The sequence below is a fragment of the Mus musculus genome, chromosome 13 (assembly GCF_000001635.26).
Source record: "Mus musculus strain C57BL/6J chromosome 13, GRCm38.p6 C57BL/6J".
NCBI classification, from domain to species: domain Eukaryota; kingdom Metazoa; phylum Chordata; class Mammalia; order Rodentia; family Muridae; genus Mus; species Mus musculus.
The window spans coordinates 4546408-4690586 of NC_000079.6; the positions used below are offsets into that span (position 1 = coordinate 4546408).

Sequence of the window (144179 nt, forward strand, 5' to 3'; positions counted from 1 at the left end):
TTGGGGACCCTGTGCTCAGTCCAATGGTTGGCTGAGGGCATCCACTTCTGTGTTTGTCAGACACTGGCAGAGCCTCTCAGGAGACAGCTATATTAAGGCTCCTGTCAGCAAGCACTTGCTGGCATTCAAAATAGTGTATATATTTGATGACTGTATGTGGGATGAATCCCCAGATGGGGAAGTAACTGGATGGCCTTTCCTTCATTCTCTGCTCCACATTTTGTCTCTATATATCCTCCCATGGGCATTTTGTTCCCCCTTCTAAGAAAGACTGAAGTATCCACACTTTGGCCTTCCTTCTTCTTGAACTTCATGTAGTCTCTGAATTGTATTTGAGGTATTCTGAACTTCTAGGCTAATATCAACTTATCAGTGAGTGCATACCATGTGTTTTTTTTTTTTTTTTTTTTTTGTGATTGGGTTACTTCACTCAGGATGATATTTTCTAGTTCCATCCATTTGCCTAAGAATTTCATAAATTCATTATTTTTAATGGCTGAGTACTCCATTGTGTAAATATATCATATTTTCTGTATCCATTCCACGGTTGAGGGACATCTGGGTTCTTTTCAGCTTCTGGGTATTGTAAATAAGATGGCTATGAACATCGTGGAGCATATGTCCTTATTATAAGTTGGAAAATCTTGTGGGCATATGCCCAGGAGTGGTATTGTTGGGTCCTCTAGTAGTACTATGTCAAAATTTCTGAGGAACTGCCAAACTGATTTCCAGAGTGGTTGTACCAGTTTGCAATCCCATCAACAATGAAGGAGTGTTTCTCTTTCTCCACATCCTCCCCAGCAGCTCCTGTCCCCCGAATTTTTGATCTTAGCCATTCTGACTGGTGTGAGATGGAATCTCAGGGTAGTTTTTATTTGTCTTTTCCTGATCACTAAGGATGTTGAACATTTCTTCAGGTGCTTCTCAGCCATTTTGTATTACTCATTTGAGAATTCTTTGTTTAGCTCTGTATTCCATTTTCAATAGGGTATTTGTTTCTCTGGAGTCTAACTTCTTGAGTTCCTTGTATATATTGGATGTTAGCCCTCTATCAGATTTAGGGTTGTTAAAGATCTTTTCCCATCAGGGTGTGGTGGTGCATGCCTTTAATCCCAGCACTCGGGAGGCAGAGGCAGGCAGATTTCTGAGTTCGAGGCCAGCCTGGTCTACAAAGTGAGTTCCAAGGCAGCCAGGGCTATATAGAGAAACCCTGTCTCAAAAAAAAAAAAAAAAACTTTCTAAAGATCTTTTCCCAATCTGTTGGTTGCCCATTGACAGTGTCCTTTGCCTTACAGAAGCTTTGCACGTCCCTATTTGTTAATTCTTCATCTTAGAGCATAAGCTACTGATGTTCTGTTCAGGAAATTTTCCCTTATGCCCATGTGCTTGAGGTTCTTCCCACTTTCTTTGCTATTAGTTTCATTGTGTCTGGTTTTATGTGGAGGTCCTTGATCTACTTTTACTTAAGCTTTGTTCAAGGAGATAAGAAGGGATCGATTTGCATTCTTCTACATGCTAACTGCCAGTTAACCCACCACCATTTGTTAAAAATTCTTTTTTCCACTGGATGGTTTTACCTCCTTTGTCAAAGTTCAACAGAACACAATAGATAGGATTTTCATCCTTTGAGGAGTTGAAATTATCTGATGATTATTAATCTGTGTTTCTCCTGTTTATTGATAAAGAAAAGACAGTTTAAGTAATCTAAAAATGAGATGCACACTATGAGAAAATGAACAATGAATCCAAAACTCCAGTCCAGGTTATCAAAAATCAAAATTTGGAGATATAATGTCCCCAGTACTTGCCAGTTGTCAGAGAAGTGAGAGATGAACCAACCTGAGATGACCATGAGGTCTCAAAACACGGTAGGTTGTAGAGGGCAAAGACTTAATCATGCTCTGTTTGGTTATTTTTCTATGTGTGTTTTGAAGATGAAAGAATTTTTTTTCGGAAATATTCCCAACTTAGAGTCCAACATCTAACTCTTCACAGCCTACTCTGATTAAGAGGATGGAAGGATTTCCCGAGATGTAGAAGGCTTATGACTCAGCTTGTTTTCCCATGGAACCTACATGGTCTGAGGTCTTGGGGAAATATATTAGCCAACCTTTTAGCCTCTATATCTTTATTGGTTTTGGCATCCATTTATTATTGTTAAAAACTGAGGTGAGTTATACCAAGACTGAAGAATAAAAACTGGTTTAAAATTTAATTATATAACTGTCAGGCAATGCTTGACAAAAACATTGTCTTAAATAAATTTTGACTCTTCATAAACTCAACAGAAACTATGAACAATAGCAAAATATTTGTGCTTAAGCCAATTGTTGTAAACATGTACTATTTTCCTGATAAATTAATCACTTCATTTATTAATTAAATCATAGGAAGCAAGATCTAAACCATAAAAAAAGACAAATTCTATGTCTTAAATATATACCAGTTTACAAGAATACACCAAACATTACCTGATGTATATTTTTTCCTCCAGAAAATCTAAATTAACCATTTTGTTAAGTATATATCTTTTTATAAGAAGCATTTAGAAACTAATTTTCTTAAAAGCATTAAGTTTTTGAGCTTATAGGATGGCTCGAGCAAGATTAAATACTCAAAGTTAGGCTTTAGTTTGCATATGTCCTCTTTTGAGGACAGGTAAACTTATTAATGAGTGGCTCAATAAAACAATTAGCAAAAGAATCAAAACATGTCTGAGGAAACATCAAGAACAACGTAGTAAACTTCAATGAGAACTCAGCAGTAAGTAAAACCATGAAGCAACAGAAACACCAATCATGACTCAGGAGCATAGTAAACATGATTCAGCAGAATAGCTAAGCACAATAAGCCTAAAACTCAGCAAATATCAAATCCCATTTCATCAAAAAAGCAAATTATGCCTCTACTACATGAAGGAGGACTCAATAAAATATACTAACAGTTAGTATTTTGATGGGGACTCTGAGTACGAGTTAGTGTTAGTTTAGAGTTTAGAATAATGTTAAGATTAAGTTCAGAATTAGTCCTGGGTTATGGTTAGGCTTAAGGGCAGAGTATATTTTTAGTATTGGAGATTAGGATTTAGGATAAAGGTAAAGGGTTAGGACTAGACGTAGGGTTAGCAGTTAGGATCAGGGTTATGAGTGGTTTAGAGATAATTGTTAGGGATGAGTTTAGAGGCTATTCTTATCAGTTTAGAGTTAGTGTTCCTGTTTAGTGTTTATGATTAAGTTTCAATCTTTAGCACTTATGTAAGAGTGCTGAACATAATTTCAACCATGGAGAAACTAAGACACAGTTACAAGCCAGTTTTTCACCATCCCTGAAAATAATAATGTTATTATTTATAATAGGGTTATTAGTTTTGAAAATTAATGAAGTGAAGATTAGAAATTTGAAAATTGAAAAAAGCTTATTAATTAAAGCAATGGGAAAAGAAGATAAATATAAGAACATTGCTAGCCAAAGACAAAAGTAGAAGAGAATAAATGTTGGATAGCTAATTAAATTAAAGTATTTAGGCTGGGCAGTGGTGGTCCACACCTTTAATCCCAGCACTTGGCTGCTGTGGGAACTGTATGCCTAAAGTACATCTACTTTACACCAGGCATATTTCTTAGTTTGAGGCCAGCCTGGTGTACAGATTGAGTTCCAGGACAGCCAGGGATACACACAAAAACCCTGTCTCAAAACAAACAAACAAACAAACAAAATAATTAAAGTATGTAAACAAAGTCAGACAATGAGAAATTTAAAAAATCCTAAGATATTTAAAACATATTTTTGGATTTACTTTGTTTTATGCATGTTAAAGTTTTGCATTGAAGTAGATGTACTTTAGGCATGCAGTTCCCACAGCAGCCAGAGTAGGGAGTCATGTTTTCCTGAACATGCAAAGCAACAAGAGTTATTAAAAGTTCAAGAGTTACTTATTGAACCAATTGCTCCTGTCCTGACATAAAATATTCCTCAAGTAAAGTAAGTACAGAGCATAGAATGAAAAGTAAGAAAGACAACAATAAAAAAAGTAAAAATGTGCCAGGTTTGAAAAATGGCAGGACTGGGTGAGCTTCTTTCTAGTGATGTTAATATTGAGGACTTCCAATGGAGTGGACAGTTGAGCTAAGGTTAGATTCTCTTGTGATCCATTGTATTCAAACTTATGTCTCTTACATGTGGTGCCTAAAAAATGTAGCAGAGCAACTTAGTAAGTTGTGTTCCAAACTGGTCCATGTGTCAATTTCTGCCTCCAGGTTGCTGCTTTGGATTTCCTCAATGATGGATTCCCCTTCTTCCCCAAGTTGCTGTTGGACTGTGTTTTGTCACTGAAACAGAATCAAATTAGCATAGGTAATGATAAAGCAGATCTATTCTCCAATGCCTGCTTGTTATGTACTAGTCACTATTGGAGCAAACCCCTGCCTTGTATTTAGGGTTCACAAGACCTGGGAGCTTGCAGTGTAGCTTTGGATGAACAGACTGATTGTATCAGTACTGGGAGGCTTATTTTGGGGTCTCCACTCTACCACTGTAAGGATGGGAGAAGCTGAGGATGGAGCTGCAGTCTGTTTTCTATGTTATCTCCACATTACTTCTCTTCCTCCATTATTTTTAACTGTTCTGCCACACCTTAATACACTTCCTTTTTCAGTTCAACATATATTTTGTCCTTTACCACCTAGATATTTCTCATTCACATACTAACATAGATGTAGCATTGAGCCCCTCTTCTTACAATGGAAGCATATTTCTTCCTAAATACTTAAAGGGCAATATAAACAAATTTGTGGAACAGTGGACAATGCCAGAAAACTTGGTGGTTTTAGCTACCAAAGAATAAATGTGCAAAAAAAAAAAAAAAAACCCTTCAGAATAGAGACAGAACTGCAGATGGAATGTGGGAACTCAACCCTTTTGTAATACTGACATTAATTTATCCACAAGAGTAGTACTCTCATATTCTAGCCATGTCTCCCAAGACTCTACACACACCACACTTGCATTTGGGAATAACTAGACCTTGCATGGTTTTTCAGGAATAAAGGATGTTATGTTACTCAAATGATCCAAATGAATGGAACCAACAGAATATTATCTATTTTGAAATGAATTTATTAGATAGGTTTATACAATAAGAACTGGGTAGTCCAACTAACTGGGTGCTGGAAAGGTTAAACCAGTAATTGATCAGTCCACAAAGATCAGAAGTCCCACTCACAGTTTGGCACTGAAGACTGAGGCTTTCTGGAGAGTCCATGTTGGAGGACTGAAGAAAATAGGTTTCACAATCAGTGAAGAAGAACAGCAGCAGCAGCAAAAATAAACAGCATTCACGAGCCAGCACTGAGGGCTTTCAGGAAAGGTAGGCCTTAGGCTTTGTTATAGCTGATCAGCTCATGAAAAATTCCATAAATTCTAGGCACTTCTGGGCCCATCAACTAATTCTTCCTGGAAACGCCCTCATATGCTTGCCCAGAGGTCTATCTCTTTCCTGATTCTAAATTCAATCAGGATCAAAATCAAAAGTAAGCACCACAGATTTACATTACATACTTCAGCATCCTTGTCTGAGTTTCAAACTTTCCATCTCTTTCAAGTGTGGAACACCTCCACTCCATTCCAATAGCTCCAATATCTTATTTCAGTTGAACAACAACTCAAAAATTCCAAAGACCAGAATATTACCCCATCCAAATGGTATGAGAGAAAATTCAAAACAAGAATGATCTCAAGGGTGGTAACTTCAGAGCCTATGATGTTAATTAATAAATGGTATAACTTCATAATGCAATGCAAAGAGATAAAGGGCCTACATGCCTTTCTTTTTTATAGTGAGCATAAATCGTTTTTCAAATATTTTTTTATTTATTCTCTCAATCATTTTATCCCAACTGCAGTTTCTGCTCCCTGTACTCTTCCCAGCTCCCATGCTTCTGACAGTCTGCTGCATCTACCCACTCCATTTCCTTTCGGCAAAAGGCAGGCCTCTCACAGATATTAACCAAACATAGCAATGTGGAAAGCCTTTTGGGGTACCACTTGGCAGGAGTCTGACATTGGTCAAGGACAAGAAAATGGGTGTTAGGCAGGAATCTGACCTTAGAAGTAAGCTCAGGCAGGAATCTGACATTAGGGATTATAATAAGGAAGCAGGTTTCGGCAAGAATCTAACTTTAGGCTGTAATAGGGAAGTAGGGTAAGGCAGGGATTTTAGTCTTAGGATGGAACAGAAGAATAAGGCTTCATGTAAGATTTTGGGCTTGGACAAGGAAGTGGGCTCAAGTATTTTGGTCATTATGACATGCCACTTTAAACTACTATCATGGGAGTAATATCTGGACTTCATTTGCTGCTTTGTTAGTTCCATATTGTACTTTTTGCCCAAAATACTTGCACGTAATTAAAATGGTATAAAAAGTGGATTGAAAAATAAAATTTGCCTTCAGTCTCAGACTTGACTGGGGTCATGCTACAATGTTGTCTAACTGTCTTTTTTCTTTTTAATCCTCACTCCTGCACTGGAGAACCTGTTGACTGACTGAGCATGCTTGGTCATAGCAGCATGCCTTTCTTAATGGAAAAAATGGGCAATAGAAAAGAGAAACTAACTTCACATGTAAGATTTGACAAGACAAAACACACCAAACTGTAATAGCAAAAATGCTTTGTATCCTGAACACATTAACACAACAAGTGTGCCGCCAAATGCTGGAGAGACAAGTTTCTGTTGTTCTTTTGAGGTTACAGTATAATCCATGACTCTTTACCAGGAATAAAGAACCACAGAATATGCATGCACTAGCCTTACAGGGAAGCATAGCCAGGAAGATATGCCTTATAGGTAGAAAAATCAAAGCAGAAGGCAGTGGTCAGGTGACATGCTTCTCAGACAAAAAAAAAAAAAAAGTCTATTCTTGAGAAATGCAATTACAAGCCGCTGTGAAGGTGAACCATCCAGATACTCTAAAGGTAGACAGCTCCTGCTTAGAATTAAATTGTTTTGTTATTTTTATTTTTAATTAAAATAATCCATTCCCATGTATCTTTTTTTGTTTGCCTTCACCATATGCCCACTCTATACTGATAGCTGCTTTTCTTAATATATATATTGTAAATTTTTAAAATATTATATACATAGACAAATATATAAATATAATTTACTGAGTCCATTTTTATTGCTTGAGTATATACGGTTTCAGGGCTGACACTTTGTATTGGAAAACCAATGAGAGAGCTGATCCCTTGGAGAGATTAATTCCCCCTTTCTCAGCAGCTGTGAGTTGTCTGTAGTTCTTTGTCTAGGGAGGACTACTCTGAGATTTTCCTTCTTCCATGTTATCATGTCTATTGATATTGCCAATGTTTAAAATCATGTTTGTGCATCCCTTTCAAAAGGAGGCAGTCAAACATCAGACTTCATGGTATTTTGGCTCTTACATGTATCTGTGTCCTAAGGTCTTATTTTGCAGTAGTGAAAATTCTAAGTAAAAAATCAATCAGACATGTGATACTGCACTGATAAGACATAAAGTAAAGGAGATATTCCTGAATAGAAGTCAGCGTCCTAAAGACTACTGTCTTGGACTTTCAGAAATAACTCAAATAAATCATTTCACACAAGCCATTTTGATTTTTTAATAGTTGTGAGTAAACATTTGTACAGAACAACCACTGATGTCTTTAACTCTTTACAATATAGTATGGATGTTCTGGATATGATTGGCAACTGAAGGCTGTTTCTGTGTGAGTTGGTGAAGAAGAGAATAAGAAAAAGTAGACAATATCTCAAAGGGAAAAGTAGAGAATGGGTACTGAGACCTCATGAAAGGGACCAGCAGTTGAGGGACACCCAATTTTCCTAACCTGCATGACTCTGAAGTTAGTGACCATCTACTATCTTTGAAGATAATGTCATTAAAACTGAACTACTTTGGTGTCCTAAGATCATGAAACAGCTGCATGCCACAGTACTTCAGTTTGATTAAGGAAGAATCTGCTATACATCTGGGATGATCCAGAGAGCCATAGCTGGTAAATTAAAAGGTAGGCATGCCAGGAGACTCATTTCAGGCTGGAAAGTGAATAGGCAAAGATAGATTCCTTCTTGGTGGCTGAGAACACATTTCAGCAACTGACAATAATCTGAGTTTGATAGTTTCACACCTGAGGTGAGAAATGACTCAAATTCTTTAGCTATTTATCTGTTGTTCACATTTATAATGCCCAAAGTCTTTGAAGTTCAGTGTTGAACATAATACTCACATTACAACACTCTAGGAGAGTGACTAAAGTCTTGAAATTAAGAAGCTACATCTTCTAGTTTTTTTTCTTCCAATTTTAACAAGTGTGCTTGTTTCTCACACTTCCAATGCAGGTTGCAAACATCATACAGTTGAAATATTATTTGTCCCATGGTTCATAATCCAGGAGTGTGAAATAAGAGCTCAGAGCAAAAACAAAGAGCTAAGTATGATCTTCAGCAGCCCCTGGTGCACAGAGCAACAGTTCTGAGAGCATTGAGAGATTCTGAATACTTGTTGAATATAGTCACAGCAACAGCATAAGGCCCAGACAAGACAGGATTTCATAAACTCAGCTGCTCGCCACCATGTATGTAAAAGGCAGTTTCCAGTATCTGAGGATGTGTAACGAATCTGCTTCAACTCCCATTCTTCTTTTTCTTTCCCCTCACATCCTTTTATTTTCTTTGAATCATGCATTTAGCAAGATTTTTCTCTATTGTGTGATCTTAAAATGATGCTTTTTATTATTCTTATTTCATATTCCTCTAGTTTGGATTGCTGATATATATTTTTCTTCTGGGATTAATACTACTTCTTCTAATTAGCTTCTTTTTTTTTTTCTACCCACATGTTTCTACCTTCACCAAATATTAATATTTAACTTTCTATTATGGTTTATTTTCTCCCATTTTAACATTTAATTCACCTTTTAATATTTATTTTATCTTGTTTTGAACAATTTTAACTTGGAGGTTGTTGCTTTTTATTTTTCCTTTTTCCCAGTTTTTTATACTTCCTCACTTTGACAATATTCTTCACCTTCTCCTCTCTTCTGTCTTTTTAATTTTCTTAATATTACCTCTCCTCTTTCACCCTGTTCCATTTTCATTATGTCTTTCATTACTATCTCTACAGTCATCTTAAATAAATTTTACTTTTATAGCATGTTCTGTAACAGTCTTGCAATTTCGTATTTGTTATCACTGCTAATGTAGTAATGGGCTATGGATATCTTAACTGTGTTTCTACAGCTCATTTGGCTTGATGTGGTTACGAGTTCAGCAGTTTGTTTCCTCTTCATGAAATTGTTCTGGCATCTGCAAAAAGATACATACAAAACAAAATCATGCCTTGCAACATGCAAATGCAAGAAACAGAAACAACAGAACAACATGACCCTTCTAAAAGCAACTTCTTAGTTATGAAACATCCACATACTGTGATTGGTAAAATGCCAGACAATGATTTAAATGTTCTGGTAATAAAGATTGTGTAGGAGGAGACAAAGAGCAGGTGAATTCAATCTGGGGTTTGGAGAACAAAGGTGGCAATATAGAAAAAAAGCAATTTGCAGATGAATAAAATAATAGCTATGTAGATTATACACATTAGAGATGAACTCTGAGTTACCAGTAAGGCATCAGTATCATAAAGGGAATAAATAAAAGAAGTTCCCTTGGAGTTATTAAAGCAATAACAAGTCCAGATTTGAGTCTCCTATTCCATGTTCTCTTTGTCTTCTATCTGTTGTCTGTTGTATGAGTCTGAATTGGTTCCTGCCTGAAGATTGAGTCTGTCCTTGTGTTTCATGAATTCTGTCTGTGTGTACCTCTGGTGTGACTGTGTATATCTCTTGTGTGTATTTCTGTGTATATCATTATCTCTTCTGCCCCTAAGAGAGGGCTTGACTCTCTTTATTGAGCAGTCCAGAAAACATCACATAGGGAAAAGGACAGCATACATTACAAAAATATTTAACACAGTTATACATAGGATTAAGTCACTGTCTCCAACTGATTCCACTTGACTCAGATGACAAACATCAGAAAGTATCAAGCAATATCTGTATTTGTTGCCTTCAATTTTTAAATAATAGATCTTAGAACATTGCTTTCAACTTACATATTTCCTGCATTCAGGAAATGATCCACCTGTACTATCTAGGTCAAGTACATGGAAGAGAACATAACTAAAGATTACAGCTATGCACTATCTTAGGTTGCAAAATTGATTACATGAGAAACCCAAGGAAGGCCAAATTGATTTTTAATTAATCTCTTAAAACAAGCTAAATAAAAATGCTGAGTACATGGTAATATGGCAGTCTTAAGTCTTTAAGTGACCTCAAGTTATGCTATTAACTTTGGCTGTGAGGTCCAACAAAAATTCCAGTTTCTTAGAATATAGGAAATAGTTTGATAAAATTGCATTGTCACAAATCAATATATATGAAAAAGTCAGAAAAGGTGGAAGAAAAGTCATTAATGGAATAGAGAAAAAAAACTCAACTATGTTGGAAATGATAAAAACCTCAAAAGGTAAAAAATAGCTCATTGAGGCCAGATGTGTGGGTACACACCTTTAATCTCAGCACTTTGGAGGCAAAGACAGGCAGATCTTTAAGTTTAAGATCATCTTGGTCAGCATAGTGGGTTCGAGGGCATCCAGGTATATATAGTAAGACCCTTTATCATTAATTAATTATGATGATGGTGATGATAATGTAATAATAGAGAGGACAGTATCCCTTACAGAATCAATAAAGCATAAGGAAGAATATGAGAACAAACTTAATAAAATATTTTGTAATATATATGAAGTAAAAATAAACATATTCACTGTCTCTTTGATGGAAAAACAAATCATAGAATAAAAGAAAAACGTAAAACAAACAATAATGCATAAAAAGTTTAGTCAAAGAAACTGTGACTGGAAATTCTCCAAATCTATAGAAATAAGTAGACATTTAAACAGATGAATTATTTCAAACACCAAATAGACATGAGAAGAGAAAACTCTGAGTGACATTGTATAAGTCATGATGCCAACAATACAAACAAAGCTCAGCACAAATATGGAAGGAAAACCAACTTACCTATGTTAGCAGAAACATTAGAAGAATATCTGTTCTCTCATCAAAGCCAAGAATACGTGGAAAGATACACTTCAAGCTCTGGAAATAAACAAACAGCCACAAAGCAAGATTACTACTTCCAGCCAAAGCTACCTTTTAATAATGACCAAGAAATAATTTTCTTTTAGAGAAGCCACTCATGTGCACTGAGGTGCTGGTGTACATGATACTTAAATAGACGCCATACATGATTGAGGAAGGAAGCTGATGCTGCAAGTGGTACCTAAGCAGATGGCATACATGAATGAGGAAGCAAGACTGTTTCAACCATACCAGAAGAGGAAAGAATATGTTTTATGAGAGGGGTGACTAAACAAAGAACACTAGGTAGTAATTAACTATATCAAGTGCATTAAGCTAACAAACTCTTGATCTGAACAGAGAGAGAGAGAGAGAGAGAAAGAGAGAGAATAATAAATTTACAATGACTATTAAAATATCAGTAATATAACTAAGTATAAATAGCCTCAACTTACTAATCAATATATACCAACTGACTGGATATGATTTATGTCTCAAGAAACAAAATTCACTTAGATCCTCATAGATTAAAAAACAAAGCATTGAAAAGAAAATCTACAAGTAAACAAAAGTGGTGTAGCTGTACAGATGGCTGGTAATATATACTTCAAACTTTATATAGTCAGGGGAACATATGAAATATGTTATTTTATAATAGTAGAGGGGAAAAATCATCAAGAAGCTTAAGCATGGGAAGATGGTATAGCTCAGTGGGAAAAGATGCTGGAAGCCAAACCTAGAAATCTATACTCTTTCCCTGGAATCCACATGGTATATGGAGAGAACTGACTCCTGCTTTTCTAACCTCTATGTTGAGCCATGGCATATGCCCATGTCCCTACATAAATATAAGCATAAATATGTGCCAATTATTATGATGTTCAATTTCACAAAACAAACATTGACAGATGATATATTAGATAGACCCTGACTGAGTAATGGTTCCCATATATCATGATCATATCTAGATAGGTCATCTAAATGAAAAGTCACCAAAGAAACCTAAGAAGTATTGTACAACACAGATCAAAGAATATTACATATATGTAACAAATATTCCATTCAACAGTTTCAGGATACCTACCTTGGCCTCAACTGGAAACTATTAAAAAATAGATGACATTCAATGCTGCAAATGAAGTATTACCATATACAATATAATAACTCTTGTATCTTAGCAGATTGTAATGAAATCAATCTAAAATTCAATAAAAATAAAGAGTGGAAACTAAAAAAAATACACTGATTCTGAAGAACACACTCTCAAATGACTAAGGACCCTTGAAGGAATTAAATGCTCTTGGAATTAAAGAAAAAGAAAAGCACAGATTATCTGAATATTTTGATATAGTCAAGAAAGTTCTAAGAAAATGGTTTATAGTTATGAGTGTTTATGTTCACTGAGAAGCTATTGTCAAGTGATGGTTGCCTGGAGATGCAGTCATTTTCCTTCAGGGATGCAGGTCCTGAGAGGCTTCCCCCATAGTTAAGGCTATGATTCTCTCATACATGTACAAGTGGGACTAAATGGACTCAATGGATATTAAAAAGTATGATCAAGAGAGAGAGAGGAAGAGAGAAAGGGAGAAGGAGAGGGAGATGGAGAGAGAACATGATGTTTGAAGGGAAAAGGAGAAGTAAGAAAGGAATTTGAAGGGAGAGAATGGGGAAGTAGATTTGTGTAGTGGATTTGGCATAATGCTGCTTGTATTCTAATGTTAATTCGGGTCCTCCAAAACTGTTTGCATGAGAAAGTCTTCTCTTAAGTCACAGAGGGACCCTGCTCCCAGTTAATTCTGATTGTTACATAAAGATGCCAGCAGCCAATAGCTGGAGAGAAGAGAATTAGGCTAGGTTTAGGGTTTCCAGGCTAAAGATCCTAGGCAGAGACCTTAGAAAAGTGTGCAGGAGAGAAGAAGGGATCCACCATGGGTTAGTTGAACCATAAAATGTGGCCATTTGGGCTGACCAGTTGGAGCTAGGAGCAGCCCAGATGAAAAATAGTAATAATGGAGTTGTGGATAGAAACTAGATTCTAACAGCATGGGGGCTACATAGGCAGTTGCCCAGCTGTTGTGCTACTTAAGACATATTACAGCATAAAGCTGTGTATATGTCTTTCCTTTGGAATCTTAGATTATCTAAGGCAGGAAGGATCACCACACTGGGATTAATTAAATTATTTGAACAATAGATTTGATCTGAGCACATGCGTGTATTAAATAAAATATATTAAAATGGACATAAGGAAGCACTGCATATCCCAATTTGAAAAATAAGTATCATAAAATTCTGAAATATATAACCTAAGGTGGCTCTTTAAATCCTTGAAAAAAAAAATAAAAACAAAAGTTATAGTAAGAAATAATAAAATCAAAGGCAGGCATGAATATGAACTAGAGCACAGAATAAGGCAACTCAAACAAAAATTACATTCTTTAAAAAAAAAAAAAAAGCCAAGACTGATAAGGTTTTAGCCACATTCATCACAATAAAAACACAGAAGACCCAAAGTGGTAATTTAATATGAAACCTGGGAGTTTACTCCAGATTCCAGTGAAATAGTGTCATTTGAGGTACTTGAAGTTTTATTATCTGAAACCTGAAAAATCTTTATAATTCCTAGATACAGATGACCTAATATATATATATAGTATTTTTAGATAACCAAAGCAGCCAATCCAATTCATGTTGAGACAGAAATCTTTAAATAAAGAAAAGCAATGTCTAAACACACCCATTACTACTTCTACTAAGCACTTAATACAGAGCTAACATCTATATCCCTGAAACTGTTCCATAAAACAGAAATGGAGGACTAAAAACATTTATTCTGTGACTCTGATATCACCCTGATGCCCTAGACATCAAAATCGACCCAATTGTATTAAGGTCACAGACTCAAACATGGCCTTGTGTGGCATCATGGATTCAGATATCACCATGGTTTCAGGCAGCAGCAGAGGTTAGGGATCTTTGCTTGGACATTGGCTGTAACATTTTCCATGTGTAGCCTCCCCCAACCTTGAGCAGGCTGGCTCAGACCTGCTCTGTCACTGTCAGCTAGCCCACCTAGGGTGGAATCTTCTGACCTAGAAAAAGTCTATTGTCCTGCCACATTTGCAGCTTTCCTCCAAGGCCCCATTACCTGCTGAGAGGCTAAACCTGTTCTCCTGACACTGTCCTGACAAAATAAGATCCTGGCATGGTAGGGGGTGGGATCCCTTCCCCCTAACTTTACCTTGGCTTGTTATTTCTCTCACAGTTTCTCCCATACAGCCCCAGCCTCCCTTTTGGGAACCTAGTTTGTTTAGCTGCCCTCAGCTACAGGTGGCGCCCAATATGCGGCCTGAACACAGAAGGACCAATTGAGGGAAACACTGTCTTGGTGGAGCTCCACAGAAAACAGAAGAAGATGTATCCCTGCACAATAAGCAACATACAGCATTAATGTTAGCACTACAAATGTCATCTTTTGAATGCTGTTGTTTGCAAAGGTGCAAAAAGAATACAGTATTGGCCCAGTGCTGATAACAACTAGGGGTTGACCGTGGAAAACGGGAGTGGAAAATTCTAAAGACGCATTTGTCTGCAGTCAAGAACTGCATCAGGCAAGAGGAGTAGGGCTTAAAATGATAAAATCAAATAAAAAGAGTAAAATACAAAAGGGGGTGGTGAGTGGGAGATGCTAGATATACAAATGACATGAGAAAGAGAGACCAAGAGAGAAGGAAAATGGATTTTGGAGCTCTCCCAGGAACAGAGGGAAATTTGGAGATGTACTGCTTTCTCTTTGGCCCATACAGGAGACATCCATAATTCTGGTTACATCAAGTTCTCTACCCTCTCTGTATTGTCTGTGTTTGGTGCACCAGTCTTTCCATGTGTCAATTCGTGTCTGTTTTTGTTTTGTTGTTGTCTGAACAACTGTTGTTCTATGTTTCATGTTGAATAAAAATAGTTAAAACTTTATCTGCTGACTGAATCTCTTGATTCAGTCTCAGTTTGCACAGTGGAGGCTGATTTAAGTTGCCTCACACCTTAGCCAGGAGTCAAGCACAGCAGGATAGGGCCTGCTGAAATGCTGTTTTTAAAAAGAAGTCTGCAACTTCTTAGTTCTAAGGCAAATAAGCTGATAGTTGTTTTTTCCAAAAAATTCTCTGCAATTGTGATTATTGGGTTCAGCAAATGGCAAAGTGTTTCTTATCTTGAAATTATTGCTAGAAAAAAATTCTTTGATTTGTCTAAATTTATAAGATTCATGTAGTCACTTCATTTGGTTTCTGACTGGTCTTAAAGGTATAAATATGCTGTGCATGTCTTGGTCTTAGAGTATTGGCTTATAAGTTATTGGGTATGATTAAAAAGGTATAACATAGATAACAAGAAAGTTACGTTAAAACTGGTAACTCAGGGTTGGAGTCATTTTAAACAACAGCACGTGGCATGTACGAGCCCAGGAAACAAGGCCTCTAAGGATATTTCTACATTGGGATACTATTTTATGTGATTCTTATCCTAAAAACTAGACTTATAAGAGATAAGAGTTAAAACAATATCTCTTTCATGAAACATTAAAATTTATACTGTCATGCATTCATATGTATGATTTGGCAGCCAAACTTTGTAATGTGAAAGTGATGTTTCTGGTATTGATTTTAAAGAGAATAAATTGTTTAAAATTGGGTTTTGCTTTCCAAAAATTATAGATATATTCTAATATTGCCAAAGAAACTTAAAAATTATGGTTAAAATTGCCAGTGTTCCATTGACTACAGTTTGCAGTTTGATCACAAGTATAAGATTTTCAACTCAACCATATATTTTAATTAGGATGATTACATGAGTAATCATCTTATGAGTGTGCTAATGCAGCTCACTTTGACCATCCAGCTATACAAAACAAACACAGAGTTATCTAGATATATTTGCCTTTGTGCAGAAATTGGACCCTTATGCAATCAGTTTGGGTATAGTTGCTGCCTTGCATGGGGACTACAGTACAAGCAATGCTTTTACAGCACTACGGTTATAAAGAACGTTTTAAGTATAAGTCATCTTAAAAAAAAGACTGTCCAAAAAGTTAGAGGCATAGACAGATAGTCAATTTTTTTCCCATAATTTGTCCTCACTGCAGAAGGGATAATCTTTGGGCCAGGACTCAGGCAGTATGTTTAGATTAAGAAATATTTACATTTGAGTTAGTGAAAAGCTCAGAGGAGCCTGAGCAAGGCTTGTGTGGCTTTTCTTTGTTTTGCAAACCCTGCCTAGGAAGGTTTTTGGGACCTTACCTCTCCTTTCCTCCAGGGAATTATTCTTTTTAAGCTAAAACAACATTAATACAGATCTATCCAGGTGTTGCTCAAAATAAAGTGTAATTTTAAGATTTATGAAAGGTCAACGAGGCTGTAGAACTTATAGAGGCATTACAATCTGGCTTGCCTACTCCATATAGAATTATTATAAATTTGGAAGGTTGTTTTTTCCTTTACATCCTGATAATTGTAAAGGGTTTGCTTCCAGTGAGCTTGTGATCATTAGAAAGTTTTGCCACTAGGTATTGTTGGGAGCCATTAAGGCAACGCTATTGTCCTGATCTCTGAATTGAGCCTCTCCCCCTGAGAAGAAAAGGGGGTCAAAAGCGGGCCAACAACACATGGATTCCGAGAACCACGGGATGTTCCAGCCCTAGGTCAACACCGATGTCCTGACCACACCCTGATACCACCAAGTTCCTGCTTCCCCGTGTAGCTGCCAAAAGAAAGAATTTCTATTGCCCCCCCTCCCATAAGTACTTCTTTTGCTTGTATTGCCCCATCCCTCCGCTGATAAGTATCTGTACTTCCCCATTTCCTTGTGCAATTCTACTGCCCCATCCTTCCTGCTGAAAGGCACTTCCCCTTTTGCTTGTGTATTTAAACCTTGGGCCTGGCTAATACATTTGGGGGTCTTGATACAACTTCAGAACGGTTTCTGTGTCGTTACTCGTACAAGACCCTCGTCTCTCTCTACCCCCCATTTGGTTGTTAGGAGGAGGTCCCCTCGAGATCCTCGAATAACTGGACCTGCTGGACGGGTCAAGGTATGACTAATAGCTGCACATTATGTAAGAAAAAAAATGTTCTTTTGGTCTCTGCTTCAATAGAAGAAGCTAAGACTTTGAATCTTACAGTGTATATTGTTAATTAAATGGAAAGTATTTTATTAGCAAATGCCTCTGAAGGGAAGTTTACTTCAAATCTTTGCTCTTACATAATGAGCTTTAAAGTTTTGGGGAGTAACTGTTGCTCCAGAAAAGATTCAGGGGCAATATTTTTTTAGTTATCCTAGGAAAAAATGTGGTAAAGAAAATTTAAGAAAGAAAAGATGATTTGCTTACTTCAAATTATTTTGAAAAGCTTCCAGGAGATGTTAGTTGGCTAAGACCTCACCTTAAGCTCACCACAGGAAGACTTAAGCCTATGTTGGATGGTATCAAGGGAGATGAAAATTAACTTATGAGAAACAAAAGGCTTTGCAGACAGTAGAGGAAGCTTTTATAATCAATTGTTATAAGTTGTAATCAATGATAATCAAATATTAGCTGCTTTATTTTAGTTATTGTTACTTAATGTGCCCACAGCAATTTTTTGGCAAAAGAGAACATTAATGTAGAATCATCTTTCTTCATCTCCAAGTAAAGTTTTAACATCCTATTATGACACTGTTGTGGTGCTAATAAAGAATTGTAAGATAAAATCGTGAAGATATTTTAGAAAAAAAAAATTGTCTTAAAAACCTGATGTCTGTTCCTTGTTCTAAACAGCAATTAAATTGGTTATTGCAGAATATTGATATTGGGCCTATTGCATAACACATTTTTTAGGTAAAATTGATAATCATTTCCAAAATAAAAGTTGTTAAAGATTGCTTTTATGCATGCTGTTGTATTTTGTGTAAATTTATGCATGCATATATCCCATAAAGAATACATCTACTGTATTTAAAAACAACCCTTCTATGGGAGAGAAGTATATGTGATTGGAGCACATGTTTATTCTTTTGAGTTTCCTCCTGCTTCAGCACAGATAATTGAATTGTGTGCTGTAGCCAGTGTTTTGAAATGTTGAAAAATCAAGCTTTATTTTGTTTACCGAAAGCCTATGTGTATATATATATATATATATATATATATATATATATATGTGTGTGTGTGTGTGTGTGTGTGTGTGTGTGTGTGTGTACACACCAGGGCTTGAAATTGTTCCTTTTTTAGATACTATGATTTCTCAAATTTGCAATTGTTTATGGATATACAACTCAAGAAAAAATACTGTTCCTGTAAAGGAACGTCTTTGGACATTTAAGAACTCATTCTAGATTGCCTGAACAAGACCTCTTAAGACAATGCCATGCTAGATTTATATCCCAGAGAGATTATAAGCCTTACACAAGAGTAATTGGTCATATAATCTCATTCTTTACATCAACAAAATAGTAATGACTTGAGATAATAATTTGGTATTTTTTAGAGAATGTGCATGCCAACTTGTAAAGACTTGTTCTCAGTGTCCTCAGTTTCTACCTGTTCCACATAATGGTGTCAATTCTTGAGGACTTATACTTAATCAATTATTGCAAATGGATACTCATATTTCGATTTCAGAAAAATAAAATATGCACATGTGACTATTGATACCTTTTCAGGCATTCTAGTTGCAACTGCTCTAACAAGAGAGGCAACTAAAAGGGTAATTAGTCATTGCCTATGTTAATTTTTTTTATATGCTTGGTGTTCCAAATGAGATTAAAACAGATATTGGAATTGACTATTACAGTCAAGTATTTGAGATGTTTTGCCAAAAATTTAATGTTACACATGTTACTGGGATTTTCTATATTTCTCAAGGACAAGGTATTGTGGAACTTTAAAACTATATCTTCTTAAAAAACAAAAAAAGGGGGGGAATTATATCCCCATGTACATTATTTAAATCATGCTTTTTATTTTTAAAATTTTAAAATTTTGATGCCAAAGAACTCCTTGCTGAGTGTCTTATAGTATCCTAAATCTAGGCATACTCACGCCTAAGTGAGGTGGAAGGATCCACTTGTTGGCATATGGCAGATCCTGATCAGAAAGAGGACATGTTTGTGTTTTTTTCACAGAATGCTGCAGGAGAATGCCAGCTGCCAGAATGATTCATGTGTCAGGCTGACCTGTGAGCTTGCTGAGTGTTCTGACAATGGTGAGAGAAAAGCTGTATTGAGTATACGTTCTTGACCCACTTTTGCTTGCCTTTGTCCCAGATTATACAAGCTAAACTGCCTTGCTTCAAGCTTTTTAACCTTGAGGGACAGAGAACATAGGAGACTGGAACCTGATTTAGAAAAATCAGCAAAAGGAGTTACAATGACTCTTCTCTTCCCTTTTATGTGACAGTTATTCTGACTCAACCATGGACCAGTCTAGAAATAAATCCAATATTAGAGACCCTATTATAAAGATAGCTAAAAATCTTTACTAGCCATCAGCGTTAACTTGGAGCATAGCCTATTAACATGAGAAGTAACAGCTTTTCTGTTAAATCTGAAAGCCACCTCCCCACACCTGGAGAACAGAGCTTGGGCTTGATCAATTTGTAACTGAATAGAGTACCTGAACTTCCCCACAGACAAGCTTAATCCTGTTGCTTTTAACTTGTATTTCAAGCAGGACAGTTACCTCCATGTAGGCTCACCTTCCGAAAGCCCAAATGGCAGTAATTCATTGATATGAAGAGATGCATTGAGTGCATATTGTGGCTTTGGTCTGATTGGGGAAAAGGTGTGTAATGAGGGACACAGCCAATGACGGGCCACTGGGTCTATATGGCTTATTTTAATCTAAAACAGAGGCATCTGCCAATAGGCTGTGTTTGTTCATAATAAACACTAAAATGCCGTGTTTGTGAAACAAACAAACAAACAACAAGCGGCACATGTTCTCCAGGGTGGATAAGAATGACTTCAATTATACACAGTCCTAAGACAGGCTAGGCCACCAGCTACCATAGTTCCCAGGCAGGACCATAGAACATAAGTACATTTTATGCCCCAGTTCAGCTAATTTTTAATAAATAATAAGGGAGGAATTGTAGTCTCCCCCAGCCTTGAGCAGGCTGGCTCAGACCTGTTCTGTCACTGTCAGCTAGCCCACCTAGGGTGGAGTCATCTGACCTAGATAAGGTCTATTGTCCTGCCACATTTGCAACTTTCCTCCAAGACACCACTAACTGCTGAGAGGCTAAACCTGTTCTCCTGACACTATCCTGACAAAACAAGATCCTGGCATGGTGGGGGATGGTATCCTGAAAGTATAACAAAGTAAAAACAAAATTCTAGGCCTTTAGGCCCAGGCTTGGGAATGTGACCTCTGTGACTCATTTCTCCAAGGTATGCTAATCATAAAGCAGATAACCACATTCCTCCACCAACCCGCTTCCTGGGTTCAAAGAGTGTTCATTCAAAGAAAGTCACCCTGACCATAGAAGGTCACCCTGACCATTGCCAGAACCCGCTATGCAAATGTGTTATTGTTAGGGGCTCTTAGAAACTGTCTTGAGAGATAACCTGTACAATTACCAGGTATTCCTTGCGACTCTTGTGACTTTGCACTTCCTTGTGACTCTCAACTGGTATCTTTGGTATTTTCCAACAACGCCCTCCCCACTTCCTTGAATTGTGGTTTCTCCCTTTAAATACCCCCTTATCCAGCTACTTGGGGCCCCACGGTCCTCCACCCCTTTGTGGTGTATGACCGTGGGCCCGAGAGCACTCTTAAATAAAAAAAAAATCCTCTTGCAGTTTGCAGCAAGACCATTTCTTGTGGGTGATTTGGGGTGTCGCCTCTCCTGAGTCAGAACGTGGGGGAGTCCTCAAGTTGTGAGTCTTTCATTTGGTGTGTTGGCCGGGAAATGTGACCACCCCTCACACCGGAGAATCGAATTGGAGGTATGGGGATCCCCTCTTGTGTGCGTGCCGGCCAGTGTCTCTGTTTTGAGTGTCTGTTTTCTGAAACGAACATTGGAACATGTGCTTGTTGTGTTGGGTTGTTTGTGTCTTGTCCTATGTTTCTGAAGCAAGGCGCAGTCTGAGTTTGGATCCATCTGAGTTTATACCGATCAGCCTGAGTTTGGATCCGCCTGAGTTTGGTTTCTCTGGTTTTGGCCATCTAGGTAGAAGTGGACGACATTGTTGGTAGACGATGGGGTGACGGGGTTTTCTGAAATGTGCACGGTCTATATTTGCAGTTGTCCTTTTGGGCCGTAAGGACTGAAGGACTGTAATTGGCAGACATGCTAGGAGGACCACAGGCTGCCACCCTGGGGGACGCCCTGGGAAGTAAGGAAAGCCAGGGACACCTGGCCGTCTCCGGAGATCGGTCAGAGGAACCGAGTTCTGTTGAAGCGGAAGCTTCCCCCTCCAAAATCGTCTAATTCTTTTGCCTGCTTGTGGAGGACAAGAAAGGGTCGAGTGTGTCTGGATCTATTGGTTTCTGTTATGTGTGTTTTTGTGTATGTGTTTAGAGCTATGTGAAAATCTAGAGAAGCAAAGGTAATTCTCATAGGTGCTTTATACCCTGACTAGAGATAGTTTACACCTGAGACGTGAGAGAATGGGTTTTGAGAAAAGCAGTACTCTCCGACAATCTGGGGATAATTTGGTAAAAAAAAAAAAAATAAAATAAAATAAATAAAATAAACAGTATCAATTGGTCTTTGGAGCCCTGCACCTGTGGCTGGAGAAGCCCTGCGAGGAACTGATTATAAACACTGCTCTTATAGGGACCACCAGCTTCTCAAATTCTCTGGTAAGGGAACAGATGGCTGTTTTTCCTACAAAAATCTCTGTGCTTGGGATTATTGGATTCATCAGGTGACAAGTTGCTCCTCTCTTGAAATTACTGCTAGAAAAATTAACAATTTTGTTTGGTTTAAATGGGAAAATGTATACAACCAATTCATTTTTGTTTCTAAATAGTTTCAAAAGTATAAATATGTTTTATATGTCTTGGTTATAGATTAGTGGCTCATAAGTTATTGGTTATGATTAAAAATTTGGAACATTAGTAACAAAAAGTTGGCTTAAAACTGGTAACTCTGGGTTAGAGTAATTTAGAACTACAACATGCAGCATGAGACAACCCATGGAAACAGGTCTTTAAAGATACGCCTAAATTGGGTAATTTTCTATGTAATTCTTATCCTAGAAACCCGATTTATAGCAGATAAGATTTAGGGTAGTGTTTTTTTGAGATATTGGCGGCTACACCTTCTTGTGTTTGTGTGCAGGAACAGGCAACCAAACTTTGTAGCAAGTACTGTTTTTGGAGTTCATTTAAAAAAAAAAAGGTTGTTTACACTGTTAAAATTGGGTTTGCTTCTCAAAATTGTGGTTGTACTCTCATGTTACAAGAGAAATTGAAGGCTTCTCCCAAATCGCAGCCACCAGCTAAATCAGCTCCTCTAAAATCTATAAAGCCTCCTGAGTGGCCTAGTCCACTACCTTCCCCTTATCCACAGCCTCAACCCCAGCCGCAGAGGGAACCCCAAACCCCGCCAGCTGTCGAGAGGTGGACAGCTGTGGGTACATGGAGCCACAGAGCACAGAGTCTGGGCGGACTCTGGACCCGCCCAAACTTCAAACCCTTCAGTACTGGTCATTTTCCTCTGCTGATCTTTATAACTGGAAAACTAACCACCCCCTTTCTCAGGATCCCCAGTGCCTCACAGGGTTGGTGGAGTTCCTTATGTTCTCTCATCAGCCTACTTGGGATGATTGTCAACAGCTGTTGCAGATGCTCTTAACAAACAAAGAGTGAGAGAGAATTCTGTTAGAGGCTAGAAAAATAGCCCTGAAGCCAACAGGTGGTCTACACAGCTAACAAAATGAGATCAACATGGGATTCCCTTTGACTCACCCCAGTTGGGACTGCAGCATGGCTGAAGGTAGGGAGAGCTTGAAAATCTATCGCCAGGCTCTGGTCTCCAAGGTGCCTCAAGACGGGCACACTAATTTGGCTAAGGTAAGAGGTAATGCAGGGGCCGATTGAACCTCCCTTAATGTTCCTTGAAAGGCTTATGGAAGCCTTCAGGCGGTTCACTCCCTTTGATCTTACCTCAGAAGCCCAGAAGGCCTCAGTGGCCTGGCCTTCATAAGGCAGTTGGCCCCCGATATCAGAAAGAAACTTCAGAGATTAGAAGGTGTATTACAAGAGGGAGACAGTTATGCGATCTAGTGAAAGAGGCAGAGAAAGTGTGTGTATGAGAGAGAGAGAGGCAGGAGGCAGAAGAAAGAGAAAACAGGAGGGATCGTAGACAAGAGAGAAATTTGACTAGAATCTTGGCCACAGTGATAGGAGAAAAAGAAAAATACAAGATCTAGACAGGAAATCTAGACATCAGAAGACTGAGCCTCAGTTAAAAAGGCTCAGCTGTGTCAGATTAAAGTTACTTATTTGGGATACACCCTTCGAGACAGGAAGCAGTGGCTAAAGAAAGCCAGGAAAAAGACTATAATTCAGATCCCCACCCCAACTACACCAAGGCAAGTAAGAGAATTCTTGGGTACCGCTGGCTTCTACAGACTCTAGATACCTGGGTTGGCAACCTTAGCTGCCCTGTTGTACCCCCTAACCAAGGAAGGGGAGATGTTTTGTGGACCCCATGTCACCAGAAAGCCTTTAAATGTAGAAGAGAGAGCAGGGGTCGCCAGAGGAGTCCTTACTCAGACTTTGAGACCTTGAAAAAGGCTTACCTATCCAAGAAGTTACACCCTGTTGCCAGCAGGTGGTTTTCTTGCCTGAAAGCTATTGCTGCCATAACACTGCTTGTCAAGGATGCTGATAAGCTCACTCTGGGACAGCAAATAGCTGTAGTGGCACCCCACACTCTTGAAAGCATTATCCAAAAGCCCCCTGACTGGATGACTACCAATGCTCCTGTGACACATCAGAACTTTTTGTTGACTGAACAAGTGACCTTCGCTTCATTCCACCTGCTGTCCTCAATCTCACTACACCACTGCGTGAGACTGCACTTACTCATCACTGTGCTGACATTCTGGCAGAAGAAACTGGTACTTGAAATGATCTGAAGGATCAGATCAGCCTTAACCTGAGAGATTTCGAGCTGGTACACTGATGGCAGTAGCCTCGCAGTTAAAGGTAAGCAGAAGGCAGGGACAGCAGTACGGTGGTGAACAGAAAGCAAGTGATCTAGGCCAGCAGCCTCCCTGAAGGGATGTCGGCCCAGAAAGCTGAACTTGTGACTTTGAGACAAGCTCTATGAATGGCAAAAGAAAAGTCTACACTGAGAGCAGGTATGCTTTTGCCACTGTACAAAGAGGGCTGTTGACATCTGCAGAGAAAGACCTAAGATGCTGTGGCTAAAGAAAATCAGATGGCAGATCTAACCGCCAAACAGGTGGCCCAAGGAGCAATGATCCTGGCAGTCAAGGAGCCTAAAGATTATTATGACATCAGAGAGACCAGCTTTAGATACACCCCTGAGCACTATCAAGTTATGGACAGTATTTGACCCACCTGGGGGCCAAGAAATTAAAAGGTGTGGTTACGTCCTTTGACTACTATGTTACAGGACTTTCTGACTTGGCAGAAGAAATAGTCAAAAGCTGCAAGGCCTGTGCTATGACGAGGTAGAATTTCTAAAAGAAATCTTCCCAAGGTAGTTGGGTCCAATAACGGACCTGTCTTTGTTGCCCAGGTAAATCAGGGACTGGCCAAGATATTGGGGAATGATTAGAAGTTACATTATGCATGCAGGCCCCAAAGCTCAGGACAGGTAGAGAGAATGAATAGAACCATTAAGAAACCCTTACCAAATTGACAGCGGAGACTGGCGCTAATGATTGAATAGCTCTCCTACCCTTTGTGCTCTTCAGGGTTAGAGATACCCCTGGACAGTTTAGACTGACCCCCCTATAAATTACTCTACAGGGGGCCCCCTCCACTGGTAAAAATAGCCTCTGTACATAGTGCTGACATGCTGCCTTCCCAGCCTTTGTTCTCTAGGCTCAAGGTGCTCGAGTGGGTGAGACAGCTAGCAGCTTCAGAAGGCCTACTCAAGAGAAGAAGACCTGCAAGCCCCACATCAGTTCCAAGTTAGAGATTCGTTCTACATTAGACATCTCCATGCAGAAAACCTTGAGACTCAGTGGAAAGACCCTTATCTTGTACTCTTGAACACCCTACTTTCTACCTTTATGGGACCCCTTTTGATTTTGCTTCTGCTTTTAATTATAGGTCCATGTGTGTTAAATAGGCATGTCACCTTTATTAGAACAAGAATTAATGCAGTGCAGCTTTTAGTTTTGAGACAACATTACCATGCCCTAAAGGATCAAGTATGTCAGGGAAAAGATAGTGTCTAGTTCTAAGATTAGAACTACTAACAAGTAGAAGGGGGGAATGAAAGTATAACAAAGTAAAAACAAAATTCTAGGCCTTTAGGCCCAGGCTTGGGAATGTGACCTCTCTGACTCATTTCTCCAAGGTATGCTAATCACAAAACAGATAGCCACATTCCTCTACCCACCCGCTTCCTGGGTTCAAAGAGTGTTCATTCAAAGAAAGTCACCCTGACCATTGAAAGTCACCCTGACCATTGCTGGAAACTGCTATGCAAATGTGCTATTGTTAGGGACTCTTAGAAACTGTCTTGAGAGATAACCTGTACAATTACCAGGTATTCCTTGCGACTCTTGTGACTTTGTACTTCCTTGTGACTCTTAACTGGTATTTTTGGTATTTTCCAACAACGCCCTCCCCACTTCCTTGAGTTGTGGTTTCTCCCTTTAAATACCCCCTTACCCAGCTACTCGGGGCACCATGGTCCTCTACCCCTGCATGGTATATGACCATAGGCCTGAGAGCGCTCTTAAATAAAAATCCTCTTGCAGTTTGCAGCAAGACCGTTTCTTGTGGGTGATTTGGGGTGTCGCCTCTCCTGAGTCAGAACGTGGGAGAGTCCTCACGTTGTGAGTCTTTAAATCACCCCCTATATAAACTCAGACTCTTATGTAAACATTTGCCTTGATCAGATAACTTTTGTCCTGGCTCCTTATTTCTCTCACAGTTTCTCCCATACAGTCCCAGCCTTCCTTTGGGAACCCTGCTCATGTAGCTGCAAGCAGCTACATCAATGTACAACTCAAACCCCAGTTGTAGGAGGACCTTGGACCCAGACATGGCCCTTAGCAGCAGCCCAGACTTGGTCATCACTACTGTCTCAGGTGGCAGCATAGGCCATTCACATCAATATGGTCTCCAGGGGCAGTACAGCGCATGGACATCAACACGGACTAAAGCCACATCAAAGATTATGGACATCTGCATGTTGTTACAGGACAACATGCTCCTAAGACATCAACCCAGACTGGAGCCACATCACTGCCACTAACCAACTAATGGCCCTCAGCAGCATCACAGAACACAGCAATGGTCCTTCAAGGAAATCCAACCTACAAAGTGAACCCTTCCTCATGTCAGATCTCCATCATTGTCAAGATGTAGAGTGAACCCCTGGCCAAGCTGCTTGATTGCCAGCTGAGTTTGTATCTGCTTAAGCACTGGGCTGCTGGTGCATACCATCTGGTCTACCCTCACTGGGCAATGACTTGATCCACCAGTGACTTCAGGCCTCTTTCTCACCTGTCACTGCTGTCACATCACCAGTTCTACCTCTCTTCACAGGACATGAATGAATCACTCCTCTATCTCTTCTTCATCATTCTTATCTCTCCATCACCTGTTTTCTTCTTGCAGTGGCTCCTGCCAGAGGCTTTTGTGCCCACTGCTAAGCTGCCTTCTGCTTAGGGGTAGAGGTCATTTGTGCCTTATTTTAAATTATCATATACAGAGTATATGTCATATATAACTTTTGATACATGTATGCATGTATGTGTGAATGTTTCTGAGTGTGCAAATGAGTGAGTCTGAATCTATATTTATTGTGCCTTTTGTTCAGTTCTTTTCTTTCTATTCATCTTACCCTATTCTAATGTGTTAGTTTTTGTTTATTCATGTTATCAAATTGTATTATATAATATATATTATATTATATTATACATAATTATATATAACATAATAATATACTATACAATTATACATATAGGTGTATATTTTATATACATATATATATATGTATATATATACATATACATATATATATAATATTCCTTTCGAAGCCTGTTTGTTTTCTAATGGAAGAGAGACAGGGGATGGATCTGAGTGGGAGAGGAAGTAGGAAGGACTGAAGGGAGGGAAAAGAATAATCACCATACATTGTATTTAAAAAGTCCATTTTCAATAAAAGGAAAACAAGTATTTTTTTTCTAACTAAAGCTAACTTAAGCTAACTGGATCTCACTTCTTTCTAACTTGTGTAAACACACATTAACTCCCACACGTGACACAGATTATATAATAGCCAGGAAAGCAGAAGAGGAGTTCTCATTACTAAAGTGATCTGTGAAGGCAAACATCAAGCTGAGCCAGCTTATTTTGAAGAGGGACACATAATGAACTCCAAATGTCATTGTGTCATATTGAATGATGGTAACTTCATTCCAGTGCTGGGTTTTGGTACTGCTCTTCCTCTAGAGGTAAGACCAGGGTTGCTGGGTTTGAGGGTCCAGAAGAAATAGAATCAGAATGAGTGTAACTCTGTGTGATTTGTAAAGTCACTCACTTTCAGGTGCTCTTTTAAAGTCAACTGGGAAAGCTATTATTGCAATAAAGTTTCTTTGATAAGGTGTGTGAGCCCTTTAATATGGTGCTCTGCTTTGTGTTTGACTAACTATCTCATTTTAATTGAACAGTATGGGCTAAGCAAGTGATGCCCTGTCTTCTTTTTCTGGATGTTAATGTTTCAGAGTTACCACTCACAAACATATTGGTCTTTAACCTTTAATTTTCCTCAGCCTTTCCAATGCTGTTGTAATAGATTTTGGTTGAAGAGCCAACTTCATTAACCATTCTTGATGCAAAAGAAAAATTAGAAATAAAATTGTGACAATGGCCTAGCAAAACCCAGGAACTTAGTGAAGACATTTAGACATGATTGAGCTCTGTTGCAAATAACATTTATGTAGAAGCAGGGATGCTGGTTTTTCTTCTGAAATCATAAAATAGTTGTCTTCCTGGAATTTTGAACTTTAGTTCAGGGTTTTGGATTATGAAGTCATTCCTTTAATACAGCATTTAATTTTTTATGTCAAATGGAATATATTTTCTTGTGTAAATTTTTGTTTAATATTCTTATGATTTCCTGTAGTGAGTACTGGATCTTAGGTGCTAGTAGTCATCTCTTATAACAATGGCTAACCTATAATTGCCAAACACAAAAGAAGCTCTCAGATTGACTCACTCTTGTTACCCCATAGACAGAGATCTTAATCTTAGCTGGAATTATTACTATAAAAGACATAGGATAAATCTGATAGCAGAGAAGGTCATATTTTGTGCCTCAAAATGTTCTGAATAATGACTATCCATCTATAAATGATACTTTTTTGTTTCTTTTTAGTGTCCCAAGAGTAAAGCTAAGGAGCTCACCAAAATAGCTATAGATGCTGGTTTCCATCACTTTGATTCTGCTTCTGTCTATAATACTGAAGATCATGTAGGAGAGGCCATCAGAAGCAAGATTGCTGATGGCACTGTAAGGAGAGAAGATATATTTTACACCTCAAAGGTACTGCTTACATAATTTATCCGTGAATGAACAATAATATTTGAAGAGATATTTATATGATTGGATCAGTGATTGTTAGTGAATTGTATTTTCTTATCTATCTTTAATTCACATGCATTTGTGTATTGAATATAATCTTAAGTCACAGAGAGTGGCTTTCTCATTATCAATGTCATTAGATTCATGAATTTTATGCCTCTCATTTCTGCACCTTATTTCATAGCAATATGATGTAAACCGGACTATGGGAAAGAGAAGTCTTACTTATCTCCTGGATAACATTTTAGTAGTTTTCAATACTCTGAACTGTTTAGATACTTTTATTAGTAAGAGAAAATAGGATAAGACTTCCAATTTTAAGTAAGATATAACTAATCCTATTTATATTATATAAAACAATAACAATAACCTATTTATATTAAATACAAAACAAAACATTGAAAATATTTTCCCATAGTTACATGAATTAAATATTATACAAGGCAGAGTAACAGAGATAAGAATCCACTATTGACATTTGACATACACAGGTGCATACTGCATAAGCAAAACATCACACATATGTAGATACTCACGCAACTAACTCTTCCATATTGAGTTGTCTGGGTAAGAACATTAGACAAGACACATATTTCACATTTTCAATCCAGGGAAATATAGTATTGATGAAAAACATTATTATTACTTGATTAAAATGTTGTATATTTAGTAATTTTTCAAAGATGAGTTCATAATAAAGAGGTATTTGAATGGTTAGATCAGGTAAAAGGCCATTTGGGTAGAAGTAGAATATTCCCCTGTGCACATCAATTTCAAATCAGTAGGAAAAATATCTTTGTATTAGCTGAAGCAAATGATTAATTATTAGAATTTATTAATTCAATTTGAATTCCATCTTCAATTGCAGGTTTGGTGTACTAGCCTTCACCCAGAACTTGTGAGAGCTTCCTTGGAACGGTCACTGCAAAAACTTCAGTTCGACTATGTGGACCTGTATCTCATTCATTACCCAATGGCCCTGAAAGTATGTTGCCTGAAATTCCAGAAATATTTCATATAGAGTATAGTTTGGAATTATAGTGTCTATGATATGGCAGCTATAGCTTCTATGAATCTAAACTGCACATCCTGCTGAGGCTCAGATCTTAACAAAGGAGGGGAAAGAATGATTTTATGGTCCAGGAGAGTAGAAAGTTTGTTGTGAGATTACATCTTCTAGAGATATCAGAGAAGCTATACCCACAAAATTTCACCAATGTGCTGACCAGAGTCAAGCTGAACAAGGACCAGTAGACATGTTAATGTGGAAGGGGAAGGTCTCATGAGGCCAAATATTAGACAAATAACAAGCATACAAAAAAAAAAAAACCTCAAAAAATATCTATAGACAACTAAGGAATGCTGAAAGCAAGTTAGATAATCTTCTCAGGAAAGAGACCTCAGACTGTTTATCAACCAAGCGGTCAACTATAAATAATCGTAAAAGCCAACAAACACATTTCATCATGACACAGAGATACAATATTTATAGAAACATGTAATATATATAAGAAAATAGAATCCTACCACTGAAGGGTGTTTCATATAACTCAACATTCAAAATACATGACAAATATTATTACATTAAATATGACCCATCAATCTTATGGAGATTTAGTTCTCAGTTCTTCCTTTACCTAGAAGTATTGCTACTGGTTGGAAAGGGCATTTGTTGAGATGTTACTTTAACATTTGTTTCTATTCCAGCCAGGAGAAGAAAATTTTCCAGTAGATGAACATGGAAAATTAATATTTGACAGAGTGGACCTCTGTGCCACCTGGGAGGTAAGTGCTAGAATCCCGGATCACAGGAGTAGTGCACACAGAGGATAAAGTCAGTCCACAATTTCATTTATGAGAGTAGAGTATACCTTCTGTCATAAAAACTGAAGCTATTTCCAAGGGCTGAGGAAATATTCATGGCTTTATGTAGTAGAAATCTAAGTAGTAAACAACTCTAGAAAGTATTTTGTGTGTATATTTTCTTCCCCAGGCCATGGAGAAGTGTAAGGATGCAGGACTAACCAAGTCCATTGGGGTGTCTAACTTTAACTATAGACAGTTGGAGATGATTCTGAATAAGCCTGGGCTCAAGTACAAGCCGGTATGCAACCAGGTGAGGATCCTCAGCCTCTTCTTGCTCATTGCTCATTTCTGTGTCCTTTCTTGCCATTGGTTGATAGATATTCTGCTAGCATTCATATTAGCTTTGTGGAACAGAACAAGCGAATAGATCCTATTTATTTATTTATTTATTTATTATTTTTTTTTGTTGTTTTATTTTCTCTTGAGACAGGGTCTCTTCTCTGTATAGCTCTGGTTGTCCTGGAATTCACTCTGTAGAGCAGGCTGGCCTCGAACTCAGAAATCCTCCTGCCTCTGCCTCCTGAGTACTGGGATTAAAGGCGTGAACCACCACGCCTGCCTAGTGGTTCCTTTTCTTGATAGACTTTAGAAAAGTAAGGATGATCAAAGTAGACTGTGGTCAATAATCACACTCTAAATGGGAAAGTGAACTTGTATTCAATGTATTAAGAAAGGACAATGATTAACAGGGGGACAAAAGTGTAAGCAACAATACCTAGAAAAGATTGAGAAAGTGTGAGATTACCAGGAATCAAGGATACTGTGTCAAGAACAGATGATGGGTTTCATTGGGCTCATATGCTTTCTTGTTTATGGACCACAACTTAAGCAATACTAAAAATTAAGTAAAGCAGACTACAATTCTCATCCAGGTTAGAGGGCAGATGTTTATTTTTTGTTGTGGTATTATTTTGGGTATGTAAAATTAAACTCAGAAACTTTGAACAAGACTTCAACGGACTCTGTTTCTGAGCATGGTTCAATACACTCTCCTAGTTGATGGAATCAAATGAGTTGTGAAATAGTTTCTTTGTATCTCTGGCTCCATTCTTTCAGGTATTAACAACAGCATTCATTAGACAAGTAAAAGTCAGATATGAGAAAGGAGGTTATATAGTAAAACTTCTCCTAGTAATGAGGATACATATTCTTTTACAGTTGTATTAGCATTATGGAAATATACAGAGTTTATTACATTCCATTCTATATGGTTTTTCTCTTACATATGTGCTTATAGTGTACATGCAATTTGTGTTGATGTATATGTGGAGGCCTAAGGTTGATATCATAAGTATTCTTCTGGGGCTTGTTCCAGCCCCAGCAAGCAGCAGAACTTGGCAGCTTTGGCCATGTGGCTCTGGCTGTAAAGTCCAGAACAGAAAGGATTACTGGGACAATTGATGCTTGTTAGCTGGAGCTTAAACAATTAGTGGTGATTAAGAAGAGACTGGCATCACTGAGGTGAAATTTTATGGGAGGTGTTTCTGATAGTACAAAGAAGCTGTGTTCCAGAGGTAGCCAAGATTGTACTTCCTGCTGCAGGTGTACTTGGCAATGTGTAAGACTCACCCAAGTGGTACTTGTGAAGGCTTAAGGGGGTCATGAAGAGCAGCTGAGGCTTGACATTGTCAGAGGCTATGGAAGGTCAGTGGTGAAGGTGCAGTCTCAGTTGTAGTTGATGGTCTAGGACTGAAGGGGTCATGCAAAGAGTTTGAGGGTTGCCACCATGAAGAGGGTCTATGATAGGCTATTGGTGAAGCCTAGTCACAGCAGAAGACCCCAGTGTATTGTAGATGTCAGCACCATGGATGATCATCATGAACAGCAGCAGCAGTGCAGTGAACTAACCTGAGTTTAGAGTGCTACAGAAGGCAGAGTTGGAGAAGTGACACCAGCCTGTTGAAGGAGCCCAGATAATCTGTGTGAATACCAGACAGTGAAATAAGAATGTGTAATATTGAAGTTGCCTTGGAGACCCGAACATGTTTGAGATGCTGGAGCCATGAACTGTCTGCCAAGGAAAGCTGCTAATAGGGAGTAGAACCAACCCAGGAGATATTTTTGACTTTAACAGAGATGAAAAAGGAGTTGGAGATCTGAAGATGGGTTCGAAATCAGACATGGAGATTCAGAGTGTGGAGTTGTGATTTCTTGGCTTGCTTTGTGGATTATAGTTAAGTGATTGGATGAATCTCAAAAGAAACTTTGAACTTTGGACTTTTAACATTGTTGAGACTGCTATAGACTATAGGGACTTTGGAAGTATACTATGCATACTAAATGTACTTTGCAGTATACTATGTTTAGGTATGACTCCCATAAACTCATGTGTTTGAACAAAACTATGGGGTCCAGGGAGGAGAATGTTATAGTTTCTACATGCTTGTCCCAGGGAGTGGCACTATTAGAAGGTGTGCCCTTGTTGGAGTAGATGTGTCACTGGAGGTGTGGGCTTTAAAATCCATCATCCTAGCTGCCTTGAAACCAGTATTCTGCTAGCATCCTGCAGATGACATTGTAAGTAGAACTCTCAGCTCCTGCACTAAGCCTGCCTGGATGCTGCCATGTTCCCACCTTCATGATAATGGACTGAACCTCTGAACCTGTAAGCCAGCCCCAATGAAATGTCATCCTTATAAGAGTTGCCTTGGTCATGGTGTCTGTTCAAGAAGGAAAATCCAACTAAGACAAACTTCCAATATTTTCTTTTAAACACTTAAAAATTGTACTTGTTCTTTTTAAAGTTTAAATATGTTCCATAGTCAAAACCCCTCCCCCTATCTTTTATTCTTTCATTCTCAAGCCAGCCCTAATCTCTTTCCACTTCTCAAGAACTTCTATTTTCATTTCTTTGTTAATGATCTTGTCCTATTAATTAATGTTTCTTCCATCAGAATGGGTAGGAAGCTCTATACTTAACTTTTGGTGATGTTATATTGAGCTCACACTTTGTTGTATAGGCTTTCCTAATGTAGTTTATAATATTTAACATGTTCTTTATATCAATGTGTGCTTTCATGTAATATAATATCTTTCTTTGTTCATCTGCAGGTAGAATGCCATCCTTATCTCAACCAAATGAAACTTCTGGATTTCTGCAAATCAAAAGATATTGTATTGGTTGCCTATGGTGTTCTAGGAACACAACGATATGGAGGATGGTAATGGGTTCATTAAAATTAATTACAAATTAATAATTGTTGTTAGCATACCTTTAGTCTTGCAATTCTGTAGGGGGTGGTTCTGATGTTAAGGTCATGTTTGCCAATTGGCTGTTGATCTGCAATTAAAGAAAGCCATGTGCCCATTGCTGGGAGGAAGGTACAGTCAGGACTTCCAGGTCCTGAGAGGAAAAGGAGAGATGGAAAGGAGGAAAAGGGCATTTACCATGTTTTGGAGAGAGGAGAACCAGGCAACCATGTGAGATCTCAAAAAGAGAGAAGCCACATAGGCCACTCCTGCAAGTGGGCAGTTAGGGGAGTTTAGCATCTGAAGTTAAGAGCAGGTGGGAGAGACTGAGATAATAAACTGACATGGGCATGCTTTTCTAGGCTGAAGATAGTAGTGCTCAGCAATTGTTCCAAAAAGGCAATTTGAAATTGAACAACTGTGTGTTTGTGTCTTTTATCCATGGATTCAAGGGAAGCGGGAGGGGGCTGCTACTGTGACCACTTACCAGAGCAAAGTCAGATAGAGTGTAAAAGTTCACGCTACACAATTCAAAGTCTTGAACTCACTCAGGTGAGTTGGAAACAGAGAGAATTTGCATTTTAGAAAAAAGACAAGTTTACAATGTTGTTACACATGTTCAGGTACACACTTGAGAAAAATCCCTTCTCTAGGGCCACCTTTGTGGTTATTTGAAACTTCTTTACATGCTATAGCCTGAGATATCTAACCTACCTACATTTCATTCCAGGGTAGACCAGAATTCCCCTGTTCTCTTGGATGAACCAGTTCTTGGTTCCATGGCAAAAAAATATAATCGAACTCCAGCCTTGATTGCCCTTCGCTACCAGTTACAGCGTGGGATTGTGGTCCTCAACACCAGTCTCAAAGAGGAGCGGATCAAAGAGAACATGCAGGTAATGAGTGAGATTGTGAGCTTCCAAATTGTACATACCAATTCACCATAAGTACTTCTTTGGCAACTCAGAAGCCTTGCATATGTGCTTTCCTTCTACCTTGCTTTCCCATACTTGTGTTTTATATACATCTGAAGGGTTACGTCCTGTTCTGTGACAGCACCACAGTTTTGCTGCAATATATAATTAGAATTGGAATGAAGACAGATTTTAGTCTCAGCATTGCATTTAAAGTGTTCTTAGTAAACCTAAGTGAATGAAATAACACTTTTTCTTCTGAAATGAAGCACCTGGAGTAGATAATTTTCAGGCTGCAAATTATTTTTATATTTTATATTTAAAAAATAATTATTTATATCCCCTAAGTTCCCTCACTTCCTCCCCTTGACAGACTCCCTCACCCCATCCTCCCTCCTCTTCACCTGTGAAAAGGGTGTGTCTCTCTAATTCACTCCCAACCCTGGTGCATCAAGTCTCTGCAGGATTTGATGCATCCTCTCTGGCTGAGATAGGACAAGTCAGCTCTTCTACATATATGCCAGGGGTGGCCATCCAGCCCATTTATGCTCATCCAGCCCGTGAAGGCTCTATGCCTTCAGTATTGAGGAATGCCAATTTCAGGAATTGGAGTGGGTGGGTTGGGGAGGGTGGGGGATATGGGATTTTTCCAAGGAAAAACTAGGAAAGGGGATAAAATTGTAAATGTAAATAAAGAAAATATCTAATAAAAATTAAAAAAGAAAATCCATCAATATAATCCACTATATAAACAAGAAAAATAACAAAAACACACACATGATTTTCTCATTAGATGCTAAAAATCTTTTTGACAAAATCCCCCCCCCCATGTTAAAAGTCTTGGAGAGACCAAGGGTTCAAGGCACATACCTAAATTTAATAAAAGCAATGCCAAAAATACAGCAGACCAATAGCAAACATAAAATTAAATGGAAAGAAACTTGAATAAATCCCAGTAAAATCAGACAAGACAAGGTTGCCCACTCTTTCCCTATTTACTGAGTATTGTATTTAAAGTTCTAGCTAGATCAATAAAACAACAAATGGAGATCAATGGGATACAAATTGGAAAGGAAGAAGTCAGGCTATCATTATTTGCACATGATATGATAGTATACATAATTGACTCCAAAAATTATCAGAGGACTCCAACAGCTGATTTAAAAAAAAAACAAAAACAAAAACAAAAACAAAAAACAAAAAACAAAAAAAAACAAAAAAAAAAACCCTCCAGCAAATTGGTTACATAAAAAATTAACTCAAAGAAATCAGTGGACATCCTTTATACAAATGATAAATGCACTGAGAAATGAGATGGGGAAGTAACACCCATCATAGTAGCCACAAATAACTTAAAATATCTTGGTGTAAGTCTAACCAAGCAAGGCAAAGACCTGTATGACAAGAAGAAAGCCCATGAAGAAAGAAATTAAGAAGATAGCAGAAGATAGAAAGATCTCCCATGCTCATGGATTGGCAGGATTAATATAGTGAAAACGGTCATCCTTCCAAAATCATTCTACACATTCAATGCAATACCCATCAAGATTTCCAACACAATATTTTCACAGACCTTGACAGAGAAATTCTTAATTTCAAATGGAAAAAAACCAAACAAACCAAACCAAAACAAAAAACACCCAGAATATCCCAAACAATCCTAACAATAGAAGATTTCCTGGAGATATCACCATATCTGATCTCAAGCTGGAATACAGAGCAATAGTAATAAAAACTGCATGGTGTTGGTATAGAAACAGGCAGGAAGACTGATGGAACAGACTTGAAGACCCAGAAATAAACCCATACAATTACAGATACTTAATTTTCACAAAGAAGCCAAACCCCTACAATAAAAAAAGGAAGTCATCTTCACTAAATGGTGCTGGTCTAACTGTGTGTCTGCATTAAGAAGAGTACAAATAGATCCATACTTATCACCAAGTGGATCAAGGACCTCAACATGAAACCAGATACACTAAATCCAATAGAAGAGAAAGTGGGAAAAAAATCCTTGAAAAATGCATTGGTACTAGAGACAATTTTCTGAAGAGAACACCAATAACTATTTTGTAATTTTCGTACAAACATTTATTTTAACACTTAGGTATTTAACCACTTTAGATGTAATTTTATGTCAAGTATCTACAAATTCTGTAGTGAGTAATTTTTTTTATTAAGAGGATTTTTTTTACACTACTAATATTTGTATGAGTTAATGAAAGCAACCCCTTCCCATGTTTGGACTCTCATATTTAAAACATCTTTGCAACTAGTTATTCTGTGGCTAGAATTGTTTTTCTGCCTCATCTGACCTCACAGGGGTTATTCTGTACTTGGATGGGTTCTTTCATTTCTGTTGTGAGGTCCCTCTGTTTCAAGACTGAATCATTTGCACAGCAGTCTATATATGTAAATTTGCAAAAATGTTTCCTATCTGTGTGATAGGTTTTTGAATTCCAGCTGAGTTCAGAGGATATGAAAGTTCTTGATGGCCTGAACAGAAATATGCGATACATACCTGCTGCCATGTAAGTGACTTTATTAACATGTTTACTCCATTGATTTTCAGGAGGAATGCTTTTAAAGTTATCTCAATAAATGTAAATCAGTTGAAGGTAATCAGAGCCCAGAATCAGAAAAAGAAACTTCTAGAATTCTTTCTAGTCTGTTCTGAGTTCTGGCCTTATTCACAGAAGCAGGGTAAGAAGTCCAAGTGTTACATTTATCTGTTGTTCCTGAAGGTCTGTATTGTTTTGGGGAGCAAACTAGATAAGCGCACATCACTGAATTTACATATTCTCTGTGATGGTCTGAATCTGTATGTCTTGTGGATATGCACTGTAGACATTTCAAGGAACTTCCATGTCAATATCATGCCATCATGTCCCTTTCTCCAGCACTTGCTTAAACCCTGATCTTCCTAAATGTATGATCCCCCAACCTTGTAGTCTGTCATCATCTGCATATAAAACTGTTCACTGTAGTCAGGAAATTCAATGGTTTTAATAGTTTGAAAAACTTCACTTCTTTCCTGATGTGCTTTTTGTTCACGAACTAAATATTCAGGTCAGAGACCTGCTGGCTTGATGTGTTTGATAGCACATTCACTGTTGTAGCTCTTATAAAATTTAAAGAGGTAAGTGTAGAGTCCTAAGAAATTATTGGGAAAACATTGAAGACCCAGGGTTATGTTGAAAGATGGCTCAGTCCACTAAAGCACCTGCCTGAAAATGTGATTAAAGCCTGGGTGCAATAGTGTACTCTTGTCATTTAAGTGTTCTGAAGGTGAAAACATGGAGGTCCCCAGGCTTGCAGGTCAGCCATCCTATGCTAACTGTGAAAGAGTACAAGGTCAGTGAGAGACCCAGCCTCAAGAGAGGCAAATGCATTCTTGAGGATTACACCTAAGTGTTTCTATGTCCTCTACATCCATGTACAGACTTGTATATACACATTTGCAATCACAAATAAACCTTCACACACATATACAAGGACACACACACATGCAGTTTTTTAAATGGAATACTGTATAGAAACATTCCCACTGCTGTAGATAATTTAAAGCCCAAAGAAGCTGTGTTTTTCATTCTATATATAAAACAATAGAATTCAAGATAAGATGTATTATGAATGAGGGAAAGCAGTGGGAAAATCAATTCAAAACGAAAAATATGATAATATATAAAAATTATAAACATAATGCAAAGTAGCATTATGCATATTTTCTTCTAATTGAAGATAGATTTGTTTATCATACAATATATCCTGATTACCATTTCCCCTCTCTATACTCTTCCCAGTTCTTCCCAACCTCTCTTCACCTCCAGATCCACTCCCTTTATGTCTCACATTAGAAAAAAATAGGTTTCTAAGAGACAACAACCAATCATCTCAAATTAGATTATAATAAGGCAAAGTTAGGTATCTTTATCTTGCTTTCCAAAATAGAATATCATAAGATAAAGATCAAACATCACACTGAGGTGGGACAAGGCAACCCAATGGAAAGAAAAGAACCTCAAGAGCAGGCACAAGAGTCAGAGAACCACTCATTCACACATTCTGAGCTGAAATGAGCCAAATTATTTAATGATCATTTTATAGTTCTTGGACTTAATGATAAAATAAAACATCATAAAGATAAATGCAGTTTAAAACGAAAGAAATTAAATATCAGTAACTATATATTCCCAAATATCTTTAATTTGCTATATTTATTTATTTGTATATAGGTGTACATGTATTTGTGTGGGTGCATGTCATGGAGATCAGATGACTACTTGCCACTGAAGCTTCTCTCCTAATATATAGGTCCCAACACTAAAACTCAAGTCATCAATTTTTAGGTATAGCCTTACCCAACTGAGCCATCTTACCATTTTTCAATTAGTACTTCATTTCTTGTGTAGAACAATGTTTGCTTTCTTTGACGATTTTTAACATAAAATATTGACTATCTCTTAGTTAAAAATTATTTTTAAAAAATTTATTATTTTGAATATTTTTAATTGTATGGGTTTTACCTATATGTATTTGTGCACCCCATGCATTCCAGGTGCCATATAGGCCAGAAGAAGGCATAGTATATCATTCTCTGGAACTGCAGTTACAGATGGTTGTGAGCCACCATGTAGGTATTGTGAATAGCAACTGGATCCTCTGGAAGAGCAGTCAGTTCTTTTAAAGACTGAGATATCTCTCCAGCTTCTCTTTGCTTTTTTATTTTATATTTTTTTGATAGATACATGTTTGGACATTTGATTCTTTATCTTCTATATGTTGAGTACTAGGGAAAGGAGGGTAATAATGGTCTGAATCATTGATCTATTGTTTTCCTTCCAAGTAGAAAGCAATGTTTTTGAAAGTAAGAAAAGAAGATTGTGTGCCTTAGGGGAAAATTTTTATACTTTCACACTAAAATCAGTTATTCAGCATCATAGAAATCACTCCTTGTAGATACAGAATGACTCACTGCACTATGTATACATTCTTTGTTCTTGCAGTTTCAAGGGCCACCCTAATTGGCCATTTTTGGATGAATACTAGTATGTGAGGATGTCTCCTGAAAAGCCTATGGGTGGGACACTGCTCAGCTGCTGCCATCTACAGACTTGCCACTTCTCTGTAGCAATTGAGAACTTCTTGAAGATAACAAAAAGATATCATACCACTCTGAAAACAAATAAAAGACTCATTCTTCAGCACTTAACAAGGACACTGTACTGTTTTAATGCTTTGTCTTCCTCTGACTCATGACAACCCCAAATTAATTTGGCTAGAGTTTGTGTTTAGGGGATGGTAGAAGATATCAGCCACTTTATGAACAGTTCTTCCACAATAACGGGTAGTATTTTCATTCTTTGAGGATGAAAGTTAGCAGGTATTTATTAATCTAGGCTTCTTCAGCTCAGGGATGAAAAATGTGTACTATGTAGTAAGAAAGATTGAGGAGAGTGAACAATAAACCCAGAACTATATTAAGCATTTTAGGCACAGAAGTTCTACTGTTTACAAGAACGTGATTTAGTTCACACGTGTCAAAGCAGGGTGAGAGGTGAATCCACTTGCAGAGTTCATGAGGTTCCAATAACAAGTACAACATTCCTGGAGATAACTTTTTTTATTTACTTATTTTCATATATATCACATCCCCACTGCAGTTTTCCTCTATACTTTTTACTCCCTCTGTCAGCTCCCCTCACTCCCAGATCCACTGGCCCTCCATTTCCCTTCAGAAAAGAGCTGGCTTGCTAGGGATATCATCCAAAGATGATATAACATATTAGAATAAGACTAGGTGACCCAGTGGGAGGAAACAGATCTAAAAATAGTCAGAAACACACCCCAAACCACTGTTAGGAATATCACAAAAACACCAAGCTACACACTGTGAAATATATGTAGAGGACCAAGCTCAGACCAATACAGTTTTCTGATTGTTGCTTCAGTTTCTGTGTGTGAGCCTTGATTGGTTGATTGGGTGGGTATGGTTCTTCAGGGTCCCCAATTCCTCTGGCTCCTACAATCCTTCCTACCCCTCTTCCACAAGGCTTCCCAATCTCCACTTAGTGTTTGGTTGTGGGTTTCTACAACTGCTCCCATCAGTTGCTGAATGAAACCTCTCTGATAGTGATTATGCTAAACTATGGTCTATGAGTACTGCAGAATATCATTAAGAATCATTTCATTGCCATTTTTAAACAAGTCAGTCATATTTTGTTCTATTTTGGGTTTCTGGATTATCCATCTTCTGGTTCCTGGACATCTAGGCATTGTCAAATGTGAGCCCTCTCTTGTGTAGTTGGTCTTAAGTTGGACAGCCCATTGGTTGGACACTACCACAACGTCTGTACCACATTTACTTGAACATATCTTGCAGGAAATATTACAAATATTTCCCCTATTGGCCCCTTCCCTTCTCCTCAGAAATGGAGACCTGCCCCTTGGGTACCACCACACGCTGAGACATCTAGCCTCAGTAGGATTAATCACATCTTCTTCCACTAAGACACAACCAGACAGTCCAGGTAGAGGGAAGGGGGTCCAATGGCAAAGAACAGAGACCAAGAGAGCCCCTGCTCTACTTGTTAGGGTACCCACATGAAGACCAAACTGCACATTTGCTACAAATGTGTGGGTGGTTTAGGTCCAACTCCTGAATGTTCCATGTTTGGTGGCCCAGGCTTTATGAAATCACATGGTCCCAAATTAGTTGACTTTAAGGGTCATTCTGTGGTGTCCTTGACCCCTTTGACTTGCTCATTTCTATACCTTATTTTTCAACAAGACCTCCTGAGCTGCTCCTGATATTTGACTGTGGGTTCCTGCATCTGACTCCATCTGCTGCTGTATTAAGGTTCTCAGGAAACAGTTATGCCAGGTTGCTGTCTTCAAGTATCACAAAGTATAATTATGGGATGTGTCTCATGTTGGGGCAGTCACTGGTTGAATGTTCCCCCAGTCTCAGTTCTATTTTTATCCCTGCACAAGAGAGGCAAGACATATTTTGGGTTGAAGGTCTTGTGGGTGGATTGATGTTCTCCTCCCTCCTCTGGAAGTTTTGTCTGGCTACAAGGGGTGGCCATTTTAGTCTTTATATCCCCCTGAGATAGGTATCTCAGCTAGGGTTATCCCCATAGACTCATTGTATCCTTATTCCTAGGCCTTTAGCTAGTCACCAGAGATGCACCCCACCAATTTCCATTTTCACTCCCAACTCTCTTCTGCCACCTTTCCCAACACCTGAACCCCATCCATGTTCCCCACTTTACTCCCTCTCCTACCAGTTCCATCTCTTTGTCCACCTCTGAAGACTGATTAATGATGCCGGTCTAAATGAATGTCTGCACGTAGAAGAATGCAAATAGATCCATATTTATCACGCAGCACAAAGCTCAAGTCCGCATGAATCAAAGGCCTAAACATGAAATTAGTATACTAAATCTAACTAACATAAGAGAAAGTAGGGAATAGCCTTGAACACAGTGGTATAGAAGACAACTTCCTGAACAGAATACCAATGGCTCTGGTTCTAAGGTCCACAATTGATAAATGAGAACTCATGGAATTGAAAAGATTATGTAAGGCAAAGGAAACTGTCACTTGGAAAAAATGGCATGCTAGAGATTGGGCAGGTATCATACCACACACAAGGACACGCACACACACAGACACAGACACAGACACAGACACACACACCCCACAGGACAAGAGAAATTAGACACCAATAAATCAAATATCCCAATTTTAAAATGTGGTACAGAAATAAACAGAATGTTCATTTAGGGGAATTGGATTCACAGGCAAGCAACAGATTCAGGGACAGCCCTGCTTTAGTTGTTTGGGGAACCCATAGGAAGATCAAACTGTTCTTCTGATATAAATGTGTCTAGATCCTGCCCATTCTTTAGTTGATTGTTCAGTCTCTGGGAGGCCACAAGGATCCAGGTTAGTCAACTCTGTTGGTTTTCTTGCACTTAGTCCTCCAGTGACTTGATAAACCTGGGAGGGGGAGGAGGACAACTAGGGAGGATTTCCTCACCTCAGAGGAGAGGGGTAGGGAAGTGGGATGAGGATCTGTGTGAGAAAGGAGTGAGGGGGCTGATATTGGGACATAAAGCAAGTGAATAAATAAATTAATAAAAAGATAAGTGTTCAATGTCCATAATTATCAAGAACATGCAGATCAAAATGATCCTGAGATTGGATCTTACACCTATCAGAATGGCTAAGATAAAAAATTCAAATGACAGCACATGTAGAGAGCTCTTCAATTTCTATGAGTTTGTAAGCTTTGTATGGATACTGATGATCAACATTAATTAATGATGGTCTGATAGGATGCAAGGACTTATTTCATTTTTTATTGTTGTTGTTGTTTCTGTTGAGACTTGTTTTATGTATGAGTGCAATGGCTAATCTTGGTGTTCAGTCTGACTGTATATGACATGAACTACAATTCAGAAATGTAGAGCACACCTCTGATCCAGATCTCAGAAAGACAACATGCTTTGGTTCTGGATCTTGAGACTAGAAGACACAGGGTTTTGAACCAGCTCTTGAGCAGGGATGCCATGTCTATATATTAGATCTTGAGGAACGCCTTTAATCTTTCTGTCTGGAGGTATATATAAGGACAATGGAAGAAGGATTTGTTTGTTCTTTGCTTGCTTGTACTTACTTTGCCAGCATATCCATTGGAGCCTTTTTTGGGACTGAGAAACTACTAGATTCTTAGATGTTCTGTTAATGCAAGCATGTGAAAGGACAGGTGATGAAGGTTTCTTTAATAACAACACACATGTATTGGTCTATCTCACACTGTGTAGTTGAGTAGCATTTGTTGGGACTCCATAGAGAGAAACACACCAAAAACTATCTGGTGGTGTGCTGTAGTTTCTTGCCACTTTCTTGGACTCAGGCTGATTGGCAGACTGATGTCAACTGAGACAGATGCACAAGCACATGAGGAGGCCATGTGATGTTTGGAGGTTATAAGTAGGACTTGAAGGCAGTGGCAGAGTCTGTGCTAGGCGTGCCTATAGAGCTAGCTGTGGAACACTTGTGGGTCTCTCATCTTTACTTTGCTGAGAAAGGTACAGTCTAGAACTTCTCCGTGGCACCATTTGATCTGTATCTGCTTCAGCTAATCATTCCTTCACAAGTCTGCCTTGGATTTTTATCTGTGTCCTCTTCAGCTAAATTTTTCTTCATGTGTTTGCCTTAGCAAAGCACCATCCAACTAATTTTCCAAAGAATCGTTAAGTTTTCACTTCACATGCATCTTTGATTGCTTACTTGTGTGTTTTCAGCTACCTTTCTCCTCTATACAGTATACAGGATCCCAGCCTAGGTTATGATAACACTCACAATGTGCTATTTCATCCTAAATCAATTCACAGTATAGACAGTCTACCACAGGCCAACTTTAGGTGTATTTATATAAATTCATTCATATAAAATCATTGAGAGATAAATTCCAGGTGATTCTAGGTTGTGTCAAGTTGACACAAATTACAACTAATTAGGAAAGCTTATGAGATCCTATGAATCTATACATACTATTCTGAAGCCTTGAACAAAATGCAGTTTTACTAGTGAGAGCAATTCCAGTCCAGGGTCAGGCCACTAACTGGAGTCTCTAGTCAGCTCACCCATTGATTTGGTGGGCAGCCTGTTAGACATCACTTTTTTCTGTTCAATGAGGAACCAGTGCCTTTTTAAAAACTACCTTTTTTTTTTTGAAGGTTGGTCTCAGGCTTCAGGCAAGTTGTTTTAGTTCTCTTTTATTTCAAAGCCTGAAGCTGCAAAGGAGGGTGGTAAGCAGACCCAACTTCAGAGGATTGTCACGAAAACTAACTGAAGCCATTATGACATGGGATTGCCCACTATGCTTGAACAGTATCTTGCATATAGTTGAGTGCTAAATGTTTGTGGACTGAAAACAAAGCAGAAGTTTCTGCCTTTGTTGACTAAAGGCTTTTTCTGCTATTTCCTGACACTCCTAAGAGCTCGCTGAGGTGCTGTGGTGAAGTTGTTGGGTGAGAGGGACAGCACAGTCTGAAGTTAAGGTGGCTGAAAGGTTAAGCTCAAGTCTGTCCAGCTCCAAAGCTTGGGCCATCCCTACTGTACTTTCTCTCCTTCCTTGGTAGAGGCCATTGGACAGCAACCCAGCAAATTACTGTTGAGCACCAGCTGTATGCCAGCCTCATGTTTGGAGTTGCCAGGATGAAAGACGAGGACCAGACAAACACAGTCATGTCCCCCCTCATGGAGCTATCACAAGTTCATTTGCCAGCAACTGACCTGAAGTCAGGGCTGGGTGACAGAGATTTTGGAGAAGTCTGAGGATGCTCTGAAGATGGTTACCTTCCACTTAGCCTTTGGAAGCCTGTTCTGAAGACAACCCCACAAAGCAAAATGACCCCCATTGCTTCTCTCCGAAGATGAAATGAAGGAGATAAAAATTACAGAAGTGGATGCTCACAGTCATCCATTAGAAAAAGCATAGGGTCCCCAATGAAGGAGCTAGAGAAAGTTCCCCGGGAGCTGAAGGGGTTTGCAGACCTCTAGGAGGAACAACAATATGAACTAACCAGTAACCCCAGAGCTCCCTGGGACTAACCCACCAATCAAAGAAAACACACAGAGGGATTCGTGGCTCTAGCTGTATATGTAGGAGAGGATGGCCTAGTCAGTCATCAATGGGAGGAGAGGCCCTTGGTCCTGTGAAGGTTTTATGCCCCAGTATACAGGAATGCCTGGACAAGGAATCTGGAGTGGGTGTTTTGGGGAGCAGGTGGTGTGGGGAGAGGATAGAGAATTTTCAGAAGGGAAAATAGGAAAGGGGATAACATTTGAAATGTAAATAGAGAATATATCTAATAAAAATATTTTCCTTTTGGGAATCAAGTTGAAAATCATTGTTTCTATATCACCAGCAAGTTTTAGGTTCCCTGTAGTTTGGAAGGCAGCAGGATGACAAAACTTTGATATAAGATGAGACACCACATGCTTCCCTAGCTAAGAAGGGGGTATTTAGATTTTCATAGGGTAGACATGGCTGTGGCCTGAAAGAAATATTTATGTATGTTTCTTAAAATAATTGCTTTGAAAGCATGTTCTCACGGGATAGTCAGTGTCTTTACACAGAGGATTGGGGCTCCCACATTTTCTTTATTCCAACTAACAGTTGGCTAGGAAAAAATGGTGATACTTTATATTCTCATAATACAGACAGGAACAAGTTCTGGACCATCAGTTTTATGGAATTCCATCCTCATTCGCATGGCAGTAGGGTAGGTAGGAATGAGTCACACAGAAGTTTTTAAGTAAGAAAAATTAAAAACACATTTTGTCTGAGCTGGGGTCTCAGCTCCATAGCCTTTTCTTCTCTTAAATACAGGAAAATTTTGCTTCAATATCATCTAGAAAATTATGGGAGAGTAGAGTACACAATCAGCCTCAGGTCCGTGGTTACTGAAACCATCTCATGGATATTAATTATACTAATTTCTCAAATCTTACATATTATTCAAACACTTCTGTCAAGCAGGTTTTCTTAAAATGTGAAGGTAATTTTAATTCGTGAGCAATTAGCATTTCACTTCTGAAAATAGAAGCCAGAAAGGCTACGACTAACTGACAACAATTACAATATTCTTTGCACTCAGCTATTCCTAACAACTTGGAAGCAGCCACAGCCTCCATGGTCTTTCCCTGTCTCATACCTAGGTCTTTATTTTTTCTCTGAACTGGTTCTGTTCTAGGTAGGATTTCCTTGTTCTTACTCTGTTGTCATTCTTGGCTGTGTCTGTGTCTGGTGCTGTGGTCACACAGGGACCACATAGCCTTTACAGAGTTGGATCAGAGCTTGGTGATCTGGTTCTGCTGAGCAGAGATGATGGCGAGTGAAGCTGTTTTCAATACTCTATGTGGAAAGGATAGTCTTGGTGATTTTCAGTTCTGGAAAATGGAATCACAAATTAAAGAGAGGAAAAAAAAGAACAGGCATTTTTAAAAGAAAACATTTTAAGTAGAAAAGTTGTGCCTCTCTAATATACAAATGTCATTGTCTTTATACCCTGGCCCAGCCTTAGACAGGAAAGAGTCACAATATGGTTTAATTAAGATTGAATTATAATAGTAAATACCTATTTAGGAAGCAATCCTCCTGCTAGTATATAGCTCCCTTTCTCTTTAAAAGGAAGTCAAGGAGACGGACTTACGTGGGGAATGTGGCCAAACGGAGGTTCTTGTCTAGGCTGAGGAGTTCCTCCATATCTTTTTCAGTTAATTCAAAATCAAATACCTAGAAGCAGAATCGGGTAGGTGATCCCAGGACCTCAAAGTAAACTCCATTTAACTGGCATCCATCTTCCCTCGACACCAAGATGTGAAAGAAGTCCTTCATTAGACACCTAGGACTTAGGCTTCACAAGTGAACCCCCAAATGCATGATTTCATCCCTTAACTGACACTGGCTTAGCCTCAAGAAACCTTGGAAAGACGACACTGTTTTTATCTTATGGGGATGTCGAATGCAGGGGAAGAGTTAGAAAAGCAGTGTTTCTTTTACTGATCTGTATCTTCCCCTTAAAAAGAAAAAGTATTGTTCTTCCCACCTCACCAACTAGAAAGCCTGCTGGTACTGACTCTAGCACATCAAAATCACACAAGAACATGTTGAGGAATTTCACTTTCAACTAGAGTTCTTAACTCTCTTGTCCTTTGCTCCTCTGACACATTTGAGGACTATGATCAATGTCTCCAATAACAACAGTATCTCACAGTCATCACTGCCCACTGTGGCTGAGGGTCTACATCCAAGGAGAGTGAACCAAAGAATACCCAGTAGCTTTGTGGTGCCCTAAGTGGTGGAAGCTAGGAAGATGCCAGTCCTGTCTGATCAAACCATCTATAGCCACATACTATGTTAGGAGTAGAAGAAGGAAAAGCCTCAGTGCTGGGGTCATTTGGATCAAGGGTGAGAAGTAAACAGTACTAGAATAAACACTAAAATCAAGGTTGGTGTCATTGTGGTGTGACCATATTGAACAGGTACTCCAGAGCAAAGACCTAGGACTTGTATTGAAAGCCTGTGGCCTACTTGGAGGACAAGCTCACAGTCTACTATCCTTGATACTTTTCTTCTGGTTACACTCATGTATACAACCCCTGCACCTCCAGATTTCACTAGTACCCTCTAAAAGCTTCTCATACAGTGACACTATTCTCTGTCCCTGGCATCAGGTCCCATTTCTGCTGTGAGTCTTGGTTGAGTTTTAAAAAGACAGTCTTCATATTTTGTACATGTTCTAGCTACGATGTCCGGTGCATTAACTATTAAAATGTCACTAAGAAAAAGTGAAAAACATAACACCCAGAGCTACTGCTGTCAAGAGATCAGTGGGTATACCCTATATGGCCCAGACTGGCTAGATGTTCACCAACTCTGTATTCCTTCCTCCCGAGCACACACTGGGCATATATAGGTTCGGTTGAAGTTCAGTATGGCACAGTGACATCCACCCCTAGGAGGGTTGGTGGGAAGGGGACATGAAATAGTAAGGGCCTGTCTGGACTCTACGTGAAAGGCTGACCAGCAGCACAGTTTACAAAAGAATTCACCTCTACCAAGTAAAGGCCAGAAAGGTCGGGGGTTGTATGTTCATTAGGGAAGTTGGTCAAGCCTCACTAAGTCAGAATCTGAATAGTTATAATCAGGAAATACCTACCTGGATATTCTCTCTAATCCGACTTGGGGTGACAGATTTGGGGATCACTATTAAGTTCCTTTGGATCTGAAATCGGATCAAAATCTGTAGGAAAGGAAGTTTCACACAGCAATAAAACAAATGGAATCAAAGCTAAGACAGTAAAATACTTCAATTTCATTGTATGGTAAGAGCTAAAAAGTCTCTTTCATCTCAAAGTCCTTTAAGGATCAAACTAACATGCTTCATCAATCTATCTATAAGGAAGGCCATCAGCCCAAGAAGATCAGAGGACTCAGCCACCCCATTCACTAGCATCCCCCAGCATGTGTCCAATTCTCCAGATGACCAGGGCATTTGGACAAGGTTGATTTTAATCACTGGTTGTCCATACAGTTGGTGGGGCAGAGAACGTAGTGCAAGAGCATATCTTGACTGCTGACATTTGAGGAAGGTGGTATATATGGCTTGACTGGATGTGAACATGGAACCAACTAATTATGGCTCCAAATTGGGAAGTTCCAGTGAATCAACTCACCCAGGCTCAGGTCTGAGGGGGAAAGGTTATGGAGAAGTGTGATCCTAGCACATGGCAGTTCTTTCCACGTACCTGAGCAGGAGACTTCCCATGCTTCTTTGCAATCTTTCGAATGACAGTATCATCCATCAAGTGAAACCCACCTCTAGACAGACAGAGCAGAGTGTGCCATGTCAGGAGGTTAATCAACACACATGCTGAAAATAATTACTCTTCTCTAAAATGAAAAGTTTACTAGATTTTCATTTATTTCATTTATTTATTTATTTATTTATTTATTTAATTTGAAGTAACTCACTTACTAGTCCTGCATTGCTTCAAATGCAGTCCCAGTGCCTTTATCTCTCCTGAGATAAGTGGTGAGAGTCAACCTGCCTGGACAAGATTTACTGATTTCTTTTAGTAAGAACTTTCTGTACAAGAGATCTTTAAGACTATGATAGATAGTATCCATCAACAATCTATCCAGGCCAGGGTCCTAGTGACTAAAGTTGGCAGCTTTATTTTATTTTAGACGGGGCTTCATGTCTGCTTTGAGCCTGCTATGTAGCCTGAGAATGACTTGGAACTTCTGATCTTTCTGCCTCCTCTCCAAAATGCTTCCTTTATGGATGTGCACCACCATAGCTCTTTACACAGCACTAGGGAATGAACCCAGCAAAACATCTTTTTAAGCAGCTAACAGATTTCAAGCATGGACCTAGTCACAGTACTCAATGTGTCCAGAAAGACTCAGACCAAGCACGTCTTATCTCGCCATACACCCTCACTTACTCTACCACAGATCCTTCTACCCCAAGGCTCAGCTGTAAAATATATCCCAGACTTCTAGGAGCTCCTCAGCTGTTATCACGTTTAAATGTGCACACCCTATATCCGATAGAATAAACAGAGGCAAAAAAGTGAATCAAGCCCAGCCTTCTCTGACTTCCTAATGGTTTCCTGGAACAGAATGTGAGGCTCAGAACAGACTGAGAAGGTTTCTGCATTTTAAGTAACTTCAGCGACAGACAGTGCAAAGCTCCTTGGTATATTAGGTAGAGAAAGAGATGCTATGACATGAGCAGTGCACCAAATACAAAAGGGACTTGTGGAACCTTCCTGGAGGGCTCAGTGCTGAACTGAACATGATATCAGAAACAAGAGTTGGCCAACTCAAAATAAAGATAACAGAGTTTTAGTAAAAAGAACAGTATATACAATTGCCATGACTAAAAAGAATATTCTATCTTAGTGAACATGAGCAGTTTCATGCAATTCATGTACTGAAGGTTTGCAGGGTAGGGGAAAGAGTGACCAGAGGAGGGTGGAGCTGGCTCAGCTCCACCACACAGGCTCAGGTGGGAGATTGGCATACTCATGTGCAATGAGATCACTTTGGCTAGCAGCTGAGCAACACAAAGGAACAGGTGTATCCTATGGGAGTTATGGGGCTAAGAACCTTAAGGGATCTGCACTCCATTAAGGCAGAGAGGATGGCAACATAGAGCAGAGGACAGACTCTGGGTTCTACTAGTACAATATGTTATTGATCTTTGTGTTGAATTGGAGTTGGGGTATGGGAAACAGATGGTTTTCACAGTTCTCGCTCAGGGGGATCAGTAGAGAATGGTACAAAACTCAGGATCAGGGAAAGAAGATATGCCACTTTAGCATTAACTGAACACATGCTTTGGGACAAAGGGTTTTCACTTCAGGCTGGGTCTGTCCATTCAAAGCTGGTTAACCTCACAGGGAGACTCGATTAAAAAAACTCGTCATTTTGAGAAATGGATCCCTACATTCACCCTGAGGCCTGAGAGGTATGGGCAGCCTTTTTCTAATGCTCTATACCTTCTTAGTGAAGCTCCTCCAACACTCAAATATCCGTTAGGATCCAGATTAGCACAGTCCTTACCCTGAGCCACCGAGGGGACGGTAAGCAGTCACAGACACATTTCTTTTATGGCAAAAATCAATCAGCTTCTTTTGATTAAGATATGGGTGACATTCAATCTAAAAACAGAACCACAGTGTATCAACGTATTTCAAACAAGTAGCATTCTAGGAAAGCACTGAAGAGAAAACTTATTTGACATCCTCACCATCAATAGCTAGGTACAAAGGCTCCTCTTAAGCTCTGGGTGCCTCTACCTACAAAGGAGTAAATTGGTCTCTGCCATTTCCAGGATGCTAGATGGTATAAGTGGCTCTGAGTCCTCAGACTCTCAGACCCCTATGTCATGCAGCCATTCCAACATCACCTGCTCAGCGTGGTTTCTTCTTCACACAGGAAAAAATCTGAGCACTCTGAATTCAGCCCCTCCCCCCTCCTCTCAAAGTCTCCACTGCAGTACTTACATTACCCAGCACCTCACACATTTAGTTTGTGTATTGGCTCTCTTTTGTCACCAGGATTTGAGTTTCAAACACATGCCTTGAGAACAGCATTTTGCCTTCTCCATTTACTCACATACAATTGCAGATTATAAACAGACTTATAATTGATGCTCAATTAGAGAAAATGAGAGAATTATGAGCAGTGCCTTTGCCAGCAAGATCAACTTCTAGGGAAGTCTCATTTGAAGGTTTGTTGGTCTCACTTGCACATGAAATTATCAATTTTGTCCATTCAACAAATATTTATTTAAAAAAATTCAGACGCCTGAGGCTGTTCTCAGCTTTGGGCTACACATAAAACCAAATTCAGACAACAATCTCTATGGTCTTTACACGTGAATCTTGGATGCAAATTTTAGTCAGAAAACATAGAAACGGTGTGAGGCTTTGGGTATAGTGTATGCTGCAGCAGAATATGAAGGGCTTGTGGAAGGGGAAGGGTTATTTCTGCATGCTGCCAGCTTGGGTGAAGGCAATGTTATGCCTTCCAGTTCTTCTGTTGGGAGTGCACATGGGCTCGGTGAGTGAAGCGGTTGGGCTGCTTTCCTCTAGTGAGAGTGAAGGGTTTTTGAAGACCCTGCTCTTCTGAACACACTTGGTTATCTGCCTCCAAAACCATGCCAATAATAGAGATCTGTGTTATACCCTATCCACCCATGGCATCACCTAACCACATGGGATAGCTGTTACCTCATTACAATTCTAACAGCTACTACAGGTAAATGCATGTGACATGTCTCATCTATCTGCACACAGAGGGAAAAACAACCCTGAGTAAGACTTCTGACCATCTACCAACTCACCTGGTTAGTTATCGGCCTGACCCTCAAACCAGGCTTATCCAAAAGCCTCTCAAGCTGTTCATGGTTAAAGTTGGACACCCCAAGGTTCTTCACCAGACCCTCAAACACCAGGTCCTCCATGGCCTGAAAGAGAAAGAAGTGTGCAGAACACGCAAGTTGTCTAGTTCCCTGATAAGCCACGCTCCTTTGCGACTTGCCATGGAGTCTCAATTCTTTAAAAGCATTTTCCTTGAAGTTATAAAGCCATGTGGACAATTTATCTCTACCAGGGCTGTCTTAAGGTTCCATGAAATAATTCACACAAAGCACTTAGCCGAGGCTGGCTCTCAGCAAGTGTCAGTATACTTTGTCTGTTCGTACTTCTGTGCTCTGATACAGTCTGCAGTTGCCCATAGAGATGTCTGTGTGTGTGTGTGTGTGTGTGTGTGTGTGTGTGTGTGTGCTTGTCTCCATGGCTGTCTCTATTTGCTGACATTTATGTACTCCTAGATCTTCATCTTCAGCTTTGTGATGGGTTGGGGCTCTCACTTCCCACTCTCACATGTGTAAATTCCTGGAAGACAAAGCAATCTGACCTGGGCTGATCTCTGATGAGGGAGCCCTCAAGCCTCAGCTTCAGAGTACCCATGAGTTTCATGGCAGTATGGACTCAGGCATACATGTCCAGGGATCATAAGGACAGCAACCAATGAAGGAAGATTCTGCAATAATCACCCAGTGATGCACCATTCAGAGCCTCGGGTTTAAACTCTAGATGTTTGATGAGCAGAAACCCAGGGTGATAGCAAGGGCTGGAGCCTTCAGAAATACTTTGTTCAGTTTCTTTCTAACTAGTTCCCATGATTCACAGCTTTACAGGAAGAGAGGTATCATTGCCCAGCCTGGGGACTTCTCCGTGCCTGTTCTGTCCCTCTAGTCTCTCTAAGGCACTGCAATGTTTTACCCATCAATCTCACAGGAATGGTTCCATATAGCATCTTTTCAATGAAAACTTCTGGTAGGCTCTGCTGGTTTATACTTGAACTCGTTCTGTTCCTGAAGCTGGGCAGCAAGGGTACTGGAGCTTGACATGTCCTGATATGCTTTTCTCCTACTTTCAAGCCTACTACCTTTCTGATTCTTCTTGTTCACTTCACTATGAGGGCTCAACATTTTTCTGCTGGATCCTGGACACAGACTTGACACTTAGTCCAACTTCCCTCTAACCTTTTCCTTTTTCTGTCTTCCCAATTTGAGCTCCAAAATATTGCCAACATCATGTTTTATAACAATTAAGAGGGAACCTCCATGAACTAGGTGAGGACTATAATGTTAGCCATTTGCACAGGCTGATGGGATGGGAACATTATAGATCATGCCACACTGACCAAGATTTAACTACCATGCACTGCAAACCACATATGTGACATCATTCCTGGTGTATTTTAACACAGAAGCTCCAGATCATATGCAGCTTTCATTTGGGAATGCTACATCCACTCCAGTAGTGACTCACATTACAGGTTTAGAAACCTGGAAGCAGTACTGAGGCAGAGTGTCATGGTAACTTAGCCTCCTGGAACCTTGGCATTCCCATATCCCATATACTCAAAACCTGTCCCCACATTAGTCTGGTGTATGGATCCGTGTGCTTTCTTTCAGTATTGTTTTATTATTAGTGCCTTTAAGGATGGATTTTGACATATAGCTAAGAATTCACCAGTGTTCCAGTGGTTCCTAGAAAGTCCTTGAAGCCGACCCTGAGTTTGGAATTCAGTAAGAATGTTACATATTCAGAAACACTCAAATTTACTTCTAGTAGAGATAGTGAAAATAATCAGGCATTACAATTTACTTGAATAGAGGTAGAAATGCTCAGGGCTGGTCTGCATAGTAATTACTTAGGACAATAGCTGAGTCACACCCAAACACAGGAATACACAATGGCCTAGGAAATAGGTGGGTTGTAGCATGAAAGGGTTACTAGAATGGAATTCCCCTGGTGCAGATTTTTTTCACTAGAACCAGAGGAATAGCATAATCAGGTTATTTACTAAAGGACCCCTGGTGGTGGATTTAACAATAAACTAGCAGTGTATCAGAGCATTCACCTGGCTCCTGTGTTTAGTTGATCTTAATTAGGGTTGTTCCTATTCTCAATTGTAAACAAGGCCTGGCTCCTGCCATCTTTTTATGTATTTGTGTTAAGAACCAGTGTACCTTGGGGACATACTTGCCTAGCTTTCTTGTTTTTCTTCTGTATTAAAAGCCTGGTGTTTGCTTGGAAAAAATTACATCCAGATACAGCACTCCTTTGTGTCTATGTCCGTTTGTCACCTTTTTCTTTTCTTGCCAACACAGGAACCCTGAAATTTTTTCTGCAGATTGAGGGAGGCCGATGGAGCCTGGTCCGCAGCATGGGTACCCATGAGCATGGGTGAACTGTCCAGTTGGTATGGCTCCACTTACCTCCCAAGTGTCAAGAAAGCTGGTGTGACTGGGTATGACCTTGCCATTGCGATCCAAAGGGATATCTTTTTCCCCAGGCTGTGAGAACCAGAAGAAGAGAAGCTTACTGATGTTTGTGCCATCATCCATCACAAGACTACACAGGGAGACAATGGAGATGTACAGTCTGAGTCAGGGAATTGCATCTTAGCCTTGACCCTGTCACTAAGTCCTACTGGCCTAGTTGTACCACTTCTCTTCTCCAGGCCTCAGGGAGGGTAAAGCTAGCACAATCTCATCATGACTCTTGAGAAAAGCTTGGTCCCTGCCTGATTCAGATTTTAAAAAACAAAACAAAACAAAACAGGGAACAATGGGCTTCCTTCATGTCTTAGTATGATCAACTTTATCCCAACAATGTTATTAGCCTCTTTGCTCTTCTTTGTAAGACTTTCTATCAAGTTGAAGGATAACCAAGTGAGAATACAAAGTTAGGGGACAGATGGTAGAGAAAGCCATCTGAGAGGTAAAGAGTATTGTGGATGGGCCTGGTGCTATTTGTATGTTGATGCTAATTCCTCTCTCCTGGGAAGGGTTTGAAAAAGTAGTGAGTCATACTCAGGTGACTTCTTGTGAACCAATCCCCTAATGAATAAAGGACCCAATCATTGGGCATGTTGGGGGTACTTCCAGGTTGGAGAGGGGAAAAGAGGAAGCAGGAGAGAGTGAGGTCCTTTTGAACTGGGATAGCATGAAGACAAGATGTAGTTACGACTGTCTCCCAGTTTCATTGGCAGATCTGTCAAAATTTGCCACCAGAGGATTTAGATTTATAAGGTTTACAAGATTAGGATTTTAGTTACTGCAACCATTGACTGAGTTACCATCATTTCTGAACTAAGTTTGTGTTGTGTTTTCCTTCATGATGCAGCTCATCTGAGTTCATGAGAAAACGTTAAGGCAGCAAAGCATGTGTTTGCCTGATGTGCACCACACAGGCTGTGAGGGATCTGAAGCACGGGGTTGGCGTGTTAGCAACCCACCAGTGGGAACATAGTGAGATGGTAAAAAGATTGTGGAGTTCTGAGTCAGAGTCTCATCGAGATAAAAACAGGTCGGGCATTGCCCACCAGTGCATGTCTGGCCAGGCCACCAGGACAGAGAGTTGCCAGCACAAGAGCAGGAACATGCTGGTTCATTTTTAATATTTCACACAACAAAAGACCTAGTCACTTTTCTAAGCAGTGACAAGGGTTGACACTTTTCTGTTGGCCAATTATACATTCCCAATAGGTCACAGGACAAGTATTAGAAAATATACATTTAATAATTCCAAATCATTCCAAATTTTAAGTGCATTTTATAGGTACATTTCCTATAACAAAACAAGGAAAATGTTTTGCTTCCAATCATTTCCAAACAGCCTTCTCCCATGCTGATATTTGTCTAGGTCTTCAGGAATCTAGCTACAAACTGAGTGGTACCTTGAAACCCATGGGCCAGTGTATGAGGTAGAGGTCCAGGTAATCCAAGTTTAGGGCTTCCAGGGTATTGGTGCATGCTGTTTTCACCAATGACTTCTTGTGGCAGGTACACCACAGCTGCAGAGGAAAATTGATTGAGATCACAGTCTAAGACTAACAGGTCATACACCCATTGGTCTGTCCCACAAACCTACACTTGACAACAACACAGCTGGTTCTGAAGGAAGATGGTGTTATCCTGTGGGAACAAAGGGGGCAGGGGAAGGAGGAGGGAGGGAGGATAGTCCACATCCAGCCAGAGTTCCTCCTATGCTCTGGGCAGGTGGATGCGCGAGGGCTGCCAGAAGCTTTCCAATCTGCCCTGGGTGGGTATCTAAGCCACTGACCCCACTCTACCGGAGGGTGTGGAGGTGGACAAGGGGCAGCCTGCCTGCAACTGGGGGCCCCCTAGGGCAACACCCTTGGCCCAGGGGTTATGGGAGAAAGGGCTGAGGGAGAGAAGTTCCCACGCAGGCGAGAGTCCTTAGTCCAGGCCTTGACTGGAGCACAAGAAAGCCTTCCATCAGGAGATTAGAAATGGTTCATTAGAAGAAAGCCTATCTCATTGAACAGAGACAGTTTATGGTTTTAGAGCTTTATTGTAGAAAGGCAGGGGGAAAGAGAGAAGAGAGGAGAGAGAGAGAGAGAGAGAGAGAGAGAGAGAGAGAGAGAGGCCATGGCCAAGAGGAGAGAAAGGGGAAAAAGAGAGAGAAGAAAGGCTAGAGTAAGAGTTTAGAGAGAGAGAGTGGGGAGAGAAGTAAGAGAGTGACAGGAGAGAGGAGAGGAGAGGAGAGGAGAGGAGAGGAGGGGAGGGGAGGGGAGGGGAGGGGAGGGGAGGGGAGGGGAGGGGAGGGGAGGGGAGAGGTTAGAGGAGGGACAGAGTAAGAGAGTATGGTGTGGCCAATCAGCCCCACTTATGGTGGGCTGTTATCTTTACTGTTGCTAGGTAACTGGGGAGGAGTGTAGCTTGAAGGTCAGAAGCTTCGGACATTGTCTAAGTGACAACTAGTGGTGCTTTTCCAGTAGGGGCTGTGGGGGCAGTAACTTCGACAAGAGCCAGAGTTCCAGGAGACATGAGGGAACGCCTACCATGCCATGAAGGTGAATTATCACCATTCTGGTGTTCAGACCTCAGCTTGACTGGAGACCAGACTGTCTGTGTGGGGCCCAATGCCCCACATTATCCTTAAAGATGGATGACTGAGTTTTTCACAGCTGGGTGCTTTACTTACTCAGGTCTAGGACAGGAAGGTATTGGGAGGGATGCAGGTGATTTGGATCCATGGAAATGAAGAAAGTAAAATCCAGGGAGGGAGTCCTATGTGGAGGAGGTCATTTTTTTTCCAATTCACAGACAGATCAAGTTTCTATTTACTGCACATCTTATGTAACCATTCAGGCTAAGCTAGGTGGGTATGGATTACACTGTATTAGCCATCTCCTATTGAGGCGGACATTTCCCCCCAGAACAAAAAATAGAAAAATACATAATTGTATTTACTGCATTTTCCCCTTCTACATTTGCACTAATGGTCACAGAAGCCAACCTGAGGCTCCATACACGCAAGTATAAATGAAAATTAATAGGTTAGTAGATCAAGACATGAAAATGAACAGCAGCTACAGTATAAAAATTAGGACCAGAGCTCTAATCCTCAGCACCCTGGTAAAAAGATATATTTCCTGTGACTTAGAACTGAGAAGGGGACATGGGGACAGGATGATTGTTTGGGCTTGTGGCTACTAGGCTACCTGAAGGTTCATTGAGAGACTGATAAACAAGCTGGTTTCTATCTGGGGCTGGAAAGTTATCTTACAGTAAAAGACAAACTAGGTTCATTTCTGTTATGATTAAATCTGTTTCTCAAGGACCTCTCCTCATCCTCTCTTCTCGTCCTCTCCTCTCCTCTCCTCTCCTCTCCTCTCCTCTCCTCTCCTCTCCTCTCCTCTCCTCTCTCCTCTCCTCTCCTCTCCTCTCCCTCCCTTACTCTCTCTCCTCACTCTCTATCTCTAAACCTCTTACTCTAGCCTTTCTTCTCTCTCTCTGGGCTGTGCTCCACTTGTAACCTTAACTACAAATGGTTCTGCACTGTCTGTTCCAAAGCATGCTCTGTCTCAAACAGTTGATAAGTCCACCTTGCAACCATGTCTTTGTTTTGGGAGATTCTTATGACCAACTTGTTATGCTTATTTTTGGCATGCTTATATTTGCCTCCCATTTGTAAATTTCCAACTCCTGCATTGTAAAATCCCACATCTTTCCCATGGATAATGTTGATCTCTTGAACCCAACCTTTAGGGTTAACCCATCTACAAAACAAAACAAAACAAAACAAACAAACAAAAACAAAAACAAAGTTTGCCTTTATGAATTTGGCCATCATTTAGGTTGACAGTCTCTCTTCTTGTAGCTATGAGATTAACAAGACCTTGTCTCCAGCGAACTGTATGGGTCAATTGTTAGAGGACGCCATTGGCATCCTCCTCGAGCTTCTTCATATGAACACAGGCATATATATGTGGACATACATCACACTCATATCATACACGCACACACTGAAACAAACTGACACACACATTCCAGAGAGAAAGAGATATAGAAAGGAGGAAGGGGAGAGAGATACAGAGACATGGAGATAGAGAGACAGAGAGACAGAGAAGACAGGGAGAAACCCAAATTAGATGTAAACGCATCTTACTACTAATAATAATTTCCTACTGTGAATAAATATATAACTTCCTTAATTTTAATTATATTTCAGGGATTCTTCCAAATCCCCAAAAGGACCAACACACTTTCACTGATGACTATCACCCACTTGGATGTAGTATACAATTACGATGCAGATGTGGAAATCCTGAGTTCCTCATCCCTCTGCCTGAAGATTCTCAAGAAAATCTTCCTCGTTAGCAAGTGCTCCCGAAGTCCTCTCCACCCACACTCTGTTCTAGCTTACACAATGATAGGCAGTAAAAATAGATCACAAAGACAGAAGCTAAGTCTCCAACAGAAACACCCCTGATATGTGGAACTACAGATGACAGTTGTACCACACTTGGCAAAAAGTAGCTTTAAACCTTAGTTTGACTGTGTTTCCTACAGTGTTTATTTCCTTCCTCTCTTCTGTATCCACTTCCACTTCTCATCCCTTCCTCACTGGGCAGCACAGTTATCACCTCTCACCTGTGCTGGTAATAACACTGTGTACAGTACCTGCTCCCGTCATCACCTGTGCTGGTAATAACACTGTGTACAGTACCTGCTCCCGTCATCACCTGTGCTGGTAATAACACTGTGTACAGTACCTGCTCCCGTCATCACCTGTGCTGGTAATAACACTGTGTACAGTACCTGCTCCCGTCATCACCTGTGCTGGTAATAACACTGTGTACAGTACCTGCTCCCGTCATCACCTGTGCTGGTAATAACACTGTGTACAGTACCTGCTCCCGTCATCACCTGTGCTGGTAATAACACTGTGTACAGTACCTGCTCCCGTCAGATACTGCCATGTCCTTTGCATCCGCCGGTAAAAGAAACCACCTGACTTAGAAACAGCTTTTTTTCTCAACCTCCTACATTTTAAGGAAACGTGCAAGCATCTTACACAGGAGGACTTTGGAGCCTTGACACCTCCAGCCTCCCTCTGCTTCACAGAGACTCCCACACCTGCTGCATTCATGCATACAGCATGATTGACTTCACAGAGACTCCCACACCTGCTGCATTCATGCATACAGCATGATTGACTTCACAGAGACTCCCACACCTGCTGCATTCATGCATACAGCATGATTGACTTCACAGAGACTCCCACACCTGCTCATTCATGCATACAGCATGATTGACTTCACAGAGACTCCCACACCTGCTGCATTCATGCATACAGCATGATTGACTTCACAGAGACTCCCACACCTGCTCATTCATGCATACAGCATGATTGACTTCACAGAGACTCCCACACCTGCTGCATTCATGCATACAGCATGATTGACTTCACAGAGACTCCCACACCTGCTCATTCATGCATACAGCATGATTGACTTCACAGAGACTCCCACACCTGCTGCATTCATGCATACAGCATGATTGACTTCACAGAGACTCCCACACCTGCTGCATTCATGCATACAGCATGATTGACTTCACAGAGACTCCCACACCTGCTCATTCATGCACACAGCGTGATTGACTTCACAGAGACTCCCACACCTGGTCATTCATGCATACAGCGTGATTGACTTGCTTCCTGCTTGTACAGCTATCACCTCAGAGTCAATTTCTTAGTGTGGAGTTTGGAATGTGCCCTTTGATCACCTCTAGCAGGTGATTCCAAGTTAAGGCCGGTCTATGTAGTAGACAAGAATTCAAAAGTGCTCGGACTTTATTCTCTTCACTACAGACACAAAGGTGGTGTCACTCAACCAAGATTTCATTCATGAAAGTATTGTTGATTGGTGGTATGTCTCTGCATGGCCACCTGAATGGCCAAATAATAAAACAAAGATGTAAGCAAACAAAACATAACCTCACATGTTCACAAAGCTAGAGGAGAATCAACTACATCCCCAAAGCACCAATTCCCATAAGGAAACTGACCAAATCCTCTAGGCTAGATGGTTCCAGCTCTGCCAGGAGCTTTGCCTGCGGAAGTGGAGAAGCCTTACCTTACTGACTACAAAGAGATCCTCTCTCTTCACCACGCCCTCCTTGATCTTCTCACTGATTCCCATTCCCACCTCGCTCTCATTGTGGTATAAGTAAGCACAATCGAAGTGCCGGTAGCCCAGGTTGATAGCCAACTTAACTGCATCAGTCACTTCTCCTGGGGAGGCCTGGAATATAACCAAACACAAGGAAAGTTTCTTCTGTCAGGGGAACCCAATCCCCTTTCTCCCCCGTCATGTGGGAAAGTATAGCCAAGCAATACATAAATACTCAAATCAGTAAAGCAGTATGAACATCAGCCAGACCAAAAGGTAGAGAATGGAACGTCATAGTCAGAATATGATTAATATTCTGTTCTGCTATCTTTACTCATTCTGGAAACAGGGTGCTTTTCAGCTCTTGCTGTGTTGTGCTTCCCGATTACAGAAGGGCTAAGAACAGCTGGGGCAGGAAGCGGTCTGATATTTAGCACCCAGGGATGCATGAATCAACTGTAAACATAAAACAAGTATCACACACATGGACTCACTCAATATCTGTAGGGTACACACAGGAAAAGCTTAGTGAGACACAGACATTTCCATCAAATATGAAAAGTGTAGCTCAAGGTAGCTTTGAATTTGATCTCTTCCTTGCTTTGTCCTAAATGACTTGGTTATTGGATCAAGGGGATATACATATCTAGCATAGCGACATTATTTAAGATCATCAGTCAGTGTCACATTTGCTATGGTTTTCCATTGCCTTCACATATTTTGAAAGTCATATTCCTGTGTCTTCAGGAGATAGAATTAAATGCTTCAATTGTGTTGGGAGGGTGATTCCCCCCCCCCCACACACACAGTTTTATTTATTTATTATTTTATTGACATTTCTTTCATCTCACATCTCAGCATTCACTATGTGGTACCAAAGAACACTCAAATCACCAAATTGCCAAAATAATAATAATAATAATAATAATCCCATCCTTTTTACAAAAAATTCTGGAGAAACATTTATTTGAAAACCTTCCTATAAACAGAATTTTTAAATTTACTTTTTTATCAAAAACAAAACAAAACAAAACCCCCAAACCATAAAAAGAAACAAATTTTGATCATGCCTCCCCCTCCCCCACAACTTGTCCCAGAGTCAGACAGGCCTATTCAACTATTCAACTTCACGTTCATTATGCCCTACATTCAAAATCAACTGAGCAAGCAGTGTAACTACTCGCAAATATCTCTAATGTCGCTAGTGGACTCCAGAAGTAGACATTACACTTACATCGGTGCAATTATTTAATTATTTTTATTTGGTTTGTTTTAGCATGCAAAGTAGCACGCTTCCTTGTGGCCATTTGACACACACTCGGTTTTGCTGTGCCAAGATGAGTGCCACTAGGCATAAATGATTTTTCGGAGGCTGGGGGTCCGTGATTAGCTCACACAAGGCTAGGTTAACAGCACACTGCTTTATTTAAAGTTAGTCTAACAGCTTTGAATCCTCGCAGGGAGCAGGGTGTTTTAGGATCACAGGAGAGAGAGTCCAACTTCTCCTCTAATCCGTCTGGGGGAAAACCTTAATCAGAGCCCGGGTCTGGAAGGAATCACCCTAGGCAAAAGAAATCCCGTGCCCCTGGCTGTTTTTGAGCATGTACTCATCAGGCTCCGGGACCCTTAGCCCCACCCACACCGGAGTGTGTCCTCACCTTCCAGGTGCCCAAGCCCACTGTAGGGATGTTTTCCATGGTTCCCCTTTGCTCAAAGGCTCAGCCTCTTCCTGCACTTTAGCGGCCAGAGAGCGTTCCAGGGACCTCAGGAAATGCCGTGATAGGCTGGAGTTCTGGCAGTTTAATTGGCTGATGGAGAGGTCGCTTGGTGCTCTGATTGGCTGAGAGCATAGTCCATCTTTCAGGGGACCTAAGCAATTGGGTTTGGTTGTGCTTTATCTCTGTCCTAAATCCTCTATGATCCTAAGAATTCCGTCTCCGAGCAACCTGCCTAAAGCCCAGATCCAGTGCTCTGTCCTTCTTGCAAACAGGCTGTGGTTCAGGATATTTCCTGGACATCAGATGTTTTAGATTGATGATCGTTTCTAGTATCCTGGAAAAAACAGGTTTGACTATATCAGCTGTCTTGAACCTTGCAATGATGATGAGTGCTACTTTGAGGTGATTGCCATTTTAGTAATAGAGGAAATATAATCTGAATATCATTTTTAAGGTGTGTCTTATGGAATTAAAAAAATCAAGATTAAAAATTAAACATCTCTGGAAGATTATTCACTGTAATAAGAACTAATAATAAGGGAGGTCATTTAAAGAGAGCAAATAGTATATAGGCAGATTTTGAGGGAGGAAAAGGAAGAGAGAAATGTAATTATAATTGCAAACAAAACAAAACAAAACAAAAACAAAAACCCAAGGGTCTTCCCACAAGATAATCCCTCAAAGGAATGCCTACAAGACTGTCTCCCAGGTGATTTTTAGGTCTTATTCAGTTGGCAATAATCCTAAAATCACAAGCTGAAACATCTAGAAGGAACCAGAAAACCAGCCCATAAACGCAAAGGTAAATAGCTATTTCGAAAATATTAGCATTACTAAGATGATTAGAAAAATTGAAGATTTGCGTGTTACAGTGCTTAGAATTTTGTATCCTTCACTATGTTTGTTAATAACTTATTAAAAACTTAGCAGAATTCAACAATTTTACAATTTCAACCCAAAGTTTTGTTTTGTTATTTTAATTTCTCTGTTGCCATATTACACATCTGTTCATTTGTTTGAGTTTTTCAAGTGCTCATGGCAGATGCACTGTGGATGTGGAAAACTCTACATCTTCTCCAGTTCTCTTTTTTTATTTATATTTTGTAAAAATGGCAAAGTTAAGCCATTAACGGTCAGACAACTATTTGTAGCTTTCGATCTTTATGCAGATTAACATGGAAGTATCCATTTGCAAGAGGATGTGTTTTCAGATGTTCAATATTATTAGTACTCTCTCTCTCTGATAAGCTTTTATTACTCATAGCGACACTTACACTTTCAGTTCATAAATCTATAGAAATATTGTCCTATCTTTAAATGATTTCTATCATTTCATAAAAGGGTAGTTTGATCTAGGGATGCCTTCTTTTTTAATGGTCATTTCAGATTTCTTAGGTAGTAATTTAGCAGAAACCAATGTTACAGATGTAAATACTTGAAAAACATACAAGCATGCTTTACAAGAAATTATTGAAACCTCAAAATTTGATGAGGTAGTTTATTTTAACACACAGAAAACTTTTGCCAGGTTCTCATGGCAGGCAGAGACAAATATATACACTAACATATACATAATGAACATATACACATGCATATGTATATGTGAATGCAAATACATCTGCTCAATTATCCATTCAATAAACAGCATATTCTGGTCAGTACAAGCAACTTAACAAGGGTAAACCGGAAATATTTGGATGCCATTAGGTTAATTTTGCATATGTATTTAATAAATGTCATTTTAGAAAACACATTTTATTCTTATATATAGGTAATTGTGAGAAAAATCAACAAATTTAAAGGGCAAGCTGGTAACTACACAGGAGACACTTCACCTAAACTTTGGAACTATTTTGCAATAATTCTTCATAATTAAGAAATACAATTGAAGACACACTAATAAGTTGTATGAAAAAACAAAATCATAAGACACATGAACTTTATAAGTTGATTCTTCCTGCCCTCTGGTGGTTGTTTCTCAAAATACAGATGTGTATGTAGGAATATATGTAGGGTGTGTATAAAACATATATAAATGATATATAATATATAAATGTATATCTAGAAATACATATATTTAGACATGTATTTATGAACACATATATGTCTATACATATGTGTATATGTGTGTTTAATTGAAATGCCATACTACCTCACACAGAGTATAACATTTCTCCCAGTTGCTAAATAAAAAGCTCAGTGACAGGTGTACCATACCTTACCTTAAGCTGTTGTTTTGGAGGTTGCAGAGACCTCTAAAATATTGCAGGTCATTGACGGTGATCTTGGATGTGGACCAGAAGAATTTGATGATATAATTCTAGTATTAAAGACATCATATATTCTGTTCATAGGAAACAGAGAAATAAAGTTGGTATTGACTAGGGAACTTCTCTGCTATCCAGATTGCATGCTGTGTGGGCTGCTGTAGGAGAAAAGTCATCAATAGGTTTTCTATCAGAAAACATTGGAGGCAAAATGATATGCTGCATGGCAAGATATGCTTGTAGACATGCATAAATGTTTTGGGCAGGTAATCAGTTCATTCTGACTAGATATGAGGACCATTCCACAGAGAAAAATGCATGCCTAGCACAATAATCATGGACAAGAATTCATGGTTGCAGAATGAACAAGCCCGGGATTAATCTACTAATATCAGCTTTCTAAATAACATTAGACTATTGTCTGAATGGTTAATCTATATAACTTTGAATGGTGCACCTCTTAGATTTTATCAGAGAGATGTCTTTGTTCTGTAGAGGGAAATCAATACAGAAACATACAATCGGTCAATGCATAGAGAACACCTCATGTTTGTGAGGTGTTCATCCACAGATGAGACAGCTATATCACAAACCTCCTCACAAGATTCAGAGGTCCCTTTAGGAGAGGTGGGTCAAAGAGTGGTAAGTTGGAGAGAACTGAAGCCAAACAATGGTTTTTTTGCACATGATATTAGCATGAGTTTGCAGCAGCAGTGGTTGCCTGCAAAAAACCTAAGCAAGAGCAAGACAATAAAAGACTCAGTGTGTAAAGCATGAGAGTCTTGAGTGCCCCACCCCTAGCTGATGAGCTATTGATAAGCAGATGACTGCTTCTAGAGGAAGGGTAGTTGGTTCTCGTTAAGTTTATAATTTCTGGTAAGTCAACCATACTCAAGTGGATGCCCCCACAGCTGTGAGTCTGTGGACATATGGACAGAGCACATTGGATTGGTGAGAGACGGGAGTAGGGGTCAGGTGGGAGTTTGGCAGGTGTGGGGAGTGGATCCAGAAGAAGTTACAGAGTGAAATTCTGGGTGAAACAATCAAAATACTTTGTATAGATGTGTGAAATTCTCAAGAAATTAATACAAATAAAATAACAACTGCATACACAGAAATCTATTATTAGAGAAAAAATGACTCCATCACAATGGACAACATTGACTGTATATAACTGAAGCAGGATACACATTATTTCATTATCTCATTAGCACATTCACTAAAGGGATAATATTCTGGACCAAATATATACATAAATGGGCTTTAGTGTATAAAATACCATATCATTTGGACTTTGAGTTACAAGTTGTTTCTCCACCTCTGAGAGGACAGAAACCAGAAGGGACAAACCTACAGCAAATGGTGGCAATTATAAGAAAGTAGGCTAAATGTTGTGAGAGAATGAGTAGGAGACGGGGAGGTGTTATGAGATATGGAAAAAGAATAGCCAACAGGGTATAATGTGTTGTAATAGTGTGGGCTGTAGGAGGCACCCACTTCTGATATCTGCATTAGACAGTTGAATGGATGAAGATTCAATCTGTCAACAATAAAAGGGTAAGACAAATGCTAGGAAAGGATTGAGGGTATTTGAGACCTGTGGCATTGTACTTAGTTTAGTTTTTGTATTGATTTTCCAAAAGAGCATTGTTTAGATCAAAGATGAAACACTTTCTAGAAAAAGAAAGAACTTAGCATCAAAATTTTCTATGTGATAAGTGTCCCAAGTTATGAGTAAAGAGTTGAAAAGACAAAACAGCTTGATAGGCATACATAAAACTTCTGTTTCTTAGTCTCATAGTTAGCCCCCTCTCCAACCCACATACACAGAGAGAGGGGAGATAAGGAATTGGAGAAGAGGGGAGGGATGGAGCAAGAGGGATGGGAGCAGGAGAGGGAAAGAGAAAATGGGAGAAAGAAAAGCAAGGAGAAAAGGAAGAAAAGACTTTGAGTTGACCAAGACTTAAAGTTAGCACACAACTTAAACATGGAAAATCCATGACACCTATATTAGTTAATTTCCTGTTTCTGAATAAACACCTCAAGAAATGTAATTTAAGAAAGAATAAGTGTATATTGGATTAAGATTCCAGAGTGAAGTGTTCATCAATGGAGGGTAAAGCCTGGCAGCAGGCTGCATGAGCAAGAAGGTGGCTGATGAAATTTATTCACACATAGAAAGAAGAGAGTGGGAGTGAAGGAGGAGGAGGAGGAGGAGGAGAGAAGGAGGAGGAGGAGGAGGAGGAGGAGGAGGAGGAGGAGAAGAAGAAGAAGAAGAAGAAGAAGAAGAAGAAGAAGAAGAAGAAGAAGAAGAAGAAGAAGAAGAAGAAGAAGAAGAAGAAGAAGAAAGAGAGAGAAAGAGAGAGAGAGAGAGAGAGAGAGAGAGAGAGAGAGAGAGAGAGAAACAGAGACAGAGACAGAGACAGAGACAGAGACAGAGAGAGCAATCAACTAGGGAGACTCAGATATTGGGACTAATTGTGAAGGGTGTGGCTAAAGGTGTTGACATAATGTCCTCTATAGATAATCTCAAGTTTATCTGAAATATCTAAAGCTTAGGGTGAGAGGAATATGTCTCATGACATCAAGATACTTGCCTAGAGAAAGGGAAAGTAGGTCAAATCAAGTTCACTGCTATGTCCAAAGTATGTATTACCTATATGTCAAAATTACAAAGGCACTTTGTAAAGAAGTAGCCATTGAAAAACAAAAAACCTTTTTCTCTTCCGGTCCCAGGCACTTCGGGAGCCGCGGGTTACTGTGCAGACATGGCCAAGTCCAAGAACCACACCACACACAACCAGTCCCGCAAATGGCACAGAAATGGCATCAAGAAACCCCGGTCGCAAAGATACGAATCTCTTAAGGGGGTTGACCCCAAGTACCTGAGGAACATGCACTTTGCCAAGACGCACAACAAGAAAGGCCTGAAGAAGATGCAGGCCAACAATGCAAAGGCAGTGAGTGCGCGCGCAGAGGCCATCAAGGCCCTGGTGAAGCCTCAGGCCATCAAGCCCAAGATGCCAAAAGGCCCCAAACTCAAGCGGCTGGCTTTCATCGCTCACCCTAAGCTTGGGAAGCGGATTCAAAGCTACATGGCCAAGGGTCAGAGGCTCTGCCAACCGAATCCTAAGGTTCAAATCAAGGCAGGGGCCAAAGCTCCAGCTAAGGCCCAGGCTTCAGCTCCAGCCCAGGCTCCCAAAGGTGCTCAGGCCCCCAAAGGTACACAGGCCCCTGTGAAGGCCCCATAGAAAAGGCTCCTGCCTGTGTGAAGACAGACAGACTGCTGTGACACACCTCCCCACACACTATTTGCAGATGACCAGGGTCCTATGTTGTTCTTACAAACAAACTCAGGCAAGATCTGTTAAAAAAAAAAAAAGAAAGTACCCAAGGAGCTAAAAGAGATCTGCAACCCTGTAGGTGCAACAACATTATGAACTAACCAGTACCCTGGAGCTCTTGACTCTAGCTGCATTATGTATCAAAAGATGGCCTGGTCGGCCATCACTGGAAAGAGAGGCCCATTGGACATGCAAACTGTATATGCCCCAGTACAGGGGAACGCCAGGGCCAAAAATATGGGAATGGGTGGGGAGGGAAGTGGGGGGGAGGGTATGGGGGACTTTTGGGATAGCATTGGAAATGTAATTGAGGAAAATATGTAATAAAAAAATATATATATAAAGAAAAACAAAGAAAGAAAAACAAAAAAGCAAAAAAGCAACCCAAAGCTGTAACCTACTTGTAAACTGTAAGGCTTGTAAGGTAGTAATCTTAACCCTTCCAAAATCAATTTAGAGAAGCAATAAATTTTGAATAGAATTACAAAATAATGTCTGTAATAATAGATTTTCTGTAAATAAAAGAAAAAGTGCTATCCACATGGAGAAGAGAGGGAAATGGAGGTGTCAGTCCTGAAATTGTACATATGAGTAAAAATACGGATGCCCAGTGAGTTATAGTTAGGGATTCCATTCTACTTACATACCTGTAACACTAATTTAAAAGGGCCAAGAATTTGAAAGAGTGAAAGCAAAGCATTTGAGTGGTTTTGGAGGGATACGAGAAGGGAAAACTTGTAATTATAACCTCAGAAGTAAGAGAAATAAGTTTTAAAAAGAGTATGAAGCTATAAACGTTAAACGTGTTGTATTAGCAAAAAGACAGAAACACAAGTCAGTGAAGGAGAAGGAGAAGCCAGATACAGACTTCTTAAACAACGCCAGGTGGATATCTGTAAAGGTTTATAAAGCGGATTCAACGGGGAAAGAAGAGTTGATTTATTCAGCAAGTATTGCTAAATAGATGCACACAAACAATATGAGCCATGGTCCATACCTTTCAACGTATATACAAGTTAAATGAATTATTGGTCTACATATTAAAACATAAAATTTGTAAGTGTAATCAAATAAGAAAACCTTCTCTGAATGTGAATTTAATAAAATTACTCCTAGATATAAGAGCGGAAAGTCCCAGCCACAAGAAAAGACAGAATAGAATTAGTTTTAAGGAAGGACTTCGGCATTTGAAACTTGATGTTACATAAGAAAACATAAAATCAAGCCATATAGTATGGGCTATATCAGCAAAACATGAGCTTAATAAATAATTACCAGTAAGAAAACAAACAGTGAAAATTTCATAATGAAATTTCATAATATGCCAAAAATTGAGCAAGAGATTTGAGCACACATTTCAGCAAATAAGCTCACGAAGAAGTGCTGAATGTCTTCAGTTCTTTGGGAAATTCACATTAAATAACAATGAGATACTATTTTACATCTACTAGGCTGGTCAACAATAAGTGATTGTCCATAAGTGAGGTTTGCTGAGCAAACATAATTACCATCTATTGCAGCTAGGCATGCAAATAGCAGTCATTTTAGAAAGAAAACTGTCTATAGCAGCTTTATTTGTATTCCCCTTGCAAACAGGCAATGCACAGAGACACATTTATCTTCCTGTCACACATTCACCCACTTCCAGGCTTTACTAAGCTAGGCATCTTCCAAAGATGAGCATCTCAAAAATAAGGACCAGTAAGAGCCTGAATAAAAAAATTAAAGTTTTCAAATTCTGAGGATTAGGTTGGTATGCATACTGGCATACATCCAGTCTTTAAATCTTTCTGCACATAACTATTCTTGACCAAAGCAAAATCTCTGTTCAGCCTGGGGCTATAGTCCTTCATTTCATCCTCATTTGAAAAACTTCAGGAGACCATTAAGACACTTTTTCAAAGCACATGATAACAACTTTTGTATGCTTTTTCAGCGGAGCTAAACTCAAGCAATAATTATTCTTTTTTTAAAAAATCAGTTGACTCAACACATTTTCACAAGGGGAAATTCCCAGGCATTGAGAAACACATCTGTGTTATATGGAAAGCATTTACTAAGCAAGAAAAGTCTTTCTGACTGTGCAAAATGTACTAAAATTTTCAATCACGTGTTGGAGAGTTATATCTACCCCAAATTCCCTTGAGTCAGTATGATATTAAGACATGAGCAAGAGAGCCATGTTACTTTGCTAAGCACAGCAGCTGGGTACAAGTACTGTATTAAATGGTCTTCCTGGGGTAAGATCTGTAAGTAAGGACTATATCACCAGAATTAGGATAAAGCTTCATGGCGGCTGCTCCACCTATGAAAAGCACAAGAGTGTGATGCCTTTTGTTAGGTACTCCTTCGATATGCTGACCTCTAGTAATTATGTTTTAATTCTTATAAATTATCCACTTGGTTTCTTAGGTTTGTATTTATCTGTTTATCCCAGTAAAATCTACAGTAAAGTGCTAAGGACGAAACTAACAGATGGAAATTCAATTTGGACAATGGAACACAGAAATAAAACACTGGGGGAGGCTATGGATTTCCCACCTGACCCCTTATATGGGTTACATTGCTTTTTGTGGAAATATGTATGACTTGTATATTTTAGGGTCTTGAAAGGATGTGACATTCTGAGACAGGAGCAGCTCTGAGATAATCTAGTCCCTTTGGTGTGTTTAAACTTGCATGATCACTCTTCAAAGGATCAGAATCTAGCTGGAAAGATGGCTCAATAGGTAAAATATTTGCCACACAAGGTTGTGGACCTATTTTCTGGATAATGGATGTGGTTACTGAATGGCATTTCTCTGTGATTCCAACACAACTACAGAAATGGGAGGTAGAGATAAAAGTCTCCTAGGAGGGTATGAGCCAGGTAGTCTGCCATAATTACATATTTATCTGTCAACAGGTGACCTTTTCCCAATCAAGGTGATATGTGAAGATTAATACCCAATGGGTTGTCTTCTAATCTCTACGTCAGGGCTATGACATGCACATTTATACTCATACACATAAACATGCTCATATATCAGACTATGCCCAACACACACACACACACACACACACACACACACACACAGAGGGAGGGGATATAAGGGGGAGAGAGAAGGAGACAGAAAGGGAGACAGAGTCAGAGATAGATTCACTTAAAAAATAACCAGAATGCACAGCCCTTGCAGGGCAACTCAAATTCTACAGTACACAGTTTGATTGTAGTTGGATTGATGATATATATATATATATATATATATATATATATATATATATATATATATATATGATAGATAGATAGATAGATAGATAGGTAGATAGATAGATAGATAGATAGATATACTGCTACCATGCTTTGTAAAGAAATCAGAAGTAATTATACCTGTCCATATACCCATAGGGCCTGGGTATGGAGAGAATATCACTTTATTTAGAAAAATTGAATATTGAGCTATGGAATATGGGATGATCCTGGATTAGAATCAACTATATATCTCATAATTTCCATTCTTATAAGAGAGACACAAGATGAGTATGTGAGACAGAATGACTTTGGATAGAGATAGACAGTGGTAATGGTGTCAGAAGACACAGCAGGACACTTAATGTCCAGCAGTTACTGGTAGCTGAGAGAGAAGCATGGGGTACATTCTTTCTCAGAGCTCTCTCTGAGAGCCAGTTGTACGTAACGTTTTGGCTTCTGGACTTGTGAAACAGTACGTTTCTTCCTGTTTTTCCAAAAGTCTGTACTACCCTTTAAAAATACCTTTTATAGGAGGGTAATAGAATAAATAAATTGAGTATGTAAAACAGGCTTTTATTTCTATTTATTCTTATTATTAACTGAATCTTTAAAAAAGATTTCCCTTTCAACTTCATGGACTAGATTCGTTCCCTAAGGTATGAAATTAATATAAGGTGAATTTGCTTTAGTGTTTGTTTGTTTGTTTGTTTGTCTGTCTGTTTTGAACATGCCTGCTTCTTCACCTTTGGCCTGATCAAGACACTCATCAGGATTGTCTCTTCGTGTTCCTTATCTGCAAAGCTGTGAGTCACAGCTAAGGAAACTCCCATTGATTCTTGGACAACAACTTTCTTCAAGGTCTCTGGTGCATTCTGAGATATCTACCATCTCCTTACCCCTGTCAGTTGCACATATTCTCTCATCCACCCCTACATCTGACAGAGGGCTAATATCCAAAATGTATAAAGAACTCAAAACCATCCAGTGGGGGGAAAAAAAGACAGCATTTTCAACAAATGGTGCTGGTTCAACTAGAGGTCAGCATGTACAAGAATGCAAATGGATCCATTCTTATCTCCTTGTGCAAAGCTCAAGTCCAAGTGGATCAAGGACCTCCACATAAAAACAGGCACACTGAAACTAATAGAGTAGAAAGTGGAGAAGAGCGGTGAAAACATGGGCACAGGGGAAATTTTCCTGAACATAACACACATGGATTATGCTATAAGATCAAATATTGGCAAATGGGACCTCATAAAATTGCAAAGCTTCTGTAAGGCAAAGGGCACTATCAATAGGACATAATGGAAACAACAGATTGGGAAAATATTTACCAATCCTACATCTGATAGAGGGTTAATATCCAATATACACAAAGAACTCAAGAAGTTAGACTCCAGAGAATCAAATAACCCTATTAAAATGGGATACAGAGGGCTGGAGAGATGGCTCAGCAGTTAAGAGCACTGACTACTTTTCTGAAGGTCCTGAGTTCAATTCCCAGCAACCACATGTTGGCTCACAACCATCTGTAATGGAGTCTGATGCCCTCTTCTGATGTATCTGAAGATAGCTACAGTGTACTCATATAAATAAAATAAATCTTTTTTAAAAATGGGGTACAGAACTAAACAAAGAATTCTCAACTAAGGAATATCAAACAGCTGAGACCATCTAAAGAAGTGTTCAACATCCTTCATCAGGGAAATGAATATTAAGACAACCTTGAGATTCCACCTCACCCTGATCAGAATGGCTAAGATCAAGAACTCAGGTATCAGCAGATGCTGGCGAGGATATAGAGAAAAAGGAATATTCCTCCACTGTTGGTGGGATTGCAAGCTGGTACAACCACTCTGGAAATCAGTCTGGTGGTTCCTTAGAAAATTGGACATAGTATTACCTGAGGACCCAGCTATACCAGGAAGATTCTCCAAAATAAAACATGGACACATGCTCCACTCTGTTCATTGAAGCCTTATTCATAATAGCCAAAAGCTGGAAAGAACCCACACGTCCTTCAACAGTGGAATGGATACAGAAAATGTGGTACATGTACACAATGGAGTACTACTCAGCTATTAAAAACAATGACTTCATGAAATTTTTAGGCAAATGGATAAAACTAGAAAATATTATCCTGAGTGAGGTAGCCCAATTACAAAAGAACACACATGGCATATACTCACTGATAAGTGGCTATTAGGCCCTCAGCTTGGAATACCCAAGATACAATTCACAGACCACAGGAAGCTCAAGAAGAAAGAAGACCAAAGTGTGGGTGCTTCAGTCATTTTTAGAAGACCGAACAAAATAGTCATGGGAGCAAACACAGAGATCAAATATGGAGCAAAGACTTAAGGAAAGGCCATCCAGAGACTGCCCCACCTGGGGATACATCCCATATACAGTCACCAAACACATTATTGTGGATGCCAAGAAGTGCATGCTGTCTCCTGAGAGGCTATGATAGAGCCTGACAAATACAGAGACCGATGCTTGCAGCCAACCATTGGGCTGAGCACAGGATTCCCAAAGGAGGAGTTAGAGAAAAGACTGAAGGAGCTGAAGAAATTTGCAACTCCATAGGAAGAACAATTATCAACCAACCAGCCCCCCCCCCCCCCCAGCTCCCAGGGAGTAAACCACCAACCAAGGCGTGAACACGGAGAGACCCATGGCTCCAGCTAGATGTGTAGCAGAGGATGGCCTTGTTGAGCATTAGTGGTAGTAGAGGACCTTGGTCCTGTGAAAGCTTGATATTACCCAAGTGTAGGGTAATTCAAGGGTAGGGAGGTGGGAATGGGTGGGTGGGTGGGGGCACCCTCATTCTGGGTAGGGTGACCAGAAAAAGGAATAGCATTTGAACTGTAAATAAAGAAAACATCCAAGAAAAAAAAAGAAGTTAGACACCAGTTAAAAACTGGGTACAGATGAATCACAAATGGCCAAGAAATATTTTTAAAAATGTTCAAATTCTTTATTCATCAGGGAAATGAAAATAAAAAGAACTCTGATATTCCACCTACACTGATCAGATTGGCTAAGATAATAATCTCAAGAGATAGCATAAGCTGGCAAAGATGTGGATCAAGGGCAAAACTCCACCAACTGCTAGTGAGTTTGCAACTTTGGACATCAATTTGACTGTTTCTCAGAAAAATGTAAATAGTTTTTACCTCAAGATGCAGCTAATACCACTACTGGCATAATCCCAAATGATGCTCTACAATCCCACAAAGACACTTGCTCAACTATGTTCATAGCAGCTTTATTTGTTAATAGCCAGGAAACAACCCAGATGTCCCTCAATTATTGAATGGAAACAAAATGTGGTACATCTACACAATGGGATAGTATTCAGCTATTAAAAACAAACAAACAAACAAACCCATGAATTTTGCATGCAAATGGTTGGATCTTGAAATTTTCCTAAGTGAGGTAACCCAGTCCCACTTATAAGTGTACTCACTCATAAGTGGATATTAGTCATCAAATACAGGATACCCTTGCTACACTCTGCAGACCCAAAGAAGTTAAATATGAAGGAAGATGTCTTAGGTAGCGTTTTACTGCTGTGAACAGACACCATGACCAAGGCAAGTCTTATAAAAAACAACATTTAATTGGGGCTGGCTTACAGGTTCAGAGGTTCAGTTCATTGTCATTGTCATGGCAGTATCCAGGCAGGCATGGCGCAGCAGGAGCTGCAACAAACTGTCTTCATCCAAAGGCTGCTAGTGGAAGACTGACTTCCAGGCAACTAGGGTGAGGATCTTATACCCACACCCACAGTGACACACCCATTCCAACCAGGTCACACCTATTCCAACAAGACCACACCTTCAGATGGTGCCATTCCCTGGTCCAAGGATATACAAACCATCACAGAAGGTATAAGCAAGGATGCTTGAATCTCACTTAGAAGGGGGATCATAATAAGCAGATAGAGGGAGAGAACTGGGTGAGAGGGGAGATGGGAAGGGGCGTGGGGGAGGTTCAGGATCAGATTTAAAGAGGGACAGGAGAGATGGCTAGATGGCCATGTGACTAAACAGAGAAATTTGCCTCCTGTTTTAAAAAGTGATTTATTTTCATTTATGTGTAAAAGTATATGACTTTGTGTATGTGAATGTTTGTGTGAGTATCATATCTGATCCTCTGAGACTACAGTTGAAATTGGTTTGGAGCTATCAAGTAGAGCTCCTGGAAATGGAATTTGGGTGGTCTGAGGACCTATGGAAAAAGCACAATTGTAATTTTTGAGCCATTTCTCTGGCCGCTACTCCAATCTTCTTAAGTTTATATATTATTTCTTTTACCTTTTAGTCACCTCATCTTCGACCTTATCTAGTTTCCTGAGATTTCTAATGTAGTCACTTATCATCACTACTTAAGTCAACTGTTTGACTAAACAGTATGATTTTACAATTATTGAATAACCTGCTTAGAAAATTCTAAAATTTGTGGAATTTTTTTTGTATATCTCTTACAGAATTTGGCATTCAACTTTAAAGCATTGTGATTAGGAAATTTGGTGCATAAGTTGCTGATTCTCAACTTATTATTATTATGAAAAGTCTCTAGAAGTTAAACACAATATCATGTCAAAAATGCTTTGTATACACTTAAACTACAGAATATACAGATTTTGTTCGGCTTTGTCCACTGTAAATATATCAGAACTATTAACATTCATTGAAGTCTTCTAACATTAAGTCTATTTAATAACACAAGCTGCTCACAGGCTAGTGAGCTGCAGTAAATCATATTTTTGCATTCATGATTATGTGTTCAGCTGGAAATATCATTTCTGTGATAGCCCATCTCAAGAAACCATGAAACATATTGTGTACTCTTAGGCACACTTTCAAAATTTTAAATTATAAATATGTTTTACTGAATGTAAATCAATTGCATCCATTAAAACTCTAAACACCATAAGTTTTTACTTGTCTATATTTGATGGTTTGAATATGTATGGTCCCCATAGACTCATATGTTTGAAGGCTTGCCTGATAGGAAGTGGCACTATTAGAAGGTTTGGGCATGTTGAAGTTAGTATGACATTGTTTGAATTAATATGTTACTGAAAAGGTGGGTTCTGAGTCCACATATATGATCAAGCTATGCCCAGTGTGGCATACAGTCCCTTTTTACTGCCTGCATATCATGATATAGAACTCTCTGTTTCTCTAGCACCACGTCTGCCTGTATTCTTCCCACCATAATGATAATGGACTGTGAGGCAGCCCCATCTAAATCTTTTCGTTTATGAAGGTTACCTTGGTCAGGTGATTCTTAACAACAATACAATCCTAATTAAGACAGTATATATAATAAATTTGGGGGGATTTCCTTAATATATCATCAATATGTATTTATTCATGTTGATCAATTGTAGTAACATGTATGGGTATAGAAAATTGTTGATTTCCTACCAGCTTGGAATACATTAACAAATATTTTTCAGACATTTCCTTGTTTCTATAAATATATACCTTGGTTTTATCTTGCATGTATCTCTGTATACTTAGTAATGCAGCCTTAATAATTATATTATTAAACAATGAACATTATAATTGTTTCTTTAATACTTGCTATGTTTCTAATCTCTAATTACTGTGAGGTTTTAAGTAATTACAAGTTCTGTCAAATTATGTTTGTTATAGTTCAAATTTCTGATGTTAAATCTTCTAAGTCCTGTATTTCTTTCTTTCTTTTTTTTAATTAGGTCTTTTCTTCATTTACATTGCCAATACTATCCCAAACGTCCCCTATACCCTCCCCCCCGCCACTCCCCTACCCACCCACTCCCACTTCTTGGCCCTGGCATTCCCCTGTACTGAGGCATATAAAGTTTGCAAAACCAATGGGCCTCTCTTTCCAATGATGGCCATCTTCTGATACATATGCAGCTAGAGACACAAGCTCGGGGGTGGGGTGGGGGAGTACTGGTTAGTTTATATTGCTGTTCCACCTATAGGGTTGCAGAACCCTTTAGCTCCTTGGGTACTTTCTCTAGCTCCTCCATTGGGGACCCTGTGATCCATCCAATAGCTGACTGTGAGCATCCACTTCTGTGTTTGCTAGGCCCTGGCATAGCCTCACAAGAGACAGCTATATCTGGGTCCTTTCAACAAAATCTTGCTAGTGTATGCAATGGTGTCAGCATTTGGAAGCTGATTATGGGATGGATCCCTGCATATGGCAGTCTCTAGATGGTCCATCCTTTTGTCACAGCTCCAAACTTTGTCTCTGTAACTCCTTCCATGGGTGTTTTGTTCCCAATTCTAAGAAGGGGCAAAGTGTCCACACTTTGGTCTTCGTTCTTCTTGAGTTTCATGTATTTTACAAAGTGTATCTTGTATCTTGGGTATTCTAAGTTTCTGGGCTAATATCCACTTATCAGTGAGTACATATCATGTGAGTTCTTTGGTGATTGGGTTACCTCACTCAGGATGATGCCCTCCAGGGCCAACCATTTACCTAGGAATTTCATAAAATCATCCTTTTTAATAGCTGAGTAGTATTCCATTGTGTAAATATACCACATTTTCTGTATCCATTCCTCTGTTGAGGGACATCTGGGTTCTTGCCAGCTTCTGGCTATTATAAATAAGGCTGCTATGAACATAGTGGAGCATGTGCCCTTATTACCAGTTGGAACATCTTCTGCATATATGCCCAGGAGAGGTATTTTGGGATACTCCGGTAGTACTATGTCCAATTTTCTGATTTCCAGACTGATTTCCAGAGTGGTTGTACAAGCTTGCAATCCCACCAACAATAGAGGAGTGTTTCTCTTTCTCCACATCCTTGCCAGCATCTGCTGTCACCTGAATTTTTGATCCTAGCCATTCTGACTGGTGTGAGGTGGAATCTCAGGGTTGCTTTGATTTGCAATTGCAAAGCTTCTGTAACATAAAAGACACCATCAATAAGACAAAAAGGCCACCAACAGATTTGGAAAGGATCTTTACCTATTCTAAATCAGATAGGGGACTAATATCCAATATATATAAAGAACTCAAGAAGGTGGACTCCAGAAAATCAAAAAACCCCATTAAAAATGGGGCTCAGAGCTAAACAAAGAATTCTCAGCTGAGGAATACCGAATGGCTGAGAAGCACCTGAAAAAATGTTCAGCATCCTTAATCATCAGGGAAATGCAAATTAAAGCAACCCTGTATTTATTTCTTCTTGACAGACTGTTTGCTTTGTGAACAAAATTGTTTTCCCTTTCTGTCCACTGTATTTTTTTCACATTAAATTTTACTTTTCTTCACATTATTGGTTTCAGATTTCTTAACATTATCCGTTCTTACATTAGGGCCTAGGAAGTTCTCTGTTCATGGGTAAACCATTTCAGAAGTTTTGTGAGGAAAAACTTACCATTTCCAAAATGCTAATATGTCTTTTTCAAGTATTTCTGGAGTGCCAGTGGAATTATGCCAGAGACTGAATAATGTACAATATGATAAGGAAATGGCAAGAAAATTCAGCCACAGTAAAGTGCAAAAATTGTAAGTCAAGAATGATGTTTATAGTATTTTAACTTTGTTTTAGAAAAATGTTTTAAAATAGGTTTTATACTGACATGTAATGAATTCATTGTTGTTATAATGAAGCCAGAAATAAATTATCCCTTGAAATTCCTTATTTTTATTTTAATAAGCTTTTAATATCAGTGACACAAAATATATAATATAAAAAATAATCTTTGAGGCTCTCAACCAATTTTTCAGTTCTGAAAAAGAGAAAGTGCTTATTGTGGATCAGAATTTAAAGATGCAGTAAGTCACATCGTAGCTGCCATGTGGCAGGAGTTTGGGCAGTTTGCTTACACTGGATCTGCAATCAGGAAGGCGATCGTGTTGTATGCTGGCACTCAGCTTGCTTTCTCCTTTCTCCTCTGTCAGTTTAAATCCCAGCCCATGAGAAAGTACCACTGGCATTCCCATCTCTATCTACTTAAATAATTTTGTCTCCTAGGTGATTCTAGATCCAGTGAAATTGAAGATCAATATTAAGCATTGCAGTTGCGTAGTCATATTTGTTAATATGATGGGGCTATTAGGTTTTCTTTATAGATATTTCAATTACGCATGAGGATCCATGTGTTTCCAACAGCTCATTCCTTCATTCCACAAATGGAAAACACTGCTCACAAATATAACTGATATTTTCCATTAGTATTGACAGATAATAACATAGGAATTAAAATTAGAACTATTAGGATCGTAGAGCCCCTTCTCCGAAAACGGAACCAATTCCAAGATGCTATATAAACTTTGAGTTCTCATTGACAGTTGCCAATCTAATCTAGCTAGAGGAGCTTTGTGAATGTGATGATACAGGAGGAGCCATTTCTCAGACTCCGAGCAGAAGCCAGGAAATACAAGCAGACCTCAAGTATCAAACATGATAAACACATTGAAGTCCTTATGCACTATATATTTTATGTATTAGAAATTTATACATTAAATGTAGCTACATATTTACATAATACGAGTTTATATAAATCTATGAGCCAAAGTATATAAATGTGTTGGGTGTTAAATGTAAAATCAAGCTAGGGAAGTGTGATGATGTATGAGAAGCACAAGACAAGGACGATTTCTCCTCTCATTTCCAGTGTACAGAACACTCTAAATCACAGGGACTGTTCAGAGAGCCGTGGACATATGGATAAAGACTAAACATAAAATATATCAACATCCTTAATCATCAGGGAAATGCAAATCAAAGCAACCCTGAGATTCCACCTCACACCAGTCAGAATGGCTAGGATCAAAAATTCAGGTGACAGCAGATGCTGGCGAGGATGTGGAGAAAGAGGAACACTCCTCCATTGTTGGTGGGATTGCAAGCTTGTACAACCACTCTGGAAGTCAGTCTGGTGGTTCCTCAGAAAACTGGACATAGTACTACCGGTAGATCCAGCAATAAAACTCCTGGGCATATATCCAGAAGATGTTCCAACTGGTAATAAAGACACATGCTCCACTATGTTCATAGCAGCCTTATTTATAATAGCCAGAAGCTGGCAAGAACCCAGATGTTCCTCAACAGAGGAATGGATACAGAAATTGTGGAACATTTACACAATGGAGTACTACTCAGCTATTAAAAACAATGAACTTATGAAATTCTTGGGCAAATAGATGGATCTGGAGGAAATCATCTTGAGTGAGATAACCCAATCACAAAAGAAGTCACTTGATATACACTCACTGATAAGTGGATCTTAGCCCAGAAACTTAGAATACCCAAGATAGAAGTTACAATTTGCAAAACACACGAAACTCAAGAAGAACGAAGACCAAAGTGTGGATACTTTGCCCCTTCTTAGAATTGGGAACAAAACACCCATGGAAGGAGTTACAGAGACAAAGTTTGGAGCTGAGACAAAAGGATGGACCATGTAGAGACTGCCATATCCAGGGATCCATCCCATAATAAGACTCCAAACGCTGACACCATTGCATACACTAGCAAGACTTTGTTGAAAGGACCCAGATGTAGCTGTCTCTTGTGAGACTATGCCGGGGCCTAGCAAACCCAGAAGTGGATGCTCACAGTCAGCTAATGGATGGATCACAGGGCTCCCAATGGAGGAGCTAGAGAAAGTACCCAAGGAGCTAAAGGGATCTGCAACCCTATAGGTGGAACAACATTATGAACTAACCAGTACCCCGGAGCTCTTGACTCTAGCTGCATATGTATCAAAAGATGGCCTAGTTGGCCATCATTGGAAAGAGAGGCCCATTGGACTTGCAAACTTTATATGCCTCAGTACAAGGGAACGTCAGGGCCAAAAAGTGGGAGTGGGTGGGTAGGGGAGTGGGGGTGAGGGTATGGGGGACTTTTGGGATAGCATTGGAAATGTAAATGAGGAAAATACCTAATTAAAAAAAAGAAATAAAAAAAAAGAAATTTAGATTGTCTTAATGGTGCTATCAAGATAGGGCATTTAATAAATTTTACTCTTTGCAAAGATTTTTTTTAATCCCAAAGAACAAAGCAAATAAAAATGAGCCATAAGGAAGAGAAAGAAGCAAAAATGGCTGCTGAGTGACCTGTACTTAAACATGCCAGGTTACTTTACTTGAGACTTGGAAATGGTGACAAAAATGACTCACAGGACTTATGTTCTGCCCTTAATTAATTCAATAGAAAAGCAAGAGAGGGTCATGCAAAGGGCCAAATGCCACAGGAAAGAATAAGCTGAAGTGGTCAAGGACAGAAAATTGAATGGGTAGAGTGGGCAGAACAGCACTTTGGGTTGAGAGATGGGCAGACACAGAGGTGTAGGGTTGGAACTCAGGGAGATGATTTTTTTTTTCAACAAGGGTGGAGTTTTGTGCTTGTAGAAGACACCAGGACAGGGACAGAAGGGGAGGTAGTCAGAAATCATCTCAGGAAATAACGCCCCTCCCTCCGAAACAACAGTGTTGAAGCTCTCAGTTGAAGCAAATGTCCAAATTTCCAGTTTACCTGGAGGGAGATTATGCAGCTTAGATAAAAATTATTTCTAATGTAAGCAATCTTTACAGAGAGTACACAGGGCATGTGAGTGTAGCATGAGACTCAGATGATCTGAGTTTACACCTGAGACCACAGTGATGTCTGGGCCCGTGTTGCCACTAAGGGCTATGACTCAGATGACTGGTCCATGGTCCTACTGTAGTCATGGCCTGTGTTGATGTCCATGGCCCATGTTACCACTGAAAGACATGAGGATGTCCATCATCTGTGGGCAGCCTGAAGCCATGTTGATGTCCTATGTCTATAGACTGTGATGCCACATAAGAAAGTGAGAAGACTGTGCTGCCATCTGAGACCATAGTGGTGTTCAAGTCCTTGGCACTGCTGAGGGGCACATCTGAGTCTGAGTCCTTAACTGTAGCTGGGGTATGAGTTGATGTCAGTTGTTCAAGTTACTACCAAAGGCCATGCAATGCACACGCCTGTGGTCTGTACTGCTTGTTGCCTGAGGCTACGGTGATATCCTAATTCATGACAGCCACCAGAAGACATGTCTGGATCCAGGATACTATTGTAGTAAAGGTTGATGTCCATACCATAGAAGGTCACTTGGATGTCCCTGATCTGTACTGCAGCCTGAATTCACATCCACGACTGTAGGCAGTGGTGCCACTGGAAGCCATGTCGATGTGAGTGGCCTGTGCTGCCAAGTGAATTCATGTTGATGTCCATGGTCCACACAACCTCCATGTGCAGGCCATGGCTGTAACCTGAAACCAAGTGGAGGCCCATGCTCTGTGCTCCTGCTGGCTCTGAAGAACAAAGAGTCTACTTTTGCTGTGATGTTGATGCATTCAGTTGCACACTGAGAAGACACATGGAAGGCTTCTGGGACAGCCTCTACCCAGCCTCTACCCTCATCCGCCCCCAAAGTAACAGCCTAAATAGGAAGCCATTTAAGAGAAAACTTAAAAAGTGGATTTCCTAAGAGTCACTCTCCACAGTCAGTGGCTTCTGGCAGAGGTGTGGTAGGGTAAGGACTCAGTTCTGATTCAAGGGGTAGGTCATGCAGAATTCAACCATGCTCCAGTGAGCTCCTTCCTTCCTTCCTTCCTTCCTTCCTTCCTTCCTTCCTTCCTTTTATACTTTTCCTTTATTACTATTTTTTATCTTTTACTTTCTTGTTTTGGGGCATTTGTAAGGTGGATAGACATTGAAGGGCTGGAAAGTGATCAGGATGAATGATATGCAACTCCCAGAGAAAGGATAAAAATGTTATGTGGGAAAAAAGAAATTACATGTTTATTTCCAAACAAGTAGTTCTTTCTACAGACATATATTGGTTATTTTGAAAATGACAGGGAGTCCCATCTCTCCCTACAGCACAGGTATGGGGTGAAGCCACTGTTAAGCATTGTTACAGGGTATTGAAAATATTAATTTCATGTTATTTCTTCTATATATTGAAAACATACTATTTTTTTCCTGTGATTGAACAAAATTACCATGGGCCAGGCATTTAGTTCTGAGTGGAATCAAATATCACACACTCTCCCTCTGTGCAATAATAACTTGGAATGGAGGAATTGTCAGCCAAATATTTTTTAATAGTTTCATTGTCTCTGGTGGACTTTATTCCATGGAGTCTAAGTGTTCCCCACTGAGAAAACAACATTGAAAGCTTCATGGCATTGTTTCCCTGTACATCTGATTTAGTTCTATTTTTCTGTGTTATGGTAGGGAATCAATTTTAAACTTATTTATTCAATAAAAGTCAGCATGGGAACATTTACACTGAAAATTATTACACTAATACACTAACATTATTAATCTTAATGATACAGTTAGAGGAACTGACAAATAAAACAACTTGAATATCATTTAACAGATACAAAGAGTAAGGGTTATTATTGCGAAGAGATAGTTTCATTAAATTAGTAGCCGGCATCACCAAATGAATTACAGAAAGTAATTGAATAAAAATCAAAGTGTGACTTTCTGACATGACAATTAGAAGATCATGGATTAATTTACCATATTTAATAAAATAGAAAGTACAGAAGTGGTTTGCAGAACACTGAATGATAGGAAGAGGCAAATAACAACGGGCTTTTAAGGAAAGTTAGGCATATAGAAGGAAAAACTATGAACTGATGTTGCAAGACGCCAGTGTATGCATAGTTTGTAGATGCATACTATTAAATATTTTATAATAGTGTTTTCTATTATAGTCCACACAGGTAATGTTAATTCTCTAGTAATATTCAGATAACCATTCTCTGTTATTTTTAACTATTGATGACAAAGGAAATTGTGATTTCTAGGCTCTAGTAACTCAAAACTGACTTCTGTGATGGAAAGGGAGCTATTTAATGTTACTCAGAATAGAGACATTATTTTTGAAAACGAGATTTTGCTTTTTGAAGGAGCTCAGTCACACTTTAATTATTGACACCTCTCACAAGATGAATATCTTCAAGAGAAAACTGTAAACATGTGAATCCATGCAGTAGTCTAGGATTGAAGCATCATCTATGCAAAATAATAGTCTGATGAAGTAAGTTGAGTGTGCATACTAAGCACAAAAGTCTGATTATGATATTTTGAGCCTCCCTGGTATGTCATTGGTCAGCAGCTACTGTGTAACACATCAGTGCTTAGCTATGCCACTGTAGTGGCTATTCCTGGTTGTCAACTTGACTATATTTGGAATGAACTACAATCCAGAATTGGAAGGCTCACCAGTGACCCTTATCTGGAGGCTTGGAGATCCTTATCTGGATCTTGGTATGGAGATCTTGAGCCATAGTGGCTATGGATTCCAGAAGATTGAATCTTGGAGTTTAAGGAACACACCTTTAATCTGGGCTACACCTTTCATCTGGGATTAAAGGTGTGGTGGAACACACCTTTAATCTGGGCTACACCTTTTGCTGGAGACAATATAAGGACATTGGAAGAAGGGAGTCTGGCTCTTGCTCCTTCGCCTGCTTGCTGCGTGAGACTGAGTAACTGCTAGATCCTTGGACTTCCATTCACAGCTGTGACTGAACAATTGTTGGGAATTGGGCTGCCGACTGTAAGTCATCAATAAATTCCTTTACTATCTAGAGACTATCCATAAGTTCTGTGACTCTAGAGAACCCTGACTAATACAGAAGTTGGTACCAGGAGTGGTTCTAGAGTAACAGAAGTACAAGGATGAATCTTTTAAAATACTGGAATTGGCTTGATGATCCACCAGCACTTTCAACTATTGAAACCTCTCCAGATTCTCTCCCTCCTGGGAGCTCAGAGAATTTTGAAGACCCATGGTTGAAACTATACTTCGAACTTAAAGAAGCTAATGCCCTTGATTTTCTTAATGAATTAGGTGATTCAGTGCACAAAGCTTTCTACAAGATGGGGAAAAAAATCAGAAAATGATTTTCCTGGCTGGCTGCTCTTAGTATCTGTGGAAAAAATGATGAATGAAAGGAAGGAGTTGTGTGATAAAATCGAAAGGCTCCAGACACAAGTAAATGATCTAAAAGTTGCTAAGTGTGTCCTTGAAGAAAATCTTCTCTCTTGTAGCAATAGAGCTCAAGTTGCAGAAAATCAAACAGAAACTCTCATTGTAAGGTTGGCTGAACTACAGCGAAAATTCAAGTCTCAGCCTCAGAGAGTATCGACAGTTAAAGTAAGGGTGCTAATTGGCAAAGAATGGGATCCTACAACATGGGACGGGGATGTGTGGGAAGACCCTGTTGAAGCTGAGAATTTTGAATCTTCAGATTCTCAAGGGTTTGCCCCACCTGAGGAAGTAGTACCCTCAGCCCCACCCCTTGAAATAATGCCTTCCCCACATGAGGAAATTAATTTTGCAGAGTCTGATAAACCAGCAATGACTTTCACTAATGATGTTTCTCAAGGCCCACCAATAGTTTCTTCTAGACCTGTAACCAGACTCAAAGCAAAACAGGCTCCTAGAGGGGAGGTAGAAAGTGTAGTCCATGAGGAAATTCGCTACACTACTAAGGAGCTTAATGAGTTTGCTAATTCATTCAAGCAGAAACCTGGTGAATATGTGTGGGAATGGATTTTAAGGGTGTGGGATAAGGGTGGAAGGAACATAAAACTAGAGCAGGCTGAGTTTATTGACATGGGTCCTCTGAGTAGAGATTCTAAGTTTAATACGGAAGCTCACATAGTTAAAAAAGGTGTCAAACGTTTGTTTGAATGGTTGGCTGAGGTGTTTATCAAAAGATGGCCTACTGGAAATGACTTGGAGATGCCTGATATTCCGTGGCTTAGTGTTGATGAAGGGATTTTAAGACTTAGGGCAATTGCAATGCTAGTGTGGATATATTGTGTAAAGCATAATTGTCCACAATGGGAAGGTCCAGAAGATATGCCTTTCACCAGCTCTATAAGACGCAAATTGGTGAGAGGGGCATCAGCACATTTGAAGGGTTTTGTTCTTTCCCTTTTCCTTGTGCCAGATCTTAGCATTGGAGATGCTTCTGCTCAATTATATGAATTAAATTCACTGGGTTTAGTTGGATTCCGAGGTAACAAGGACCAGGTGGCAGCATTGAATCTCCTGAGACAAGGTGATCCTAGTTATTATAATGGGCAGCGTAGACAAAAGAATGTTTATAATAACATACCCAGTAATGGTCAGCACAGGAGAGGTGAAATTTATAATGGCATGACTCGGTTGGACCTTTGGTACTGGCTAATCAATCATGGTGTTTCCAGGAATGAAATACATAAGAAGCCTACTGCATATTTGTTTGATCTGTATAAGCAGAAAAATTCTCAAACAAATGAAAGAAAGGCTACATTAGATCGTGGTAAACAGCAATCTCGGCCAGTGAATCAATTTCCAGACTTGAGACAGTTTGGAGATCAGGAACCCCTTGAATGAAGGGGTGGCCAGGTTCCGCTGAGGAAGGATCTTGATAAGACACCCAAAGGTTTTGCTGTTACACTTTCTCCAGTTCTTCCCCAGAGGGACCTACGGCCTTTTAAAAGGGTAACTGTACACTGGGGAAAAGAAAATAATCAGACTTTTCGGGGTCTGCTGGATACTGGTTCTGAGTTGACACTGATCCCAGGGGATCCCAAGAAACATTGTGGCCCTCCAGTTAAAGTAGGGGCTTATGGAGGGCAGGTGATTAATGGAGTTTTGACTGATGTCCGACTCACAGTAGGTCCACTAGGTCCCCGGACACATCCTATGGTGATTTCCCCAGTTCCAGAATGTATAATTGGGATAGATATACTCAGAAATTGGCAGAATTTTCATATTGGTTCCCTGAACTGTAGAGTGAGGGCTATTATGGTTGGAAAGGCCAAATGGAAGCCTTTATAGAGTTGCCTCTGCCAAAGAAAATAGTGAATCAAAAACAGTATCGTATTCCTGGAGGCATTGCAGAAATTACTGCCACTATCAAGGACTTGAAAGATGCAGGGGTGGTGGTTCCCACCACATCTCTTTTTAACTCTCCTATCTGGCCAGTGCAGAAAACAGATGGATCATGGAGAATGACAGTTGATTATCGAAAATTAAATCAGGTAGTAACTCCAATGGCAGCTGCTGTACCAGATGTAGTTTCGTTACTTGAGCAAATTAACACATCTCCTGGCACCTGGTATGCAGCTATTGATCTGGCAAATGCCTTCTTCTCAGTACCTGTCCATAAGGACCACCAGAAGCAATTTGCTTTCAGTTGGCAAGGCCAACAGTATACCTTCACAGTTTTGCCTCAAGGATATATTAACTCTCCTGCCCTGTGTCATAATTTAGTTAGAAGGGATCTTGATCGTTTGGATCTTCCACAAAATATCATATTGGTGCACTATATTGATGACATTATGCTGACTGGACCAAGTGAGCAGGAAGTAGCAACCACTTTGGACTCATTGGTAACACATATGTGTATCAGAGGATGGGAAATAAATCCAACCAAAATTCAAGGACCATCTACCTCAGTGAAATTCTTAGGAGTCCAGTGGTGTGGGGCATGCAGAGATATTCCTTCTAAGGTGAAAGATAAGTTATTGCACCTGGCCCCTCCTACAACCAAGAAAGAAGCACAACGTTTAGTGGGTCTATTTGGATTCTGGAGACAACACGTCCCTCACTTGGGTGTGTTACTTACGCCTATTTACCAAGTGACTCGGAAAGCTGCTAGCTTTGTGTGGGGCCTGGAACAGGAGAAGGCCCTTCAACAGGTCCAGGCTGCTGTGCAGGTTGCTCTACCACTTGGACCATATGATCAGGCAGACCCGATGGTACTTGAGGTGTCTGTGGCTGATAGAGATGCTGTTTGGAGCCTCTGGCAGGCCCCTGTAGGTGAATCACAGAAAAGACCTTTGGGATTTTGGAGCAAAGCTCTACCATCATCTGCAGACAACTATTCTCCCTTTGAAAAACAGCTCTTGTCCTGCTATTGGGCCTTAGTGGAAACTAAACGTTTGACAATAGGACACCAAATTACTATGCGACCTGAACTACCCATCATGAGTTGGGTAAAATCAGACCCTGTAAGTCATAAAGTGGGACTCTCACAGCAGCAGTCTATTATCAAATGGAAGTGGTATATATGTGATCGGGCCAGAGCAGGTCCTGAAGGCACAAGCAAGTTACATGAAGAAGTTGCTCAAATGCCTATGGTTTCTACTCCTGTTACAATGCCATCTGCTGCCAAGCATGCGCCTATAGCCTCATGGGGTGTTCCCTATGATTGCCTGACTGAAGAGGAGAAGACTAGAGCCTGGTTTACTGATGGCTCTGCACATTATGCAGGCACCACACAGAAGTGGACAGCTGCAGCATTACAACCCCTTTCTGGGACAACCTTGACACAGGTGAAGGGAAATCTTCACAGTGGGCAGAACTTCGGGCAGTACACATGGTATTACAGTTTGTTTGCAAGAAGAAATGGCCAGATGTACGATTATTCACTGACTCATGGGCTGTAGCCAATGGATTGGCTGGATGGTCAGGCACTTGGAAAATCACAATTGGAAAATTGGTGAGAAAGACATCTGGGAAAGAAGTATGTGGATAGATCTCTCCAAATGGGCAAAGGATGTGAAGATATTTGTGTCCCATGTAAATGCTCACCAAAAGGTGACTACAGCAGAGGAGGAGTTCAATAATCAAGTGGATAAAATGACCCGTTCTGTGAACAGTCAGCCTCTCTCCCCAGCCATCCCTGTCATTGCTCAATGGGCACATGAACAAAGTGGCCATGGTGGTCGAGATGGAGGTTATGCTTGGGCTCATCAACACGGGCTTCCACTCACCAAAGCTGACCTGGCTACAGCTGCTGCTGATTGCCAGATCTGCCAACAGCAGAAACCAACACTGAGCCCCAGATATGGCACCATTCCTCGAGGTGACCAGCCAGCAACTTGGTGGCAGGTTGACTACATTGGACCACTTCCTTCATGGAAAGGACAGCGTTTTGTTCTTACTGGAGTAGATACTTATTCTGGTTATGGATTTGCCTTTCCTGCACGTAATGCCTCTGCTAAAACCACCATTCACGGACTGACAGAATGCCTTATCTATCATCATGGTATTCCACACAGTATTGCTTCTGACCAAGGAACTCATTTCACAGCCAGAGAAGTACGACAGTGGGCTCACGATCATGGAATTCACTGGTCTTACCACGTTCCCCACCATCCTGAAGCAGCTGGTCTGATAGAAAGATGGAATGGCCTTTTGAAGACACAGTTACAGCACCAATTAGGTGGTAACAGCTTGGAAGGCTGGGGTAGAGTTCTTCAGAAGGCAGTATATGCTTTGAATCAGCGCTCGATATATGGTACAGTTTCACCCATAGCCAGGATTCATGGGTCCAGGAATCAAGGGGTGGAAAAGGGAATAGTTCCACTTACTATCACTCCTAATAACCCTCTAGGAAAATTTTTGCTTCCTGTCCCCATAACTCTAGGTTCTGCTGGCCTAGAAGTTTTGGCTCCAGATAGGGGAGTGCTCCTACCAGGAGCTACAGCAAACATTCCATTGAACTGGAAGCTCAAACTTCCCCCTGGTCATTTTGGGCTTCTACTGCCCTTAAACCAACAGGCTAAAAAAGGAATAACAGTGTTAGGAGGGGTGATAGATCCAGATTACCATGGGGAAATTGGATTACCTCTTCACAATGGTGGTAATCAAGATTATGTCTAGAGTGTAGGAGATCCCTTAGGGCGTCTCTTAGTACTACCATGTCCTGTGATTAAAGTCAATGGGAAACTACAACAGCCAAATCCAAGCAGGATGACCAAGGATGCAGACCCATCAGGAATGAAGGTATGGGTCAATCCTCCAGGAAAAGAGCCAATACCTGCTGAGGTGCTGGCTGAAGGTGAAGGAAATACAGAATGGGTAGTAGAGGAAGGTAGTTATAAATACCAATTAAGGCCACGTAACCAGTTGCAGAAACGAGGATTATAAAGTAATATGAATGCCCCATTGTTAATTTACAAATGCGTTTGCAATTGTATGAGGGATAGTTATATCATGTTAGGTGTATTCACAACCTTGTTATTGTTTCATGTGAACATGAGATATTATTTGTGTCAAGTTGACAAGGGGTGGATTGTAGTGGCTATTCCTGGTTGTCAACTTGACTATATTTGGAATGAAGTACAATCCAGAATTGGAAGGCTCACCAGTGACCCTTATCTGGAGGCTTGGAGATCCTTATCTGGATCTTGGTATGGAGATTTTGAGCCATAGTGGCTATGGATTCCAGAAGATTGAATCTTGGAGTTTAAGGAACACATCTTTAATCTGGGCTACACCTTTCATCTGGGATTATCTGTAATATCTCCAGCTCCTTGCTACCCAACATTTCTTCTGGCCTTCAAAACACACACACACACACACACACACACACACACACACACACACACACACTTTAAATAAATAAATCTCAAAATTTAAGATATCTTTACATGGCAAAATGAATACCTTCCTAATTCCACACATTATTCCACACATATTAGAACTTTATGTGTTTATGTAAAACAAACTTTTCTGAACATTTTTCTACCTCTATCTCTTATCTTCAATCTTCAATTATTAAAAAGAAATAAAACATCTTTAATTATACCTATGTGATATACCATTTAGTCTAAGATACTTTCTACTGAATACATAAATTCAATAAAAGAAAATATAGTAAAATAAAAATGATTTGAATGGCTTGTTGATCCACCAGCACTTTTCACTACTGAAACCTCTCCAGATTCTCTCCCTCATGAGAGCTCATAGAATTTTGAAGACCCATGGTTGAAATTACATTTCAAACTTAAAGAAGCTAATGCCCTTGATTTTCTTGATGAATTAGGTGATTCGGTGTACAAAGCTTTCTACAAGATGGGGAAAAATCAGAAAATGATTTTACTGGCTGGCTGCTCTTAGCATCTGGGGGAAAAATGATGAATGAAAGTTACAGAGACAAAGTTTGGAGCTGAGACAAAAGGATGGACCATCTAGAGACTGCCATATCCAGGGATCTATCCCATAATCAGACTCCAAACGCTGACACCATTGCATACACTAACAAGATTTTGTTGAAAGGACCCAGATATAGCTATCTGTTGTGAGACTATGCCGGGGCCTAGCAAACACAGAAGTGGGTGCTCACAGTCAACTCTTGGATGGATCACAGGGCCCCCAATGGAGGAGCTAGAGAAAGTACCCAAGGAGCTAAAGGGATCTTCAACCCTATAGGTGGAACAACATTATGAACTAAGCAGTACCCCGGAGCTCTTGACTCTAGCTGCATATGTATCAAAAGATGGCCTAGTCGGCCATCATTGGAAAGAGAGGCCCATTGGACTTGCAAACTTTTTATGCCCCAGTACAGGGGAACTTCAGGGCCAAAAAGTGGGAGTGGGTAGGTAGGGGGGGGGGTATGGGGACCTTTGGGATAGCATTGGAAATGTAAGTGAGGAAAATACCTAATAAAAAATATTAAAAAAAAAAGAAAGGACGGAGTTGTGTGATAAAATCGAAAGGCTCCAGAGAAAATAAACGATCTAAAAGTTGCTAAGTGTGTCTTTGAAGAGAATCTTCTCTCCTGCAGCCATAGCGCTCAAGTTGCAGAAAATCAAACTGAAACCCTCATTGTAAGATTGGCTGAACTACAGCGAAAATTCAAGTCTCAGCCTCAGAGTGTGTCGACAGTTAAAGGGCACTAATTGGCAAAGAATGGGCTCCTATAACTTGGGATGGGGATGTGTGGGAAGACCATGTTAAGGCTAAGAATTTTGATTCTTTAGATTCTCAAGGGTTTGCCCCACTTGAGGAAGTAGTACCTTCAGCCCCACCCCTTGAAATAATGCCTTCCCCACATGAGAAAATTAATTCTGCAGAGTCTGATAAACTAGCAGGGAGATAGAAAGTATAGTCCATGAGGAAATTTGCTACACTACTAAGGAGCTTAATGAGTTTGCTAATTCATTCAAGCAGAAACCAGGAGAATATATGTGGGAATGGATTTTAAGGGTGTGGGATAAGGGTTGAAGGAACATAAAACTAGAGCAGGTTGAGTTTATTGACATGGGCCCTCTGAGTGGAGATTCTAGGTTTAATACGGAAGCTCGCACAGTTAAAAAAAGGTGTCAAACGTTTGTTTGAATGGTTGGCTGAAGTATTTATCAAAAGATGGCCTACTGGAAATGACTTGGAGATGCCTGATATTCCGTGGCTTAGTGTTGATGAAGGGATTTTAAGACTTAGGGCAATTGCAATGCTAGAGTGGATATATTGTGTAAAACCTAATCTTCCACAATGGTAAGGTCCAGAGATATGCCCTTTACCAGCTCTATAAGACACAAACTGGTGAGAGGGGCACCAGTACATTTGAAGAGTTTTGTTCTTGTCCTTTTCCTTGTTCCAGACCTTAGCATTGGAGATGCTGCTGCTCAATTAGATGAATTAAACTCAATGGGTTTAATTGGATTCTGAGGTAACAAGGGCCAGGTGGCAGCATTGAATCACCAGAGACAAGGCGATCCAAGTTATTATAATGGACAGCATAGACAAAACCATGTTTATAATAACATACCCAGTAATGGTCAGTACAGGAGAGGTGAAATTTATGACTCACTTGGACCTTTGGTACTAGCTAATCAATCATGGTGTTTCCAGGAACAAAATACATAGGAAGCCTACTGCATATCTGTTTGATCTGTATAAGCAGAAATATTCTCAAACAAATGAAAAAAAGGCTACATTAGATTGTGGTAAACGGCACTCTTGGCCAGTAAATCAATTTCCAGATTTGAACCAGTTTGCAGATCCGGAACCCTTTGAATGAAGGGGTGGCCAATTTCCCCTAAGGAAGGATCTTGATAAGACACCTAAAAGTTTTGCTGTTACCCTTTCTCCAGTTCTCCGTAGAGAGACCTATGGCCTTTTACAAGGGTAACTGTAAACTGGGGGAAAGGAAATAATCAGACTTTCCGGGGTCTATTGGATACTGGTTCTGAGTTGACACTGATCCCAGGAGACCCCAAGAAACATTGCGGCCCTCCAGTTAAAGTAGGGGCTTATGGAGGGAAGGTAATTAATGGAGTTTTGACTGACGTCCGGGTGACAGTAGGTCCAGTAGGTCCCTGAACATATCCTGTGGTCATTTCCTCAGTTCCAGAATGTATAATTGGGATAGATATACTCAGAAATTGGCAAAATTCTCATATTGGTTCCCTGAACTGTAGAGTGAGGGCTATTATGGTTGGAAAGGCTAAATTGAAGTCTTTAGAGTTGCCTCTGCCAAAGAAAATAGTGAATCAAAAACAGTATCATATTCCTGGAGGCATTGCAGAAATTACTGCCACTGTTAAGGACTTGAAAGGTTCAGGGGTGGTAGTTCCCACCACATCTCCCTTTAACTCTCCTATCTGGCCAGTGCAGAAAACAGATGGATCATGGAGAACGACAGTTGATTATTGAAAACTAAATCAGGTAGTAAATACAATTGCAGCTGCTGTACCAGATGTAGTTTCTTTACTTGAGCAAATTAACACATCTCCTGGCACCTGGTATGTGGCTATTGATCTGTCAAATGCCTTCTCAGTACCTATCCATAAGGACCACCAGAAGCAATTTGCTTTCAGTTGGCAAGGCCAACAGTATACCTTCACAGTTTTGCCTCAAGGATATATTAACTCTCCTGCCCTGTGTCATAATTTAGTTAGAAGGGATCTTGATCATTTGGCTCTTCCACAAAATATCACATTGTTACACTATATTGATGACATTATGCTGATTGGACCAAGTGAGCAGGAAGTAGCAACCACTTTGGACTCATTGGTACCACATATGAGTATCAGAGGATGGGAAATAAATCCAATCAAAATTCAAGGACCATTTACCTCAGTGAAATTCTTATGAGTCCAGTGGTGTGGGGCATGCAGAGATATTCCTTCTAAGGTGAAAGATAAGTTATTGCACCTGGCCCCTCCTACAACCAAGAAAGAAACACAACGTTTAGTGGGTCTATTTGGATTCTGGAGGCAGCACATCCCTCACTTGGGTGTGTTACTTACGCCTATTTACCAAGTGACTCGGAAAGCTGCTAGCTTTGTGTAGGGCCTGGAACAGGAGAAGGCCCTTCAACAGGTCCAGGCTGCTGTGCAAGCTGCTCTACCACTTGGACCATATGATCAGGCAGACCCGATGGTACTTGAGGTGTCTGTGGCTGATAGAGATGCTGTTTGGAGCCTCTGGCAGGCCCCTGTAGGTCAATCACAGAAGAGACCTTTGGAATTTTGGAGCAAAGCTCTACCATCATATACAGACAACTATTCTCCCTTTGAAAAACAGCTCTTGGCCTGCTATTGGGCCTTAGTGGAAACTGAACGTTTGACAATAGGCACCAATGCAACCTGAACTACCCATCATGAGCTGGATACTACCAGACACTCCAAGTCATAAAGTGGGACTCTCACAGCAGCAGTCTATTACCAAATGGAAGTGGTATATATATGATCAGGCCAGAGTAGGTCCTGAAGACACAAGCAAGTTACATGAAGAAGTTGCTCAAATGCCTATGGTTTCTACTCCTGTTACAATGCCATCTGCTGCCAAGCATGCTCCTATAGCCTCATGGAGTGTTCTCTATGATTGCCTGACTGAAGAGGAGAAGACTAGGGCCTGGTTTACTGATGGCTCTGCACATTATGCAGGCACCACTCAGAAGTGGACAGCTGCAGCATTACAACCCCTTTCTGGGACAACCCTGAAAGATACAGGTGAAGGGAAATCGTCACAGTGGGCAGAACTTCGGGCAGTACACATGGTATTACAGTTTGTTTGTAAGAAGAAATGGCCAGATGTACGATTTTCACTGACTCATGGGCTGTAGCCAATGGATTGGCTGGATGGTCAGGGACTTGGAAAGATCACAATTGGAAAATTGGTGAGAAAGACATCTGGGGAAGAAGTATGTGGATAGATCTCTCCAAATGGGCAAAGGATGTGAAGATATTTGTGTCCCATGTAAATGCTCACCAAAAGGTGACTTCAGCTGAGGAGGAGTTCAATAATCAAGTGGATAAGATGACCTGCTCTGTGGACAGTCAGACTCTTTCCCCAGCCATCCCTGTCATGGCTAAATAGGCACATGAACAAAGTGGTCGAGATGGAGGTTATGCTTGGGCTCATCAACACGGACTTCCACTCACCAAAGCTGACCTTGATACAGCTGCTGTTGATTGCCAGATCTGCCAACAGCAGAAACCAACACTGAGCCCCAGCTATGGCACCATTCCTTGAGGTGACCAGCCAGCAACTTGGTGGCAGGTTGACAACATTGGAACATTTCCTTCATGGAAAGGACAGCGTTTTGTTCTTACTGGAGTAGATACTTATTCTGGTTATGGATTTGCCTTTCCTGCACATAATGCCTCTGCTAAAACCACCATTAACGGACTGACAGAATGCCTTATCTATCGTCATGGTATTCCACACAGTATTGCTTCTGACCAAGGAACTCATTTCACAGCCAAAGAAGTGTGAGAGTGGGCCCACGATCATGGAATTCATTGGTCTTACCATGTTCCCCATCATCCTGAAGCAGCTGGTCTGATAGAAAGATGGAATGGCCTTTTGAAGACCCAGTTACAGTGCCATTTAGGTGGTAACAGCATGGAAGGCTGGGGCAGAGTTCTTCAGAAGACAGTATATGTTTTGAATCAGCGTTTGATACATGGTACAGTTTCACCCATAGCCAGGATTCATGGGTCCAGGAATCAAGGGGTGGAAAAGGAAATAGTTCCACACACTATCACTCCTAGTGACCCTCTAAGAAAAATTTTTGCTTCCTGTCCCCATAACTCTAGGTTCTGCTGGCTTAGAAGTTTTGGCTCCAGAGGGGGGAGTGCTACAGGAGCTACAACAAACATTCCATTGAACTGGAAGCTCAGACTTCCCCCTGGTCATTTTGGCTTCTAATACCTTTAAACCAACAGGCTAAAAAAAGGAATAACAGTGTTAGGAGGGGTGATAGATCCAGATTACCATGGGGAAATTGGATTACCTCTTCACAATGGTGGTAAGCAAGATTATGTCTGGAATGTAAGAGATCCCTTGGGGCATCTCTTAGTACTACCATGTGCTGTGATTAAAGTCAATGGGAAACTACAACAGCCTAATCCAAGCAGGATGACAAAGGACACAGACCCATCAGGAATGAAGGTATGGATCAATCCTCCAGGAAAATAGCCAAGACATGCTGAGGTGCTGGCTGAAGGTGAAGGAAATACCGAATGGGTAGAAGAGGAAGGTAATTATAAATACCAATTAAGGCCACGTAACCAGTTGCAGAAACGAGGATTATAAAGTAATATGAATGCCCCTGTCTTATTTTGCTAATGAATACATTTGTCTTTCTTCCAATTTCTTTAACATCAATTTATATTTAAGTTGAGACACTAAAAGGATGTTCCCAAGGGATATTGCCCCATTATAAATTTACAAATGCATTTGTGATTGTATGAGGGATAGTTATATCATGTTAGGTGTATTCACAAACTTGTTATTGTTTCATGCAAACATGAGATATTATTTGTGTCAGATTGACAAGGGGTGGATTGTAGTGGCTATTCCTGGTTGTCAACTTGACTATATTTAGAATGAACTACAATCCAGAATTGGAAGGCTCACCAGTGACCCTAATCTGGAGGTTAGGAGATAGAAGTTTCTGATCTGGATCTTGGTATGGAGATCTTGAGCCATAGTGGCTATGGATTCCAGAAGATTAAGACAGGGAGATCTCCAAGTTCAAGGTCATCTGGGATTAAAGATGTGGTGGAACACATTTTCAATCTGGGTTATACCTTCTTCTGAAGACCATATAAGGACATTGGAAGAAGGGAGTCTTGCTCTCGCTCCTTCGCCTGCTTGCCGTGTGAGACTGAATAACTGCTAGATCCTTGGACTTCCATTCACAGCTACTACTGAACCATTGTTGGGAATTGGACTGCAGACTGTAAGTGATCAATAAATTCCTTTACTATTTAGAGACTATCCATAAGTTCTGTGACTCTAGAGAACCCTGACTAATACATAACTCTAATTATGATATTGGTTTGAAATTTAAATTTTCCTCAAAACTTTGGATTTTAAAATCATTATTCATAGCTAATTTTAATTTCTATTTTAAAAGACTGATATATTTTACATGTGTGTATGTGTATTCCTGATATAACTATGTGAGAAAGGTACATGAAGTGTCAGTGGAGGCCAAAAAAGGGTAGGGCACTGAGTTCCTTGGAAAAGCAGGTACCTAATGTGGGTTCTAGAAACCAAACTCAGATTTTCTGCAGAAGCACCAAGTGCTTTTATCCACACAGACATCTTTTTAGTCTCTCATAACTAATTCTAAAGTCAGAATTAATAGATGGGAAATAAGGTATTTGAAGTAATTATACATATAAAAAGATTCTTAATTTTAAAATCCGAGGTAATTATACAAATGAGAGTTGACGATTCAAAAATAGACATGGAATATTTGAAAGTGATTTATACACTAGTGGGATCTTACAGAACGTTAATTATCGGTATCTATTGAAATAACCATAGAGACAGTCAGCATTTAGTGAGGGTTTACAGATTGAAAATAACTATAAGCTGCATCTTACGATCAAAATTTTTAAATAATACCACTACCATTTTAATGGTATCTGTATCAATACACAGAATTCTAAATACACTGAAGACATTACTCACAGCCCTTTCACTTATAAACCATGGGAAGGAAGCTCTGGACTATTAGCCGCTATGCTCAACTAGTCCAGCTATAAATTAGTTACATATGGTTTGCCATCACCTACGCAGATCTGGAAAGCTCTAGACAAACACACTTGCTTAGAAAAGAAAAGCAGAGACAACCTATAGCTGTGGCTGCTCTCCTTTGTCAGTTCAAAATCAAAACATGAAATCTAGAGACTATGAATAGCTATTGGTGGGGGTGGTTTAGAGTTGAACAGAGCCTGATGTGGCTGACCTACAAAACTCGGAAATAAAAATTGTTATAACTCTATGTTACACATGCTGAATTTCAATGAGACAGTCACAATACTGCCTTTTTCAAAAACCCTCATAAAGAATGTGATGTTAGGTTTGATTACATATTTTGCTTCATCTCTTCGCTAGAATATTATCCATATGAAATGCCACCATTATGCTTAAGGATATATTAAGGAATGAGAGAGAAATTCCAGAACAGGGATGGAGGCATGTACATCTCAGTAGTGTTAAGCAAAACAAGATACAGCAGCCGGTTTTATTTTAAAGTCATAACCATTAGCCACATGTCTTTTCACATTTAAGCAAAGCCCACAGACATGTGAGTGCTTTCCTCAGGTTACCACAGTTCTTATTTTCCACTGAAGAACTCAGTTTCCTCCACTACTGATATTTATAGAGTCCATTTCAGTGTGAAACAAGGAGGAAGTGGGAGGGTAACTGCTCTCAGCTCTACTTAGCTTTTCAGGTACATTGTGAAATGTGCACACCGCTCTGAAATGTAGTATATATATTTACGCACTTGGAGGTAGAAATTGAATTTTGGCTATATGGATATGGTTCAGATATTAAAAAACATAAAGTCAAAGATATAAATGGATCCAGGGACTCTTTGTATAATTTCTGCTGTTTGCTCTTCATTTTCCCAACCTGCTACCTCAGCATCAGCAGCCAATAAATCCACTGATGGCGAAAGTGTCTGCCTGCCAAAAAAGTGTCTACCGTTCTCTAGAAAGTGGCTCCACAAGACCTCTCTACCTGCAGAAACCATAAGCTCTTCTAAGACATCTTTAAGTCCAATAAGTTCCTTAAAGAAAGCACCTAGAGGAGATGCCATCAAGCTACTTCAAACTAGGCCAGATAAGATGAATTTCACACTGCATAACTCAGCATTCTGTCCATAAGGATAGAAGCAATTATATTTAATTTATACCATTTTATCTGATTATATCATTCTATATAACATATAATAACAGAATGCATATGTATATATATAATTATCAAGGGGTCTTATTGGAAGGATCATTTATATGATTGACCGAGTAGTATTTTACATTGGTTGACTAATTGTATTTGTCTTCACTGTCTTAGTTAGAGTTTTACTGGTGCGAACAGATACTATGACCAAGGCAGTTCTTATAAGGACAACATTTAATTGGGGCTAATTTGCAGGTCAGAGGTTCAGTCTATCACCATCAAGGTGGGGATGTGGCAGCATCCAGGAAGCTGTGCAGGAGGATCTGATAGTTCTACATCTTCATCTGAAGGCGGCTAGCAGAATACTCCCATCTAGGCAGCTAGGATGAGAGCTGTAAAGTCCACACCACAGTGACACTTGAACAAGGCCACACCTATTCCAACAAGGCCACACCCTCTAATTGTGCCACTCCCTAGGCTGAGCATATACAAACCACAACAGCCACATAGGTGAACTTGTGCCATGGTGCATGTGTGGAAGTCAAAAGACACTGTGGGAGTCCTTTCTCTCCTTCCACCATGTGGGTTCAGGCTCAGTGGCAAGCACATTTACCTGTGGATAATCTTGCAGACTATAACTGAGTAGTCTTCTAATGGCCCTTGATTCTCTGGAAAAGAAGCTTCTTAGTCCAAGCAGCTAGAGATCTCCAAGCCAAGGTGCCATCTTGGTGTGAGGCTAAAGGCCTGGATGTGCCCTGTGGAGTGATGGTGTGAATCTGAGCTGAATGGCTCTGGTGGCCTTGATAAATGATGCCAGCATTAAAGCCTTCAGGAAGGATGCAGTGCCATGTGCTGGTTGTATTTCTCCCCCTCCATTTTTTTCCATCAGGAAGCACTATATAGCACTGCTCACATTTGCAGTGGGTGTCTCCCTCTCAATTATTCTTCCCCGTTCCAATCCTCTTTGAAAATGTTCTCAGAAACCTACACCAGAGTGTAGAGTTCAAAACCCCCCAGGTATCTCTCAACTCAGTCAAGTTGACAATCCAGATTAACCATCACTTATGTCAAGTGATCTGGATGGCTTCTTTGGTAGTTGAATTTTTCTCTTTTACCTGGGGATTGAGGGAATATAGTCTCAGAAACACAGTTAACAACGTGTACAGTGGAGTATTCCTTTATAAAACTGTAATGTGTATTAGAGACATTAGGGTATATGGAGGGATGCAGAGCATGTAGTACTGATCATAGTGTTAGTACTAGACTATGTACTAACACTTGGCATTAAATTATTACATCATTCCTCCTAAGACTTGTTTCAATATAATTTTCTATAACATATTTTTGTTATAGTCATAACTGTATGTTATCTGTGTATATTGTGTGAGCAAGTTCTTCATGCACAAGAGGAATAAATCAGAAGGAAAATAGTATATGAATTCTGAGATTTTATTAGATGGGTTTAAATTTTATTTTATTTATTTTATTACATTATCTTTGACAATTTCATATATGTATAGAATCTAATTAGATTAGATCTTCCCTGTACTCCTCCTAAACTGCTTCCAGATCTCCCCCTGCAAACTACAAGCTATACCCTACTCCCAACTTCATGTCGTCCTCTTCTCCTTCTCTCTCCCTTCTGTTACTTGTCCTGCTTCTCCTTTTCAACCCGCTGGGCACAGTTCGGCAGTAAGTGCTGGTCCTATTGCATATCAGTATAGAATTGTCCACTGGAGCATGGACAACTTACCCATATCCTAATGGTTTATTGTATCTCTCATACCTCATTAGAGAAGCTCTTTATGCATCAGATGGTGGTTAATACAGAGACTGGCCAGAGTACAGAGTAATTCATGGGGTGCTTGACATAAGGTAAACTCACTCATACTAATTGCAGTCAACGGCAAAAATAGAGAGATTAAGCACCTTAGACTTATACTAAGAGAAGAAAATGAGAATGGGGAGAAACACTACAGTGAGCAATTTTTAGTACTTTTATTGTGGTAGTTAGAGATGCCAGTGAGATGGCTCAGTGGATAAGAGTACTTGCATGCATGAGGACCTGAATTTCAATCTCCAGCATGTCCATGAAACGCCAGTCATGGATGCATATCTTCTAACTTTCTAACTCCAACACTGGGGGGCAAAGAGATGTGGATCCTGGGAGCTCACAGGACACTCAGCCTTGCCTAAAGGGCATATATCCTGTTCTGTGAAATACCTTGTCCTAAACAAAATGGGAAGAGAGTAATAATAGAGCCCACCTGCCATCCTAATTTGGCCTCTACATGCACATATAACTGCATACGCGCTGTAATGCATCCCTACACACATATACACACATAGAACAAAACATACCATTCTCTCTCTCTCTCTCTCTCTCTCTCTCTCACACACACACACACACACTACAAAGGGTTTTAAAAGACTTTTAATTCTCATAGTAGAGACAGATGGAGATGACTAACAGATTTTACTTACCATGCTTATACATTATATTTATGCAGCAATAAAGAATAAAGAAATAGGAACTGTTACTACTATCCAAGAATCAATGGTCACACTATCCATTGATTGCTATGCTTATCATGATGACAAAACACCTGAATGGACAAGTTATGAGATGTACTGTTTATTTTGGCTGCTTTTGGAGGATGAATTTCACCAGGGTAGGGAAGACACCACAGAAGTTCTGAAAATGCTGCTTCTCAAGTAATGGCTAGACCAGGAAGCAAAGGACAGACTGGAAATAGAGCCATGTGTAAATCTCTCCAACTCAGATATGCCCCAGCAATGAAAACACAACACAGTTAAAGTGGCTACATGCTGTGTGCCTAGATAGGGCAGATCTGCCATTACACTACGATCTTCTCCATCTATGAGACCCCTTAGAACTTTTGGTTTCTCCAGGCCATGTGCTTCTGCTCTGCTTTTCTTAGTCTTCCTCTGCATCCTCTCCTTCTTCCCATTTTCTTCTTCTCCCCCACTTTCTGCTCCACCTTCCGTTTTATCTGCCCAATCATTAGCTCTTGTTTATTTTACAAATTAAGGTGGGAAGCAGGTTTACAGGAAATCACCTGACTCATTCCTTGTTCTCAATCACTCACAGGAGAATGGAATTAACATCAAATATAATTAGCCCCAGGGCTATCCACAACAGTCATGCTATAATTTTCAAAGTTTTATCTGCAGAGACCCACTCTCACAATCTGGGAGTAGGTCAAGTTTCACAAATTCTCAAACAGCCCTACCATCTATGAGCCAGATATTCAAACATATGAGCCTATGGGAAATATTTCAGATGCAAACCTCAATCATCCCTAGCAACTGCAGTTCATAGCTGTCACAGAGGACATTGGAGGTTCAGAGGTTCATGTGATCTTAAGAATGGACTAATATTTTGAACATTTTCCAAATCTACAGTTCTTTTGTTACTTTTATAGGTTCTGTTTTTTTTATTTCATATGTTAACTATGGCTTCTTAGGAACTTGATCCTTATGTTATTGGCAGGGATATGTATTTTTAGAAGTAAAGGCAAGTCACCAGTAGTCCCAGTGATTTGATATTAGCTTGAGGTGCAAGGTCAAGGCACAAAATGATGAGTGAAAGTGATTTGAAACAGAGCTTGACATTCAGGCAAGAAGCCAGAAATGTCAATTGTTGCTTGAAGCAAACATGTTTTTTTCCAGGGTAAATGTTACAGCCTCTTATAACCATGTGCCATTCAAGACTATGTCTCGAGGACATCCTGACATCATGGAATTCACTGTCATTAACAATCCATGTTTGTATTTAGCCATAAGATATTAAATTCACCGGCTTGTTATGATCATCAGAACAGAAGATGCAAAGCATTTCCTTCATCATTTAAACAAGGCCAAGTGCATCTCTCAGCTTCAGCTTCAGCTTTTTTTTTTTTTTTTTGGAATATTAATGCTTAAAACCCCAATTTATATTAACATTAACTGTCATTGCCACACTTAGCTAATGCATCATAAAACAGGTTCATCTTTATATAAGTTGCCTTTGACAGCAAATTAAAATTTTAATAAGCAGATTTTAATAGACATTCAAGTACACACATGCAACCTCTTTCATTAGAGCTCAATGTCAAAATACAGCCTATTTTGTTTCCTCTCTCACAGATATTTTGTGTTTCTGAGGACATCTCTAGAACTATTCATCTAGTGGTTTCAATTTTTCTATTTATTCTCAAGGAAACTTTCCAAAAATCTTACTGGAGTTGTTAGAAAAGCCTTAGTTTCACCAAGTCACATAAGAGGCATTGATTATATTTACTGAAACAAACCAAACGCTAATGGCATAATCCTGGGTCTCACTCTTTGAACAACTGGCTTCTCAGGGCCAGGCTTGAACAGAGATGTGTGAGAAGCCAATTACAGAGGCAGACTGCTGGAGCAGCAGAGGAGACATTCTGGAAGGAGTACAGGAAACACATACGTAACATAAGAGGAAGTAATAGACTCAGAAGCAAACATTGAGCTTACATTTTGTATTGCATGTCTTGGAAATACGTTGCAAGCAACAGTAGCCATTTGAAGCAATTCTGACATGCACATCCCTCTGGGGATCTTGTTAAACAGAGAATCTGATTCAGTGGGTATCAGGTATAGAACAAGAGGCTGCATTTTTATCAGGATTCATGTGGTGCTGGTGTAGCAGATCCCTGGACCATACTCTGACAAAAAATAAAAGATATGGAATACTCAATATGAAGAAATACAATATTTTTGCTTCAAGAGATAATACAGTTTTGTAAAATGATATATCTAGACTAGTAGTGACTGATTTGCAAAGAGTCAGCCTACTGCACACATTTGAACACCTATCTTTGAACATAAGCCCCCTGATGTATGCTGCATATATACTCAGAAATCACGGCCACTTCAGGTTACTTCCCATGCTTTCTGCATGTTTTCAGTTCAGTGTCCTCATTTCCTCTTGTTTCAGACACCAGCTGTTTCAATTTTCAGTGGTCACAGTCTGTTCTTTCATAATTGTTGAGTGTGTATGTAAATTCTTTAAAGGAGATTGCCAACGGACCAAAAGGTATAATCACACATAAGGGGTTGAGCCTTTCTGTGAAGTTTGAACAATGGCTGTAAGCTTGAATGTGTATACATTGAATGTAAACATCTGGCATCAGAAAGTAACATGTGATCCTGATGCAGTATAGTCCCATTTTTCAGTTCCAACATTGTCCCACACATCCTTAATTTATGTCACATGGGACATGAATCTATGTTTAGTCTATTTGGTTGTTGCCTATTTCACATGGTCTTTCTTTCCTTCCTTCCTTCCTTCCTTCCTTCCTTCCTTCCTTCCTTCCTTCCTTCCTTCCTTCCTTCTCTTTCTTCCTTCCTTCCTTCCTTCCTTCCTTCCTTCCTTCCTTCCTTCTTTTCTTTCTTTCTTTCTTTCTTTCTTTCTTTCTTTCTTTCTTTCTTTCTTTCTTTCTTTCTTTCTTTCTTCTTGAGACCAGTTCTCACTGTGTAGCACAAGCTATTATAGAAATTGCCACATAGGCCAGGCTTTCTTTGAACTCATAACTCTCCTGCTTCTGCTCCTTATGTTGTACAGTTACAGTTATATATCTCAATGCTCAACTCCACACAGCGTTTCATGAAACAATGTCTGAACAGGCATAAAGAGCTGAATACTTTATAATACAAGTACCCAACATAAGGTTAGTATCATTTGTAGCATCTTGAGTTTGGCACCTTAGGCATTATAATTGTCTGCTTTTAGCACCTCAGAGATTATTTGTAAAAGAAATATAAAACATTAATGTAAATTTTAATATATTGTTGATTTCTATACACCTATATAAGACAATAATTGATTAAAAATGAAAATCACAATTGTGTTAATGCACAACCATTCCATCTTTCCTTTCCCGAGCTCTTCTGCACTTAAAAACTGGGTAGAAGTGCAGACATTGTTCTTAGCAATCAATTTATGCTTTAAAATTGCTCCACACCTACTTTTACTTTGATGATTGATGAGACTTTTAAACAAGATTAACACTTCTTTAACTGATTGGATCCAACCTGCCTGATTATACTATTAAATACTTCATTGATCCTTCCTAATAATTTCCAGGCTATTCTCCCATGACAAATCTCAGTCAATTCACAAAAATCCGCAACCAATACTTCACTGAAGGTTCAAGAGGAAAAGGATATATTATGCTCAATATATCTTACTTTTACAGAGACATCTTTGGAAATATTTCCGAATGTTTGGAAATGTCATTATTGTGAGATTTTCTTAAAACAAGATTAAAATCTAGTAAACATGAATTGATTGAAATAATCTTTGAATTGAAACGCCTTGACAGTCATCCACTGAAGACTGGTTCTAGCACCTCCATTGGACACTGTCTTAGTTTTCAACTACTGTAATAAAACATCAATAATCAAGACAACGTGGGAGGAAAGAATTCATTTCACTTACACTTCCAGGTAATAGTTCATTACTGATGGAAGTAAGAGCAGGAAATCAAGCAAGGCAGGAATCTTGAGGAAGGACCTGAAGCTCGGGCCATAGAGAAATGCTGGTTATTGGCTCGCTTCTTATGGTTTTTTTCAGCTTGCATTTTAATAGCAACTAGGACTACCATCCCAGGGGTGGCACTACCCTCCCCCACACCCCGCCAGTGACTTGTACCTTCCACAAATCATTAATGAAAAATATGCACCACAGTCTTACCTGCAGGCCAATCTGGGTTTTCTCAATGAGGTTCCCTCTTTCCAAATGACTCTAACTCATTACAAGTTGACCTAAAATTAGCCAGCATAGACAGCAAATTCTACAGCTACTCAACTTATCAAAGACTTTTCAAATTAGTAATAATCAAGTTCAAACTCTGGCCTCCCGGTGTGGGGGAGGTGGCTTTGAGAATTAACAGAAAGGCTGTAAATTCTCTGGAAGTGGAGTCTGTACTCCAAATTAACTCTTCTGGCTAAAAAAAAGATTTTTAGCCATCATCAAGGTTGGAATCATACTTACTATAAGATTCAGGATCTGCGTCCACTTGACGAACCAGTTTTTCAGGCAGCCATCGTGCTCCATCTTCTTTTTGTGAAAAAACAGATAGAACCTCTTCCCCAGATTAAAACAGGGTCTGGACCATTCCACACATTAGTTAACGGGTCCCACCATTTAACTATGGCATAAGAACTGGAAGTAACTGGATGCCAGTGGTGATCTACTGCAGACTGACATTTAACATCAGTTTGCAAAAAATTTAAAACAAATAAGACAAAAGCAAGATGTGCTTTTGGTGACCTTGGGGGGTATAATTGGCCCTGTTTTGTTTTTAAGAGCCAATTTTTCAGAGTGCAATGAGCATGTTCAACAATTCCTTGTCCCATGGGGTTATAAGGAATTCCAGTTTTATGTTTGATACACAATTCCTTACAAAATGAAGGAAAATTGTTGCCAGTATAGGATGGCCCATTATCTGTCTTAATGAGTTTAGGCAATGCCATAGCATTAAAGGCTTATAAACAATTATCAATTGCATTTCTAGAGGCCTCTCCCATATGTAGAGAAGCAAAAAGAAATCCTGAACAAGTGTCAATACAAACATGTATATATTTTAACTTTCAAAACTCCACATAATGAGTTACATCCATTTGCCAAATATGATTAGGCATAAGACCTCATGGATTAACTCCTAAATGTGGCACTGGAGATAATGTAATTCATTTAGGGCATTGTTTTACAATCATTCTTGCCTGTTCTTTAGTGATCTTGTATCGGAGCCTTAAGGTATGACTAGAGAGATTACATTTATCATGATCACGTCTAGCCAAAGCAACATTGAAATTAAGGCCTCTCCTATTAGAGCTCTGTCGATGCAATCATTGCCTGCAGCTAAAGGTCCAGGAAGACCAGAATGAGCTCGTATATGACCAATATAAAATGGATGTTTTCGGGCAAGAATGATGTTTTGCAATTGTGAAAACAGAGATCCTGCTGGCGTATTAAAGTTAAACATACCACAAGCCTCCAATAAGGGAGTCGATTGTGCAACATATAAACTATCAGTAAAAATATTAAAAGCATCATTTACAGACTGAAAAACATTCAATACTGCTGTCAACTCTGCTAACTGAGCTGAGAGGCCAGGAGTCTCTATGACTATTTGTTGATTATTTATAAGGTATCTAGCTTGCCCTTTAGAGGAGCCATGAGTAAAAATCCAAAGAGCATTATACAAAGGCTGTAAAGAAGGTATATTAGGAAATATCACCTCATGTACATTTAAAGATTTTATCAACCTATCTTGAGGATAATGATTATCTATAGTTCCTATAAATCCGATTTGAGCAAGCAACCAATCCGTACTGTGCTGCTTCAGCCAAGTATCTTGATCTACACTGTAAGGCTGAACAATTATATCTGGCTCTTTGCCAAAAATAAGTTAGTGCCTGCTTCCTTCCAAGTATGATCATCTGAGCTACTGCTTCATAATATGGCAGGATATTACATTTAGGAGATATCCTCAAATGTATCCACATTAGAGGAGCCCTTTGCCACAACAATCCTGTAGGCATATGAATCCTGTTAAAAATTAACAGATGTAAAGGCAAAGAGTAATCTATATAAGGAACAAATTGTTCTTCAATAGCTCTTCCCACTTGTTGTAAGGCCAGCAATCCTTCTGAGGTTAAAGATCTAGGGGATGTAGGATCAGAACTCCCTTTAAGAATATCAAATAAAGATTTCAATTCCCCTGTAGTAAGCTTTAAATAGGGGTGAAGCCAATTAATATCACCTAATACTTTTTGAAAATCATTTAAAGTTTTTAAGTTTTCCCTGCGAATAACTATCTTGGGGGAGGGGGGGCAGCTTGATTTGTAAGTCTAAAACCCAAATAATTATAAGGATCCTGAGTTTGAATCTTCTCAGGAGCTATTTGTAGTCCTTTATCAGCTAAGGCCTTTTGTAAATCTCTATAACACAAAAACAAATCCTGGGGGTCTTTTTCTGCCATCAAGACATCATCTGTGTAAAGAATGATGTAAATCATAGGCCATTGTTGTCTCACAGGCTGAATGGCTTGTGCCACAAACTTTTGACATAAGGTAGAACTATTAGCCATGCCCTATGGGAGAACTGTTCATTGATATCTCTTCATAGGTTCTTTAAAATTATAGAAGGAATACTAAAAGCAAATCTTTCACAATCCCCAGGATGTAAAGGAAGAGTAAAGAAACAATCCTTCAGATATACCACAATTTTATAATATCCTTTAGGAATGGCTACCAGAGACGGAAGCCCAGACTGTAAAGCTCCCATAGGTACCATGGTTTCATTAACCTTTCTTAGATCTTGTAACAATCTCCATTTACCAGATATTTTCTTGATAACAAAAATTGGAATCTTCCAAGGAGACTGAGATTCTACTAAATGTCCTGCTCTAATTGTTCCTGCACTAACGAAGAGGCAGCTTCTATTTTCTCTTTTGGTAAAGACCACTGATCAACCCACACCAGGATATCATTAAGCCATTGAATTTTATCAGCATGGAATGCAGGCAAGATAGTGGCCATTACTGAAAATACCCCAAAAATCTTGTGTTAGTGAGGTTTAGGACCTTCAAACGTCTTAATACCTTGTCCTTTCTTTCCTAGCCCATGACCAGACAAAAATCCTTGTCTGAGCATTTGCTTGGTCACTGCCTCATTAGGACTGCACATTATAATACCCATCTGTGACAAGAGATCTCTTCCCCATAGGGTAACAGGCAAATATGACATAACATACGGCTGAATTTGTCCTGAATTGCCTTCCTCATCTCTCCAGGTTAACAATTTGGAGCTTTGTTTTGGGTTATTGGCATAACCAATTCCTTGAAGGTGAGTAAGCATATCAAAGGCCAAGTTGAAGGCCAATCAAGTCCTCTAATAATTGTTACATCAGATCCAGTATCAATCGTTTAAAGCTTTTTCCATCAAATGTCAATTTAAGGTTAGGTCTCTGATTAGTAATAGATTGAACCCAATATACACCAGAGGAACCAAAGCCACCTTTTCCTCTCTCATTCTTAACAAATCTAGACGGTAGCAGATGCAAAGGAACTAAGACAAGTTGAACAATTCTTTGATTAGCAGGTACAGTTATAACACCATGAGGGGAAGCAGCCATGAATTGAATTTCTCCCTCATAATCATTATCTATAACACCTGGATAAATCTGCAGACCTTTTACAATAGAACTGCTTTGTCCTAAAGAAAATCCACAAGTTTCTGCAGGTAGAGGTCCAAAAACTCCTGTAGGCAGAGTTTGAACTCCCATTTCTGGGGTTAATACTGTGTGGGTAGTGGATCAGAGGTTCAATCCTGCACTTCCTGGGGTTACCCTGACAAGTTCAAAAATGGATTTCTTTGGCTGGGCAACAGCTTCATGGCCCCATAAGCTGCTTGCTCTGGGTATTTAGGAGCCGGGGCTGGCCCCTCCTCTCGTTTCCTGGCAATGGAAGGCTTGGAATGTCTGACTTGGATTTACACACCCTAGACCAATGGTTGCCCTTCCTGCATCAGGGACAAACTCCTGGAGCAAGGCCTGCTTGCCTACTCTCAGCACCTCTTTTCTTAGTATAGTCATTTTTTAAATGACCACAACTTCCACACTTAAAACATGCATTATTCCCTCGTTTCTGTTTTGAAAGCATTGCTTGTATGGTGGTTCCTTGCAAAGCAGTGGCGAAAGTCAATCCCTGATTATATTACGGCCCAATCTCTACACAAAGACGGATATATCCCGCTAAATCCGTCTGTTCTTTGTGCGGTTGGATAGCGGCGACACACTGCATTAGCATTCTCATAAGCCAATTGCATAATGAAAGGACTTCCCGTATCAGAGTCTCCAAGAATTCTACTAGCTGCTATTAATAGCCTATCCACAAAGTTCTGGTAAAGCTCATCAGGACCCTGCCAAAGGCTGGCTAAACTCCCACCAAGATCCCCTTTAGCTGGTAACTGTTTCCAAGCGCGGCAGGCAGCCATAGCAACCTGCATGTACACTCCAACAGGAAAATCAATCTGATTAGCATTGCCTTCACATCGACCTTCTTCCAAAAGCATGTTAATATCCCAGTCTGGATTACCTATCTGAGCATTTAAAGTGGCAGTTTTCTTACTGGTTTCTCGCCATTCAGAATCCCAAAGTAAGAAATCTCCTGACAGAGCAGCCTTACATAGAGTCTTCCAATCTTGGGGGGTTAAGTGTGACTCCATGACAGTGTCCAATAATGCTTGTGTAAAAGGAGCTGTAGGGCCATATTGTGCAACAGCTGTTTTTAACTCCTTTATCACCTTGAAATCCAAAGTCTGGTATTGTCTGACTCTATTATTTTGCTGGTCAATTATCTCAACTATAGGAAAGGCTAGCACTTCAGGTGTATCTTGCCCTTCCCCACGAGCCTGACGCGCTACTCTTTCTAGGGGAGATTGGTATATTTCAGAGGAGTTCTTCCCTGTATCTGACACCTTTTTTAGCTCCCAAAGCTCATTAGTCAATTTCTATAACTTAATTTCAAACTCTAATTTACTTAGTTGCATGTCCATTTGAGTAGCATCTCCTATAGTGGAGGCCATAGGTGGAGCTGGAGGTTTTCGAGGAGGCCAATCCTTATCAAAATATTTGGCGGCTTCTCTTTCTGAATGCTCTTCTTTGTCTAAAGTTAGCTCATCATCAGAGTCTCTATATCTTTCTCATTTAGGTTTGAGAGGGCCCCTTTCTGAGAAAGTTCTCTCTGACAGGCGCTCTTCCTGAGATTCTTCAAGCTCTGTCTGGGTCCTATCTGACACCTGGGAGATATCCTTTTCAATAGCATCTTTTATGAGCACCCAGTAGCAAAGGGTGAAATTATCTGCCTGGGTATTTTTCAAAGCTTCTCCAACTCTCTCCCAGGTTCTCTTAACTAAAGTTTTTTCTTCTCTGAACCATGGGCAGCAAGAATCTATCTTATCTGAAAATTTTCTAACAATTGTTCTTCAAACCCTACTCTTCTCGCCTGAAGTAGCTCTTGAAGGCTGCAGACAATTGCCTGTTTGGAGTTTTCTAGTCCCATATTTCACTGACAAACCCTAAGTGGAATCAGCGCCAGGTCAGCACTGTTCCAACTTAGCCCGAATCCTATCGCACCTCCAGCAATACTTTAAAAAATGAAGTTTAAAGCCAGCACTAGCATAAATACCTGTTGCTCATTGTATCCGATACGATCTTCTTGTTCTTCCCTTCTCGTGTAGCTCCACATAAGACAGAGGTCCCTCAATTTACCCTGCCATTTTCAGGTCCGTGTTCATGGCGCCAATCTGTAGTAAGAGGCCGGCCAGCAGCCTACATGAACTGGGTATTTCTGGAAGGCGGGCTGGGGATGAAAGTGACTAGAAGGCGAGAAAAGAATGAGGCCAAGACAAATTTTTCTCTAATCAAGGCCGGAGAGTTTACTAAGAGACTGTGCTTATAAAGGGGGGATGCCCATCCCCCGCCAACCCATTCTTGGTGCCTGGAGCCAGCTTCTTGGTGCAGGATAGGATGTGTCTCCAGAATGTCTCAAGGGTCTCTCAGCAGGTAGCAGAGTCTAGGAGAAGAGCAGCGGTAGTTGACATAACAATATAGCCATCTAAGTCAGAAGGCTGCACCCCAGGTGATCTCATATTCAGTGAAAGCAAAGTCTGAATCAGCCTGCTTCAAGGCTGAGGGAGGCCACAGACCAGTAGCTTTAAAGGCTCATCCCATCTCCTCAAAGGCAATCCGATAATATTGTTATGGAAGTTCACCAGGGAGAGAAGGGGAATACTCTGCCAGGTCTCAGTAAAGGCCTTACCCTTTGACCCAGCTGTCTCAATTTGTTAATCTACAATACCCTCCAGTTGCGGTTGAGTATCCAACACCCCAGTGTGCAATCTCCATGGGTCAGAATTTTCCAGAGGAAAAGGATACAGTCATGATACTCTAAGAAAACTAATAACTTTTCTTTGTTTTTTGAGCAGGGTTTTTGTGGGTAGTTCTGGCTGTCCTGGAACTTGCTCTATAGACTAAAAGTGATGGTCTTAAAGTGATCTGCCTGCTTCTGCCTCCCAAGTGCTGTGATTAAAAGTGAACACGGTCACCACCTGGCTACTAATGACTTCCTATTTACGTGTTTTTCCACCCTCTGGTAATAGAGCTGCTTCCACACCCAGTCTTCTACTTGCAGTACTCAGGGCTCTGAGTCTGTCTTTAACTTGGAATATTTCAAAAATTTCTTATAAAAAGACTCACACCACATTCAGCTTACTCTGTCCTGTTACATTAGTTTCCCATGACCCTCTTTTTTTCTTGATTTCCATATTTGTTAGTGTCTCCCCTTTGGTGTTACTCCTGATCTTCTTCCCTTGAATGTGTAATTTCCTTTGCCCATCAAGAGGTTTCTACAGTACCTGGTTGGATGTACATCCAGTATGTTTTTACGAGGATTATCACATTAATTTACTTAGAAATGTTATGCAGCTGCCTTCTGCATGTATAGCATCTGAAATGCATTACTCAATGGAGAAGAAACTTATATCTATGAGTTTATCGTTCTTGTATAAGTAATAGAAAACTGAAGAAAAGTATGTCTTAAAAGCTTGAGGCTGAAAAACATTAAGTACATGAAATTTGAGAAGCTCATGTTTTCTTGAATAGCAATTGGTATTTATCTTTGCAGTGAGTTCTTTCCTTGCTCTGGGATAAAATGCTATGGAGAGTGTTATGTCTTAGTATAACACTATGCAGAGGGCAGAATGAGTAATACATAGCCATCATGTTTGATGCATAGAATTAGCCCAGATGCAGTATTTTTATTCTGAGATGTTCTGGCATTCTTAGAAATAGGTACTAGAAGTATAAACAAGGCATTTCTTTGTAAATTAGAGCATTTTAAAGTTAAGTTTGACTGGGGAAATTTAGTGATTAAAAGGTAGTTACAGGCTCTTAGTAAATTTGGCCATATTTACTGTACAGGAGAAATTATGTGTTAAGTCCACTTATTGAACAGAAGACTGTGGTAAATGTTAAGCTTGTCCAACAGCAGCTGACAATTAGTCTTTTCTTAAGAGACATACTTGACAAATAAATATGACTTTGGGAGAAAACAGAATGCTTTATATATTTATTAAAATAATTTCTTTTATTTTTTTTTAGATTACAATATATTTGTAAAAATTTCCCTGATAGACAAGCTGGCACTAAAGGTGATTCTTTGAAATGTAAGCAGAATTCCACATTATCAATTAACTTGGAGCAAGAAGGGTGATAACATCAGATTTATGCAAGTTTCCAGAAAGGCTATCCCCAGACCTTCCTCCTGCCTTCCCTGGCTCTCACTGAAGAATACAGTTCAGCAAGGACTAATTTGTGGGATGGGCAGGTTTCCAGAGGGGATTCTGGTCTTACTGGAAGGCTAAGGGCCAAAACTTATCCCAGAGACACAATTACTTGGTACTAATATTCAAGGATTCTTTCTTTGAAACCACTGGTATGTCTTGGGAAGGGCTCTGTCAGTGTTTCTCCACAGTGTCTAGTCTGGAAACATTTGTCAACTATGTGTTTGAAGAACAGCTTAAAAATAAGCAAGAGGGACAGGAAAGATAGGGAGAGATAGCTCAATGGGCAAGAATATTTTCTATAAAAGCATGCGTACATGAATTCAAGCCCCAGGAGTCATAAAAATTGAGGCACCTTGTTGGGAACAAAATAAGGGGGGAGGGGGCGCGCTGGGAAGGCCCTGGGGAAGAAGAGGAAGGAAAATGAGCCAAACATCTGGCCAGAGTTCCTGTGCAGGCAGAAGCAGGCAGAGCTCCTGGCGCTTTCCACTCAGCCCCAGGTGAACATGCCTGACCCACGAAGTTGGGTGGTGGTGGTGGTGGTGGTGGTGGTGGTGGTGGTGGTGGAGGTGGAAAAGGGGCAGCCCCTGACCGACGGGGACCCAGGAGCTACCTTGCTAAAGAAAGCCCCGGGGTTGTAGGAGAGAGGGATGAGGGAAGGAGTTCCCAACACTGGCAAGAGGGTGCAAAGCAGATCTAGATGGAGCAGAGACTCTCTATGGTTTAAGATCTTTATTATAGAAAGGCAGGAGGGAAGTGAGAAGGGAGAGGGGGAGAGGCTATCCAGAAAGAGAGAGAAAGAGAGAGGAGGGAGGAGAGAAGAAGACAAAGAGAAAGGAGAAGGGATAGAAGACAAAGAGAAGGGAGAGAGAGGGTGAGAGAAGTGAGAGGTAAAGGAACAAAGGAGTAAGAGTAAGAGATGGGGGCTGAACAGCCCTTTTTATGGTCTTCACTGTTGCTAGGTAACTGGGGAGGAGTTTAGCCTGAAGGTCAGAAGCTTGGGCCGCTGCTTACGTGACTACTGACCATGCTTCTCTTGCAGGGAGCTGTGGAAAGTGGTACCTTAGGCAGGGGCCAGAGTTCCAGGAGCATGAGGGAACGCCTACTGTGTTAAGTAGGTGAATTATGACCAATGGGGTTCAGACCTCAGCTCAACTGGAGACCAGCCTGCAATTCTCCACAGCACCTGGCATATTCTAGTTTCTATGTACAAATGCATACTAATACACACCCATGTGCACACAACCCACCCTTACATGAAAGATTTTTTTTTAAAGTAGGTGTTGGCTAGTTTTATGTTAACTTGACACAAGCTTAAGTCATCTGGGAAGAGGAAACATGTATTAAAAAACTGTCTCTTTAAGATCAGGTTGGATGCAAGCCTGTAGAACATTGCATCTTAATTAGTGATCAATGAGGTAGGGCCCAGCCAATTATGAGATGAACCAACCCAGGGTCTGATGGGTCTGCATGCTATAAGAACTCAGGCTGAGCAAGCCATGTGAAGCAAGCCAGTAAGCATCACTCCTCCAAGGCCTCTGCATCAGCTTCTGCCTCTGGTTCCTGCCCTGTTTGAGTTCCTGTCCTGGCTTCCTTCGCTGGTGAACAGATGATATGGAAGACTACGCTGAATAAACCCTTTTCTTCCCACGCTGCTTTGGTCATGATGTTTCTTCATAAAAGCGATAACTCTGACTAATGCAACTCAGGAATAAAATTAATTCAAACAGTACCTTAGTTATGGATGAGTCAGAGTCAAATCTATCTTACCCTCTGTACCTTTTTTCTTGAACTTTCCTGGACAAAGGCATCATTTGCAAAAAGCAAGAAAAAGTATTTTAAAACATTAAATTCAACTAAATATAATTATATAATTTCCCCACCTTCCTTCTGTTTACACCTGCCAATCCCCCTCCTTCTCAAATTCATGACCCCTTTTAACTACTTTTGTTTTACACATATTCACACACACACACACACACACACACACACACACACAGAGGTTTATTTAGTGATGTTTGCCTGTAAATATTTTTAGGACTGAGGGTCAGTCATTATTGTTGACGTCCTATGAATCTTAGATATAGGAGTAGGAGGGTTTCAGCTGAAAACTACAAAAACAATCTACTTTAGTGGACACGAGTAATGAGAACTTCATGGTCAAAAGGTTTTATTTCCTGATTCCTGCAGATGGCGCTAAATCCTTAGCTATTTTCACAATTCCCGGGACAGGGACTGCCTGCTCATAGCCCTAGTGTTTTCTGATAAAGGTTCCTAATTGTTTTAACAGTAAGTAGTGCTACACTGTGCAAGATTTAATCCTAAAGACAATTTCCTTAAATTAATAAAAACAAACAAACAAACAAGCAAAAAACAAAACAAACCCCAAACCCCCACGTTTTGGCAACTGACATCTGTGGCTTTGTCCTAGTCCTGTAAGCGTCTTTTAATAGAAGTGACTAAGGATATTGCTTTCCTGTGCTTTTATCAAAGGTCATGTTGGACTTGTTTTGCTTTTTTTATTTTTCCCATAAAAATCCTAAAGCTGTAAAAGTGCCCATTATCCATTGTTCCTACTCGCTTCCATTCCCGTGTCGCTTTGTTTGGCTGAATGTCCATCTATGACAACGATAGGCGTTCATAGTGTTCCCCTTAGTCAGTTAAGGAACACTGCATAGCTGTGTACTGAGGAGCACTTTATTATTGCCCCATATGGTTCCAAGGGGAAGTTAGAGTACAATATGACTCACCGACGGGAAACTCAAAAAAAAAAAAAAATCCCAGCCGAGCGAGCGAGAGGGAGAGGGAGAGGGAGAGGGAGAGGGAGAGGGAGAGGGAAGAGGGGAGAAGAGGGGAGAAGAGGGGAGAAGAGGGGAGAAGAGGGGAGAAGAGGGGAGAAGAGGGGAGAAGAAGAGGGGAGAAGAAGACGGGAGAAGAAGAGGGGAGAAGAAGAGGGGAGAGGGGAGAGGGGAGAGGGAGAGGGAGAGGACAACAACAAAATTGCTGGGTTTGAGTCAAGAGTGTGTCTTCCTGACACTTGTTGTTTATTGATTCCAGAGCCTAGCAAAGAGGTTTTATGCCTTCAGGAAGAAATCATAAAATAATGCTTAAGGGTGTCTAAATATCAGAGTTAATGTAAAAATGTTTTTATTGGGCAGATTTACTCATGTTTGAGAAAACATTTTAAGTTCTCCAACAGGAAATAGACATGTCTAATTTCTCAACAATAAGGAAGGGGAACCTTCAAAAATGTAATAATGTATTTTACGTGTTCTCCCCCCTCCTCCCATTTTCCTGACCAGATTTTATTTCTTCAGTTAAATAATTCTAGCCAAAATGAAATCAAACCAGTGAACAAACAAACAAACGTCTGGAAAAACAAACACTACAAAAAGAGGTAGGAGGAGTCCCTAAGAATGGATAACATCCCGCTTGGAAACAACCAATGTGCTTATATTGGTCTTCTGCACTCTTATCCTGAGCTTCAGACAGCTATAAATATTTTGAAGTTCATACAGGATCCATGACTGACTTCAGAGTAAATTCCAGGCTCCATATTTTAAAGTTATATATTAAAACATCTAGCATTCTCAAGTACTTTTTAATGCTATGGCATCCTCAATAGTCCATATTTTTCAAATGGATTGATACATAAATTTGAAACATGACTTCATTTTATTGATATATGAGTTTTAATTTATATTTCAACTAATACACAAAATATTACAGTACTCAATTTTGTGGACTAGTTAACTAACATTAGCATCATTTATTATTAGTTTATACTATTTGGAAAATGAAAGAAAAGAAATATTGTTGGTAAAGAGGCAATTTATGAAATATGTGTTTATTAAGTCAGCAGTTAGGATTATAATTTTAAAAATAATAACATTAAACAATATCAAAGTTATATGTATTATTACACAAATAATTCCCTGCTTTGATTTATTGGGAGTTTCTAAATGGCACCTTCTTTGTTGTGCATTTTTCTTAACACTCCATTAAAATAAATAGTGTCCTAGTCAAAAGGTACCCTTCAGGTCAGTTAAGAATTTTATACTGGTTTGCAGAAAGAACTGAATTACCGTTTGTAACTGGTGGTGGCCGTTTGTAACTATCTGAACTTCATATGGTTTAAAGGCCTTTGAAATAATCAAGAAATTGACAGTTTTCATAAAAAATGAGAGGGAATTATTTGGAGAATACAGTATATGTTTTATTTTTGCCTTTATTATATATATATATATATATATATATATATATATATATATATATATATGTATATATATATATATATAATGATCTGCTAATTTTGAAATAAACTTAAAAATAATGTAAAGCCTGAGGTGTATTACTCCCTCCCTCATTTTTGAAAGAAAGATGTAAACATCTAGCAAGCATAATTCTGAGTCTCTGTGGTCACATTGTCAGTCAGTGACCTTAAAGATAGAACTGAGAAAGTGGGAATGATATTTGAATGGGGAGGATTTTAAAGGGGATTTCTGTACACTATAAAGTTGACTATTATTTTTAAGTCAACATAAGAACAGATTCCAAAGGATCAGTGTGATTACATTTTGAATAAAAATATTATCGCTGATAAATTTATGTCTTTGCATGTTTGACTATAGTAAATTTGTATTTAAAATTTTATTTAGCATTTTATAATTTGTCCACACTTAGATTGGTTCTTGAAAATTCCCTTTGGTTTCATGCTATGTGAGAATAAAAAAGATTAACTGGGTTATCTGATGGGTTTCCAGTGTCTTCCTGTTCACTGACTTTTTTAATAGACATGGCTTCTATAGCCCTTAGCAGGATTTGATTGCGCCCTTATTGATATTTTGATTGTTTTCCCTGGTCAGCCTTAATATGTTAAACCTCTTGAGATCTGGGCCAAGGTGATTGTCCTGTGGATACACTCATGCTTGACTGTAAATATTTACCCCACCCATTAAATTCATATAAACTCGAAAGCAACCAAAAGAGGAACATAGTCAACCCAGCCACTCAACTAGAGCTGGAGAAATGGAAATGAGTATTTGTTAGTTTTTGGAAGCACTGGGTTATTTGGTTATTGTTGTTGACTTCAGAAACAAAATGGTATTTAGCCCCAGAAGGGAATATACATCATATTCAGGGGGTTCCTGTAGTGAATTTATTTGTGACTGATAATTATTGCTTTATTTTATATCCATGTACCAATGTACTACTGTTTCTAAGTAGAGGTAGATGGAAGGGAGTGTGGAGACAAAGGAAATGATGGGATTGGGGTTGGCAATCCAAACTGCACCACTATATTCATACTAATGAAGTATTTCATAGAAGCTAAAAGGGATTTGCATTTTCTGAAGCATAGCCTTGCCATCCTTGTAAAGACATCACCAATGGTCCAGGTCTCAGAGGGAGTTTCAACTCCCAAGGCTCCCATTCTCATGAAGATCCTTAACTGTTTTCACAAAGCTCTGTCATGGACCTGTTAGCCATTCTTCATGGGATGTATTAAATAAGGATTCATTTAAAAAAAAAATTTGCTTACAGTCATGACCACAGTGTATATCAGCAGTTTAGCTGTTTAGTTTCATGATTGTTTCCAAACACTGCATATGGTTATGTAACATTTGTAGAATTGTCCTCTGTGTCCTAATTCAAGGACAGATTTTTGATTCCAGAATTTATCGATATCTTTACTCTTCTCAAGTCACTTTCAGCTGACCGTGGAACATGTTCTGAGGTAGCAATTCTGCAAACTTGATGAAGTGGACCTTCCCCAAAACTTGCTGTTTATTTTCAGTGATTGGTAATGGGAGAATAAGGGTATGTTTTTTCAATATTAGAATTATTTAAAGTCACCAAAACTATGTGCCCCTTTTATTTACCCTAAAAGAGACACATTTCTTCTCCCTTTCCATAGACACAAAACACCATTCCCTGTGTATCCTGACAGTTCAAAGAGATGCACAATGTCAAATAAAGAACTATGCTTTTTAATTATCTCTTTGATGTTATACCAAAAAAATGCATTCTTTTTTTTTTTTTTTTATGGAAAGGAATTTCCTTTGTTCTTTGTTCATTAATGTACTTGTATTCATCACAACTTTGACTCAAATCATCCCTTTCAGAAAAGCACTTGCGTTGCTTCCTGCTCCTTGGCAGGATGGAATCATGCATATGTATGACACATCACAAAGTGTCATTTTGGGAAAGACTCTGTTAGCATGCCTATGGGAAAAAGTATGGTTAGATGATTGTAGCCAGGGAAGCCGCTTCATTTTGCAGCTTTTAGCTTCCTGGAGTGAGACTTGAGTTGGGGGTGGGAGGTTCCATTTTAAATACTAGTTGTCAGCGTCCAAATGATCCATTTTTTTATACCAAAAAATCCAAAGTGGTATGCGTTTAAAAAAGAAAAATTCTGTACCTCATTAAAACACGTGAAAAGACGAATAATGCATGTGATGTAAAGCTCACAACTTCACATTATTTTTTAAAGAATCATAGTTATTGGCATTTATGCTCACCTTACATGAGGTTCAGAAAGCATTTTTGAAAGCCTTGCCAGAGAGAGAGAGAGAGCAGGGGTAAAAATGAAACACGCTGTTAAAAATGTGAACGAGATTAGCTTCTCAATTGGATGGCTTTAGAACTGCCAGCAGATGGCGCAACAGCCCATTTTAAATTTACCTCTGACAGAAAATGTCAATCATTCCCTCTCATTGCCTATGAGTTCTTAATGGTCCTAAAATAAGAAATTATTGAAAATTAATCTTTAAAAATATAACCACGAAACATTTAATAATCGTGCTAAAGTAATTATACCACTGTTAACATAATATCTGATTCCCCCCACCCCCCCATCTTAAGGTCTTCCTGGTACAAGTCTTGCTTTAATGGCTATGAAATCTGAGATTTGTGACCTTGAACTACCTACAGTGGAGGTGCTTAGAGAGCACCTTACTTAAATACATCCATGATGGATAGAATTAGCCATATTGTTAGTTGAGTTCTCTACCAGCCACGTAATAAAAATTTGGGAGGTATGTGATCATTAATGAAAATATATGTCTATCTATGTTTATTTAGTGCATTGGTCACATTTTCTGAGACATAAGTCATTTGAGGAATGGCATTTTCAGTGAGAACATAGCTTCCTTCCGTTTGTGTTGTGTGACCTGAGAAAGACATTTTGCCAAATGTTTCCTGTCCACCCTCTAGCTATTTCTGTAGTAAAGAGAAAGAGCTGTTGTTCACACATTTAATTCAGACTGTGAAGATGTTTCCTGTAGAGTCAACCGATTTCACAGTAAAAGAAATGATTAGGAAGATATAACTTTGACAATGTTGCTAAAGGGTAATGGACGTATACTATTCACAGTGTAAGCATTCATATTGAAAATCATGCTTATATTATAGAAAGAAAGGCATAATGGGAGGTTGAGGTCAGAAGGAACATACATTCTATCAATAGTAATCACCACAGCTGATAAATTAACATGACAGAAAGTTGATGATAGCCATGGACTTCAGATAATTACCTCATCCATGAAGGTGCGGCCAGCCTCTGGAGAATAGTTAGCATATGAAATTACTAACAAGTAAGTACAATTAGTATGTTAAAATTAATTTATTTCTCATTTTTTCATGATGATAATGCCAACTATTATAAAAGTTCTCTGCCAGATTGTAAATGATAATTTCTGTTGAAAATGATTAATTAAACACCCTTCTTACGAAAGTGATGCTTTTGTTTCCTTTCTGCTGCTGTGATAAAACAATGATCAAAAGCAGTATAGAAAAGAAAAGGGTTTAATTCGTCTCGTACTTTAAAATACATCACCGAAGTAATTCCAGGCAGAAACTGAAGTCAGAACTTGAAGTAGAAATCATGGAAGAATGTTGTTTGCGGGTTTACTCACAGGCTCATGCACAGATTTTTTACACATATCAGGACCACCAGCCTAGGGAATTATGCTGCTCACAGTATTCTGGGTCCCCAATATCAATTGACCATTAAGACAAGTCCTCTAGAAAATTCCTGCATACTTTCAGCTTATCAAAGGCATTCCTCATTTAAGGCCTCTTTTCTCAAATGACTCTGAAGTTGACTATTAAAGTAACCAGGATAGGTGAGAAAAAAGAATTTCTAGAAAATCAAAATTGTTGAAGAAAAATTCTTATCTACTTTTTTTCTCTTTCTTTCCTCTTTTTTTTGGTTGTTGTTTGTTTTAATCCACAGAAAATATATGTTTTGTTGCTTTTATTTCTGTTTTTTTTTCTTTTAAAGACATATCTTATTTTTCCCAGAGTGGCCTCATAATCACTAGGCATCAGGGAGAGGGGATGGTCACATTGAACCCTTTATTCTTTATGTCCTAAACACTGAAGATCCAGTACTTAACCCAAACCACACAATGGCTAATGGTTTTTGTCATCCAGTAAAATTGGAGTGGCATTTTAACATTAAACAGAGTTGCTACGTGTCATAATGAGGAATACATTTAAAAAAAAAAACACACACACACACACAACAAAGCTACATTCCTTTCATGTCCACAGAGCACTCTTACAGCTGTGACCTGGTACTCAGCCTGCATCTGTCACCTCTCAACAATAAAGTGTCCTGTACAATACCTGCAAACTTCATGGCAGTTGGCATGGCACCATTGGTGGAGAAAAGCTTCACAAGGACACCCCTAGATGAGGGCAGTTGATGGCTGCAAAGGAGAGAAAATCAGCTTTCTTCAATAATAATGCCTCAATCCTCAGTTGTCAACCCTAATGTGTGTACGGACAAGAAACAGTGGTTGGACTCAGTAGGTTATGCTGTGTGTGTGTGTGTGTGTGTGTGTGTGTGTGTGTGTGTGTGTGAGTGTGAGAGAGACAGAGAGACACAGAGACACAGAGACACAGAGCGACACAGAGAGACACAGAGACAGAGAGACAGAGAAAGAGAATTATGGGAGAAGAGATCATGAATTTGAGAGGTGATGTTTTTGAGGGATGACATAGAAGTAACTATAGGGTTAGAAATGATACTCAAATATGGCATTCTCAAATTTATATACTACACTAGAAAGTCTTGATTATGAAAATGAATTATTGTATGAAATGTATAAATATTATACTATTGTTTCCCCCGAAAATGTTTTGAAATAAAATTGCCAATATCAGAGCAATCATTTAACTAAATTTCAGTTCGCAAAAGCAGTTCATTGGGTTCTATATTTTTAATTATTTATTTATTTTTTCTTTTCTTTTATTGGATATTTTCTTTATTTACATTTCAAATGTTATCCCCTTTCCTGGTTTCCCCTCCAGAAACTCCCTATCTTACCTCTCTCCCCCTGCTTGTATGAGGGTGTTCCCCTACCTACCTACCCACCCACTTCTGGCTCCCTGCCTGGCATTCCCTTACACTGGGGCATTGAGCCTTCACAGCACCAAGGGCCCCTACATTCTTTAGAAGCAAGATCAAATGAGTAACTGCGAATATTAAGTATCATGTTTGTGGTTGATTAAAATAACCAATTATCATCATCATCATCATCATTATTTGTTGTTGTTGTTATGCCCCAGAATGTTCTAAAACGGCTATGCAACTTTTAGACTATGTTCTTTTGATCAGATAGACTGTTAACGTAGAACTGAATGTCTAGGCCCTAGTTAACTCATCAAAGTGAATGACCAAATCAGATGTTTTTTTCAGAGCCTCTGGGCTTGAACATCTGGTGACTTTATCATGTTATCACAAAGAAAGGGAGCATTAAAACATCTCAGATTTTATTTTCAGCCCCTGAGAGAATAACTGTAAAAATATGTGATTGCTTTATAGGAAAATATGAAAAAAACATGAAAAAAATTAACATTGAAAATGGTCTGCTGGAAATCACTTAATCCATGCCTATTTTGTTAGAAAATACTTAGGACTGAAATGTTAGCAAAGTTTATCTTCTCGGGAAAAATCATGACTGTTTAAACAAGAGGATTAATGTTCTAATAATTTGCAGTCTTAACTATATTTAATCAATTTTGCATATCATGTTCTCTTAGGGATAATGTTTAGATAACATGTTTTTAATGAACAAAAACTTCAGCCTGTGAGAAATTATTGACTTTCATATTTGAAATCAGTAAAATATTTTATTGATTATATTGTTTCTCTCCATGCAGAATAACTAGCATTTTTATGTCCATATATTACAACCCATAAAATCCTGCAAAATGTAGTATATCAGCCATGTTTGGTCTCAATTTTCATTCAAAACAGAAACTACTCCTGAGCGACATAAGAGTAATATGCATGTTCCTGTAGTAGGGACTCTAGCACCCAATCATTCAAGTCCATTTCAAAAATCTACACCAAGCTAGTCCCAATGTGCACCAAAATTAAGATATGAAAACTTGATTTTTTTGAAAATTAAAAAGTAATACATCATGAATGTATTAAGTTATTCTGAACAAGGCTTGAGGCAGTTGCCAACAAGAAAACACATTAAAGACTTCTGCAGCCTGTGTCTGACATTAGGCATTAGTAATCTTTGAGAATAAGTAACTTGTCATGAGTTCAGGCCAATAGCCATGCCTAACTGAGTTATGGAAAAATTCCTTATTTTGCCTACACTTTTAATTTTATCATTATGGATGAAATGAATGAATTTGCAAAGCCAAGGTAATTACTAATTATGGAAACTAGAAACAGAAGTAAAATGAAACTGATGCTCCTTGAAGATCAGTGATACACAGCTCTGTTCTTCTGCAGTACATTGGCAACAAACTTACTCTGTAGGCCCCCAGGAAGATATTGAGAAAATGATAAATGAAAATAAGGCTTAAAAAACCATAAAAATGGGATAGACAGTTATAGCAGTGAACTTATAAGTAAATGAAATAAAACCAGAGTGTGAGGATTAACAGCTCTTCAAATTAATTGATTTAAAGAATGAATAATGTGTTCAGAATAAAAACAGTGGTATTTGATGGCAGAATAAATGCATTTGTGGTTATTGAAAGAAAAGAAAATGTCTTCAGTGACTGGAGTTAATGGCCAACTCCCACCCTACCATATGTGTGTGTGCGTGTGTGTGTGTGAAGACATATATATATATATATATATATATATATATATATATATATATACACACACACATATATATTGATTTTTCATTTCCTGTGTAAAGATACTGATTTTCAATATCAGCACACTGATATATCTTGCATTTTTATAAAGGCATTCATCTGAAGATTTCAAACCCCAAGGTTCATCTAAGCTCCCCAATATCCTGCTGTGTATATGGATCCTCTAAGGGGAGATTGGGTAATCTCCCATGGTGACTGCCAAGAGCTATGACATGTGTAAGGTTTTATTGTACTTATAACAAACATGTTTGACCTCCAGTTTCATACAAAGCTACAGACAGAGTGCTATTACTGTTTGTATAGCAGCCATCTTGAACACCTTGTGCACTGAGTTAGTGCCTCTTGTCTCCTAAGTCCACGCAATGAGGCTTGGATGGCGGTCTGGATACATCCAGGTAAAGAAAGTATTGCAGAAAAGATGCTGTGACTATAAAAATTGGGTTTTGTTTTAGTAAGCATCAAACAATTTTTTCTGTAGGAGTATCATTGAAGACATCTTCTACATTAGTTATTAATCCTAGCATCCTTGGAAATATAGATTCCCAGGACAATCTGTATCTCTTATCATAAGATGTACCAAAATTGGAGACACATGTGAATGATTTTCTCCCTCAAATGATGGTAACATTTTCCTATTAGGGAACTATAAATATCTGACCTAACAAAGATAAAGATAAATCTGCTCAACTTGCATTTGACAGCATTTACTCAGGCTGTTGTAATAGGATGAGAAGCATTAGGGGAATGCCAATCTGCATTGGTGAATAAAACATGTGTCCCGCATTTACCTCATGTCTTAGATTTAAATATATGAATATACTGCATGGATGGGACATGACATGATATTCCTCATGAGTATATTGCATGGATGGGACATGTCATGTCTTTACATATGTGTTTCTATAAATGTTCTTGTAATTGACAGATGTGACAGAGTCTCTATGGATCACAAAGAACCATTATGAGGTGACTGTTTATATAAATTATTTGTAACTCATACATAATCCATCCTGCTCTACCATAAAATTCCAGGTAGTTTTCTTGTTAGATTTCTAAATAGGCATTTTGTACATGCTGTGATGCATTGATTTTAAAAGCTCAAGAATGCATTAGTCATTCCACTAACTCTATACTGGCCCAGAAATAATATATGCAACAATCCTAGCCAGTGAGTTTACTATGTCTGATATGGCTTTCTGGAATGTTGTTGATGTCTTTGATCACATCAGTTGAAGATGAATGCATTCCTGGTACCTAGTCTGATGATAACTTCTTCTCTTGAGATCTTGGCTTTCAAGGTGTATAGAAATAACAAGTTTTCTGAGAAGACCTTCTCAGTAACCTAGGGAATTTTCTGGTTTGAGTAACTTCCACACACATCCAAGATCTGTAGTTTCTTTCAGCTCTTGAAGTTGTATATGATAAACCTTAAGAAAATCACTATGGTCAGAGGAGACAACCAAATGATTGTCTGAATTCCACACACTATTAGGTTACTTAGAACACCACAAGAAAGGAAGGATTGTTTATATTTAATGTTAGCATCAGGGCCTTTATTACTTGAGGGAACAGGCTGACAATCCAATCCATGTGACCTCTTAGTCTAGTTCTTAGTTACCTCTTAATTTCTAACAGATAACCTAGATTTTGTTACTAAATAGATAATATTAATTTGTACAATGGAAAGCCTGGAGACATACATGGGAATGGAAGGAGGGAAAACTCCCAGAAGATCCACACATGTTTTAGAAAGAACAATGTTTAATGTTTTAATTTTACTTATTCTTCTCTCATATATTACACCCCTCCACTCTTTCCCTTGTCCAAGTCTCACTACCACTTCCCCTCTTCAGATCCACTCCTAATTTCCCTTCAGAAAAGGGATACCACCCAACCTTGAGATATCACCTGGAAATAGAGTAACAAGTTACAAAAAGAGTAGGCACCTACCCTCATATCAAGACTGGATTAGGAGGCTTAATAGAAGAATAAAGCAGGGAAAGACTGAGTGATAGCTCCAACTCTAGTCCCACAAGAACACCGAGCTAAATAAACAAACATATATGCAGAGGATCTAGGTTAGACAAATATAGGCTCCCCCATTGTCACTTCATTCTCTATGATCCCCTGTGAGCCCCACTTAGTTGATTCTGTAGGCTATGTACTTTATGCCTCTGGCTCATACAATCCTTCCTTCTCCTCCTCTATGGTATTTGCTGAGCTCCATTTAACATTTGAATATGGTTCTCTGCATCTGAGCTCTCAGTTGCTAAACAAAGCCTCTCTAATGATGATTATGCTAGGTTCCAGTCTACAAGAATAAGCAGAATATCATTAGGATGCATTTCATTGACTTTTTTCATTTCTTTTGCCAGACATGTTTGGTTTATCCTAGCTCTATGGGTTCTTAAACCTCTGGGTTCTGGTCACTCAAACTGTTCTAGGTGTGCGCTCCCTCTCATAGAACAAATTTTCCTTTTGTTATAACAAAAGCACACAAACAACTCAAAGAAGGCTTTTATTTGAAGGGTAAAGTTTATGGTGGAGTAGTCATGATGGAAGGAGTGTGAGGTCATTGGTTGCATTGCATACGCACACAGGAGGTGGAGAGAATGAACTATAGTGCTCAATTCATTTTCTTTTTATAGTGTATTTTGTATTTACATTTCAAATGTATCCCCTTTCCTGATTTCCCCACCCCAAGCCTCCTATCCCATCCTCCATCACCCTGCTCCTATGAGGGTGTTCTTCCACCCATTCATCCACTCCTACTTCCATGGCCTGGTATTCCCCTACACTGGGGCATTGAGCCTTCACAGGACCAAGGGCCTCTTCTCCCATTGATGTCCCACAAGGACATCCTTTGCTCCATATATGGCTGGAGCCATGGGTTGCTCCATGGGTGCTCTTTGGTTGGTGGTTTAGTGCCTGGGAGTTCTAGGGGTACTGCTTGTTTGTTATTGTTGTTCTTCCTATGGGGCTGGAAACCCCTTCAGCTCCTTCAGTCCAATGGTTGGCTGTGAGCATCCACCTCTGTATTTGTCAGGTTCTGACTGAGCCTCACAGGAGACAGCTACATCAGGCTCCTGTCAGCAAACACTTCTTGGCATTCAAAATAGTGTCTGGGTTTGGTAACATGGGATGGATCCCCAGGTAGGGCCATTTTCTCCTTTTTACCATCCAGAACTCCAGTCCATGGAATGCTACTGCTCATGATTAAGGTGGGCCCTCCCACCTCAATTAACATCATCTAGAAATGCACTCACAGACTTCCCAAGATATTTGTTTCATGGTGATTCTAAGTGGGCAGACAAGATTCACCGTCACAGAACCACATAACACAATACTTACTATGTTCATATTTTATGTGTAAACTTTGATATCTTCAGTAATATCTACTTTTGAGCCTTTTTTAATATTGTGAACTGACATTGTACCTATGATACATGGACTTCCTATTTACTCCATCAAGCTGGCACCCCCTAATCTACTCTGTCTCTACCATTTTGATGTGATTCCTCATTTAAGGATCATCATCTATTATTTTCTTTTTCTGACTGGCTTACTCATGTAACATGTCTTCAAAGTTCAATCATAGTATAGCAATGTAAGAACAACTTTTTGTTACTATTTTTATGTCAACTTGAATCCATCAGATTCTAATTGCCTGGGTTATGCACAGTTTTGAACTGATGTGTTTCTTCAACAACTTAGGAACTAGACTACATGGATGAGATATGAATAAAGTAGTCTCAGGTATAAGTAAAGATATGGTACCTATTATACTATACACAAGGATGTTGTGATGATTTGTATATGCTTGGCCCAGGAAGTCACACTATTAGGAGGTGTGGGCCTTGTTGGAGTAGGTGTGTCCCTGTGGGCATGGGCTTAAGACCCTCACCATAGCTTCTTGGAAGTCAGTCTGCTCCTTGAGGACTTTGGAAGAAGAGGTAGAACTCTCAGCTCTTCCTGCACCATGCCTGCCTGGATGCTGCCATGTTTCTGCCTTGATGATAATGGACTGAACCTCTGAACCTGTAAGCCGGCCCCAATTAAATGTTGTCCTTATATGTATCATTGTGTCTGTTCACGATAGGTGAGGATATGGTATCAGTTATAGGTAATGATATGGTATATATTATACTTAGACAAGGATATGGTATCTAATATACTACAGGTAAGGATATGGTATTTATTACAGATAAGGGTATGGTATCTGGTATACTACAACTAACAACATGGTATCTATTATACTATTGATAAGGATATGGCATCTATAAACTATAGAAAAGGGTATGAGAACTAAGTTGATTTTGTAAATCTTGGCTAGCATTTATTACAATTTTACTATTGTGAATGTTTCACAATAAAATGAAGACTGAGTACTTGTTCATAAAATATATTTTTGTGAATCACCAAGGTGATGAAGAACTTGATCATAGAGGAAATGTCTCACAGAGACGGTAAGATTTTATGCCCTCCATTGTTACTGTGGGTCACACCGAGCAATAACGACTATAAATCTTTAACTCATAACATTTCAGTCAAACACATTCAACCTTTATTGCCATTGTTCACTTGACCTCTTCATCATTTTTCTCCACCTACTAGCCAGTATCACCTTGTTCTTCTGTAGGCTGTTCTCCAGCAAGCTTAACGCCTCGCTAACAAATGAGGTGAAATCCATATAAGCAGGCATTGGAGGCATGCTGAATTGAAATCGCTTGCCTCGGGAGCAGCAAATTAGGTGTGGAACAAGAAATAGAACTCCAGAGTACACCTTTCCAGTCATTTAGTTCAGCTGGAGCCAGCATCCTTCAATGAATCAATCAACATTTACTTATCTGTCCCCTACAGCAGTTTTGCAAATCGTTTTCAAAAATCGTTGAACCACTAACAGTTTATTCACTCGGCAAAACATGTGCAGCTTTTTGTATCCACTATGGTTGGGCCTCCCAGCTACATTCAACTCTTTTTACTGCTCTGAATTTCAGTAAGGAAAAAAAAATTATATACTTGTCTAGGGAAACTATTTTTACTGTGTAATTGCCTTTTATGTTTAAATGTGTGTAATGTCTTCTTACGGAAGAGAGTAGAAGAGAAGAAGGGTAAGTTTCCACCTAGTGTAAACATATAAGCTGTAAATGTGTCCTTAGATACACTGCACTGTCTTCAGCCTATTCAGATGAAATTGCAGACACATTCAGCTTTCTGGTGTCTTCTATTTTCTACAGGTCACAAATGGAGTTTCTCTAGTCACAATGGTCTTGAGATAAGAGAGAATGGTTGAATGGGATTTCTGCCTATAGACCATCTGATGTTGGAATCCTAAGTGTGGTTCTTCAGCCTTCTTTCCTTCTGTTTCTATAAATGCTCAGTCAAGTTTCCTAATGTGATTTCACATTCCTTACTGTAAAATAAAAGTATCTAGATTTGGAGGATTGAGCATCTTATCCCAACTATTCTGAAAGCTGAGAGAAATGAAGTACAAGGTGAAGGCCAGTTCTAGCCATCAGAATTGTCTCAAAATGGGAAGAAGCTAGGGTTGTAGTTCAGAGTTGAGTTTTCTACAGCATTGTGAGCCAGTGAACCCATAAGTTTAATCCCCAGCACTGCAGAAAAAATGAAGGGTTATGAAAGTGTTATATATGTTCTTACTATACACTTGGCTACTTTCAAATGGCACTTAAACTTTTCTTAACTATGTGAGCAAGGATATCACACTTAATATCTTGTAAACAGGACCAAATAAGTAAGTGGTGAGAGCCAGTATGTGCCCTTTAAATAACTAACTAAAGGGTATTTAATTTATTTTCAAATTAACAAAAATTTTGGCTGCTACTAATACATATATTCCTTTGGTAACTTATATTTAAAGGGTGATGAGGAAATGTGTTTATTATATCTACATATATCAAAATATTTAAGTATTAAAATAAATATGCCTCTTCAACTTATTTGTACATCTATTGTTAGAATTAGATTGTGTACAAAATTCTGATAGTATGTACTATTTTTAATTTTTAACTTTTAAAGATCTTATACTAGTTTAGATGAAGAGATGACTCAGCAGATAAAGTGCCTGCTTTAAAGCATGAGAATCTAAGAGTGGGTGTCCAACACCCTGGAAAAAGCCAGAGGTGGCAGCATGCATCTGTAATCTCAATGCTAGGAGCCTAAGACAGGAGTAATGCAGGGAAGGGCTTGCTGGCCAATCAGCCTAGTCAGTCAATGAGCTGCACAGTATCTGAGAGAACCCATTTCACAAAAATGGACTGTCTGTATAAGACATTAAAGATTGACTCTGGTCTTTCTAACACTACCCCAAATGTCCCTTGCATACACCTCATATATCATACGCACAACAAAAATAACAAATTAGCATCAGTAGGAGGAGAGGCCCTTGGTCCTGTGAAGGCTCAATTCCCCAGTGTAGGGGAATGGCAGGGTGGTGAAGTGGGAGTAGTTATATGGGAGGGGGAGCACCCTCATAAAAGCAGGGAAGGAAAATGGGATCGGGGTCCAGAGGGGAAACCAGGAAAGGGGTTAACATTTGAAATGTAAATATATGAAAATATCCGATAAAAATTATTGAGGTTGTATTTTAAATGTGATAAACATATTTTAAATTTTGTTTTAAAATTATAACAGAAGAGGGAACTTGAAGTATTTTTATGCAATAAATCACAGGTTCTTTCTTAAGATGCAGTAACAGGATGGGAAGATGGTTTAGGAGTTCAGAGTACTTGTTGCTTTTGTAGAAGACACAAATTTGGTTCCCAGCATCCATTTTTGGCTGCTCACAGTAATCTGTAACTTAAGTTCTCAGGAATCCTGTGCTCTCTTCTGGCTTCTGATATTAGCTATACTCACGTGCTATAAACATGCATGCACATGTACCGATACACCCCCCCACACACACACACGCTCATGCACACACTCAGTGGTTTATGAAGTATGAGCTATTATTCCTCAGATATAGTTATTTGTCATGCTATTTAATGAGTATAAGCAAGGGTTTTAGGACTTCAGTCCTCTATTTAGCTACACAGTTACTCTGTGTAAGAGGCAAATTTACACAAATACACTTAAACAATAGAAGGTTTCAATTTAACATTTTCAATACAAATATTTCATATAATTCAAAGAAACTTCTCCCATTAAATGGCTTTTCTTAATTCAAAAGCCCCCAAGGGTTTAACATTTCCATGTCTTTTGTATAAACATGGAATCTTCAGTAGAGCTTACAAAGCCCTTTAATTTCCACTGAGGGCTCATCACTTGGCTTAAGACAACAAATGGCTTGTAGGTGAACAAAAGGACAGGTGAACAGAGAGGTGAGAGAAAAGCATGGGTTGTGGGGTCAGCTCCAGAACCGAGGATTCACAGGTAAGAAATGTGATCTTAGCTTTATTGTCGATGTGAAAATAAAGCATCTTTCTTTCTAAAAAAGAACACATGAGGTTTGGAGGGAAATTTGACAAAGAATGGGGAGTCAGTGAGGTGGGATAGCAGGAGACCCTCTTACATGCACACATATATGGCATTTTTAAGCATTCCAATTTTTCTAATATGGAAGATGTGATTTGTTAACTCTTTTAACCAAAAATAGTTGAAAATTGAATGTTAATGCTTATTTTATTTTTTAAAATAAATTTAGTACATGTGATTTTCTTTCTTTATAAAAAAAAAGTTAAGCTCTGACCCCAGGACTCAGGTAAGATCGATCGCCATTTTCTCTCCAGTGACTCTCTAAAGTGGATCCACTCAGGAGCACACAGGCCACAGAAGCTGCAGAGCAGCTAGGACAGGGTCCTACAGGCCTGCATCTGCACCCAGGAGATGAGGCTGTTCCACAGTCCTCTGTACACTGCTCTTTCCAGGAGAGATCTGGTCTTCCAGGAGTGCTGACACAGGCTTACAGACTCACAGGAAGAACAAGTTCCAGCCAAAGACAGCAAGAACATCTAACACCAGGGATTACCAGATGGCAATCCAAGAAAGGCAAGTGCAAGAATCTTACCAAAAGAAACGAAGACTATTTGGCATCATCAGAATTCAATACCCCAACCACAGTGATTCCTGGATACTCCAACAAACTGGGAAAGCAAGATTCAGATTTAAAAATCATATCTCAAGATGCTGGTAGAAGATTTTAAGACAGACATTAATAACTCCCTTAAAGAAACACAGAACACAGCTAAGCAGGTAGAAGCACTTAAAGAGGAAACACAAAATTCCTTAAAGAATTACAGGAAAACACAAATAAACAGGTGAAGGAATTGAACAAAACCATTGAAAAGTGGAAGTAGGAACAATAAAGAAATCACAAAGGGAGACAACTCTGGAGATAGAAAACCTAGGAAAAAAAATCAGGAGCAACAGATGCAAGCATCACCAACAGAATACAAGGGATAGAAGAGAGAATTTCAGGTGCAGAAGATTCCATAGAAAACATTGATACAAAAATCAAACAAAGTTGCTAAAAGATCCTAACTCAAAACATCCAAGAAATCCAGAACACAATGAGAAGAACAAACCTAATGATAATATGTATAGATGAGAAGGAAGATTTCCAACTTAAAGGGCCAGTAATTATAATCAACAGAATTATAGAAGAAAACTCCCACAACCTAAAGAAAGAGAAGCCCATGAACATACAAGAAGCCTACAGAACTCCAAATAGTTTGGATCAATAAAGAAATTCCTTCTGTCACATAATGATCAGAAAAAAAAATGCACTAAATAAAGATAGAATATTAAAAGCAATAAGGGACAAATGTCAAGTAACATATAAAGGCAGGCATATTAGAATTACACTAAACTTTTCTCCAAAGACTATGAAAGCCAGAAGATCCTGAACAGATATCATATAGATGCTAAGAGAATACAAGGCAAAACTTTCAATTAGTATAGATGGAGAAGCCAAATTATTCCATGACAAAACCAAATCTACCCAATATCTTTCCACAAATCCAGCTCTTCAAAGGAAAATAAAGGGAAAACTCTTAACACAAGGAGGGAAACTACATCCAGAAAAAGCAAGAAAATAATCTTTCAACAAACCTAAAGGCCACATGAACAAAATTCCAACTCTAACAACAAAAATGACAGGAAGCAACAATGCATTGAGGTGCAATGTGTACTTTGAGTTTTACTAAAGTTTCTTTAATGCATGTGGATGCATTAAAAAAGACATAGACTAACAGATTGGATATGTAAACAGGACCCAGCATTTACCTGAATACAGGAAACTGACCTCAGGGACAAAGACAGACACCACCTCAAAATAAAAGGATGAAAAACAATTTTCCAAGAAAATTGTCCCAAGTGACAAGCTGAAGTAGCCATTCTAATATTTAGTAAAATCGACTTTCAACATAAAGTTATCAAAAAAGACAAGGAGGCACACTTCATATTCATCAAATATAAAATCTATCAAGATGAACTCTCAGTTCTGACCATCTATGTGCCAAGTGCAAGGGCATCGACATGCATTAAAGAAACTTTAGTAAAGCTCAAAGCACACATTGCACCTCAAACAATAGTAGTAGGGGACTTCAACACCCAGTCTCAGCCATGAACAGATTATGGAAACAGAAATTAAACAGAGAAACAGTGAACCTAACAGAAGTTATGTAACAAATGGATTTAAGAGATATCTAAAGAACATTTTATTCTAAAACAAAAATATATATATATATATTTCTCAACATCTCATAGAACCTTCTCCAAAACTGACCATATAATCAGTCACAAAACAGACCTTAACAGATACAAAAATACTGAAAAAATGCATCCTATCAGATCATCATGGACTAAGGCTGATCTACAATAACAACATAAATAATAGAAAGCCCACATTCTCGAGGAAGCTGAACAACACTCTACTCAATGATGACTTCATAAAGGAAGAAATAAATAAATAAAGTCTTTTTAGAGTTTAATGAAAATGAAGTCACAACATACCCAAATTTATGCAACACAAGGAAAGCAGTCCTAAGAGGAAATCTCATAGCTCTGGGTGCCTCCAAAAAGAAACTGGAAAGAGCATATACTAGCAGCTTGACAGCACACCTAAAAGCTCTAGAAAAAAAGAAAATGAAGCAAATTTACCCAAGAGGAGTAGACATCAAGAAATAATCAAACTCAATCGCCCGGGACCTGAGCCAGCAGCAAGGGAACAGAAAACCTGCCTGACCAGGGGCACAAGTACCTTCCGGTAGGCACCAGCTCCGGGTCACCTTTGGCTCAAATCAGCAGATACCCCCACGGTCCCCAGAGGACTCTCCATGTGATCTTTGGATCACTGGTGAGTGGAACACAACATCAGTTCCAATCCAATCGCACAGGAACTGAGCCAGCAGCAGGGGAGCAGAAAACCTGCCTGACCAGGGGCAAAAGTCCCTTCCAGTGGGCGCCAGCTCCAGGTCACTTTGGGCATGAATCTGTGGACAACCCCAAGGTCCCTAGAGGAGTCTCCACACGATCTAGGATCAGTGGAACACAACATCTGCTCCAAAACAATTGTGATGGGCCTGTGACATCAGGATCAAGGACATGGGAGCCCTGCCTGACCAGAGGCTTGGGTTCCTTCTGATTGGTACTGGTTTAACTTGGTTTCAAATAGACCAGATAGCTCCATGGTCCTCAGAGGAGACACCATATCCAGACACTGTAACACACTCAGGATCTTCGGATAACAGAATCCCAGGATAACAGGAGCTTGATCACACTAGGATTTCAGGGTCTCAGAGGAAGCTTGACTGCCAAGAACTCTGATATACCCAAAATTTCAAGTTCACAGGAGCCTGTAATCAAAGGATCACAGAGAAAGCTGGACTCTGAGAAGTCCTGAATCAACTGGGATTATACGAAGGATAGGCTCCAATCAGCTATGTTGAGGGCAGCAAGCACTTGAGATAATCAGATGGCAGGAGGCAAGTGTAAGAACAGCAGCAACAGAAATCAAGGTTACATGGCATCATCAGAACCAAATTCTCCCACCATAGCAAGTCATGGAAACACTATCACACCAGAAAAGCAAGTCATGGATCTAAAATCACTTCTCATGATGATGATGGAGGACTTTAAGAAGGAAATACAGGAAAACACAGGTAAACAGTTAGAAGCCCTTAAAGAGGAAACACAAAAATTCCTTAGAGAGTTACAGGAAAACGCTACCAAACAGGTGAAAGAATTGAACAAAACCATTCAGGATCTAAAAATAGAAGTGAAAACAATAAAGAAATCACAAAGGGAGACAACTATGGAGATAGAAATCCTAGGAAAGAAACCAGGAACCATAGATGTGAGCATTACCAACAGAATACAAGATATGGAAGAGAGAATCTCAGGTGCAGAAGATTCCATAGAAAACATGGACACAACAATAAAAGAAAATGCAAAATGCAAAAAGATCCTAACTCAAAACATCCAGGAAATCCAGGGCACAATGAGAAGACCAAACCTAAGAATAGGTATAGATGAAAATGAAGATTTTAAAATTAAAGGACCAGTAAATATCTTCAACAAAATTATAGAAGAAAACTTCCCTAACCTAAAGAAAGAGATGACCATGAACATACAAGAACATACAGAACTCCAAATAGACTGGACCAGAAAAGAAATTCCTCCCGACATATAATAATCAGAACAACAAATGCACCAAATAAAGATAGAATACTAAAAGCAGTAAGGGGAAAAGGTCAAGTAACATATAAAGGCAGACCTATTAGAATTACACCAGACTCCTCACGAGACATTCTGAAAGCCAAAAGATCATGGACAGATGTTATGCAGACCCTAAGAGAAAGCAAATGCCAGCTCAGGCTACTATACCCAAGAAAACTCTCATTTACCAATGATGGAGAAACCAAAATATTCCATGATAAAACCAAATTTACACAATATTTTTCCATAAAATCATCCCTACAAAGCATAGTAGATAAAAAACACTGACACAAAGAGGGAAACTACACCCTAGAAAAAGCAAGAAAGTAACCCTTCAACAAACCTAAAAGAAGACAGCCACAAGAAAAGAATCCCAATTCTAACAACAAAAATAACAGGAAGCAACAATTACTTTTCCTTAATTTTTCTTAATATCAATGTACTCAATTCTTCAATTAAAAGACATAGACTAACAGACTGCCTACACAAACAGGACCTGACTTTTTGCTGCTTACAGGATACTTACCTCAGGGAAAAAGATAGACACAACCTCAGAGTAAAAAGCTGGAAAATAATTTTCCAAGCAAATGGTCTGAAGAAACAAGCTGGAGTAGCCATTCTAATATGGAATAAAATTGACTTCCAACCCAAAGTTATCAAAAAAGACAAGGAAGGGTACTTCATACTCAAAAATCTTCCAAGATGAACTCTGAATTCTGAATATCTAATGCTCCAAAGACAAGGGCAGCCACATTTATTAAAGAAACTTTAGTAAAGCTCAAAGCACACATTGTACCTCACACAATAATAGTGGGAAACTTCAGCACCCCACTCTCACCAATGGACAGATCCTGGTAACAGAAACTAAACAGAGAGACATTGAAACTAACAGAAGTTACGAAACAAATGGAATTAGATATCTACAGAACATTTTATCCTAAAACAAAAGGATATCGCTTCTTCTCAGCATCTCATGGTACATTCTCCAAAATTGACCATATAATTGGTCACAAAACAGGACTCAATAGCTACAAAAATATTGAAATTGTTTCATGCATCCTATCAGATCACCTTGGACTAAGGATGATTTTCAATAACAACATAAATAATACAAAGCCAACATTCACGTGGAAGCTTAACAACACTCTACTCAATGACACCTTGGTCAAGGAAGAAATAAAGAGGGAAATTAAAGACTTTTTAAGTTTAATGAAAATGAAGCCACAACATACCCAAACTTATGGGACACAATGAAAGCATTCCTGAGAGGAAAATTCATAGCTCTGGGTGCCTCCAAAAAGAAACTAGAGAGAGCATACACTAGCAGCTTGACAGCACACCTAAAAGATCTAGAACAAAAGGAAGCAAATTCACCAAATAGGAGTAGACAGCAGGAAAAAAATCAAACTTATACCTGAAATCAACCAAGTGAAAACAAAAAGAACTATACAAAGAATCAACCAAACCAGGAGCTGGTTCTTTGAGAAAATCAACAGATTAAATAAACACTTAGCCAGACTAACTAGAGGGTACAGGGACAGCATCCTAATTAACAAAATCAGAAATGAAAAGGGTGACATAACAACAGAACACAAGGAAATATAAAGCATCATCAGATCCTACTACAAAGGGCTATACTCAACAAAATTGGAAAACAAGGATGAAATGCACAAATTCCTAGACAGATACCAGGTACCAAAATTAAATCAGGATCAGATTAGTGATCTAAACAGTCCTGTATCCCCTAAAGAAGTAGAAGCAGTCATTAATAGTGTCCCAAACAAAAATAGCCCAGGACCAGATGGGTTCAGTGCAGAGTTCTATCAAACCTTCAAAGAAGACTTAATTCCAATACTTCTCAAACTATTCCAAAAAAATAGAAACAGAAGGTACTCTACCCAATTCATTCTATGAAGCCACAATTACTCCGATAACTCAACCACATAAAGACCAAATAAAGATAGAGTTCCCTTATGAATATCAATGCAAAAATGCTCAATAGAATTCTCGCAAACTGAATCAAAAAACACATCAAACCAATCATCCATCATGATCAATTATGCTTCATTCCAAGGGTGCATGGATGTTTTAATATATGGAAATCCATCAACGTAATCCACTATATAAACAAACTCAAAGACAAAAACCCCATAATCATCCGGTTAGATGCTGAGAAAACATTTGACAAAATCCAACACCGATTCCTGATAAACAGTCTTGGAAAGATCAGGAATTCAAGGTCCATACCTAAACATAATAAAAGCAATATACAGCAAACCAGTAGCAAATGTCAAACTAAATGGAGAAAAACTTGAAACAATCCCACTAAAATTAGGGACTAGACATGGATACCCACTTTCTCTCTACCTATTCCACATAGTACTTTAAGTCCTAGATAGAGCAATTAGACAACAAAAGGATATCAAGGGGATACAAATTGGAGAGGAAGAAGTCAAAATATCACTATTTGCAGATGATATGATAGTATATATGAGTGACCCTAAAAATTCCACCAGGGAACTCCTAAACTTGATAAATAGCTTCAGTGAAATAGCTGGATATAAGATTAATTCAAACAAATCAGTGGCCTTTCTCTACACAGAGGATAAACACGCTGAGAAGAAATTAGGAAAACAATACCCATCCCAATAGTCACAAATAATATAATACACCTTGGTGTGACTCTAACTAAGGTAGTGAAAGATCTGCATGATAAGAACTTCAAGTCTCTGAAGAAAGAAATTGAAGAAGATGTGAGAAGATGGAAAGATCTCCCATGCTCATTGATTGGCAGGATTAATATAGTCAAAATGGATATCTTGCTGAAAGAAATCTACAGATTCAATGCAATCCCCATCAAAATTCCAAATCAATTCTTCAGAGAGTTAGAAAGAGCAATTTGCAAATTTATCTGGAATAACCAAAAACCTAGGATAGCAAAAACTATTCTCAACAATAAAAGATCCTCTGGTGAAATCACCTTGCCTGACCTCAACCTGTACTACAGAGCAATTGTGATAAAAACTGTATGGTACTGGTAAAGTGACAGACAGGTAGACCAGTGGAATAGAATTGAAGACCCGGATATGAACCCACACACCTATGGTCACTTGATCTTGGACAAAAGAGCTAAATCCATACAGTGGAAAGAAGACAGCATCTTCAACAAATGGTGCAGGGTCAATTGGAGGTTAGCATGTAGAAGAAAGTGAATATGCATATACCCATTCTTATCTCCTTGTACAAAGCTCAAGTCTAAGTGGATCAAGGCACTCTACATAAAACCAGAGGCAATATCTTCTAAGCTTTTCTCCACTTTCTCCTCTACAAGTTTCAGAGTCACTGGTTTTGTTTTTTATGCTGTCTTCAGAGAGGTAGAAAGAGCAATTTGCAAATTTATCTGTAATAACAAAATGGCTTGTGCTGTAAGATTGTGAATCAACAAATGGGACTTCATAAAATTGCAAGCTTCTGTAAGGCAAAAGACACTGTCAATAAGGCAAAAAGGGATCAACAGATTGGGAAAGGATCTTTACCTATCCTAAATCAGATAGAGGACTTATATCCAATATATATATATATATATATATATATATATATATATATATATACATATATATATATATATATATAACTCAAGATGATGGACTCCAGAAAACCAAATAACCCTATTAAAAATGGGGTACAGAGCTAAACAAAGAATTGTCAACTGAGGAATAGTGAATGGCTGAGAAGCACCTGAAAAAAGTTCAACATCCTTAATCATCAGGGAAAACAAAATCAAACAAACACTGAGATTCAAACTCACACCAGTCAGAATGGCTAAGATGAAAAATTCAGGTGACAGCACATGCTGGCAAGGATGTGGAGAAAGAGCAACTCACCTCCATTGCTGGTGGGATTGCAAGCTGGTACATCCACTCTGGAAATCAGTCTGCATATACCCAGAAGATGTCCCAACTTGTAATAAGGACACATGCTCCACTATGTTCATAGCAGCCTTATTTATAATAGCCAGAAGCTGGAAAGAACCTAGATGTCCCCTAACAGAGGAATGAATACAGAAAATGTGGTACATTTACACAATGGAGTACTAATCAGCAACTAAAAACAATGAATTTATGAAATTCTTAGGCAAATGGATGCATCTGGAGGATATCATCCTGAGTGAGGTAACCCAATCACACAAGAACACACATGATATCCACTCACTGATAAGTGGATATTCGCCTAGAAACTACCCCAGATACAATTTGCAAAACACATGAAACTCAAGAAGAAGGAAAACCAAAATATGGATACTTCGTTCCTTCTTAGAATGGGGAACAAAATACCCATGGAAGGAGTTACAGAGACAAAGTTTGAAGCTGAGACAGAAGAAAGGACCATCCAGTGACTGCCCTACCCAGGGATCCATCCTATATGCATCCACCAAACCTAGATACTATTGTATATGCCAGCAAGATTTTACTGACAGGAATCTGACAGAGTTCTCTCTTGTGAGGCTATGCCAGTGCCTGGCAAATACAGAAGTGGATGCTCACAGTCATCTATTGGATGGAATACAAGGCCCCTAATGAAGAAGCTAGAGAAAGTAACCAAGGAGCTAAAGGAGTCTGCAACCATATAGGAAGATCAACAATATGAACTAACCAGTACCCCACAGAACTATGTAACTAGTTGCATATGTAGCAGAGGATGGCCTAGTTGGCCATCAATGGGAGGAGAGGCCCTTGGTCTTGTGAAGATCATATGCCCCAGTACAGGGGAATTCCAGGGCCAGAAAGCAGGAGTGGGTAGGTTATGGAGCAGGTTGGGGGGATGTTATAGGTGACTTTGGGGCTAACATTTGAAATGTAAATGAAGAAAATATATAATAAAAAAAAAAGAAAAAAATCCTGCATGGTAGTCACACAGTGTCAGAGAAGTAGATCAGTTGAATATAATTAAAGACCCAGAAATGAACCCACATACCTATGGTCACTTGATATTTGAAAATTGAGCTAAAACCATACAGTGACAGTATTGAGAGAAGACAGCATTTTCAACAAATGTTGCTGGCTCAACTGTTGGTTAGCATGTAGAATAATGTAAATTGATCCATTCTTATTGTACAAAGTTCAAGTCTAAGTGGATCAAGGACTGATACATAAAACCATAGACACTGAATCATATAGAAGAGAAATTCAAGAAGATCCTCTAACATACGGGCACAGGGAAAAAATTACTGAACAGAACAGCAATCGCTTATACTGTAACATCAAGAATTGACAAATGGGACCTCATAAAATTGCAATGCTTCTGTAAGGCAAAGGACACTGTCCATAAGACAAAAAGGCAACCAACAGGTTGGGAAAAGATCTTTACCAATCCTAAATCTGATAGAGGGCTAGTAATCAAGGTATACAAAGAACTCAAGAAGTTAGGCTCCAGAGAAACAAATAACCCAATTAAACATGGGGTACAGGGCTATACAAAGAATTCTCAACTGAGGAATATTGGATGGTTGATAAGCACCAAAAAAATGTTCAACACCCTTAGTCATCAGGGAAATGCAAATCAAAACAACCCTGAGATTCTACCTCACACCAGTCAGAATGGCTAAGATCAAAAACTAGGGTGACAGCAGGTGCTGGCGAGGATGTGGAGAAAGAGGAACACTCCTCCTTTGCTGGAGCAATTGCAAGCTGGTACAACCATTCTGGAAATCAGTTTCACAGTTCCTCAGAAAATTTTACCTAGTAGTACTGGAGGATTCAACAATACCATGCCTAGGCATATACCTATAAGATTCTCCAACATGTAATAAGGACACATGTTCCACTATGTTCATAGCAGCCTTATTTATAATAGTCAGAACTGGAACAAATGTAGATATCCCTCAACAGAGGAATAGATACAGTAAATGTTGTACACAATGGAGTACTATGTAGCTATGAAAAACAATGAGTTTATGAAATTCTCAAACAAATGTTTGGACCTGGAGAATATCGTCCTGAGTGAGGTAACCCAATCACAAAAGAATGCACATGATATGTACTCACTGATAAGTGGATGTTAGCCCAGAAGCTTGGAATACCTAAGATACAATTCGCAAAACCCATGAAACTCAAGAAGAAAGAAGACCAAAATATGGATACTTTGATTCTTCTTAGAAGAAGGAACAAAATACCCATGGAAGGAGTTATAGAGACAAAGTGTGAAACAGAGACTGAAGGAATGAGTATCTAGAGACTGTCCCACCTGGGGATCCATCCCATGTACAACCACCAAACCCAGACACTATTGTCGATGTAGACAAGGGCTGGCTGATAGGACCCTGATACAGCTATCTCCTGAGAGGCTCTGCCAGTTCCTGACAAATACAGAACTGTATACTACCATCCATCCATTGGACAGAGCACAGGTTCCCCAATGTAAGAGCTAGAGAAAGGAGCCAAGGAACTGAAGAGGTTTGCTACCCCATAGTAGGAACAACAATATGAACTAGCCAGTACCCCCAGAGTTCCCTGGGACTAATCCACTAACCAAAGAAAACACATAATGGACTCATGGCTGTAGCTGCATATGTAGCCTAGTCAGTCATCAATAGGAGGAGAGGCCCTTGGTCCTATGAAGGTTCTATGCCCCACTGTAGGTCAGTGCCAGGGTCAGGAAGTAGGAGTGGGTGGGTTGGTGATCATGGGGAGGGGGATGGGATATGGGGTTTTTGGCAGGCAAAACTAGGAAAGGAGATAAATAAATAAAATATCAAATAAAAAATTTAAATTTATTTATCTATTTACAACCCATGCATCAGTCAATTATTTAGGTTTGGGACAGGACTTTACTAATGCATTATTTCATTGCAGCAGATTCTATTTAATGAGAAAATGGAAATTACCTCAGTTCAAAGTTAATAGGATCAGAGTTTGCATCCCAACATCCCTAATATGTTTTCTTTGCACATTCATCCTTATATATGCAATCAAACAGAGACGTAATAGTGACAAGCAGAAAAATGGAGATTTATCCATTGTGGTCACATTGGGGAAAAGAACAAAGAGATCTGTCAACCTCACAAAAACCTACCCCAAATCTATCTTTGGTGATCCTAACATCAGGTTTGAGTTTAACTAGATGGCCAGAGGTATGTACATACTTCAGAGGTATGGAGTGCACAGGTCCACTCCAGTAATGCAGATCTTCCCACACAGAGATCTAAATGTCAGCAAGATATGAAATTTCTTTCTGAGAGGCACGTTCCCTTTGCAAATGCTGTAGGGCATTTGGCTTTTCCTTTCTCAGCATGACTTTCCTTGGGAGAGTGGTCCAATTCCTTGGAGTGCTTTGTTTCAATAGACTGAGCAGAGGGATATGACTTTCTTTTTAGAATATTGCTATACCTGGCAAGATAATTATAATATGTTAACTCGATGAAGACGATACAAAGTGTCTAGGATGTTTAACTGTC

The 144179-nt window shown here is 39.4% G+C and overlaps 2 protein-coding genes, 1 long non-coding RNA gene and 1 pseudogene across 4 annotated transcripts; 2 read left to right on the forward strand and 2 right to left on the reverse strand.

Moving 5' to 3' along the window:
* Positions 1-9003: 9003 nt before the first annotated feature.
* On the reverse strand, positions 9004-19374 carry Gm40657. Its single transcript, XR_873105.1, has 3 exons — positions 19247-19374; positions 11122-11199; positions 9004-9343 (listed from the first exon to the last, which is right to left on the reverse strand). It is a non-coding gene; the product is annotated as a predicted gene, 40657 (long non-coding RNA).
* An 8293-nt stretch (positions 19375-27667) lies between these two features.
* Akr1c21 (aldo-keto reductase family 1, member C21) lies at positions 27668-40136 on the forward strand. The gene is made up of 9 exons (NM_029901.2): positions 27668-27825; positions 28749-28916; positions 29824-29940; positions 30663-30740; positions 30949-31071; positions 33873-33982; positions 34741-34906; positions 37373-37455; positions 39931-40136. The coding sequence occupies exons 1-9, from the start codon at positions 27742-27744 to the stop codon at positions 39971-39973; spliced, it is 972 nt and encodes a 323-aa protein (NP_084177.2). The 5' UTR covers positions 27668-27741; the 3' UTR covers positions 39974-40136.
* Positions 40137-44715: 4579 nt separating this feature from the next.
* Akr1e1 (aldo-keto reductase family 1, member E1) lies at positions 44716-62757 on the reverse strand. Of its 2 annotated transcripts, none has more exons than XM_006516485.2 (10): positions 62678-62750; positions 60984-61151; positions 56274-56390; positions 54811-54946; positions 52363-52485; positions 51078-51175; positions 49253-49325; positions 48664-48747; positions 47155-47237; positions 44716-46891 (listed from the first exon to the last, which is right to left on the reverse strand). In XM_006516485.2, the coding sequence occupies exons 4-10, from the start codon at positions 54937-54939 to the stop codon at positions 46849-46851; spliced, it is 633 nt and encodes a 210-aa protein (XP_006516548.1). In that variant the 5' UTR covers positions 54940-54946; positions 56274-56390; positions 60984-61151; positions 62678-62750; the 3' UTR covers positions 44716-46848. The 2 variants fall into 2 exon arrangements, with proteins under 2 accessions (XP_006516548.1, NP_061347.2); NM_018859.2 differs by having other exon boundaries at positions 46083-46891; positions 54811-54888; positions 62678-62757.
* Positions 67720-68386, forward strand: Rpl29-ps2 (ribosomal protein L29, pseudogene 2; annotated as a pseudogene).

What these genes read in the sequence shown, in the direction of transcription:
- Akr1e1 (NM_018859.2), bottom strand. Translation starts at nt 62,716, where the DNA reads ATGGAAAACATCCCTACAGTGGGCTTGGGCACCTGGAAG. An exon ending in ATCTCTTTGTAGTCAGTAAG is followed by an intron (nt 56,391 to 60,983) that starts GTAAGGCTTCTC and finishes TTTCCTCTGCAG; the next exon opens with CTGTGGTGTACCTGCCACAA. An exon ending in TCAGGCCGATAACTAACCAG is followed by an intron (nt 51,176 to 52,362) that starts GTGAGTTGGTAG and finishes TTCTGTTTTTAG; the next exon opens with ATTGAATGTCACCCATATCT.
- Akr1c21 (NM_029901.2), top strand. Translation starts at nt 27,742, where the DNA reads ATGAACTCCAAATGTCATTGTGTCATATTGAATGATGGTAACTTCATT. An exon ending in GTACTGCTCTTCCTCTAGAG is followed by an intron (nt 27,826 to 28,748) that starts GTAAGACCAGGG and finishes GTTTCTTTTTAG; the next exon opens with TGTCCCAAGAGTAAAGCTAA. An exon ending in ATTACCCAATGGCCCTGAAA is followed by an intron (nt 29,941 to 30,662) that starts GTATGTTGCCTG and finishes TTTCTATTCCAG; the next exon opens with CCAGGAGAAGAAAATTTTCC.